We start from the raw sequence: 144179 nt of genomic DNA, 5'->3' as shown, positions 1-144179 counted from the left end.
TCTTTTATTTAAACTCAGACTATAAATATTCTTTGAATGGTAATAATAATAATATTTATTTTCCAAAAAGTGAAACTATTTTTATAAAATTCTTGGACTCTCTTGACGGAGTTTAAATACAAAATTATTTAATACAAAATGAGTAACCCCAAACTTTGCTGATTCAGCTTCCTCTTAACCGTTCAATTAAAGTGTCTCGTGTGGAAAATCAATAGCTGCCGTTACATAATCTGTAGTCTTTCATGAGAGGGAAGATTACAATCTGGTGCAATTATGATTAAAACAGATATATAATTATTTCCTTATATCCTAACTAAAGTTAGAAAGCTAAACTTGGAGAGCTGCTCTAGAAATTGCTTTGCTTCTTAAACACTTTCAAGACTATTCAAAGAATAAAACCTTCCTACTAATTAATCTTCAGGTTGACATTATAATGTTAAGGAAGGAAGAATGTGGCACATTCAATAGGTTCTTTGCTTTGAAATTTTATACTTCTTGTAGCTACTGATAACATCAATCTTAAAGAAAATAGATGAAAGTAAACTCAATAGCTGTTTTACATCTTTTAGTTTAGTTCTTTTCATGTTTTGATATCCTGCTATTCAATTCCACCTTCTTTAAACTATTACTCTCACCCGATGACTATGGCCCCTCCTTTTTTTCTTCACCTTTTCCTACAGAAAAGATTATTAGGGGGAAGTAAAATGGTACAGTAAGGTTGATTTTATTAAAAGTTTTGAGGGGGGAGAAAGAGAAAAATATGTGTTTCAGGGAAAACACAGTCTTCCTCGTAGTGGAAATAAGCATGCAAACAAACAACAACACAAACAGTTGAGATATATGTTCAAAAGAGATCACAGGCCTGAGAAGCAAGCCAACCAGCCCCTTTGAAAGCTTAATTCATAATGAATTTGCAAAAGATATTTGTATTTTAATGGATCGTAAAGATACATTAGATATTCAGTGGAGAAGACTGAATTATCATTGACGATGCCAACAAGAGATTTTGGTGGAAAGTAATATTTGGAATCTCTTCAATGATATCAGATTTATTTGAAAATTTTAGTTTTATTTATTTTTAATTTTTAAAATTTTATTTATATAAAGTTGTTCACAATAATTTTTACATTCAATATTCCAGCATCAATCCCACAACTATCATACCTTCCCACCACCATTATTTCAGATTTTCCCAGCATCCAAGCCTGTTCCAAAGGCAGATCCTAAATAATTTATTTTGTATTGCTTGTTATGAATAATACACTAGAAATGATCGAAAAAGGTTTCCTTAGAGGAAAGTGTGTGAAACTTTTCTATGTCAACTTGGAACCATTAAGCCCCTGTATAAAAGATTAGTAATTTGTTATAGTTTGAGGAATGTGTGCAAATATATATATATATATATATATATATATACATACATATATACTATATGTCACTGTCCTTCCATTGTTCATTGATTTGCTCGAGTGGGCACCAGTAACGTCTCTATTGTGAAACTTGTTGTTACTGTGTTTGGCATATCGAATACGTCACAGGTAGTTTGCCAGGCTTTGCTGTGTGGGCGCGATACTCTGGGTAGCTTGCTGGGCTCTCAGAGAGGGGCGGAGGAATCGAACCAGGGTTGGCCCAGGTTGGCCACATGAAAGGCAAACGCCCTGCCCACTATATTTATCAAGATTAGTTGCCTTCTACTTTATATTCCCTCAAACGTAGTGTGATACTCTTTGTACCTCAGTGGCATAAAGTACTAGATATCGTGTTCCAGGAATTCTAAAATTTTAAATAGAGAGATTTAAATTTTTAACTGGATGGTGACTTGGGGATCTAGAATCATCTCTGTAGCTTGTTGCTCTCTTGAAATTCAGTTTTATTATGCTAGGTTCTACAGTTTTTGCTCCATCCTTGTTGTTCTTACTAATGTATGCCTTTCCATGCTCTCAACCTCTACCCCAAGCTCCTTTATACAACCGGTCTAACCCTTTTGATATGATTCAACAAATAAGAAAATAAACTTGAAATCAGAAGATGTACATTAAAACACAAAAGTCTTTGTTAAGAAACTGAGTGACTTGGGAAGTTTTTCTTAATATTACAAACCCTCAATAGAATGGTAGTAATTAAAACTTTACACCATCATTAGAACAGCAGTAATAAAATTAGCTTTATAGTGTTGTTGAAATTATTAAATAAATAATAATTGGGCTTGGTAATGCTCACAACCCTCTAAAGTTCACTCTCTGTCAAACTGCTTGTACTAGAAATAAAGAGATGAGTATTTAATCCTGTGAAGAAGGTTTTCCCACTATTATGACTTTCTGTAAAGCAATTTTCACCCCTCAGATTTGTATACTTGTAAATCTACCATCAGTGTGATTTTCCACAGGAATTCCAAAGCACAGAATAGAGGTTCCCAGTTCACAGAGAAAGTGCTATCTGAAACACAGGGTGGTTTCAGTTATCTGTGGTACATAGAATAAAACTGGATAAGAAATTGTAATGTAGTAAAAAAAAAAGGTGGGGGTGGGGGGCTGCCTAGATTACCCTTGACCCTGGAGCTAAGGGAGAAGAACAGAGAAGAATAGAAATCGGGGAAGAAAGAAAATGAAAGGGGAAATGAAAATAAAAATGAAAATGGAGGAAATCAAGGATCAGGGTTTTTGTTCCATCAGTGATGTGGAAGAGTGTTACAGCTATATACTCAATGTTCAGACCCAACAAAGTTAAAAATACACCTATCTGAGTTGCCACTAATGAACTCTGTAATATTTGTGTCAGGATGGGCAGGGGAGTGAGTATGAAAATTGAGGACAATTGAGTATGAAAATACTGATGGAGGGAAGTTGACAGTGGTGATGGGACTGGTATTAAAAGATGTGCCTATAACTCAACTATTAATAAATTTGTCGATTATGATTTATAAATTTATTTATTTATTTATTTATTTATTGCTTTTTGGGTCACACCTGGTGGTGCACAGGGGTTACTCCTGGCTCTGCACTCAGGAGTTACTCTTGGCGGTGCTCAGGGGATCAGATGGGATGCTGGGAATCGAACCCGGGTCGGCCACGTGCAAGGCAAATGCCCTACCCGCTCTGCTATCTCTCCAGCCCTGATTTATAAATTTAAAACTTATAAAATCAAAAAGTACTGTCTGGCTATACTTGCACAGAGGAAAGCAAGATGAGTAAAGACAATATATATAAATCAAGAAATGTCAGAAAGAACAAACAAGTGTTTAAAAATCCTCCTCTCCATTGAAGAGTCTGTGCTGCATATTAAAACCTTACTAATTCTTCTTTTTCTAATATTAAAAGATTATGAATTTAATATACAAATATAACATCACATGATAAAGAAAATATCTTTTGAAATTATCTAAACAAATGTCTAAAGATTCAAAGTGTGTTAGAGAGAACAAAAAAGCAATTTGACATCATAGCTGTAATAGAGTTGAATGAAGATTCATATATCTCTGAACTCAAATTAACACTATCCCTTGACAATTCAGAGACTGGCACTTTTGTTCTGGCTTAATCTAATTTAGCCTGCATTTCGATCCTTTTAAGAATTGGGGAATACTTCCTTAACTCCTCAAAAGCAGTAACTGTCTCTGTAAAGTTCATCACTACTTTATCAAAAGTACTCAATTAATATTGGGTACTTGCTCTCTTCAGAACCTTGGAGAACTGTTGTGAGATTAAAACTAAGAAACAGGTATAAACATTATAGCTCAAAGCATTTTAACCTGATAGCCTTTCTACCCACTGTATTATATATTTTAAGTAAGTAGACATGTTATCAGAATCTTTAAAGTATACCTTTTATCGTTCTATAAAGGGTGAGTAACACATTAACAGGACTCTAGTCAATTATCTATTTTATCATAGATACTACATAGTCAGTGGGCCTCAATTTACAGGGTTCTAGATTTAAGTGTTAGTCAGAAATTGAAATTGATGCTCCTGTTTTGATTATTATTCATTTTATACCTTTAAATTAAAATTTTACTATAATTCACTATTATATACCCTTCCAATTTTTAGTTGCTATTTACTTTTGCTAACTTTATTAATTGTGAGGTATAGGAAATTATACCTTAAACTGACAGAGTTTGCTTTCATTTTATTCAAAAGATACCCACTAAAGTTCCTAGTGAATTGCTGTCTAGCACAACTAAAAAATTCTACAATTGCTATTGTACTTTATTTCTTTCCAATAATTTAGGACACCAACAGCAATAACTCTATAGACAGAGACCTTTGTGGATTATGACTAGGAAAAAATATCTAGAATGCTAAATTCCACAAATGTATTAGTGCATCTTAACTTTTACTAATTGCTCTATTTTACAACCCTCAAATATGGCAGTTATATCGTTGGGAAATAGCACCAATTCCTAATAGGGATCTAAAAGCAATTTTCACCCTTTATCAGAAAAAATTTCAAATCACTGTACTGCATTGTACTATTTCAAGATTTGTACAAAGAGAATTGTTCAAACATGTTCCCAAATTCTCTAGACTTTATAGTCTGAATATTCACAAGAAAATACAGCAATTAAACTAATAAAGATATGTAAAATGTTAAAACAGGGAAAAAAGTGATGCAGTTGAATCAGTTTATGCATACATGTTTTGAAGTTTGTGTGATTGATAAATATTTGAGGTCATAATGCCAAATTTATAAACCATTCAGAATGAACTTTTACATAGTGCACACTCGATAAATATCAAGTGGTAATGAAATGGATTATTTGACTATAAAAATAAAGCATTTTTTAGACAGAAACAGGAAGAAAGCTAAAGATCAAGATCAGACATAGTATATTCTTCTGCATATTCTTTGCTATATATAGAGTTCAAAAATTTTAGATGATAATTCTATATTTTACTTGTACATCAAGTACTTCTTTAAAGAAATCTATGCATTTCAGAGAATTTTCCATGCTCCATACCAAGTAAAAACCTCTAATTAAAAATTAAACGTAGGAATTATGTAATATGTTTGAGGTGCATGTTAATAGGAATGAAATCTTATATTAAAAATAATGATGAAATAATCAAATATTATCAACTATAAGCATAGCATAAGTGTGATAATTACAAATAAATATAAACCACATAAATTAAACATGTTTTATGGAAAACATGATTCTTGCCAAAAGTATATTTACATGGCCAATATATTTCAGAAAAACTGTACATGATAAGCATGCCATATATTTTCTGATAAAAATAATATTATTTTTAAACGATTGCAAATAATATTACTTCCTATAACATTATAATAATACAACCCTTAATATAAAAATTTATTAAAGGGTTTTAGTTTTGTGGGAAACCAATTTTTTTAAGTCTGGGACATTCTGCTGATCTACAGTACCTGCCCATCTTCTGGTTAACCACTGAGAGCCATCAGAATAATGAGTGGGTTCCCACAGATGGCCCACAAGTGTTAGCAGAGAAGCCTTAAGGAAAATTGTGAAGATTTATTGTACAGCTCAATAGAGGCAGTAAATCCACAACAGCTGAGAGAATAAAGAAAAAGGGAAAGTGAATAAAGTGGAAATGGTACCAAATTTTTTTGTCTGATACACTCAAACTATTTCTGGTGGCTTTCATGACAATTACCAGGAATTAGAAGGCTTAAAATAAAAGAATTGTACTCTGCTATACTTCTAGAAGCCAAAAGCCTGAAATTTAAGCTAAAACAGGATCATATCACTTCTGAAGGCTCTAAGGAACCGCCATTTCCTGACTTTCTCAGTTCTCCTCATTGCAGGGAGCCCTCAACTACTGTCTATATCATTTCCAATTCTGCCTCCTCCTCAATGTCTGTTGGTCTCCTATGATATTATAAAAAGGCTTGTCAATAAGCATACCCAGTGGTGGCTCAGGGAAGCCTCGTTCATGAGAATGAATCTGCTGAAAAACTGGGGTATGTGGGTTTTGTGACCAAAATCTCCAGGCTCTCAGAGTCGGGAATGGATAACCTTCTCCCATCTCCCTATTCTTCTGGGATCCTATTGGCCATGCCCAGGAACTGTCTCTGCTCCATATAAACTCATTATGGACCATGATGCAGATACTCGAAAATAAGTCTCAGAAGAGAAAGAGCAACACACCACAGAGATACCTCTGCACCTCCAAGTCACCATCCAGTTAAAAATTTAATTCTAGATGTATCACCCTATTTTAAATTTTAGAATTCCTAGAGTACAACATCTGATGCTCTGCTCCACTGATATATCAAGAATCACTGTCACTCTCACTGTCCTCCCGTTGTTCATGGATTTGCTCGAGTGGGCCCAGTAACATCTCCATCGTGAGACTTTGCTGTTACTGTATTTGGCATATCAAACACCTCACGGGGAGCTTGCTAGGCTTTGCCGTGGGGCGAGAAACTCTCGGTAGCTTGCCAGGCTCTCTGAGAGGGGAGGAGGAATCAAACTCGGGTCAGCCATGTTGGCTGCATGAAAGGCAAATGCCCTACCCGCTGTGCTATCCCTCCAACCCATATCAAGAATAGCACACCATATTTGATGGGGTATAATGTAGAAGGTAACCTATTTCCATATATACATATATATGTGTGTGTGTGTGTGTGTATGTGTGTGTGAGAGAGAGAGAGAGAAAGAGAGAGAGAGAGAGAGTGTGTGTGTGTGTGTTTGTGTCTGGACACAAGGGGAAACCTGTAACAACATGTTAGTAATCTCTTATACAAGGACTTAATGGTTCCTGGGTGAGATACAACACTCTTGAAACACTTTCCTTTAAGGAAACTTTTTTGGATCATTTTTTAAAGGATTATTCATAACAAGAATTCAGAATAACTTATTTAATAAGTGCTTTTGCGGCATTTTTGGGTAGTGGTGGTAAAATTCAAAATAATGGTGGTGGGATAATGTAATGATGTTGAGATTGGTGTTGGAATATTGAAAGTAATGGATTATTATGAACAAGCAATTTTTAAAAAATAAATGAAATCAAAAAATACTCCGTGATATCACTTCCTGAACTATATAAATAATCAAAACAAATATAATGATGATATTAATTGATAACAAACTGTAGACACTGAATAACAGAACTGAGACTAAGTGGTTATTGGTTGGGGAATGAAGAGGTAAACTAAGACTAACTTACACATGTGCATTGGTGGAAGGTCATGACACTTTGGAGGTGGTAATGTGAGGTAACAGTATATACCAAAACCCTAACTGTCAACATATTACTATTGTAAACCTATAACCTAACCAGTACTGAAATGCTTTCCAAGGTTTGTGGCATTTGGTGGTGATGTAGAAACACTGCACATCACAACTAAAAACATTATTATTACTGTAATCTTGTTAAAATGTTAAATAAGCTAGAACAAAATAATACTAAAGAAAATTATCAGGGGATTTAGGGTTCACCTGTAAAATTCAGGGTGATTTCATATAAGATGTTTAACTTAATTATATCTGCACAGAGCCTTTTGTTAACAATGTAACATTCACAAGTTTCAGGTTAAAGATGTAGACCTATTTTGGGGGGACTCATCATTCAGATCACTATAATCTTATATTTCAGACTGAGATTATGTCATATCTCCATGTGTCACCCCAAACACTTCTAAAGATATCTAAAAATGCATCCATAATTATGGTATTTCCCCATTGAGAGCCACCTGGGCTGTTTGTTTTTCTGTCTACATCTTCAAATAAAGGTGTAAAGCTTGGGGGCCTGAGAGATAGTGAAGTAGGTAGAGCTTTTGCCCAGTACACAGTCAATCTGGGTTCAATCCCCAGCATCCTATGTGGTCTTCTAAGCACCCCCAAGAGTGATTCCTGAGCACAGAGCCAAGAGATAGCCATGAGCACATCTGGGTGTGGTCCAAAAACAAAACAAAACATTTTTTTTTACAGGCATAAGAATTTCCAGAATTCAAAGCACATACTCTTACCACTATTTACAATTACCTATATAATTCTTTGCAATATTCTGTTTTCATTGTGTTGCAGATGTTTTTTTGGTGCCAAAACATAACACAACCAAGAACGCAAAAATGTTGGGAAGGGATTTAATTGTACCTGTTTAGGTGTTTTCCTGCTTTTCTGATCCTATCTATTAAACAGCTAGATTCATTTTTCACACAGCTAAAGTGAGGATAAAAGACTTTTCTCAGAGAATAAGTGATAGTTGAGTAAAATACAGTATTCAATTTATTTTTAACATGTAAAACACAATGTAACAGTAATTTATGTTAATATCTTTTAGAAATAACAAATAATTGTATTATCAAAACCTGGCAAGCTTGCCATGACGTATTTGATATGCCAAAAACAGTAGCATCATGTCTCACAATTTGTTGTGAGACGTTACTGGTGCCTGCTCAAGCAAATCGATGAATAACAGGAGGACAGTGCTACAGCGCTATTGTATTTCATTACATATTAGGTAGATATCTTTGTTTTTGAACTTTACCTTCTTATATAGAGAATAAAATTAATAACTATACTAAATTTGTAGATATTAATCTCGTTGTGTCCATCTAACTACTTTTAAAAAATTTTTTGTTAGTGAAACACCATGAGGTACAGTTGTAGACTTACAGACTTTTGTTCTTTGGTTTCAGTTATACAATGATAGAGTACCCATTCCTCCACCAGTGCCCATTCTCCACTACCAATGATCCCAGTATCCCTCCCAACACGTCCCCCCATTCCCACTCCATCCCACCATGCCTCTGTGGCAGGGCATTCCCTTTTGTTCTCTCTCTCCTTTTTGCAATAGAAGTATTGAATGGCAATCATGTTCGGTCTAGTCTACTTTCAGCATGCATCTCCCATCCTGCGTGGATCCTCCCAACACCCTTTACTTGGTGCTCCCTCGTCTATCCTAGCTGCTTTTTCCCCCAGAATGTGTGGTTGGTTTCCAAGCCATGGAGCAAAACTCCTGGTACTTATCTCAACTATTCTTAATGTGTTAGTCTCCTATTTTGTTACATATATTCCACAGATGAATGCAATCTTCTATGTCTGTCTGTCTCTTTCTACCTCATTTCACGTAGCATGATACTTTCCTTGTATGTGAATTTCATGACTTCATCTTTTCTAATAGCTACATAGTATTCCATTGTGTAGATTTACCAAAGTTTCTTTAAGCAGTTATCTGCTCTCAGGAACTTGGGTTTTTTCCAGATTCTGGCTATTGTAAACATTGCTGCAATGAACAAACAAGTGCAGATGTCACTTCTAGTATCCTTTTTTTCATCTCTTGGATATATTCCCAGGAGTGTTATGGCTGCGTCAAATGGGAGCTCAATTTCTAATTTTTTGAGAAGTTTTTCGGAAGGGCTCAACCAGTCTGCATCCCCACTAGCAGTGTAGGAAGGTCCCTTTTTCCCCACATCCATGCCAATAGTGGTTACTTTTGTTCTTTTGGATGTGTGCCAGTCTCTGTAGTGTGAAGTGGTGTCTCATAATTGTTTTGAAGTGCATCTCCCTTATGATTAGTGATGAAGAGCATTTTTTTCATATGCCATTTTTAACATTATATTTCTTCCTTGAGAAAGTTTCTGTTCATTTTGTTACCCCATTGTCTGATGGGGTTGGATGATTTCTTCTTACGGAGTTCAACCAGTGCCTTATATATCCTTGATATAACCCCCTTGTCCATTGGGTATTGGGTGAATATTCTTTCCCATTCTGTAGATTGTCTTCTTATATTGGTCACTGTATCTTTTGCGGTGCAGAAGCATCTTAGTTTAAGATAGTCCCATTTGTTTCTTTCTGCTTCCACTTGGTTGGTCAGTGGATTGTAGCCTTTGAAGGTACCATTAGCCTCAATATCATGGAGGGTTTTGCTGATCTTGTCTTCAATGTACCTTATGGATTCTGGCCTGATATTGAAATCTTTAATGCTTTTTGATCTGACTTTTTTGCATGGTGTTAGATCTAGGTCTAAGCCCATTTTTTTGCATGTGGTTGTCCAGTTATGTCAGCACCATTTGGTAAAGAGGCTTTCCTTGCCCCACTTCATGTTTCTTACTCCCTTTTCAAAGATTAGATGTTCATGCATTTGGAGTTGTGTGTAATGATATCTCACCCTGTTCCATTGGTCTATGGCTCTGCCTTTGTTCCAATACCACACTGTTTTGATTATTACTGCTTTGTAGAAGACTTTGAGGTTGGGGAGGGTAATGTCTCCCAACGTCTTTTTCCCAAGAATTGCTTTAGCTATTCGTGGCTGTTTGTTGTTCCATATGAATTTCATAAAGTGATTGATCCATTTCTTTGAATAATTTCATAGGTATCCTTATAGGAATTGCATTGAATCTATTTTATGTTTTGTGGATTATTGCATTTTGAGGATGTTAATTCTTCCTATCCACGAGCAGGAGATATGTTTCTATTTCCTTGTGTCCTCTTTTATTTCTTGGAATAGCATTTTGTAGTTTTCGTTGCAGAGGTCCTTTACCTCTTTAGTTAGGCTGATTCCGTGGTACTTGATTTTCTGGGGCACAATTGTGAACAGGATTTTTTTTTATCTCACTTTCATCTGTCTCATTATTTGCTTATAGGAAGTACATGGATTTTGGGGTATTTTATAGCCTGCGACTTTACTGTACAAGTCTATTGTTTCTAGGAATTTCTTGGTAGAGGACTTAGGATTCTCTAGATATAGTAACATATAATCTGCGAATAGTGAGAGCTTGATTTCTTCCTTTCCTATCTGGATGCCCTTAATATCTTTTTCTTTCCTAACTGCTATTGCAAGTAATTCCAGTACTATATTGAATAGAAATAGTGAGAGGGGGTATCCTTATCTTGTCCCTGATCTTAGAGGGAAGGCCCTTAATTTTTCACCATTGAGGATAATGCATGTCATAGGTTTGATGTAAATGGCTATTACTAACTTGAGGAAGGTTCCTTCTAAACCTATTTTAGTGAGAATTTTCATTATCTATGGGTGTTGGATATTGGCAAATGCTTTCTCTGCATCTATTGATATGATCATATGGTTTTTATCTTTACTTTTGTTGATATGATGGATTATGTTGACTGATTTCCAAATGTTAAACCATCATTGCATCCCCGGGATGAATCCCACTTGGTTCTGGTGTAAGATATTTTTGATGAGTTTTTGGATTCTATTTGCTAATATTTTGTTGAGGATCTTCGCATCTGTGTTCATCAGGGATATTGGCCAATAGTTTTCTTGTTGGTTGTATCTTGGTTTGCTTCTTTTTTGGTATGAGGGAGATATGTATCTCATCGAAACTGTTTGGGAGAGTTCCTGTTTTTTCAATTTCCTGGAAAAGCTTGAGGAGAACTGGCAACATGTCCTCTTTAAATGTTTGGAAGAATTCGCTAGTGAATCCATCTGGGCCTGAGCTTTGTTTTTGGGAAGACTTTTGATTATAGTTTCAATTTTCTTCATATAAATGGGTCTATTCAGGTATTTGAAGTCTTCTTGGTTCAATCTTGGGAAATTATAGGAATCCAGGAATTTATCCATTTCTTCTAGTTTCTCTTATTTTGTAGCATACAGACTCTCAAAGTAGTCTCTGATTATCTTTTGAATTTTATTGGTTTCTGTTGTGATGTCCCCTTTTTCATTTATGATTCAGTTTATTAGGGTTTTCTCTCTCTCTCTTACTCCTCTCTCTCTCTTTCTCCGTGAGTCTTGCTAGTGGTTTATCAATTTTGTTTATTTTCTCAAAGAACCATCTCTTGGTTACATTGACCTTTCAGATTTTTTTTGGGGGGGTTCCATGTCATTAATTTCTGCTCTAAGTTTTATTATTTTTCCTTTGGCCATATTTGGGTTACTTTTGTTGGTCTTTTTCTAAGATCTTGAGCAGTGAAGACAGGTTATCTATGTAGGCCCTTTCTACTTTCCTTAGGAATGTTTGCAAAGCTATAAAAGTTTCCTCAACATGACTTTAGTTGAATCCCATAGGTTCTGATAGCTCGTGTCTTCATTCTCATTTGGTTCCAGGTATCTTTTGATTTCATACTTGACTTCCTTCCTGACCCACTTGTTGTTTAACATTAATCACTTAATCACTTAATCACTTAATCACTTAATCCATGTTATTCATCGATTTACTCCAGCGGGTGCCAGTAACGTCTCCATTCATCCCGGTTGCATGCTAGCGTAGCCCAATGGTATCTGTTCGTTCTAGGAACATGCAGAGCCTCAAACCGATCATTCAGGGTCTTGACGAAGAAGTCTGACCATCTTGTAGGTGGGCGTCCACGTGATCTTTTGATGTCCCGTGGAATCTAATCAGTAATGGCTCTAGTCCAGCGGTTGTCTGTAAACCTCATTACGTGTCCAGCCCATCTGATTTTTGATATCTTGGCAAATGAGACAGCGTCCCTGATTCTTGAGCATTGAGGAAGATCAGAACTCCGGATTCTATCTCTCATTTGAGTGAATCGTGATATTCCAAGCATAGCTCTTTCGATTCCTCTTTGAGAGACCCGAATAGCGTTCTCATCCTGTTTTCGTAGGGTCCAGGTCTCTGAGGCATATGTTAATGCAGGAAGAACAGTGGAATCAAAGAGATGTGCTCGTAGCTGGAGGTTCTTTGTCCTTTTAGTTTTTTCTTCAACGTTCTTGAAGTCATTCCAAGCCGCACTCTTCCTCCTGCGCAACTCAGGTGCCAAGTCATTCATCATGTTGATTTCTCGACCTAGGTATATATAACTGTTGCATTTGGAGATGGTGGTTCCGTTGAGAGCGAATGGAGCGTCAGGAACAAGTCTGTTTCTCATAAACATTGTCTTCGTAAGATTCAGCTGTAGTCCGACCTTTCCACATTCATGGTCAAAGTCGTTCAGCATTTGTGCCGCTTGGCTGATGTTTGATGTTATTAGAACGATATCATCAGCAAAGCGGAGGTAGTCTAGTTGTCGACCATCTATCTTCACTCCCATGCTTTTCCATTCCAGTCTTCGCATGATGTTCTCGAGGGTGGCACTGAAGAGTTTTGGTGAAATGGTATCACCCTGCCAAATACCTCTCTTGACATCAATGATTACTTCTTTGTAGAATGGTGAGAACTTGGTAGTGAATCCACAAAAGAGCTCACGAAGGATCCTGATGTATTGAGTTTGTATGCCCTGATTGGCTAGGGCTTCCATGACCGCTTCCGTCTCAACAGAATCAAAAGCCTTCTTTAAATCAATGAACGTTAGACAGAGCGGCATCTTGAACTTCCGAGAAACCTCAATGAGCTTAGTAATCATGTGGATATGGTCGATGGTACTGAATCCTTTTCGGAATCCGGCTTGTTCACATGGTTGTCCTTCATCTAGTGTTCTGCTAATACTATTCAGGATGACTCGACTGAATAGTTTGTAGATGACAGACAATAGGCAGATTGGGCGATAGTTGCCAATGTCGTGGATGTCTCCCTTCTTGTATAATAGTACAGTCCTGCTGGTTTTCCATTGGGATGGAACCTTGCATTCAGACAGGTAGTGTGTGAAGAACCGAGCCAATGTATTGATGAGTACTGATGGTAAGTTCTTCAGGTTTTCAGGTCTTATCTTGTCTGGGCCAGGTGCTCTTTGTTTCTTTACCGACGAGATGGCATGTTGGATTTCGGAAGGGAGAACATGGGGAACAACATATCCATCAAGTGGTATGTGGGCAAGTGGACATGGCTATTAAAGAGATCTGAGTAGAAGTCATGAATAATCTTCTCCATTGCCCTTCTGGAAGATGTGATAGATCCATCATGATGTCGGAAGGCAGTCATCTTGGTTTTGTAGTTGGTGAAGGACAGGCGGGCATTACGAATGTTTTTCCCAGCTTCTGCCGCATCTACCAGTACTGCTGCTCTCCTGTTTTTGAGGTCATCCTTGATGGCTTCTCTGCACTGTTTTGCCAGTTAGGATGTTTGCTTGTGGTTGCCTGAGGCATGTGCCAAGCCACGTTGGCAAATAAGTTCAAGACTGTTCGAAGAAAGGCGGTTTTTTTGTGGTTATCTCTCTCTAGGAATTCCTCGCACAATCATGGAGGTGCTGAATCATTCGATTGTATTCCTCATCAATGTTGTCAATGACGGCATCTTCTCATGTTGCCGCAACAGAGCCAAAGAGCTCCCAGTTGGTGGTCGTTCTGGGAGTCTTCTTCTTAAACCTTGCATTCTTTTCTCCTCGTTCTGTGAGGTAGAATTTTGCATGAAGAAGACAGTGGTCTGATCCCGTTTGGAATTTTGGGACAACAGCAACATCTGTTAGGCAAAACTGCCGATTGAATATGATGTGGTCTATTTCATTGTGGAACCGTCCATCGGGAGACTCCCATGTCCAACGTTTAGATTCAGCCTTTTGGAACTGTGAGTTACCATGGAAGGTTTTGGTTGACATGATGAACTCAGATAGTCTGTCACCCTGTTCGTTCCATTCTGGGCCATGGGTCCCGATGTGGAGTTCATTGACTGATCTTCTTGGTCCTATCTTGGCATTAAAATCACTGACAATGATCTTGTAGAAGGTGTGATCTTCTTTATAGATCTTCTCCAGCTCCATGTAGAACTTCTCAGTTTCTCTTTCACCATAACTGGATGTTGGTGCATAGACAACAAAGATAGAAACTGCCAGTAGTGGGCCACATCTATTCAAGTGTAATCGTCCGATTCGGGTTGTTAGGCATTCGAATGAATCAATGCTCGTGGCTAAGTTTGTGTTGACAAGGATACCAACACCACCGACGTCTCTTTTATCACATGTTCCAAGGAACAGTTCTTCTCCAGTGTCGAAAACGGCATGATGTGATTGATGTCTTCTCGTTTCGGTCAAACCAATGATGTTGTACTTGATCTTTCGCGCTTGTACCATAAGGTCTTCAATGGATGCAGCAGATGCCTGCGTACGAGCCTTAAAAGTACAGACAATCATTTTTGTTTTTCTTCATTTTGGCAGCCTATTTCTGCCTTGGTATTTTATCAGCCTTTCCTTCCATATCCTTCTCGACTCTGCCATATTCAGGGTTAGGGGAATGAGATCCATTTATTACTGGATTTGGCATATCAATTTGGTCTATTTGGCATAGACCACGGATAGCTTGCCAGGCTCTGCCGTTGTTTAACATTGAGTTGTTTAATTTCTAGGTGTTTGATTTGGTTCTCCGTGTCTGTGTGTGATTAGCTTCTAACTTCAGCTCACCATGGTCTGAAAAAATTGTTGATACTATTTCTCTCTTCCTGATTCTACTGAGGTATGTTTTGTGACCTAGCACATGGTATTTTGTAAAATGCTCCGTGTGCACTGGAAACGAATGTGTATTCTTATTTGGGGGGTACAAAGTCCTGTATAGGTCCTTTAGCCCTCTCTCTTCTATTTCTTCCTTCAAAGCCAATGTTTCCTTGCTGAGTTTTGTTCTTATTGATCTATCCAGAGGTGATAAGGTGATGTTGAATTTTCAGAGTGTTATTGTATTGCTAGCAATGTCCTCCTTAGAATCTGTTAGCAGTTTTTTTAAGTAGTTAGCTGGTCCTTCATTAGGTGCATATACATATAAGAGTGTGATTTCTTCCTGTTGCTCATATGCCTTGATAAATAGAAAATGGCCTTCATTGTCCCTTCTAATCTTTTGCATTCTGAAATCTATGTTGTCAGTTACCAGTATGGCCACATCAGCTATTCTGAGGGAGCTGTTTGCTTGCAGGATTGTTTTCCAACCTTTAACTTTGAGTCTGTGTTTGCTCTGAGTGTTCAGATGAGTTTCTCGTAGGCAGCAGAATGTTGGTTTTAGTTTCTGGATCCATTTTGCCACTCTGTGTCTCTTGATTGGTACATTTAGACCATTGACATTGAGAGCAATTATCAGGGATATTTCTGGGTGGCAGGTGATGGTGCTGCAGAGCGGTCTGGGGGTGCACAGCTGGTCCCACCTGTGCAGAAGAAAGGCAGGGGCTAGGTGGGCGGGCGCAGGCGGAGGAACTCCTACATCTAACTACTTTTTCATATAATATAGAGACAACTTATGAGGATAGCAATTATGTGGGGAGTAAATGTATATAAAACTTTTCTTAACATTTTATAGAAATGATAATTTTTTAGTACTATTTCCAAGTGAAATATTTTTTCTCAAAGATCCACTGTACCATTATCTTTGTGTAAAAAGAAACTTCAGAGTTTAAAATAAGTAACCACAAAACATCCTAAATTCACTAGGGGAAGTTTATCCCTTTTATTACATGTTAGAGCAAACAACGGTGAACATTTTAAAATCTGTGACACCACTGCAATAGCAGTGATATGTGATGTTAAAAGTGTACCGCTAATAATTAGAAATGTACTTATGTTTTATATGAGTGCATGTATATTCATAAATATTACTATAAATGCATAGAAATATGTGAGTCCATATATACATATTTACATATTTATTTATGCAACGTTCAAAATCTGTTCACATAGTGGTAAAGACCAATGAATACAATATTTCCAAGGAATCAAGATCTCTTTACATTGCTGTCCAAAACTGAGCTTTATATTGAGTATAATGTTTAGTCCATATCTACAAGCTACCATTGCTAAGGATAAAATATTCAATATTGCTCTTTCATTTTTAATGGAACCTTAAATATGACCTTTCTGCATGGATTTTTTAATTGCTTTTATTTAAAATATGGCAGGAGCCGTAAAAATTTTAGAAAGAAATTTAGTCTAGAATCAGAGACCTCTATATTTTATACTCATATTTCCACTTATTTGACTTTTTCCTACTGACAAATTATTTAAATTCATTCCGTTTTCTTGAAAACATAATGATAAATATGTTACTTCTAGGAGAGTACCCTTGGTAATAAATACATGAGGTAAAATATGATATCACAAGGCAATGTGCAGCAAAAAATATTGAAACATACCACTTATATTTAGACATTTATATTTTCTCACTATTTCTAAGCTCAAATTTAGTTTATATTCAGGTCATTTGTAAGTGTAATTAGGTTTAATATGTTGACAATAATATGATAAATTAGACATCGTTATGTACGATACCAAATATTAATACGAACTGGGGCCATAAAAGTCTCTAACAGCCTAGACCAGTTTCTCAATCTTTCCCAATCATGGCCTCTGCCCATTTTCCATCCTGTGCCCTTCTCCCCCATCCAACTGATCTTATGATGTGACCTTTGATTTACTAAAGTTTCACCTGTGCCCCCTTTGAAATAAACTGGAAACCCACAGAGGGACCATATGGTCCCCAGTTGAGAAAGGCATAGACAACAGTATTTATAGATCTAACTAACCAGTCAATAAAACACCTCTAATTTGTTGGGGACAAAATAGCATTTCCCCAATTCAGTCTACATTCCACTCTCTTTGGAAAATAGCAGAGCTATACGATGTGTTTTTCCTTTGATTTACATTGGCTACTACTGATTTAAATCAGCTAGTAAGGTAGGAAAGAAATCAGACAAAGAGAATATGATGTGAATAGGTCATTTCTCACTTCATTTCTGAGAATTGTACTTCTCTGTTCCAAGACACAGTCATATAATTTCTGAGTGAATTATTCATTAACCTTAAAAGTAATTTTTAGGAATGGTTGAATCTCCTCATAGATTCTGACTGATGCCAGTATCTTTATCTTCAAAATAGTGGCAATAGCTGTGATTTTGGGCATTAACAGTCAATCAAGAATTCTGAAAGTTAGTAATCACTACTTTTATAATGTCTCCTTCTTGTGATACAGTCAATCACATTTTCAGAAGCTTTATTTACTCTGCAGATTCTGGCTGTTAACTTGATGATAACTCCCTACTGAGAAATTTACTTTACAGCTTTCTTAAATCTGCAGGGGCAGCCTTACAGAGCAAATTGTAGACTTCTCCCTAGAAGGAAATAGATCTAATGTAAAATATCTCTTTTGGAAACATAATACCAACACAAGTTAACAGCTTCCCATAACCAGTCTGGAAAAAAGGGTATTAAATTGCATTTGGCTTGAGTCCTTCATTGAGTGTTATCGTAAGTGATATTCTTATTCAGTGACTGCTTTTAATGAGATTTTTATGTTCTGGTAAATTTAGTTGGAATCAATTGTAATCCAGTGAATGTTTGGTTATCTTCAGATTATTGTGTTTAAGAACTGAGAGAGGAGTCTGGTAGCATTAGCATGTTTCAGTAAAGAAATAAAAGAGAGCATGAGAAGTAAAAACATGCATAAAAGAAGTAGGATTAAAGGCTTGTTCATTAAAAAAATAAAAACAGTACTCTGAAATAAACAAAATGTCTGTACCATTTGCACATTCCTCAAATCACAATTCTTTGTTGCAACAAGCTCATTACCAAAACTTATGAAACATTTACAAAAATTTCTTACACCTTACAATTAAGAGCAACGTGCAAGAAATTTTAACAAATACTTCCTGAGAGATTTTCATTTTTCACATTCCTTTGTACCCAAAGACTACAATTTTTTCCCATTGTGAATGGAGTTTCTGAAATACTGGTTGGCTAGGGTTGGAAGCTGAGAAGATTGTGGGGAGCAAAGGTAAACTGGTAGGAGGAAAATTGATGTCAGCTATTTTATTATTTTATCTAATTTTCAAAATCCTAAGTTATTTTCTGTGATACAAAAAAAGTTACTTGTCTTGGATTTGGTTGCATCAGTAGTTGCCATCTAAGAAGTAAATCTCTTCAGAAAGAGTCATATGTCTTTCGTTTAATTGTACAGCTGGCCACCAATGTTCGTCAGTGTATTCATAATTTTCTGTCATGCATGTGTCAACTATTAATTCAATTAATATGACAAATCTTATTTTCTGTACATATTACAGGATGAAATATATTAAATCATACATTTCAAAGTACTTAAACTGACAAATTCTCATCTACTCTTTATATATGATTGTGAACTATATTTCAAGAAAAGACTTGCAGCAGGTGTATGCTGCAAATATAATAAAAGGGACACTTTTATTATATTTTCAAAATTTATTATTTTCAAAATATTCTTATTTTCAAAATTTTATTATTTTCAAAATTTTATTATTTTCAAAAATAATAAAAGGGACACTCTTTTCTTCTACATCCTGCTAAATATTTCAAATAACTTTGACTTATTGCTACAATAGTTGTTTTTTTTCTTGTTTGATGTTTTTAGTTTTGAAGCTCTTTGTTCCCTGTTTACCCAAACCATATTCTCTCCCATCATGTCTTTAAACTTTTCCCATTATTTTTGATGATCTGAAATTTTTCAAATGTGTGAATTTTTTCCTGTCAGACTAGACATTATAGAACTACACAACCTAAAAGCTGTGCTTTGGAAATCTATAATGATATGTGAATAGATAGGAAAAATATTCAACAGTTTCCCATATTATGTAGATAGCATTTTTCATAAAAAGGTCAGATTTTTTAAAAGCTTATTTCTATTAAAATGGAGGAAATAAGTGCATTCATAATACATTATTATTCTGAAGCCTTTAAAAAATAAAAGAAATTTAAATCCAGAGAATTGAAGTGAGGCAATTGTACCTCATTAGTAAGGTACAATCATGTTTATTTGTTTTAATCAGAGAATCATTTCAAATATAACTAAAAATTATTGTGACATACAGATTAAGATGTAAAAATATTTTACCCCTTTAAAATAGCATGTGTTATTTCAGCTTTTCCTAGTGGATAAAATTTCCTAGAAGGGCATATTCTGAAATATATTCAACTCTTACACTTACACAAATTGATTCAGTTGATATTCTATGATAGGACAGGACAACATTCACAGAGTTTAACAGGCACTATAAGCAAGCAATTATAAATCGGTAACTACAAAACATTAATAGCAGGAGAAAACTCTTGTGTCACACTTTTCTAAAGCCAGTATTATCAACCTCACCAACTCCAGTGTTCACATCTAGTGCTGCCTTCAATTTCTGCCTATCCTTGATCTCACAGACCTTTGCTCTGATTGACCCCAATTTCCATTCTATTTCAATCACATTAAACCATTTCTTTCAAGCAAAGCTATAGTGTTTAATTAACCTTTGTATATTCAGTCTTATCATAGAGGTATCTATTTCATACTTAGATGTTTTTGAAGGAATAATACCTCTCTCTTAACACAATTTGTTGTTCTCTCATTCCTCTTCATTCTATCCTAACAATGTTGCAAAATCGAAACTCTCTACTATTCATGCATATCGAGTAGTTGCTATCTTTTGAACTTGTTCTTTTCCCTCATTTAAGGAACTGTGACCAATTTCCTTTGAAAATTATTCCTATCTTATAATTTAACAAAAATAGTTGGTGCTGTATCTCAGTGTTAAAGAATTTGCCTTGTACGTATGAGGTGTTAGTTTTGATCCCTGGTTCTACAAACAGAAAACCAAAAAATGTTTAGAAGCATTCAAATTTTAAATTTAGTATATATAATAAGTTTTCAGCTAAAATATTTAACTGAAATCAATTAACAGTTAATATATTTAGAATTTCATAAAATTTTCTTTAGAAAGAGAATTTTATTTTCCCTTCATAGGAATACAAACAGTATTCCTAATACTAATCTTAAATATTGTAATTACTCCAGAAATAATAATTTTCATTTCTTTCTTTTTAGGAGTACTGCTATTAATTCAGCCACTGATTAGGTGATTGAATTGGGCATGAACTCCACCTTAATTTTTTTTAATTTTATTTATTTTTTTTTATATTTACTTATTGAATCACTGTGGGAAAAGTTACTAAGTTTTCAGTTTTAAGTCTCTGTCATATAATGATCAAACACCTTTCCTTTCACCAGTACTCATTTTTTATCACCAAGAACCCCAGTATACCCCTCCTCCCACCTCTCCAAATGCCTGTGAGGCAGATGATTTCCACTTAACTCTTCTCTACATTGATTACATTCATTATTTCGACAAAAGATGTGGCATTATTGTTTAGAATTTCCCCCCAACAATCAGAAATGCTGAAAAGGCATTGTGAAATATTTTGTTTTCTATAGCTGGTTATGAGAATAATATAATGTCACGTGGCCATGATTTTGGATTTTGTTAATTACGAGATTAGTTTCTGTGTGTCTGGTGCCAGATAATTACGAGATTAGTTTCTGTGTGTCTGGTGTTAAGGCCATGCTGGAAAGCTGCTCGTTGAGGGTAACCTTGGTAGAGCGTGAAGGATGTGCCGGTACCGCCCCCCTTCCCATGTGACTGCAGTTGCCCCGTCACCACCGGCTCGTTCCTGGCTTTCCTATAAGCTCTGAGGCGGTGGCCACCTTGCTGCCAGGGGGGAAAAAGGTGGAAGGGAACAACACCCTTTCCCTCCTGGGGAGGCATGGCGCCGTAGTTTAACGCATGGTCCATTCACTTTTCTTCTGCAAGCTGCTGGGCTCTTGACTAAGTCCTTTGGCCTCTGGAGCCATGGCCATGCCAGAGAGCTGCTTGTGGGGGGCAACTCATGACCTCAGTAGGGCATGAAGGACGAGCCGGTACTGTCCCCCTTCCCATGAGACTGCAGTTGCTCCTTTTTTTTTTATTTCTTACAAAAGGTAGACTGTCTAGAATATGTTAACATATATATAGATCTATTTTATTTTTGGCTTTTTGTTTCACACCCGGTGATGCTCAGGGGTTACTCCTGCTCTGCACCCAGGAGTCACTCCTGGTAGTGCTCAGGGGACCATATGGGATTCTGGGAATTGAACCCGGGTCAGCTGCATGCAAGGCAAATGCCCTACCCGCTGTGCTATTGCTTCAGCCCCTGTTAACATATATTTTAACTCTATATTCCAGATATATTCAATTCTAGGTCGAGTTTCTTTTAATGTAGAACAAGCTCAATTTCCTATTTAAAGACTGGTAAATTTATATCTATTTTAGATGTTATATTTAAATGTTTATATTATTTTTGTGTCTGTAGTTCACTTCACATGTGATTCACATAAACAAAAGGCTGTTAAAATAAAAATTTTAGTTTCATAAACTTTACATTTATTTTATATTCATTTGAAGATTATACCAATAACTCACTAAGAATGGTGCTTTCCAGATTGCACCATTCACAGACAAAAATCAGAAAATACAATTCACTTCATGCTATAATTTAGTATTCTCTTAACATATGGTACTTGATCAGCGGTAGGGCATTCGCCTTACAAGCGGCCAACATGGCCGACCCGAGTTCGATTCCTCCGCCCCTCTCGGAGAGCCCGGCAAGCTACCGAGAGTATTCGATATGCCAGACACAGTAACAACAAAGTCTCCAATGGAGACGTTACTGGGCCCGCTCGAGCAAATCGACGATCAACGGGAGGGCCTTTACCTTTACCTTTATGGTACTTGATAATTTCACAAAGTTCATTGAGTACGTGTTTGTGTGTATATATATATATACATATATACATACATATATAAATTACTGGGATTTTAATTTTTTTAGCTTGTTGGGTCACACTCGGTGATGTTCAGGGGTTACTCCTGGCTTTGTACTCAGGAATCACTCCTGGCGGTGCTCGGGGGACCATATGAGATGCTGAGAATCAAACTCGGGTCGACCATGTGCAAGGCAAACGTCCTCCCTGCTCTGCTACTGCTCCAGCCCCCTGAGGTTTTAATTTTTAATAAGATTTTTATAAGGACTTCACAATTGCTATCTGTATGGCATTAGTATTTTTATCCATTATAATTACTAATATGTCTTGGGATAACTTATAGTGTAAATTTGAACTTGAAAATATTGCAAAGCTGCCAATTTCTTTCTTCAATATTTTCATTATTTCAGATCATTTTTCTATAAGCATTCAGGGTACATGAGCTATGTGCATTTATGTGAAGGCACAAACTCACACACATATATACACATAAAATCCAAAGGGAGAAATTTCCTTAAATTCGATTTCCATATTGGGGTCTACAAGCTTAAACATATTTAAAAATATGGTACTACATGGAAAGTATCATTTTAAGTGAAATGAGTCAGAAAGAGAGGGATAGACATAGAAAGATTGCATTGATTTGGGGAACATAAAGTAACAAAATAGGAGACTAACACACAAGAGTGGCAGAGATTAGTACCAGGAGGTTTGCTCTATGGCTTGGAGACCAGCCGCACACTCTATAGGGGTAAAGGCAGCTCAGGTAGAGAAGGGAGCACCAAATAAAGGGTGTTGGGAGAATCCTCCCAGAATAGGAGAAGCATGCTGAAAGTAGACTATAGACCAAAGATGATTGACACTCAATGCCTCTTTTGCAACACCCAACAACACCCAAAAGGAGAGAGAGAACAAAAGGGATTGCCCTGCCACAGAGGAAGGGTAGGATAGGGGGGATGGGGGGTGGGAGGGATACTGGGACCCGTGGTGGTGGAAAATGGACACTGGTGGAGGGATGGGTATTTGATCATTGTATAATTCAACTCCAAGCACAAAAATGTGTAAGTCTACAACTGTACCTCATGGTGTTTCACCAATCAAAAATAAAAAATAAAAAAAAAAGAATATGAATATTTACTGAAGATTCTATGATCCATTTTAAATAGTGTTTACTTTCTATTAAAGGTAAGCTTCAAAAAGAATTTAACTAACAGCACTGTCATCCCTTTGTTCATCGATTTGTTCGAGTAGGCAGCAGTAGGCAGCAGTAACTGCCTCCGTTGTAAGACTTGTTTTTACTGTTTTTGGCGTATCGAATACGACATGGGGAGCTTTCCAGGCTCAGCCATGCAGGCAGGATACAAATTTTAGCCTCCTGTGAGGCTCTACCCTCTGTGCTATCATTTCAGCCAACTGACATAGCACAAGAACTACATGAGTTGAGAATTTGACCAAGAAAACTCTGTCTGGCCTGATTGTCATTAAGATTTAGAGGAATGATACAGAATTTCAAAGGATAGGCAATAGCTTAGGAAATTCACAGCTTGAAACCAGTTTTGCAAGAAGCTGGTTTCTTTTAAAGAAGCTTCTGTGGACACAGGATAAACTATCCAGCACTTGGTGTTTTCTGTTAGCACTTAGGGTTGCCAACAGAAAGAAAGGTACATGAACTTCTTAGCTTGCTAAGATATTTTACCCACTTTCAATGACAAATAAACATTTTATTTACATTTAATGTCTGTCTGTGTTTGATCAGGTGCATTAGTTTGACATCCAAGAGATTTTATTATAATATTTTACTTATTAATGAGGCACATGGGCTGGAGCGATAGCACAGCGGTAGGGCGTTTGCCTTGCACGCAGCCAACATGGTCGACCTGAGTTCGATTCCTCTGCCCCTCCGGAGAGCCCGGCAAGCTACCCAGAGTATCTCGCCCGCACAGCAGAGCCTGGCAAGCTACCCGTGATGTATTTGATATGCCAAACACAGTAACAAAAAGTCTCATGTTGGAGACGTTACTGGGCCCACTCGAGCAAATTGATGAACAACGGGAGGACAGTGAATGAGGCACATGGGCAGTATATATTGTAATATTTTCTGATATAAAGTCAAATTCCATTTCTTAGAATAAAACACACTTTTATACTTTTAAGAAAATTTTATGGGAAAATCTGAATAGGCTTATAATAGAACTACCTTCACTCTTATTAAATTTCGTATTTATAGGAATTTACCTATTTTATGTAAATTTTAGTATGTTTGAAAATAATTATTTATAATATTACATTTTTATTTTCTATACCTCAAAAGCATAGTTTTTTGAAAAAAAACAAAATAATATGGTCTTTGTGTACTGATATGTATAATTTTTGTCTCTAGAAACAGAATTGAGGATTTGAGGTTATATAAGTATTGAACAGAAATAAGGAAATAGATTGTGATCAAATAAGAAAATAGAAAATGTAGCCATTAAGTTTTGAAAATGATGGAAAAATAAATTCCATGAATTAAGGTTGGAAATAAGGCTCAGTCATGTTGCAGAGGCATAATTATGGCCAGAATGGGTTTATAAAAAATTTATTAAACTTATTTAGTCTCTCTACCTCACAACTGACCTGAAAGTTAGAAGGATATTTACATCTATTTGCTATTCAAAAGTATTCTCTCTGTAAAAGATAAGCAGCTCAATAATGGGGCCATACCACTAAGTCCTGAGAGTTATGAATGAATGAAGTAAACATCTCAGGTGCATATATGTTACTTTCAGTTCCTTAGTTATGATCCTTTCTTTTGTTACTTGGGGAAAACATTTCCAAATATGTTAATGGCAAGCTAAAAGAAGGAAGCTAACCTTTGAATGTTTATGCTTGGTATTACAAACTTGAAACTACACTATTTTGAACAAACAGGTTAAGTTGCTGAAAAACATTGTAATTGCCATTATTGTTGTGTTTACTAAAGCATGAAACACATATGAAATGAATTTTGAAACAACTTAAAAAAAACAGAGACATATATTAAAGTCACCATTCAGTATGCTATAAGTCTACTTCTTAAAATAGAAAATATTAAGTAATACCTCTAGGATGTGTTCTCTAACATAGCACACAATGCATTCAATTATATTATGTATAACGGGCAGGTATATATGTATTCATTAGAATGTTCAAACAACAATAAGCATATGTACATAACACATGAATTTTTCTCCATAATAAATTCAACTGTAGTATTGGCATTGACAGCTGAATTTACAAAAGATTTTGGCAATTCATATTTCTTCCTCTTCCAATCCCTGAAAAATAAGCTGCATGATACTCAATATTAAATTACAATAGATTTGCTAGGACCTATCATTATAAGGTTTAAAAAGGTTAATTTTTCTATTATTAAGTTTTAATATATTATTACATGTTTCTTTTTAATTTCTTTATTCAGCATGTTTTATTTCCTCATTTCTTTCATTATTTCATGTGGAACAGTAAGCCACCACGAATAGCTAAAACAATTCTTGGGAAAAAGAAGATGGGACGAAACAAACTCTCTTAACTTCAAACTCTACTACAAAGCAGTAATAATTAAAACAGCATGATACGGGAACAAAGGGAGAGCTGCAGACCAATGGAACTAGGTTGAATATACTGTCAACTTACCCCAAACATATGATGATCTAATCTTGATAAGGGAGCAAGAAAAGTGAAGTGGAGCAAGGAAAGTCTCTTAAACAAATTGTGCTGGCAAACTAGACAGAAAGATACAAAAATCGGCTCATATCTCTACCTAACACAATGTACAAACGTAAGATCAAAATGGATTAAAGACCTCAACATCAGACCAGAATCCATAAGGTTCATTGATGACAAAGTTGGCAAAACCCTCCATGACATCGAAGCGAATGGTATCTTCAAAGATGACACGCCACTGGCCAAGCAAGTGAAAACAGACATAGACAAAGCGACTATCTTAAACTAAGAAGCTTCTGCACCTCAAAAGAAACAGTGACCAAAATACAAAGACAGTTTACAGAATGGGAAAGGATATTCCCCCAATACCCATCCAACAGAGGTTAATGTCAAGGATATACAACGTACGGGTTGAACTCCACCAGAAGAAAACATCCAACCCTATCAAAAAATGGGGAGATGAAATAAACAGAAACTTTCTCAAAGAAGAAATGCGAACAGCAAAAAGGCACATGAGAAAACGCTCTTCATCACTAATCATCAGGGAGATACAGTTCAAAACAACAAAGAGATATCATCTCACACCACAGAGACTGGCCCACATGCGAAAGAACAAAAGCAACCAGTGTTGATGTGCAAGTGGCGAGAAAGGGACCCTCCTTCACTACTGGTGGGAATGCCGACTGGTTCAGCCCTTTTGGAAAACAGTATGGACGATTCTCAAAAAATTAGAAATTGAGCTCCCATTTGACCCAGCAATACCACTCCTGGGAATATATCCCAGAGAGGCAAAAATGTATAGTCGAAGTGACATCTGCACTTGTTTGTTCATTGCAGCACTCTTTACAATAGCCAGAAACTGGAAGAAACCCGAATGCCCAAGAACAGATGACTGGTTAAAGAAACTTTGGTACATCTACACAATGGAGTACTATGTAGCTCTTAGAAAAGATGAAGTCATGAAATTTACATAAAAGTGGTGCAACATGGAAAGTATCATGCTCAGTGAAATGAGTCAGAAAGAGAGGGACAGACATAGAAAGATTGAATTCATCTGGGGAACATAAACAAAATAAGAGACTAACACCTAAGAACAGCTGAGGTTTACTCCATGGGATGGAGGCCAGCCACACATGCTTAATTTTATCTTGGAATTAAATATAATTTTTATATTTATTTTGATTGTTATATAAAAGAAAAATATTAAAAATAAGAAATGTAAAAGTGTAGGAGTCTTTATTCTCCCCCACTCTCTCATCTTCAGCCACATTTACTTTTGAAGTTAGATCAAACAAATGAAAACATATTTTATTGATTAAATTTTCCTGAGGTTCAAAAACGTGGTAATTGTTTTTTTAAAAGTGAATAATTTCTTAATAATTTTATCAGAAAGCTAGAAAAAATATTAGAAAGGAAATCCAAACAAAACCCAAAAACCCTGATGATATTTTGACAATAAGAAGTCTTGGTGTTTTTTGTATCAACTCTTTGTTTTGTAACTCTAGATGCTCACTAAGATAAGGAGATATTTTGTAAGATTTTTCTTCTGCATATTATTTTTCCTTCCAATAAGAATAATTTAAAAGAAACTTAGTACTTAAGAAGCCATTGCCCCTTGCAAATTCATACAGCTGCTAACTCTGAATAGTTAGATATTCAAAAAACACATTTACCAAAAAAAATTTGTGCAACCCTTCTATAAATTAATATTTTCTAAATACAGAATAGAATATATTTGGTTACTTGCTATTCAGAATTATTTTTAACAAAATGGCATTCAATCAAAATATAGCTAAATATAGGTTTCCATATAAACACAGATTTGTAATGTGAGTTACTCATATTCTAGCATAATAGAAGATACAAAGATTATTTTGGAAGTAGAATCAATTTATTGAATAAAAAAGCCAAAGAGCTCATTAAATCCACAAAATACATAAAAACCATGTAACTAATATCCAAAATTTTGTGCAAAAAATGATGAAATAATACAGAGTACCACAACAAATAATTAAAGATACCATAAAACAGACATAACAACAAACAATGCAAATTATTATTTGAGGGAATAGTTTCTTAATCTCGAAATATAGAAAGACCAAGGATAAAACAATATTTGAATAAATTTTGAAGCTCATCATTCCAATTATATAGTCAGCAGCACAAATAAACATTACCATGAAAACTGATACTACTGAAAGAAAAATGCTGTGATTAATGAAGAGCTTCAAGCCATATTTGTTTACTTTTTAAAAAAAATAAATTCCAACTATTACTTGATAAAAAAATGGAACCATAGTGTCCATGACAATCCCTGAAGACATTTTATAGATATTTTATTCTTTTAAAAACTCAAAGTTGAGGAATAATTCAAATCATTCTGAGTGCCACTTTCTCCATATTTTCTTTCCTTAGTAATATGTCTCAGAAATTTAATAGTGCTTTCTGGTTAATATAGCTACAAAATGATTAAGTTATATGTATGTGATGAGAAACAGTGATTACTGAAATCTTGATTAAAGTCCACCTCACTGCTATCTCTAGAAATTAAACTGCCTATGATCCTAAAATAATTAAAACTAATTCTAAATTAGTTTTCAGGGATTCTGGTAGCTTTAGTTTTCTAAAGTTTCATAATTTTTCTGCTATTATTGTGAGCTCAGTCATTGTTAAAAAGTTTAATCACTTAATCACTTAATCCCTGTTATTCATCGATTTATTCGAGCGGGTGCATTCATCCCAGTTGCGTGCTAGCGTAGCCCAATGGTATCTGTTCATTTTAGGAACATGCAGAGCCTCAAACCGATCACTTAGGGTCTTGACGAAGAAGTCTGACCATCTTGTAGGTGGGCGTCCATGTGATCTTTTGATGTCCCGTGGAATCCAATCAGTAATGGCTCTAGTCCAGCGGTTGTCTGTAAACCTCATTACATGTCCAGCCCATCTGATTTTTGATGTCTTGACAAATGAGACAGCGTCCCTGATTCTTGAGCGTTGACGAAGATCAGAACTCCGGATTCTATCTCTCATTTGAGTGAATCATGATATTCCAAGCATAACTCTTTCGATTCCTCTTTGAGAGACCCGGATAGTGTTCTCATCCCGTTTTTGTAGGGTCCAGGTCTCTGAGGCATATGTTAATGAAGGAAGAACAGTGGAATCAAAGAGATGTGCTCGTAGCTGGAGGTTCTTTGTCCTTTTAGTTATTTCTTCAATGCTCTTGAAGGCATTGAAAAAATTTTAATATGATAATGAATTGCTAGGAGCCTAATGACTTTTGGAATAAACTCTAGTTGACCCTTGAATTTTGCTCTACTATGACTACTGCTGCTATGTATAACCAATCTCAAATATTGTTAAAAGCTTAGTACTATGGCTGACACCTTATTCATCATTGTAGATGATGCAGGGTACAAATATATTAGCTTTTGACACTTGACTTCTTACTGATATAATACCTCAAAAGCTGACCAACATATATAAATGTCTGTCAGTCTTGGAGGCTATATACTAAGAGATATTCTGCTTGCTCCAGCATTCATTTACAAGATCCATAGCTGAATCATTAGACAGAGATTTGTTCAGATGTATAGGGTCATCACTAGTCATCAGTCAAGAGCAAAAACTTGAAGCAAATTGCATATGACTATTCCCACAATTTTGAATTAACAATCCTCTATAGTATCTCCTTAATTAAAATATTGCCTACATTTCTCTTTCTAAAGTTCCACTGAGCTTTTTGGATGTGTCATAAATTTGTCTCAATTTCTAAGCTGTTATTAAAGTGGTGTCATCTTACATGCATATTCTAAATAAGTTTCAAAATTTTTCAATAGGAAATAAGATTTCTCTCAAACTGAAGAAATCCAAATATTCCCAACAGTTAGTAATAATTGAAATAAAATAAAATAAGCGGTAATTCAAAATGTGTTAAATCAGGATAATGTAAAAAAAAGATGTATTTCATCAAAATCTAAATATTCCAGTGTTATATAACCAACTAGTACCTAAAAATGCTGTTATAATAATATCATGCAGAAAATTTATTCCTGACAGTTAACAACAAAAACAACAGCAATAAAAAACATGAAAGAGGCTTATAAAACTACAAGTCCTTTTTAATATTCTTTTCCACCTTTCATATTTCAAAATGATAATAAAAACATTTCTCACAGACATATGTACATGAAAAAGTAACTTCAGGCAGTATATGTGGTTTATTTAATTATGCTAATTTATAAATAGAACTCCTTTCAGATTGGTAATACAGCAGGTAGGGCACAGACCTTGCATGCTGCTGACCTGGGTTTGATTCTTGGTACTGTATATGCTTTTTTCAGCACCACCAAGTGTGATCCCTGAGTTCAGAGCCAGAATTAAATTTTGAGCACTGCCAGAGTTTGCTTCAAGACCCCAAGTAAACAAACAAGAGATAAAGCTCTTTGTAAAACTGGTTTATCCGGTGTAAAACTATTTTCAATAAAATCTGAACATCTTTAATCAGAACAAAATACATATTCTATACTTAGTGTATTGAACTCCAACATATCAATAGAGGTCAAGGAACTGTCAGTGAACTGCCATGAAATCAGTCAGGACTTAAAAGGAAAGTATCTGGAAATATATATGTTCCCCTAAGGATTTTATTTAATGATTATTTATTTAAAAGACACCACGAACAGCAGGCCAGTAACTTTCAAGGTTCTGACATAACTCTAGAATGCTTTACCTTATCAACAAACTAAAAATAGCCATGGAATTTACTAATTAATACCTGTCTAATATTGTAATAATTTTTATATTTAAAAAATAAACTGCATACTACAATATTGTTCACAAAGCACTTTTATAATTTAGTGAAATCTGTCTCAAAACATATTAATAGAGGATCCATTCACTAAGAAATATATTTCATCTATTGTAAATATTTTTAATTTAAAATTTTAAGAACTAAACACCCAAAAAGATAAGACAGTTAAATATGGTACCCAGATGTAATGATTGGATACCTTATTTACAATAAAAATCTACACTTCTAGGTAATATTAAAGCAATTAAGTGATGCAGTTATCTGTTACACCATTTACTGAAACACTTAGATATACCAGTCCTCATCCAAGAGAACAGAAGTTGCTGTAAACGGATTTTAGGGAGTTTATCATTATATTGATCATGTGACCTTCTTTTCTCCCATTATAATTACTGGCCACATATCTTTTGATTTGCTGTTTAGAAGAGGCAGCTTGAGAAACCATGAAATATTTGGCACTACTGCCATTGGCATTTGCCAATCTCTTCTGTAGATTTTGCACTCTAGGCTGTTCACAGCAGGTGGCTTCCAGGGTAAGAAGAGTTGTGGGAAGATACTCATGAAATGAATATTTATGAACAATTGAATCTTTAAGTATGAGGAAAACTGAAATTGCACATAGAAAACTTAGGAATTGCTGATCCAAGGCACCACTTTTAAATACTTATAATTTTCTTATGTTATTTCTGAAATACTTTAATCTTAACTACAGTAAATAAATTAGGAGAGCAACAGTGAATCTGCCAGAGAATTTTGATGAATTCTGTTTAGCGTAAGCAAACCATTCACTTATGTAAATAGTTCCCTCATTCTTGTGTGTGTGCAAATTGCTTTTCATGCACAGTTAAACCATTTTGTTAGTCAACTAAAATCTTGTTTGTGACACTTCAATGATGTGCTGAATCATATTTGTAGTTGCTATAGAATTGGCAAGAAATTTTAGATAGATTCCTGGACATTCTGTATAAGAGCTATTATTTTTTCTAATTCCATTCGACGCACGCATTTGTGAATCTTTCAATGACTTCAAAATATGAACACATGGACTAATAAAAGAACAGAATATTTGACAGAATACCATTTTATAAAATTCAGTATTTTTATTATCAGCTAGAACTTTTTACTTTTATCTATAACTCTTCCTGTGTCTTACAATTGAATGCATTATTTTATTATAGAATCAATTTTAGAGCATTTCACAATTTCAGAAAACAGCATTCCGTGTATACCTTCATAGTTACTCCTAATATTTATATCTTTCACTATTGTATGCAACACTCTGAACTGTGGTCCCCTAGAATCTATCACATTGAAGCCTCCACATGAATGTGATGCTCTTGGGAAGATAATTAGATTAAATCAGAAAATTGTTGGGGCTAATTCTGGGGATGATGATGGGGAACTGTTTGGGTTTGTGAGTGAAATCAGAAATTGTAGGTATTTTATCAGTATTTATCTAGTGAAATAGGATGACTGCAAATAAGAAGCAAGTGGGCCTTTACTTTTGGGCTAAGATTTTAGAATGAAGTAACAGGCCTTGTATATTCTCAGGGCTTAATCTTGTCTGTGAATTCATCCTGGGAGTCAGCCTATATCAAAGTAGGCCGCACTGGCAGTGTTAGAGACATTGCTGACAGGAGTTTCTTTCTTGCCCTCAGCCTATGGCCTACTGGTAAGTAATCTGCTCAACATCTGAACCTTGTCAGATGGGAAGAGAAACCTGTCAAGACATCCTAAAGGAACAAAAAAAAAAAAAAGGATTTATTTTACATTGCATTGTTCTGAGATATCTGTGGCTTGTTCTCCTAGTTCTCTGTATCATGACATGTGTCTGGAAGTAGAAAATGAATTAAAAATGTAGCAGTTATATAACTGTTACCCCTTAATCTCAAAGTAGAGGTTTTTGCTATCGAGAATTAGTGTCTTTAATGCTGTCTACCATAGAAGGCTACGGGAAGAGAGCAGTCACCCGTGTGGCAGGAAAGGGACTCTCACTCGGAACTGGCTATGCTGCTATCTTGTTCTCTTATAATTCAGTCACCACTCCAATGCAGAAACAAATCCTACTTGCTCAAGGTAGTCAGTCTATGGTGCATTTATTTATTTATTTATTTATTATTGTGCATTTATTTATTAACCATCAGGTGTTGGGGATCCAACACCTGATAGTTCTCTGGACTTGGTACTGGCACTATGCTGAAGGATCACTTTTGACAAGGCTTGGGTTACCCTATGTGTGGTGCAAGAGATTAAACCCAGTCAGCTGTATGCCAGGCAAATATCCCACCTGCCATACTATCTCTCTGGCCCCAGTCCATGGTGCTTTTCTACCACCATCCAAGATGGCTAATCTGGAATTGTCTATGTGCTATCATTGATGAGGTAATATTGATACATTATTACTAAAGTTCAGAGTTTTCATTATAGTTCACTATTAATGCTGCATATTGAATGTTATGACCAATGCATAACCCCCATTATAGTATCATGCATAATAGGTTCACTGGCTGCCCTAATAGAATATGCATTTTAATTGCTTTTTTAAAGATTGTTAGCCAGCTGGCATCTCAATACTTCTCCTTCTCATCTGGGGAAGCTGGTCCATTTTAGAATTCTGGTGTATACAAAGTAATTTCATTTTTCTTCATTAATACTAAATTTAATTACTTTCTTTCATAAACTAATTTCTTTAAATGGATTCCACCCAAGACTATGAGGCCAGAAATAATTCTATTTAATGAAATTGTTTGTCATGAGGAGATTCACAGTCATTGTGACTAAGAAAGACTAATCTACAAATAAAAGAAGTTGGGAGTTCAAGCTCTGCAATGACTTTCACTGTAACACCTGCTCATTACTTAAATCTTCTTTAAATAACATAAAGGCCTATTGAAAGTTAGCAACTATGCAGGCATTTTGGATGGTATAACCTAAGCCCAGTTTTTCAGTCTTGTGGAAAATCTGCTTTAACCTCTTGTTCCAGGTGAGGGTTTTTTGTTTTTGTTTGTTTGTTTGGTTGGTTCTTTTTTTGGTTGGTTCTTTTTTTTTTTTTGGTATGAGGAGCATGTTGTGTGTTGGGTCACACACAGTTTTGCTCAGGGGGTATTTCTGGTTCTACATTTAGAAGCATCCCCTGGCAGTACTCAGAAGTCCATATGTGGTGCCAGGCATTTACCATTGACCCTGCTGCTGCATACAAGGCTGATACCTTATATCCTGCACTGTCTCTCCAGCCCCTCTTCCTATTCATATTTCATGTAATATCACAACGTTTTTAGAACAACAATGTTAGCTCATGATATGAAATATTATTAGTCAGACTAGGTGAAACTTGGTTAATATATTTAAGATTGCAAATTTTTAAATTCCTTACTCATAAAATATGATGATGCTAAGTCCATTTCTGCAGTGATAAAATTATACAGTATATGACACGTCTAACAAAGTGCCTGGCATTTGATATATGTTCTATGAATATATGTCCTATTGTAATTATTATTACATTATGAAAGATTTTGTTATTCAGTGGAGATCCAGGAAATAAAATTAAGCACAATAGGTGCTTCCAAGTACAGTAAAAATTAATTAATAATATATAAAACCTTTCATCTATTTATGGATAGTAAGAGCTGTAGAGTCAATATAATGTATTGTAGTAGTGGCAGATGTAGCATTTTTTTCCTTTTAATTAATCAGTAGTTTACAATATTCAGAAATTCTTCATCTACCTATATATATATATGTAATTGTCCCATAACTCTCAAAAAAGAACACTTTACTCATTCATTCTACTTCTACCATTCCCATTGGTTAACATCATAGTTCCCAAAATGTCTTAAAACTAGTTTTGTTGGTTTTTGTTTGCTTGTTTGCTTTAGTTATTCATATTCTTTATATATAAGTGAAACCATCCTTAATATTCTTTCACTTCCTTTCTTGTTTCCCTTAGCATGATCACCTTAATCACCTAATTAATAAAAGTTCATTGTGTTCCAAGGATCATAATTTAATCCTTTAAGTAAAGGTAGTATTCTGCTGAGAATATATACAATAACTTCATAATCTTGTCACATTTTGATGGTAATTTTGATCAGCACTATGTTTTATCTTCACGGTCACGGTCCTCTCGTTGTTCATTCATTTGCTCGAGCGGGCCCAGTAAAGTCTCCATCATGAGACTTATTACTGTGTTTGGCATATGGAATATTCATTGCAGGGAGCTTGCCAGGCTCTGCCGTGCGGGCGAGATACTCTCAGTAGCTTGCTAGGCTTTCTGAGAGGGGCGGAGGAATCGAACTCGGGTCGGCCATGTTGGATGCGTGCAAGGCAAACGCCCTACGCTGTGCTATGTTTTACTTTACTGTGACTAATTCTGGTTTAAACAAAGGGGTGCAAATAAATATTTAAATTGGTATATCATATCCTGCAAATATATGCCTAGGAGCACTCTTGCACTGTCCTCTGATTGTTCATCAATTTGCTTGAGAAGGCACCAGTAACATCTCCATTTTGAGACTTGTTACTGTTTTTGGCATATCAAATACACCATGGGGAGCTTGCCAGGCTCTGCCATGTGGGCGGGGTACTCTCGTAGCTTGCCGGGCTCTTGAGAAGGTCAAAGGAATAGAACCCGGGTTGGCCAAATGCAAGGCAAACACCCTACCTGCTGTGCTACTCCAATTCAGCCATGGCTAGGAGAAGTATTGCTAAATCATATGGGATTTTCCTTTTTAATTTTTATTTTTCTGGTCATGTCAGACAAGTCAGCATGAGGCTTAGTCCTGGGTCTACACTCAGGAATCACCTCTACTGACAATTGAACCCCAGTCGGTCTTAGGATATACAAGTGTCCTATCCATTGTATTATTGCTCAAGCCGCAATCCATTTTTATTTTTCAAATATGTTAGAATTTGTTTCTATTCCTAATTTTCCCAGTATTATCACAGAGTTACCTTTAGGAAACTAAATTTAATTCAAGAAACGTGGGACCCATATTACAACAGGTAGGGAGTTTGCCATGCATGTGCCTATCATGGTCCGATTCCAGGCATCCCATATGATCCCCTGAGCACCACCAGGTGTGATCCTTAAGTGCAGAGGAGTAAGTCCTGAGAAAAGCCAGACATTGCCACAAAAAAATACAAAAACAAAAAATTTCATTTTTTTTCCTTTGAAATTTTTGGCTTCCCTCTCTCTGGGTTAGCTTGACATATCTGTTGAGCATTATAGAATGCTCAATAGTAGAATGCTCTAATAGTTGAACATTCTAATAGTGTTAAAAAGATAATAAGTATTTGAAAATGACATAGTAATTATGCCTAGGGTAAAGCCATTATAAACATAACCAATTATCTCAAATATTTAATTGAAAATCTCTGATTCTTTATCAGCTTACATAATACATAATACATAATTAAAGGAATACAATAGTGTGGTAGCTATCTTTTAAAGCAACTAATATACACTAGTTAATGTGCATGAGAAGAACAAGTGAAATTCTAACATGTACATTGAAACCTCTTTAACATAAAGTAACTTCAATAATTTGTTCGTTGTGGCAGCCTACTTTGGCCTTGAGATTTGATCGGCCTCTCCTTTCTCATCGTTCTCAATACTGCCATATTGGTGAAGCCTTCAGGGTCAGGGGAATGAGACCCATTGCAATTACTGGTTTTGGCATATAGAATACACAACAGATAGCTTGCGAAGCTCTGCCGTGCGGGCGGAATACTCTCGGTAGCTTGCCAGGCTTTCTGAGAGTGATAGAGGCTTTTGGGGTGACCTCTAATTGCCATTGTAGGTGTTACCATATTTGAACCCTATCAAATATGGTACGGCAATTCCAGAAGACGGGTATTTAGTGTCTTATAATGTGTTGCACGGCCCGGCTGCTTCGTGGCCACGCGGGTCCGGAAAGCGTCCTGGAGTGTGGCGGCGGCTGGTTAGTGGAGGTAGTGTCGGTGATGGAGGTCTGCCAGTGAGGTATTTATCAGGTCCTGGTAGGGGTAGGGTGGGTCTTCTGTGTGCAATCAAATCCCTGAGTCTCTGGTGTTTGGTGGAAGCAGACAGGGCAGGGTAGGGTGGGGCTCCTGATTTTAATCCCTTCCTCACCTGTGGTTGGTGGGAGCAAGCAGAGAATCTCTGTCCCTGGGTCCGTTAAACCTGGAGTCCAAGGTCTCAGAGTTCTGCTTATCTTGTTCTGTGGGGCTTCAGTCATGCGTGACTCTCAGCCACTTCGTGGCCGCACGGGTCTGGAAAGCGTCCTGGAGTGTGGCAGCGGATGAGTAGTGGAGGTAGTGTCGATAAAATCTCAAGGCTGAACGAGGCTGCCACAACGAAGAAATACAAAAATGATTGTCTGTACTTACAATGCACGTACGCTAGCATCAGACGCATCCATCAAGGACCTGATGGTACAAGCGCGAAAGATCAAGTACAACATCAAGGGTATGACCGAGACAAGAAGGCACCAATCACATCATGCCGTTTTCGACACTGGAGAAGAATTGTTCTTTGGAACATGTGATAAAAGAGGTGTTGGAGGCGTCAGTGTCCTTGTCAACACAAACTCGTCATGAGCATTGATTCATTTGAACACCTAACAACCCAAATCGGAAGTTTACATTTGAATAGATGTGGCTCACTGCCTGCAGTTTCTATCTTCGTTATCTATTCACCAACATCTCATTATGATGAAAGAGAAATTGAGAAGTTCTACATGGAGCTGGAGAAGTTCTATAAAAAAGACCGCACCACCTACAAGATCATTGTAGGTGATTTTAATGCCAAGACAGGATGGAGAAGATCAGCTGAAGAACTTCACATTGGGACCCATGGCCTACAATGGAACGAACAGGGTGAGAGACTGTCTGAGTTCATCATGTCGACCAAGACCATCCATGGTAACTCACAGTTCCAGAAGGCCGAATCTAAACGTTGGACATGGGAGTCTCCCGGTGGACGATTCCACAATGAAATAGAACACATCATATTCAATCGGCGGTTTTGCCTGACCAACGTCGCTGTTGTCCCACAATTACAAACGGGATCGGACCACTGTCTCCTTTGTGCAAAATTCTACTTTACAGAGCAGGGAGAAAGGGCTGCAAAGTTTAAAAAGAGAACGACCACCAACTGGGAGCTCTTTGGCACTATTGCGGCAACATGGCAAGATGCCATTGTTGACAACATTGAAGAGGAATACGATCGACTGGTTCAGCACATCCATGATTGTGTGGGGAATGCAAAGAGAGAGATAGCCACACACACACACACACACACACACACACACACACACACACACATCTGTCTGCGAAAACTCTTGAGCTTATTCGCCAATGTGGATTGGTGCATGCCTCAGGCAACCGCAAGCGAACGTCTGAGTTCGCAAAGCAGTGCAGAGATGCGATCAAGGAACACCTCAAAGAGAGAAGAGCAGAAGTGCTGGCAGATGCGGTGGAAGTCAGCAAAAGTATTCATAACACCCACCTGTCCTTCGCCAACTACAAGACCAAGATGACTGCCCTCCGACGTCCTGATGGATCCATAACATATTCCAGAAGAGCAATGGAGAAGGTTATCCATGACTTCTACTCAAATCTCTTTGATAGCCATGTCCACTTGCCAACATACCAAATTCCACAGGATGGATATGTCGTTACCAATGTTCTCCTTTCCGATATCCGACAGGCCATTTAATCAGTAAAGAAATGAATAGCACCCAGCCCAGACAAGGTCAGACCTGAACACCTGAAGAACCTGCTATCAGTACTCATCAATAGGCTGGCTCGGCTCTTCGCATGATACCTGTCTGAATGCAAGGTTCCATCCCAATGGAAAACCAGCAGGACTGTACTACTGTACAAGAAGGGAGACATCCATGACATTGGCAACTATCGCCCGATCTGCCTATTGTCTGTCATCTACAAGTTGTTCACTCGAGTCATCCTAAATAGAATTGGCAGAACACTAAATGAAGGACAACCATGCGAGTAAGCCAGGTTCTGCAAAGGATTCAACACCATCGACCATATCCACATGATAACCAAGCTCATTGAGGTTTCTCAGGAGTTCAAGATGCCGCTCTGTCTAACGTTCATTGGTTTAAAGAAGGCCTTTGATTCTACTGAGACGGAAGCAGTCATTGAAGCCCTAGCCAATCAGAGTATTCAAGCCCAATACATCAAGATCCTCCGTGAGCTGTAATGCGGATCCACTACCAGGATCTAACCATTCTACAAAGAAGTAATCATTGATGTCAAGAGAGGGGTTCAGCAGGGCGATACCATTTCACCGAAACTCTTCAGTGCCACCCTCGAGAACATCATGCGACGACTGGAATGGGAAGGAATGGGAGTGAAGATAGATGGTCGGCAACTACACCACCTCTGCTTTGCTGTTGACATTGTTTTAATAACACCAAACATCAGCCAAGCGGCACAAATGCTGGCCGACTTTGACCGTGAGTATGGAAAGGCAGGACTACAATTGAATCTTACGAAGACAATGTTTATGAAAAGCAGCCTGGTTCCTGATGCCCCATTCGCTCTCAACGGAACGATCATCTCTGAATGCAACAGCTATGTGTATCTAGGTCGAGAAGTCAACATGACAAATGACCTGGCACCCGAGCTGTGCAGGAGGAAGAGAGCAGCTTGGAACGCCTTCAAGAACGTCGAAGAAATAGCTAAGAGGACGAAGATCCTCAGGCTCCGGGCACATCTCTTTGATTCCACTGTTCTTCCTGCATTAACATACACGTCAGAGACATGGGCCCTACGCAAACAGGGTGAGAATGCTATTCAGGTCTCCCAAAGAAAAATTGAAAGAGCTATGCTTGGAATATCACGTTTCACTCAAATGAGAGAAAGAATCCGGAATTCTGACATCCGTCAACGATCAAGAATCAGGGACGCTGTCTCGTTTGCCAAGGTGTCAAAAATCAGATGGGCTGGTCACGTAATGAGATTTAAAGACGACCGCTGGACTAGAGCTGTTACCAACTGGATTCCACGGGATGTCAAAAGACCGCATGGCCGCCCACCTACCAGGTGGTCAGATTTCTTCATCAAGATCATGAACGATCAGTTTTAGGCTCTTCGTGTTCCTAGATCGAACAGAGGCCATTGGGCTACACTAGCATGTGACAGGGATAAATGGAGACGTTACTGGCGCCTGCTCGAGCAAATTGATGATTAACGGGAAGTCAAGTGTTCAAGTGAACTTCAATAAAAGAATGCATTAAATACTGAAAAAGGCATTTTGTATGGTAAAATCCAAGACAATTTTTTGTAGCTTCATCATAAATTTGGAGACAAATGATTTTAATAAAAAAATACAAATTATTAGATAATATTAAATTAATATTTGCTGTTATTTAATTAATCTTAAAAATTTAAATGTTAATAAGTATAACATCATTTGACTCAAATAGTATTTCCTTAAATATCATTACTTTTTTCCATTTTCCTTTAGAGGAAATAGAAAATCTTGTACTAGTAACTTGATTAAGCTGGCAAATGTTGAAAACAGAACACAAGCCCAGTACACCTTATTAAAAACACCCTGCACTTGAGGCTGGAGTGATAGCACAGCGGGTAAGGTGTTTGCCTTGCACGTGGCCGACCCGGGTTTGAGTCCCAGCATACCATATGGTGGTGTCCTGAGAACCACCAGTCATGATTCCTGAGTGCCAGAGCCAGGAGTAACCCCTGTGCATCGCCTGATGTGACGCAAAAATAAAAAAAATGCCCTGCACTCAAATATTCTCTCATCTATGGAATAACAATGTATTGGGAATGAGAAGACTTAATTTTAATATCCAGGTCTACCACATACTAGTCATAATTTCAGAAAAATTGCAGTAAAATTACATATACTTCATAGAGTTTCTCTGGGATTAAATTGTAGGCCTTCAGAAGGTTTGAGAGACTCAGCTATTAGCATTTTATATATATATATATATGTATATATATATACATATATATATATGTATATACAGGGGCTGGAGCGATAGCACAGTGGTAGGGCGTTTGCCCTACAAGCGGCCAACATGGCCAACCAGAGTTCAATTCCTCCGCCCCCTCAGAAAGCCTGGCAAGCTACCAAGATTATCTCGCCCGCACGGCAGAGCCTGGCAAGCTACCTGTGATGTATCCGATATGCCAAACACAGTAACAACAAGTCTCACAATGGAGACGTTACTGGGCCTGCTCGAACAAATTGATGAACAACGAGAGGACCGTGACCATGACCGTGATGTATATACATATAATATATGTATATATTATTCACTGTGAGATATATAGTGACAAAGCTGTTCATGGTCTGGTTTCACTAATAAAATGTTCTCTCTCTCTCTCTGTCTCCCTCTTTCTCTCTCTTTCATTCTCTTTCTTATTTTGGGCATTATGGTTTGCAATACAGATACTAAGAGGTTATTAAGTTTGTTCCTTTACTTACTTTCAACATGCAATTATTATCCAGAGTGATCATTTCCAATGTTCCTGCACAATATTCTAGATTTTAGTGTTTCCTTCTGGGTTATTACAGATGGCAATTGTCTCCTTTATAAAAAAATTATCAGTCTGGAACTTTACTGTGAATTTTATTTGTGATTATGCACACATTTCAAAGTATATGAAGTTGTCTCTAGGAATTAATTCTTTTGAACAACAGATTAAATCTTAGAAACTTTCCAATCTGTCATGCATCATTAAAATATATTGCTATGATAAGGGATATATAGCACACTAATGACTAAAACAGAGATGAAATATAAATGTTTTCTTCTATATTTAAGTATAAAACATAAGTATACTGAAAGTCAAATAATACAAAATAAATTTATACATAACTTTTTAGCTAGTCTATAATTTTACAATTCTGAATTTGACACATCATTGCCTACTTCCTCTATTCAAAATAATTTGTGGTGTATGAACTAATAGGAATATATTTTTATGTGACTTTGGACATTTTCCAGAAGTTGATATTCCCCACCCTTATACCCATGAATAAATATATGGTTTCAGAAGTAAAAACAACCAAGGGGACTGGCAACAGATGTGATAAGACCCAGGACACTCATCCTTTGGTCAGAGTTATATTACCCAATTCTATAAAACCATTCAGTCTTGCTACAGTCTTACACTAAAAGCACTCAAAGTTTTAATATTAGAAATTCAGCTTTTAAGTGTTCTAATATCATGTACCATTACATAGATTCAGCTGTAAACCTTTGATTCAATGTTAGCTAAAATGATCCTTATTAAAAAAAGAGAGACTAAATTTTGCAGTGCCTAATTAAGATAGAGGTGAGAGATCATTGTCAATAAAGTTGATAGAAGAAGAAAGCTAATAAAATTCTCAAAACTAATTGAATTCTAAAAGCTACCAAATCGTTCATCTTAATTACTTAAATATAGTAATAAGATACAACATTTTTATCCCCTTTCCATGCTGCCTAGCTTAGTGATGCCAAGTTGAGTTTTCATTAAGAATAATTATCATCCATCATCATTTAACTTGGAAAATCCAGCTTCTGAGCAAAATGAGATTAAACTAGAACTAGTGAGATCTTTCCAGGGAAGAGAGATAAATAGCCTTTGCAGACACTTCTATTTTTAAAATATGAAAAGTGAGATGCAATTTTCATTTTTAAATCAGGTTTTCTCTAAGAAAAAAAGTATAGCACTTACTTCAAGCAAACATGTACTTAACACAGCTGATGGAACTACAAGATAAGGAACTTACTTGGAAAATCTCAAATTGCCAAATCACTTAAAACTCTGCGTATGAAATTTTCAAGTATAATTTTTCTTTTGATTTTTCACTTCAACTGCTTAAAGCTTAGACATCTATGGAAAAATACAAAATACTGCTGTTTTCACATTTTGAAGTTCCTGTTTGCTCCATAACCTGATGGATGATAGAATAAGTGGTTCTGTAGGGTTGGACTGAGGACTTCCTTTTCACTTTTACTTCTCTGGAACATGTCGCACTGCTGATGCCATAATGTATTTTTGGCAATTAGAAAAAACATCAATAAACACCTCAGACTTCTCCCCTCTTACTTACCATTCCTTCATTTGGTTTTAGGACATCTTATTTTTCTCTTAAGTCTAAAGTGAGATTGTCTCAGCATTTTTCCAGAATCATTGTGTTTTTATTTTGTTTGTGTGCTCATTAGAGTTCATTAACTTTCATTTAAATAAGATCTAAATAAATTGCTTGCTGCAATAAATTTCTCGATCTGAAGTTCATATCTCTGCAAATGTATCATATTGCACATAGTTCAATGTATTATAAATTATTTAACCTTTCAGACTATTTAGAATTGTGGCAAATATACATTTTGGTTTGTTGTTTCAGAGTGGCATAACTATACAGGTATTTGTTGTTTAATTGAAATATCCCAAACTTTTTAGCTATATTACAGCGCCAGTTTGGAAGGGGGGGTTGTTATGCATATATAGTCTGTGAAACTATCAATTCTTACTCTTGCAGAAGAGTAACACCCAAACTATGGAGACTGAGGATAGGATTATGGAAATATGCTACTTTTGCATATGGTTGGCAGGACTTCAATACCCAGAAATGTAATATTATCCCCCAACCACCACCAGAAGTGACCTCCTGAATATCAACAGGTGTGACCTCCCAAATCAAATTTATTCCTTTTTAATTTCAGTTTTCAGTACAAAAAAACTAGAAGACTAAGCATTGTATCATTCTGTATACATTAAAAAGATAAGATAGGAGCTAGAGAGATAGTACAGTGGGTAGGGCACTTCCTTTGCACTCATAAGACCCAGGTTTGATCCCTGGCACCCATATAGTCCCCTGAACTTGCCACTAGTGATTCCTGAGTGTAGAACAGAGTTGTCCCTGAGCATGACTAGGTGTGGCCTCCAAGCCCCAAAGTAAACAGATAAAATAACAGTTGAAGATAGATCTTGACATATGAAACAAAGTATTTGTCTTTCAATATTTTGATTGTTTTTACTTTACTTGGTTCTAAAACATTTAATGCACATTTATTTAGTATCTAGTATGTAACAATAAGTAATATGGTACTAAAATATATTACTTTATGCATCAGAATAAAAGCAAAAAAAAAACATTTTTATTTTCTACCAGATCCTTACAACTGTAATTTTTCAAACTGAAAAGGTGAGAATTCATTGACCTCAAAATTTAGGGTCACAACTTTTTATTTAAACTAAGAAAATTTTTAACAATGTGACTGTACCATAAACAATTCATTAAGAAGTGATGAAATGGCTGACTCATCCAGGTACCAACCCAGCGGCAGGGCCCCTCCCCAGGGCTGTACATTTAACTACCCCCACCCTCCACCCCCGCTCTGCCCAGAATGGCCAGTTTTTATCCTTGGTCTGCAGGGGATGGGAATTGAGGCACACTACGTGCATCCGAACCTGAACCATTCCAGGATCCCTCTTCTAACTCATCTAGGTACAGCCTGGCGGCAGGGACCCTTCCCAAGGCTGTATGTCTAACTAGACCCCCCCCCCAGAACAGCCGGTTTTCATCTTTGGTCTGCGGGGATCAGGAATTCAGGCACACCATGTGCACCCAAAACTGAACTATTCTGGGCTCCCTCTGCCCACTCCTTGGTCTGCAGGGGACAGGAATTGAGGCACATCGTGTGCATCCGAACCTGAACCATTCCAGGCTCCCTCTGCTAACTCATCTAGGTATCCACCCAGTGACAGGGCTCCTTCCTGGGGCTGCAAGTATAACTAGAACCCGTGAGAATGGCTGGTTTTCATCCTTGGTCTGTGGGGGATGGGAATTGAGGCACACTGTGTCCACTCTAAGCTGAACTGTTCTGGGCACCCTCTGCTCACTCATCCAAAAGGGCTCCTTCCTGGAGCTGTGGCCACTAACATGGCAGTGAGTTATTCTCCCCCTACATATCCCATAGGAACCATGAATTACCCTCTGAGATGGAACTTTCACTAGGTTAGCTTAACCACCAGAAACACAGCAGCCAATAATTCATTAAGCCCATCTCAATTAATTCTGCATCATAAACAGAATAGTAACAGTGAGCGTGAAGGTCTAAACCACACAGGTCACAATGGTAAAGCAACTCAGAAGCTCACCAAGCTTACTTACTGAGGAGGCTAGCCCAGAAGACTCCAAAAGTAATGAAGTGCTAGACAACCTCTCTGACAAGGAATTTAGAATGGAGTGACTGAGGATGCTTAGGGACCTAAAAGAAACAATGGAAAACAATGCAATTAAAAAAAAGAGGATTTGAAGGAAGAAATGAGTAAAATGCAAAAAAAATAGAAACGGAAATATCAGACCTGAAAACCCTGGTAGGCAAATTGAAAAACTCAGTGGAAGGCCTCAGCAACAGAGTAAGAGCTGCTGAGGACAAAATCAGTGAGCTTGAAGATGAAGTCCAGAGACTCTCCAGAAAAGAGAAGAAAAATGGAAAAGAGACTCACAATTCAGGAAGAGATGGCAAGAGAAGATCATGATGAAGCCAAGAAGAGTAACATAAGAATTATTGGAGTATCAGAGCTACAGGAAGAAAACCTTGATGAAGAAGAAAGTGTCAAAGACATCATTGCTATGATGTTTCCAGAGCTGAAGAAAACATGCGACCATATTCAGGAGGCCTGAAGGGAAGCAGCTAGAAGAAATCCGAATAAAAATACCCCAAGATACATCCTTATCAAAATGACCAAAACCTTAGATAGAGACAAAATCCTGAAAGCACCAAGATCAAAGAAAGAAATTTCCTATAAAGGAGCATCCTTAAGATTCACAGCCGATTTGTCTGATGAAACCCTCATGGCCTGAAAACAGTGGTGGGATATAGTGAAAAATCTCAATTAAATAAATGTCTCAGCAAAAATACTTTACCCAACAAGACTCTCATTCATAACAGAAGGAACAACACAATGTTTCACAGACAAACAACAGCTCAGGAACTTCATAGACTCAAAAGCATGGTTACAAGAACAATAAATAGGCTACTTTAAGACAATACAGGCCCCTCAAATACACCAAATTTCAACAGAAAAATGGGACAAAACCCCATAACAATAATCTCTTTCAAAGTCCATGGGGTAAATGCACCAAGTAAAAGACACAGAGTGGCAGGATGGATAAGAAAATTGAACCCAACATTCTTTTGCCTGCAAGAACCACATCTTAATAGTCAGAGCAAAAACATGCTCAAAGTCAAAGGCTGGAAAACAATCCTACAGGCAAAAAACTCCCATAAAATAGCTGGGGTAGCCATCCTAGTATCAGACCACATTGATTTCAGACTGAAGAAGATTACAAGAGACAGTGAAGGTCATTTCTTATTGATCAAGCGATCTGTACAACAGGAAGAACTTACAATACTAAATGTATATGCACCTAATGAGGGATCAGCAAAGTACTTAAAAAACTACTCATTGACTTGGAGAAAGACATTGATAGCAACACAATACTAGTAAGAGACTTCAACACCGCTTTATCACCTCTGGATAGATCAACCAGACTCAAGCTTAGCAAGAACATACTTTATCTGAGGGAAAAAATGGAAGAAAGCGACTTAGTAGATATATAGAGGGCACATCATCCTCAAAAGGCTGAATACACTTTCTTCTCAAGTGTACATGGAACATTCTCCAAGATAGACCACATACTGAACCACAAAACATACCTCCATAAAATAAAGAAGATAGAGGTTGTATCAACAACCTTTTCAGACCACAATGCGCTGAAATTAGATAAATCACACACACAAACAAAAAACTAAATCAAACACCTGGAAAACAAACAGCTCACTATTGGACAACGAGTGGCTTAGAAAGGAAATCAAAGAGGAAATCGAAAGATTTCTGGAAATGAATGAAAATGAGGACACGAGTACCAAAAGTTATGGGACACAGCAAACGCTGTGTTAAGAGGAACGTTTATAGCTCTATGAGCATTCTGTAGGAAGGAGTACAAGCCCACACAAATAACCTAACCTCACAGCTTAAGAGCTTGGAGAATGATCAACGAAAGGAGCCAAGTCTGAACAGGAGGAAGGAAATAATAAAACTCAGAGCAGAGATTTACGAGATCGAAACCCAAAATCAATCTGAAAGATCAATGAAACCAAGAGCTGGTTCTTCAAGAAAATAAACAAGATTGATAAGCCTCTAGCAAAACTCACAAAGAGAGGGAGAGAGAAGGTCCTAATAAATAGAATCAGAAATGAAAAGGGAATCATTACAACAAAAATTATAGAAATTCAAAGTATCCTCAGGGAGTACTTAGAAAAGCTTTATGCCACGAAATACAAAAACATCAAGGAAATGGATAAATTCCTAGATTTCTGTAGCCTCCCAAGGCCGAACCAACAACACCTGGAATACCTGAACAGACATATCACCATCAAGGAAATAGAAATGGTAAGAAAAAGTCTTTCCAAGAAAAAAGTCCCGGCCCAGATTAATTTACTTGTGAATTCTTCCAAATCGTAAAGAGAACATTTTCCCAATCCTCTTTAAGCTTTACCATGAAATTGAAGTATCAAAATCACTTGCAAAAAGTTTCTCTGAAGTAAATATCTCACCCCGAGACCAAAAGCAGACAAAGATACCACAAAGATAGAGAATTATAGGCCGATATTGACGATGAACACAGATGCAAAGATCCTCAACAAACTATTAGCAAATAGAATCCATGATTCATCAAAAAGATCATACACGTGACCAAGTAGTATTCATCCCAGGGATGCAAGGATAGTTCAATATTTGGAAATTGATCAAGATAATCCATCATATCAACAAAAGAAAAGACAAAAACCATACGATCATATCAATAGATGCAGAGAAAGCATTTGACAAGATCCAGCATCAGTTTACGATGAAAACTCTAAGCAAAATAGGCATTGAAGGAACTTTCCTCATTATGGTCAAAATTATCTACCACAAGCCCATGTCAAGTATCATTCTCAATGGGGCAAAACTAAAAGCCTTCCCTCTAAGATTGGGCACAAGAGAAGGTTGCCTACTTTTGCCACTCCTATTAAATATAGTACTCGAAATCCTGGCCACCTCAGTTAGGGAAGAGACAGGTATCAAGGGAGTACAGTTAGGAAACAAAGAGGTCAAACTACCACTACATGCAGACGATATGATACTATACTTAGTAAACCTTAAAGATTCTACAGAAAAGCTCCTGGAAACAATAGGTCGATTTAGTAAAGAGGCAGACTACAAAATTAACACCCAAAAGTCTATGGCTTTCTTATATACAAATAATGAAAAAGAAGAAATAGACATTAAAGAAAAACAATTCCGTTCACAATGGTACCTCAGAAAACCAAGTATCTAAGAATTAGCTTAATCAAAAGGTGAAGGACCTATACAAGGAAATTTACAAAACACTACTTCAAGAAATAAAGGAAGACAGCAGGAAATGGAGACACATCCCCTGCTCATGGATAGGGAGGATTAACATTATCAACATGGTAATCCTGCCCAAAGCACTATACAAATTCAATGCGGCCCCTATCAGGATACCCATGACATTTTTCAAAGAAATAGAGAAAACACTCCTGAAATTCATATGGAACAATAAACCCCCACGAATAGCTAAAACAATCCTTGGGAAAAAGAAGATGGGTGGCATCACCCTCCCAAACTTCAAACTGTACTACAAAGCAGTAGTAATTAAGACAGCATGGTACTGGGCTAGAAACAGAACTGCAGAGCAATGGAACAGAGTTGAATATTCTGTCACAAACCCCCAAATATATGATCACTTAATCTTTGATAAAGGAGCAAGAAATGTGAAATGGAACAAGGAAAGCCTCTTCAACTAGTGGTGCTGGGAAAACTAGATAGCTCCCTGCAAGAATATGAACGCAGATCTCTGTCTAATGACAGGTATAAAAGTTAGATCAAATTGGATTAAAGACCTCAATATCAGGCATATATCCACAAGGTACATAGAGAAAATGTAGGCAGAACCCTCCACAACATTGAAGCTAAAAGCCTCTTTAAGGATGAAACAGCACTGACCTTGCATGTGGAAGCAAACATAAACAAATTGGACTACATTAAATTAAGAAGCTTCTGCACTTCGAAAGAAACAGTGAACAAACACAGAAAGAACCCACAGAATAGGAAAGAATATTTACCCAATACCCATCTGATAAGGGAGTAGAATCCAGGATATGCAAGACACTAATAGAATTGTACAAGAAAAAATCCTCCAACCCCATCAAAAAATGGGGAGAAGAAATGAACAGAAGTTTCATCAAAAAAAAAAAATACAAATGGCTAAAAGGCCCATGAAAAAATGGTCCACATAACTAGCCATCAGGGAGATGCAAATCAAAACAACAATGAGATATCATCTCACACCACAGAGACTGGCACACATTCAAAAGCAATCAGTACTGGTGCGGATGTGGGGGGAAAGGGATGCTCTTTCACGGTTTGTGGGAATGCTGACTCGTCCAGCCTTTCTTGAAAGCAATATGGACAGTTCTTCAAAAACTAGAAATTGAGCTTCCATGTCATCCCACAATACTCCTTCTGGGAATATAACCTGAGGATACAAATAAGCACAGTAAAAATTACATCTGTACCTATATGTTCGTTGCAGCACTGTTCACAATAGCCAAAATCTGGAAACAACCCAAGTGCCCTAGAACATTTGACTGGTTAAAGAATCATCGGTACATCTACACGATGAAATACTATGCAGCTGTCAGGAGAGATGAAGTCATGAACTTTGCTTATAAATGGATAGACATGAAGAGTATCATGCTAAGTGAATTGACTCAGAAGAGTGGGACAGACATAGAAGAACTGCATTATTTGTGGAGTATAAAACAATGTAACATGAGGCTCACACCTTAGGATAGAAGATACACGGGACAGATAGATTGCTCTATAGCTGGAAGCCTGCCTCACGAGAAAAGGGGAGAAGGCTGCTGGACCACAGAAGGGATCACTACGTGAAAGATGGCTGGAGGAATCGGTTGGGATGGGAGTTGTGTGCAGAAAGTAGATAAAGAACCAAACATGATAACCTCTCAGGGTCTGTATTGCAAACCATAATCTCAAAAGTAGAGAGAGATTATAGGGAATCATGTCTGCCATGAGGGCAAGGAGAGGGTGGGAAAGGGGGGGGGGGTATACCGGGGATATTGGTGGTAGGAAATGCACACTTGTGGAGGGATGTTTGTTTAATCATTTTGTGATTGTAACCCAAATATGAAAGCTTGTAACTATCTAAAGGTGATTCAATAAAATTTTAAAAAATAAATGATGTCGCTCCCTTCTGCCTCTTTTCCCCCTGGGCAGCAAGATGGTGGCTGTCTCAAAACTTTTTGGAAAGCCAGGTATGAGCTGGCAGTGACGAGGCAACTGCAACTTCATGGGAAGGGGGGCATTCATGCCCTACCAAGTTCACGAGTTTTCCCCCATAAGCACCTCTCCAACACGGCCATAGCTTCAGAGGCACAAGAACTTTATGCAGAGCCTGGCAGCTTGTGGCAGTAAAGTGATTGGACTATGTGTTAATCCACAGTACCATGCCTCCCCAGGGTGGGTAGGAGTGTCGCTCCCTTCCACCTTTCTTCCCCTGGGCAGCAAGATGGTGGTCACCTCACAGCTTTTTGGAAAGCCATGTATGAGCCGGCAGTGACGGGGCAACTCCAACCTCATGGGAAGGGGGGCGTTCCGGGCTCGTCCTTCACGCCCTACTGAGGTCACAAGTTGCCCCCATGAGTGGCTCTCCAGCACGGCCATGGCTCCAAAGCCACAGAAACCAATCTCGTAATCTGGCTCTTGGCAGAAATTCCTCCAGACTTAATAAATAAAATATCAGAAATCCAAAATCATGCAACCGCTATCATGCCTGCGTGACATCATATGGTTCTCATAACCAGCTGTAGAAAACAAATTATTTCACAATGCCTTTTCAGTAGTTCTGATTGTTGGGTGTAAACTTTATACAATCATGGTGCATCTTTTGTTGAAATAATGAATGTAATCAAAGTAGATAGAGGGTTTAATAGAATTCATCTTCCTCACAGGTATTGGGAGGGGTGGGAGGGGGGTATATTGGGGTTCTTGGTAGTGAAAAATAAGTACTGGTGTAGGGAGATTGTTTGATCATTGCAAGACCAAGACTTAAACCTGAAATCTTTGTAACTTTTCCCACAGTGATTCAATAAATAAATAAAAAATAAATTATGAAATACAAAAGTTAGTTGTTTAAACAATAATTAGTGTTTCTCAATAAAATTATAGAAAAAATGTGCCTTTTACTAAGGCAAATAACTAATAAAATATAAAAATCTTCTCAATAAGTCTGAGCTTCTCCTATTTCCACTTTCCGTAGAATCACTGCAGAAAAAACAACAACAACAACAACAACAACAAAAACAAAGGCACCCTTTAGATAAAGAGGAGAAGTAGAGTTGAGATATCTACAATGGGTAAAACAATCTTTAATTTGAATGTTATGTAATGGTAATTACTAGCATCTAGAAGAAGGAGCTAATTATCCAAGGGTACGGAACAGAGAAACTTCATAATTAGGACAAACATACACCTAGCATGTAACAATGAAATGGAAATAAACAGTAGGAAAGTAAGAGCTCCATAAACTTTATGAAAAAAAAATTTATTCCAGGATCTTAGACAACAGTGTTATCTGTAGTTAATTCTAGTAGTGGTGATTTCATGTTCACTCATCTCCATGGAATCACTGGAGAGATTCAGACATCTGGGGTCATTGCTATGTACTTAGTTAAAACCACATGTCAAGTAAGATTATGAGAGACAAAAGTAAGCACATGTTGTTGGTGAATAAAAGGAACACTTTTAATAAAATAAACAACATCCCCTTATCTATTGATATATTAGAGATTGATCATTTTGTTGGGGGAAGGAGCAGTGTGCCTGCTGGTATAGTCCCCGAAGGTGTGCAGGAGACCTGTGGGCTCCTTGGTGCCAAAAAACCTGGCCAGCTGTGTTGAAGTTCCCATGCAAGGAACTAATGATGGGGTGCTGATTGTCCCTGAGAATATGCGATTACTTGAGACACCCTATCGGTATCAGACGCCTCCAGGAATTCACTGGAAATCTTTAGTGAAGGGTGAATGTGGTGCACCAGTCAGGGTCAGCTTATGCAAAGTATGTGTATTATTATTATCTGTATTATTATCTCTAGGGTCCCAACTCAGTGATTTCTTGTAACTAGATACATAAAAAATATCTGTTATGCTGAGAAATTTAAAAATATATTTTATGGTAAGCCAACTAAATTTTCATAAATTTATGTTGACTGGATTGTATGTATTAGACTATTTGTCCAAAACTATAGTACTAAAATTAGTACTATAAAATATATATTAATAGATTTCATATTCTACATTTAAGCTGCAATAATTCTAATAATAATTCTAGTACTAATATTTATTCCTATCATAAAGTAGGTAACTGAGGCAATTTAAAAAAAAATCCTTTACCATAGAGTTGCTAGTTAGCAGGGCTAAATTTCATACCCATTCTATTTGATTAAACAAGGCCCTTATTAAAATTTAATGTTATTATAGAATTAATCACTGTAAAGCACACACTTCCTAAGACAAAAACATCACATTTGAGTATCTGATATGTATGCTTTTTTAAATCTAATCAGGATTCCCTTAAAATCAGTCTGTGACTTCCAGAGAACATTGATACTTCAGTAGGACTCCTCTCCCATGAATACTGAGAACATTGTCAAGTTTATAATGTTAAAATATAAGCCTGTTAATCTGTCATTTTAATTTTAGAAATAAACTCCTGGCAGCAAAAGTTCTTTAGTCTTAATTCACATATAATAACACTATTAGCAGCAATAATATTCAGATTTGAAGTATCTGAGAGGGGTTTGACATTTGCTTCTACCTATGTGACATTTATTTGAAGCTGTCCAAGCCTCTAATTACTCATTATTAAAATCGACAAAAATATACATACTGACCTCAAAAGCATTTTATAAATTATCTGTAAAAAAAAGTCTGCTGATAAGGACTTGTAAGTGACAGTGATGCTTCATATGTGTCATATTGCTGTCAGCAATGACTGCATGAGCAGAAAATCAGCAAGTAGTTGTTACCCATTTCAAAAAATAAGCCGATTGCTTGGATTTAAAGAATGGCTTCATAGTACACTCAAGGCTAGATTCCACAAGCTCTGGACAAGCCTCATCCAAGAATGAATCTGTTGAAATTCTCAGGTACGTAGGTTCTGTGATCGAAATCTCCAGGCTCCACTGAGTCGGGGATGGCCTACATCCTTCCATCTCTCTGTTCTTCCAGGAGCCTGGTGGTCACACACATGAACTTCCTTCTGCACCATATAAACTCATTAACCACCCATGAGGGCTGGAGCGATAGCACAGTGGTAGGGTGTTTGCCTTGCAAGTGGCCAACATGGCTGACCCGAGTTCAATTCCTCTGCCCCTCTCAGAGAGCCTGGCAAGCTACCGAGAGTATCTCGCCCACACGGCAAAACCTGGCAAGCAACCTGTGATGTATCCGATATGCCAAAAACGGTAACAACAAGTCTCACAATTTGTTGTGAGATGTTACTGGTGCCCGCTTGAGCAAATTGATGAACAATTGGAGGAAAGTATCAGTATCAGTAACCACCCATGATCCAGAGACTCATGAGTAAATCTTGAAAGAGATCAACAATCTGGAGAGATGCTTCTGGATCCCAAAGTCACTAATGAGTTAAAATATTGACTCCAGCTGTATTACCCCATTCAAAATGTTAGAATTCCTGGAGTGACATCTCAAATTCTACACTACTGACATACCAGGAATAGCACACTGTATTGAATGGGATGTAAAGCAGAAGGCAACCAATTTTGATTAAGAAAATATTAATACACAAGACTCAACCTAAAACTACATGTTAGTAATCATTTATACAATGACTTAATCCTTCCAGGGTGAGATACAATAATCTTCACACATTTCTCTAATGAAATCTTTTTGATAATTTTTAGCAAATTACTATAACAAGCAAAAAAAATTAATTAGTGAGGGCCTGCTATTGGGGGAGGTTTGGGTGATGAGTGAGAAAATTAGAAACAATGATGGTGGGAAGGTGTAATGGTGGTAGGACTGGTGTTGATATTGAATGTAAAAAATCATCATGAACAACTTTATTAAAATAAAATAAAATGTAACAAAAAGAATAGCAACATCCTTAAATTTATTATAATATAATAACTTGCTTGTTTTAAGTCAGTCCTACCAGGTAATATAGTCAAATACATATTTTAAATTACATACATTATAAAACTTAAAATTAATGAAGTTAGATACCAATATTGCATCATACTAATTATTAATTTAGAAACTTCAAATATTTGAATACCATGATCATAACATTTTAATGATTACCTAATTTTCAAAATATTGAATGCTTAATGCAAAAAAAACACATTAAGATTAAGAAATGAATGCTTATTTGAATAATGTTCTGTTTATATTAAGTACTATTAAATATTTAATTCCTTGTGCTCTTTTATAGCTATTTTAAATTAACATTAATTAGATATCAAAACATAGATTGCATTCTTAAAATACTGTGACATTTGACAAACTGCTTAAGATTTTATGAAGCTAAGAATTTACAATAAAGGTACTAGTCACAGGAAAACAAAAATTATGTAGTTGCAAATGGGAAGTGTGTTTGTCCTGCACGTGGCCGACCTGTGTTCTATTCCCAGTATCTCATATGGTTCCCAGCACCACCAGGAGTAATTCCTGAGTGCAGAGCCAGGTGTAAGCCCTGTGAATTGCCAAGTGTGACCCAAAAAACAAAAAACAGAAAAACAGAAAAAATGTACTGAACTATCTATATCCCAAATATCAAGCACCCTTCTTTTTAAAGGAGAATTAATTGCACCAAACTAATTTTAATTAAATTTTAAAATTTTAAATATTTTTGGTCAATGAAACAATTTTTGTAGAAATTGAATATATTTTAGTTAATTTGACTAAGCATACATATTTATATATTTATATAAATGAATGGTTATTAGTATTCTACATCACTTGATCATTTGACATCCCATTACTCATTGATTTGCTCGAGCTGGAGTCAATAACATCTCCATTTGTCCCTGCAATGTGCTAGTGTAGCTCAATGGCGTCTGCTCGTTCTAGGAACATGAAGAGCCTCAAACTGATCATTCAGGGTTTTGACAAAGAAGTCTGACCATCTTGTAGGTGGGCGGCCATTAGATCTTTTGACATCCCATGGAATCCACTCAGTAACGGCTCTAGTCCACTGGTCATCTCCAAATCACATTACATGTCGAACCCATCTGATTTTCAACACCTTAGCAAATGAGACAGCATCCCTGATTCTTTTATTTTTTAAAGTCATTTTTAATTTTTATTAGTGAAACACCATGAGGTACAGTTGTAGACTTACAAATTTTTGTGCTTGGGTTTCAATTATACAATGTTCGAGTACCCATCCCTCCACTAGTGCTCATTTTCCAACACCACTGATCCCAATATCCCTCCCACCCTGCCTCTGTGGCAGGGCATTCCCTTTATTTCTCTCTCTCCTTTTGGCATCCCTGATTCTTGATCATTGATGGAGGTCAGAACTCCGGATTCTTTCTCTCATTTGAGAGAAGTGTGATACTGCAAGCATAGCTCTTTCGATTCCTCTTTGGGAGACCCACATAGTGTTCTCATCCTGTTTTCATAGGACCCAGGTCTCCGAGGTGTATGTTAATGCAGGAAGAACAGTGGAATTGAAGAGATGTGCCCAGAGCTGGAGGTTCTTCATCTTCTTAGCTATTTCTTTGACACTCTTGAAGGTGTTCCAAGCCGCTCTCTGCAACCTGCACAACTTAGGTGCCAGGACATTCGTCATGCTGACTTCTTGACCTAGGTACACATAACTATTGCATTCAGAGATGTTCATTCTGTTAAGAGAGAATGGAACATCAAGAACGAGACCATTTCTCATAAAAATTGTCTTTGCGAGATTCAGCTGTAGTCTGACCTTTTCATACTCGTGGTCGAAGTCAGCCAAAATTTGTGTTGCTTGGCTAATGTTTGGTGTTATTAGAACGATGTCACCAGTGAAGAGGAGCTGGTAAACTTGCTGACCATCTATCTTCAATCCCATTCCTTGCCATTTCAGTAGTTGCATGACGTTCTCGAGGGTGGCACTGAAGAGTTTCAGTGAAATGGTATCACCCTGCCGAACCCCTCTCTTGACATCAATGATCACCTCTGTGTAGAATGGTGAGATCCTGGTAGTGAATCCATAATACAGCTCAGAGGGAATCCTGATGTATTGAGTTTGAACGACCTGTTTGGCTAATGGCTTCAATGACTGCTTCCATCTCAACAGAATCAAAGGTCTTTTTTAAATCAATGAACATTAGACAGAGTGGTATCTTGAATTCCCCAGAAAGCTCAATGAGCTTGGTTATTGTGTGGATATGATCGATCGTGCTGAATCCTTTGCAGAACCCAGCTTGCTCACATGGTTGTCCTTCATATAGTGTTCTGCCAATCCTATTTAGGATGACTCGAGTGATCAGCTTGTAGACAATAGACAACAGGCAGATTGGGCAATAGTTGCCAATATCGTGAATGTCTCCTTTCTTGTATAGTAGTACAGTCCTGCTTATTTTCCTCTGGGTTGGAACCTTGCATTCAGACAGGTAGCCTGTGAAGAGCCAAGCCAGCGTATTGATGAGTACCGACGGCAGGTTCTTTAGTTGTTCAGGTCTGACCTTGTCTGGGCTGGGTGCTGTTCTTTTCTTTACTGACGAAATGGCATGTCGGATTTCGGAAGGGAGAACATTGGGAACAGCATATCCATCCTGTGGAATTTGTTATGTCAGCAAGTGGACATAGTTATCGAAGAGATTTGAGTAGAAGTCATGAATAATCTTCTCCATTGCCCTTTTGGAAATTGTGATAGATCCATCAGGATGTCAGTACAGTCATCTTTGTCTTATAGTTGGCGAAGGACAGGTGGGCCTTGCGAACACTTTTCCTGGCTTCTGCCACATCTGCCTGCACTGCTGCTATTTTACATATTGATGAATTTCTTCAGCTGATGATATATAATTTGTTTTCTCTTCTCCATGTATTTAGAACTGTAGCAGTTTTGCTACACTCAATGTCAAATTATTGAGCTTTCTCTTTGAGAAATATTCTGACCAAACCTTCACAAACTAGAACTATGACAATGGTGTTTGTTTAGCTTTGGTTTGGGGGCCACATTCTTTTGGGGTTATACTCCTGCCTTTGTCCTCACAGGACACCGTTGACAGTGCTCAGAGGACCATCCTTGGTGCAGGTGATCAAATCTGCATAAAACGAGTACATGGAAAGTGTCTAAACCCTATCCTACCTCATTTGCTCCCTTTATTTTCTTTTTAAAAGTAAATACAATGGAGCTAAATATTCAGATTTTTATAGTTTGAAGCTGCTAGTACCAAATCTGAGTTATTGGAAACATACCAATTCTGGACTGACAGCATCACAGTCTGTATCTCAGAATTTTTTCATGCCATGGATTTTTGTAGTTATTAGATATGCAAGGATAAATGCTAATTATTCTAGAGTATGAAGTTGTTATATGGCACAAAACATTCCTGAATGACCTGCCACTGCTATGAAAGAAACGGTGTGTCTTTAATTTTTCTGGTAATGTTCCCATATATATAATAACATACCTGAAGACTCTACGTGAAACTATAACATTGGAAACCCTATAAAATAAAAAGCAAAGTCTATGGGGTCTGTACTGTCGACAGTAGATGAATTTGAATTAACACTTAAACATCTGTTGTAGATAACACGCTTAAAATGACCCTGCATTGTTGGAACCTAATAGTAAATTTGAAAGCAAATCTTTAAGAGATAATAATAAGAAATAATGTTGGTTGAGAGAGTTAATATTGCTGGAGAAGCTATGGCACAGAAAATATTTTATGAGATTTAACCTACATGATCATAAGGACTAATAAAGAATGATTCAGCTTATCTCTGTGTATGTATTAATATAAATGTAAAAAGTACCAAATTTCCTGAAATTTGACTTTAACAGATATGTGTATTAGATTATAGTAGAATATTTTCTTAATATTGTTATCTTTAGCACCTTAATGACAAGAATGCTTACAATTTTTATGAATAATTTTTTAAAATTTTTTTCTGATGTTGGCTGATCAAACTAACCAGAACTATTTCAAGTATTTCATTCTGTTCTGAGCATAGTAAAATTGACCAACAAGAGTTAATTAAAATTGAAAAGAAAACAAGAATATAGGAGTTCTGAAAGAAGGTCATTAGAGGAACATAGTGAAGTATTATGAGTGTATTATTTTTAGAAGAAAAACACATTTAAGAAACTTAAATTTAAAGGGATATTATAAAATAGTCAAGTTCTTACTTGATACTCCAGAAAGCATAACTAGGCTAGTGATGGGACTATATGAGTGTATCAAAGACTTACTAGTTAATATGAAATTTCCACTATCAAATCATCAAATTACGAAAGACTTATTTTACCATAACTGAAAAGATTGAAGCTTAAAAATCAATGTATTAAAGCTGTTATAAAGTGCTCTTCAGTACTGAATGAATTGGGGACTTGGTGACCTTTAAGCTATATTCCGTGGTGCTCTTAACCTTTCTGTTTGGGAATAGCATATATCACCAAATATATGTGGTGGTACTTCCCTATCTTCACTTGATTATGTGATTTTTTCTAAAATCTGGTCAAACATCAAAATCAGGAGACCATGAAAATAAAACAAAACAAAGCAAATACTTCTTTCCCTATAATCCTCTGAACATGATTGCTGGTTAAGTATAATTGGGAATTCTCTATTTCTAAATGCAATAGACCATTATGCTCCTTCCATTCCTCTACTCAAGTCATGGAACTTCTAAATTCAAAATAAATTATCGCATCCCTTTATTGCCTGATTATATCTTCAAATGTATATTTTTAAGTAATTGGAAATTGGACACTATGAACTCAACACTCTGAATTAATACTTTATTATGGGAGGTTTATTTGTGAAAGGAAATAAAGGATTATTGCTAATAGTAATAACATATAAAACTAAAGATTGCTTATAGGACTGTTCCTATTTCTAGTATTTCATATGCACTAATGTTATTAGAACTGATCTTTGATATCAACCCCTGTTACTTTACTGAAGGATGTAGCGCTGAAACGCTTTGTCCTCTGAAATTATAAACTAGCAACATTATTTGATATTGCATAGATGAAAATGGAACACCCCATTTTAACTTGGAGAACTTAAGTCACTCTGACAGTGAGAAGTAGCTTAAATTTTTAAACCAGGTGCAAAATTTCAGATAAAGATTTTGAACATAACGTTCAATTTATTTTTCTTAACTTTATAGAATCTAAAGACAGAACACAGAGTCTATTTCTCATCCCCTACCTTATGTTAACTTCTGTATGTTAGCATCTGACTTTTTTTTCTTTTGGCACCATCATAATTAAGCTCTATTTAGATAATGCCTAGATTCCATCATTATTTTTATTCTCGATTTAATCCAGATTTTTCTTTTGCTTGATGAGACAACCAATATTTTATCTGATAAAATTTCTTTTGATATAGCAAGCTAGTAAGCCTGTTGGACTATAGATATATCCCTGCATTCTATATCAAGTAGGCTTCACCAGTAAGTATTATAATCTTTAATTCAAGTGTCATTAAAATTAAGTTTAGAAAAAAAACTTCCTCAGGATCACATAGTAGATGGCAAAATTTGGTATATAATTCAGGTTTATTATATAAAAACCCAGAAGCTTTTGTGCTTGATGATGATAATATAGTGGATAAACACTTGAATTGCATGCAGCTGACCAAGGTTTAATCCATGGCACAAGATATGATTTCTCAAGCCCTTTCAGGAGTGATCTCTGGGCACAGTGCCAGGCGTAAGCCCTACACACAATCAGGTGTATCCCAAACCCTATTCCCAGATCCCTCACCTCCCCAAAAGCCATAACTTTAGGATGGACCTGACCTCCAAATACTTATGATCCTCTTTATGATAAAAGAGACTATAATCACACAAAACTAATACATTGATATTTTCTCAAGCTGCTGAAACAAATGACTCAAGTGTCCTTCAATTGTCAAACAGCAACATAGTTTAAAAGCTACACTTGTCTAAAATGAGTAAATTATAGAAAAACATTATTACCTCTGTTTTTTGCCTCCATTTCCCAAATCAAAGCTTCTTGCTCATTGTATAGGCTGAGACTTTAATAGATCCTGAGTTACGGTCACTCAAATATGGATTAGCAAGGTCCTCACACTAAAAAGTTGCAATACCTATAAAAATTGAAAACTGTGGGCCACAGTGATAGGGAAGGCATCTGTGCTGCATGCAGCTGATTTGGATATTTGATCCCCAGTACTATATGTAGTCCCTCAAATACTTCCTGCAGTGATTCCTGAGCACAGATCCAGGAGTAAGTCCTGAACACTGCAAGGTATAGCCCCAAACAAAACAAAATAGAAAACTATTTACCAATTTAGCCACTTACTATTTCCTCAGTTCTCAATAAAATTGCTTTTCATTGCCTAACAGTGGCATCATCTTTGAATTTTTATATTTTGGATAATGAACCTAATGAATTTCAATGAAATTAATCAAAATCATACAAAAAACCCACTCTTTCTTGAAATTTGGTTTTTGTGGCCTGGTCTTCTTTATAATCCTCTCGGAGAGCCCCGCAAGCTACCGAGAGTATTTCACCTGCACGGCAAAGCCTGGCAAGCTACCCGTGACACGTTCGCTATGCCAAACACAGTAACGATAAGTCTCACAATGGAAGACGTTAGTGGGCCCACTCGAGCAAATTAATGAACAAGCAAAGGATAATGCTACGGTGCTACAGTGTTTCTTTATAATCTGGCAGAAAAATCTGGATGCAGAATCTCAAACCCTGATTTTAATGTTAAACTGAAATATCATCCAGAGACATGTACTGTGGATAAAGGACTTTCCTTTCATGCAGCTGAGCGCCTCCAGGAGTCATCCCAACGCAGAGCCAGGAGTAAGTCCTGAGCATAGCAATACTCCCCGCATCCCTATGAAAGTAAAATGTTAATGTTAACAAGATCTCTCAGTGATTCATATCCACTTTGATATATAAGAAGCCCTATTCCAGACATTTCCCAAGCACTTTCATTCAGTAGTATTACATTGTATGAAATCTAAAGTCATTTGTTCTTTCTCTTTCTTCCATACCTAATAATGAATAAGTTTTATATAAAATGCTCTGTGCATTTCTTAGTCTTCCTCTTTCACCTGATTCTTACTATAGCACCAAACTAGTCTTCCAATGTTATACTTATTATATTCCTATATTTAGTCTTCCAATATTTTCCTCATTATTTCTCTTTCTTATATCAAGTGCATCATTTTTATTGGTCTTCTACATAACAAAAAAGTATCACTTCTCTTTGTAAAACCCTTAAACAACGGGTTAGATTAAAATCTAACTCCTTAAAGAGTCACAGGTGCCTGTTGGTTCTCCAATCTCATCCCCTCCCTTCTTCACTATGTTGGGCACTTTCCCTTGGCTCCACTCCAAGCTACTTCAAGTAATTTAAATAATAAATATCTCTTCATGCTTCAGTGGTACATTGTCACAAGCTGTCCCCAAAGAAGAATGGCCTTTATGTTTCTAGTATACTAGGAAAATTCTACTGAGTGACTCTGAGCTCTTGACCAAGACTAAATTGCACTATTCTTTGATTACTAGCAATGAGCGTCTATCATATAGAAGATAATCAATGAATTCTTGTTGATTTTGTAAATGATTCACCAAGAAACAAACTTTGCTTCTTAAATAATTTCAGATATAATTTTTACTCAAAATAATTTATGTATCAAAATATATTAGGAAATTTATTATAAAAATGGAAACTAAAGTACTGGAAATTAAGTATAGTAAGGCTCTTGTCTTGTATGTCGTTGACCAGGGTTCAATTCCCAGAACCACATATGGTCCCTTGAGTCCAATCAGATTTAATTTCTGAAAGGAGACACAGGAGGAAGTCTTAAAACAGTGAAGTGTGACTTAAGTACCTTCTTTGCCCCAAAAGAAGAAATTGTAAATAAAATTATTTTTTTTATCTCTGACATATTTATTAATTGTTCATAATAGCCAGTGATATTGAAGGGGTCAGGATGAACAATATAGCATCATTATTGAATAATAGTAATGAGCAGTTCCCAGTTTTAAATTTGATAACTTCCTAAAAACCTTCTGATCTGTAGTTAGAGGTAAATTACAATCAAGTATGTATGCTTAAAAGTTAAAAGGAAATTTTGTAAAAAGTAGTATTGAATGAGCACAGGATTTGGGCATAAACTTCCAAATATGAAGTGGAAAATACTTGAATAATCCAGGGTAAAACTTCAGTCATATGACAAGGAAATATTTAAAATAAGCAAATAAATATATAGCACGATGTGCTGCAAAGCAATTTAAAACAATTCCTGAATCTTAGATCAGTGAAACACACCTAGAAAAGCTTGATCAATATTAATAAAAGGGAGGATGGGAATGGGAAAAAGAAAATGAAAGGGAGAGACAAAGACAAAGAGAGAAGTCATTGCAAAATAATCTATTTTCAATAATAGCAAATATTTCAATAATCCCCATGTTATAATGAGTGTACACATCTCTTTGCATAGAGGTGACAAAGGTCTTTATACCAGAATTTCAATATTAAGCATATCCTTTATACTTTAGAATGTCGGTAACATTAGAATACAAATGCTTCCATGATGTATCCATGCAAATTTGAATACTATTTTCTTGTTAGTGCAAGATTCTCCAAGGTCTCTGATATTTCTATTGGTTGCCCTTCCTTCACAAGAAAAATTCTATTTTCATAATAATGCTCATTTCTTTTTCTAAGTTAAAAATGCTTCCTTTATTAATCAAAGCAAATACTGCTACTTCTAAGTTGAACTGTTACTGTATCTCTACTCCAAGTGTAAAGCCTGTGATTTTAAGGAGGATCACTTGCAAGTGTTACCAGGTACTTGCTTCCCCTTGGTGCACTCACCATGCCTGCTCCCTCTTAGTCAGTTCACTAGGAAATAAAGCTCTCCCAGCTCCCAAAGTCAATGTACTTAATGTTTTTTCACACCTGATTATACCAGAAACAACAAAGTTCTGAGGGAGCCACAATTACAGATATCACAGGTGTCCTAGCTGGTCAATATATAACATAACATTTTCATTAATAGAGTACAATGGCTTTTTAATCTGCACTACAATTACTTGTCACAGGTATTGCACATTCTACCGAGGACACATCATGGTTTCCAAGATGTGAGGCCACTCAGAACAAAATATGCAAACAAGCAGGTGGAGAGACAGAGGAGAGCCACTCGCTGAACCCCAACTACAAGCATAATAGTGCTTTGTGAGGGCAGCACTGATTTTAAGCATCTGTAACTCTGAGGCAGTCTCTATGACACATTTTGATAGGTTTAAAAAACCTGTCTCACTTACGCTGTAGTTAGTATATTAGTGTGGTTATAGGTTGTGAAGAGAGTTAGTTTCCATTGTTCAGTGGAGTTCTAGAGAATAAAAGAATATGGGCCAAATTTATAAACAGATTGTGTCCAATTCCCTAAGTAAAAGAAACAAAATAATAGCTGAAGTTAACAAAATTGTAAGAATTCTCTTCATAGAGCTTTGTACTGTCTTGTGAACTGCATTATTACATACCAAGAGCATTACAAAAAATCTTGAGAAGACAATTCATAAAAAAAGGATCTGGCCAGTAAGAATTTAATTTTACATCATTATAACTTTAGTTTTTGACTTATGTATGGCCATTTGCACATGTCTATAGAATATTTCATTTACTCTATAGAGGACAGATAGCCTGCCCTCAGTGAGACCCTGGCCTAAGCATATTTTCTTTACTTAATAGAGCAAGAGGATAACATTAAACATGGAAGCTTCTGGTTTGTGGCACTGAATGATGGAATACACAGAGCATCCTTCAAAAGCAACAATTAAGTATCCAACTAACTTTTCAGTAATACAAGCCCAATTCAGGTCTTCTGGCCCATTGGCTTGACATTCGCGGTTTATGCCTTGAAATTTCTTTTTGATTGTATCTTTGGAGCTCGCATAGATCATTTTACTTTTCAGAGGTGCTAATTCTGGTGCCCACAAAAAAAACAATCAACTCTTCTTTTCTGGATTCCTTGGTTTCAAAACTTGCATCATACAAAGCATGGCGACAATCCTTTTCAGGAAGCATTTCCACAAAGTGCTTGAAAGGATCAGTTATGGTTACCCCAACATCACCAATCAAGATCTCTTTACCTTCTTCCACAATGATACACTTTTTGTCTGCACTAAGACAAAAAATTACAATATCTTTTTCTTCTTGATTTCTTCTAATGTGGGGCACTTCCGAACTTTTATGTCATAAAAGATGCTACACACTTCATCAGCAACTTGCACTCCTGAAGTCATCTCAGCAGCAGCGGTAGCAGAGGTGCAGAGCAGGGCAAGTCTGGGCTAGTCAGGGCTAGTCTGGGCTAGTCAGGGCTAGTCAGGGCTAGTCAGGGCTAGTCTAGGCGGCTAGTCTGAGCAGCGTCCAGGGGCTGCGCGCATGCGGCTCGGGAGGGGGCGGGTGCATGCGGGCCAATAATGCTCGTTTCTTTTACTCGTTATTTTTTTTATTATCATTAGTCCTCTATTTTGCCTTATGTAAATATTATGACTTTTATTTAACTAATCAAATGAAAGAAAAAGGTAAAGTGTTAGGGGAAAAAAGAGTTGTGATATCTTTTAATAAAGGAAAAGATGAAATAGGTGCATTTCTACTTTTTGAAGCATAGAGCTGAAAATATGACTACAAATATCTTTTAGGGTCCATTATATATCATACTATTAATTCCCAGAGTCAGAGATGTTGCATGAAGTGATTTATCAATTGTTTGTAGGCAAGGAGATAAAAGAAGCAAGAGGAATGTAGAGAGCACTGAGGGCTCGAGGTGAATAGCGACTGTCAGAGGTCTCCTTTTATTCTATTTTTTTTAACCAGTTGCATCCTAATGACTTCATCACAGAGAAAGACTTACTAACAAGAGTACAAACAGTTATAAGATGAGCATTCGTCAAAGGAACATCAGGTTATACATTGTCTTCTTAAAGCTATGCTGTGAAGTCTATGTTGTTATGATTAAAAAAGTCAGAGGAAGATATGGAACTGGACATGTAGCCTCTACATATTGACGTAAACCCACATTCTTGTGGTTGGTTACACACAGGGCAAAAAGAAGGCTCGTGATACTTGAAGGCCAATCTGGATTAAGATTGTGTAAGAGAGGGGGAAACTGCTGCCTTGTACTGCCAAGATAATGTATGACTAGGCAGGTATGTGAGAGCATGATGAGCTCCTCCTGGTCATCGAACTCACAAGTTTTTAGCTTGCCCACTTAGTGAGAAACGGGGCCTCGGTCCTGCTTCCTGCTTGCAGGGAAGCATCCAGAGGCTCATCCTAATGTCCTGGCTTAGCATCAACACTAAATTTATATTTAGTTTTGTTTTTAATTTGGGGTCAACCCGCGTGTTTTCAGGCTTACTCCTAATTCTGTCACCCTTGACAGGAGTCAGGAGTCTGTATGGGGTGCTGGAAAATGAACCCTGGTCTGTTGTATGCAAATCAAGCGCTCTACCCATTGTACTATCTCTCCAATCCCATAATTGAACTTCAAACTTTTAAAGCTGGCCCAAGCAACCACACTATTCCAATGAAGTTTTGTAATTATTTTGTTATAGGGCTGGAGCGATAGCACAGAGGGTAGGGCATTTTCCTTGCATGCAGCAAAACAGGCCAACCCGAGTTCGATTCCTCTGGCCCTCTCGGAGAGCCCAGCAAGCTACCAAGAATATCTCATCCGCATGGCGAAGCCTGGCAAGCTATCTCTTATGTACTCAATATGCCAAACACAGTAACAATAAGTCTCACAATGTTACTGGGCCCATTCGAGCAAATCGATGAACAATGGGAGGATAGTGCTATAGTGCTACATGATTCTAATCTCCCCTTCTTCTACTCCATGTATAATATATATATAACATGGCATATATTATACACTATATGGCATATATCATATACTATTTTAACTATTTAGGTCAAAAGCAAATAATTATTTTTTCTATATTCCTAGATTAATAAATTACTAACAAAATAAGCTTTATCATAAGATTGTAGGCTTTAGTATAGTTCAGCTCCTTACTCAAAGAATACAAATTAATAAATATTTAATGCTTTTTAAAGGGCAATGAAAGAGTAATAGCATACTCCTCATGTTTTTCTGATAACAAAAATAATGCATCAGTAAACTGGAAAATATAGATAAATATATAGAGAACAAAAATATTCAGTACAAAATGTCATACCTAGAGATAATTTTTGACAAAATCTACCCTCTCTCCCACTTTTCTTTGGTGGGGGATACCCAGCTGTGCTAATGACTTAGTTCTGACTCTACACTCAGATAACACCTGGCCAGCCCTGGAAAGTATTTGTGGTGTTGGGGATTGAACCTGGGTCATCCCCTTGCAAGACAAATGCCCTCCTGGACATATTATTCCTCAGACCCTAAAAGTTTCCCTTTTCTATACTCATTGCAAATGTGTACTTTATGTAACTTAACCCTTTTGAAGTGAATTTTCATAAATAAACTAATTTCTGTTCCTTTATGTAATTTTATAATAATGTGGGTCCTGGGGCTGAGATCTCCAAGCCTGCTGGAATCGGGACTGAGCATCCTCCACCCAGATCCTCCATCTTCCAGTAGGCAGGGGTCACACCCACCAACTGACCACCAGCGCCATGTAATCCCATCAATGGCCAAGACCCAGAGACTATAAAACCCAGCTTCCTGAATGCGTCCACGCTATATCTTATTATCTCATTCTTACTTTGGACAATGTGGCAGGCTACCAAATGTAACCTGCCCACATGGCAGAGTCTGGCAAACTCCCTGTGGCATACCCTATATGCCAAATACCAGTAACAATGATGGGTCTCACTCTCCTAAACCTGAAAGAGCCTTTAATATGGCACTTTTTAAAATCTCAGGGCTAGGATGACGGGAATGTTACTGGGGCCTGCTCGAGGCAAACGACGAACAATAGGATGATCATGATCATGATCGTGATGTAATTTTGGACTTCTAGAAATGTTTTTGTAAGGTGAATAATATAATTAAAATTAGAAAAAGAGAAGGAGTGAGATAATATATTTGAATGAGTTTCTTTAATGTTTGTGAATGGGATGATCTGGCCTTAACTGGTTTTCTGATCTTTCATAGAACTTCATAAGTCTTGTGATACATTAACGGCAAAAAATATATATATTAAATACATATGGTAAAGATTTAGCACTGTAGCACTGTTCTCCCTTTGTTCATCGATTTGCTCGAGCAGGCACAAGTAACATCTTGTTACGGTTTTTGACATATCGAATATGCCATAGGGAGCTTGCCAGGTTCTGCTATGCGGGAGGGTTACTCTTGGTAGCTTGCCAGGCTCTCTGAGAGGAACAGAGGAATCGAACCCAGGTCAGCCATATGCAAAGCAAATGACCTACCCGCTGTGCTATCACTCCAGCCCATATGTTAAATAATATTAAATAAATTATATATAAAATAAATATGTTAATGATGAACTCATTCAAATCCTTCCTTTGATATTTGCATTTTACTATATTTGCTTTCCTAGAAATTTCAAATCACAAACAGTCTTGACTAAAGAGACAGTGCTAATAAATGATATACTTAATGCCACAACACAAAAATTAACTTTACAGATCTCCTACTGATTACATAAATTTACTTAAAAGTAGGCCACAAATTAATTCTTTTATACTCTGATATTTGAAGTTATTTACTGCTACAAGAATAATTTTCAACTAAACAAATATTTCCAATTTTATGAGAAGCATAACTTTTGCAAAGAAATTCATGACAAGTTTTTAGAAATTTGCACATTTGAACATCCAATTTTACTTTGTTCATACTATTGCTGAAAATCTCCTTTCTCATCACTAAAGCAATTTCCCAAACTCTGAGATTGCCCTTCCTAAATAATTTCTTCTAGAAAAGCTTTTGGCAAAAATTTAATACTTCAATCTACCATGGTAAGTTAGGTGAGTAAGAGAAATCCGAAAATAGATTCCAATGAAAATGAATCCAAGAACAAATACTAACTGGAAAGTCAGTGTCTCCTTGGTGAAGACCTTTCCATCACACATTCCTTGATAAAACTCAGTTAGAAAAGTCATGTTACTGATCCTACTTGTCACCAGCTATAAGCACTCACCTACTGAGAGTTCACAGATGGCTGAACCTTAATGCTTTCAATGAAAAATTCCAATTATTTGAAAATATAAAATTTGAGATTAATATTTCTTATAGTATTTTTAGTATGGATGTGTATTTGCATGTATTAGCATGTGTGTCACTCATGCAAATCCCAAGTTACTCTTAGAATGTAACTTGGGATTCAAATACTGGCACTGACAATTAGCTATATGTCTTCACCTCTCAATGCCTAGTTTCTCAGCTAAAACTCATTTTCTTTTCTTTTCTTTTTTTTTTGGCTTTTTGGGTCACACCTGGCGATGCACAGGAGGTACTCCTGGCTCTGCACTCAGGAATTACCCCTGGCAGTGCTCAGAGTACCATATGGGATGCTGGGAATCGAACCCCGGTTGGTCGCGTGCAAGGCAAACGCCCTACCCTCTGTGCTATTGCTCCAGCCCCCCAGAAAACTCAATTTTCTAACTCAAGTGACTTCTTGGTGTTTATGGGAGCATAAGACAATTCAAACAAGTATTTCTTGGACAATTTTTCTCAAGTCATCTTAATTAAACTCTTCCTCAAGCCTGACATGTGTAATAAATATATATATTCTACTTTTACTGGAATGTACTAGTAGTTACTCTCTATAAAGCAACCATGTTAGAAAGATGTATATTTCTGGGGCTGGAGTTCAAGTACAGCTGGTAAAATGCTTGCCTTGCATGTCACCAGCCAGATTCAATCCTGAAACCCTATAAGGTTCTCTGAGCACTCCAGGAGTGATCTCTTAGCACAGAGTCAAGGCTAACTTCTGAGAGTGTGCCCTCGCCTCCCCCCACCCCTCCAAAAAAAAAAAGATGAACATTTAACAGTTTGCACTTTAAAACACTCTTCAGGGAGTTTGCATTACATACATCTGACCCCAGTTAGATTCCCAGGACCACATACTACCCCTTAAGTACCTCTAGGAGTGACCCCTGAGCCCAAGGCTAGGAGCAGCCCCAGCTCACTGCTGAGTGTGTCCCCAAAGTCCTCCAAAAAACAAAATCAAAAAATCAAAACTGTAAGGACTGAAGACATATTATAGGAGTTTAAGCTTTTTATACACCCCTCCTCTCTTTGATCCAACAATACCACAAGGTTCCCTGAGCATTCAGCCAGAAAAAGTCTTCAGGAACCACTAGTGTAGACAAATCCATGCCTTCCAAATAGAATAGCTTCTTAAATTTGAAACCTTCTTGGTATCTCATTTCTAAATTTGATAATCATCACTTTATAACTTACAATTTCTTCTGTATCTAATCTTCCATTTATTAATGCAGGAATTATGCAGATTAATACATCTTTGTTGACATGATAATATATTTCTTTGTAACAATTTTATAAAGAACTGAAAAATTATATTCATAACTACCTAACAGATGAAGTTCTATATTATACCCAATTTACACATTGGACCCTTGAGACTGTGGGAGGCTACCAGTTCAGTAGTCACAGACCAGAGAGCAAAGAGTCACTATCCAGCAAGAGGCTGACCTCAGTGTAGGACTATATGATAGAAGGGGCTAAAGAGGAAAGTTAATTCAACATCTACATTGCTCTATTAAAAAACATCAACAAAAAGACTGTGACTTACCTGAGGCAAAATTTGGAGACTTTTGCTTTAGTGTCTGTGGGTTTCTTCATAACACCATCCATTGTTTCCTCTAACATAATCCTGGATTTCTGTTTTCCTGCCTCTTCAATTTTATGTAGGAAGTTGGAGGAAAAATGTCTGCCCTTAATATATTCCATCCCTAACTCATCCTTTACTTTGTTCCTTTGAAGTAACAGCAACAGCTGCCAACAGAGGATCCCCCGGGCTTATAGTGTATCAGTTGGCTTCACAGATGAAAGCAAAGATGAGAAGAAAGAAATCCCTCCTCTAAAGAACTCCACTAATGTTTTTTTTTTTCACTTTAAATGCATTCTTTCATGAGACAACACATACATTTATAACAATTCCAAAATCCTCAAGGCAGGAATGGTGAAGCATGGAATTCTAGGAGATACAGCTATTCGTAATTTATTTGGAATAGCCAAATGAAGTGAAGAGATACTCAGATCTTTATCATTCCTGATTTATTTTTAAAAAAATCTCATCCTTTTTCCGACCATACATTCTCTTCCATTTCTCCTTAATACCTGAAGGAAAATAGAAGAAAATTGTTCCCATATTTATTTAGGTTTACAGCAACTTGACACTTTCCAGAAGTAGGCAGGGTAAGAGTTGGGGGCAATAATTCTTTATTTTAATACAAGTGCTTGTGTTATAACGTTGAAATTATGAAGGAAAAATATCAAAATTATAGAAAAAATGTTTAAGTATCTGAACATACCATTTGACATAAATACGCACTTATATGTGCACCATCCACACATAAAAGCATAAGAAAATGCAATATGTTTAATTTTCCAAAATGCAACATATATTGAAATACAAACATAAGAAAAATTTTATTTTTTGCAAAATACAAATAGATGAACTTTGATAGTGTATATTAAATGAAATGAGACAGGGGAAGACAAATATTGCATGATTTTAGTTATGTGTGAGATAGGAAGGAAGGAAGGAAGGAAGGAAGGAAGGAAGGAAGGAAGGAAGGGAGGGAGAGAAAGAAAGAGAGAGAGAGAAAGAAAGAAAGAAAGAAAGAAAGAAAGAAAGAAAGAAAGAAAGAAAGAAAGAAAATGATTAAACAAAAATTAAAAAAAAAAACTCTGAGAACATATTTGTGGTTACCAGATAGAAAGAGAGTTCAGGGGTGGGACAAGAAGGTAAATTAGAGGTTGATTATAGCAAGAAAATTAAATGTTTTATGGTGGCCCTGATATAGTATAAACTGGTGTAATACGTACTGAGGTAGTATATACTGTAGAACACACATGTAGACTGAAATTCTCTAGATCTGAAACTTATATAATGTGAGAAACCAGTTTCACTTCGTAAAAAATTATTTGGGCTGGAGAGATAGCACAGCAGGTAAGGCTTTTGCGTTGTACACGGCTGACCTGGGTTTGATTCCTCCATCCCTCTCAGAGAGCCCGGCAAGCTACCGAGAGTGACCCACCCACACGGCAGAGCCTGGCAAGCTAACCATGGCATATTTGATATGCCAAAAACAGTAACAACAAGTCTCACAATGGAGAGGTTACTGGTGCCAGCTCTAGCAAATCGATGAACAACGGGACAACAGCGCTACAGTGCTAAAAAGTTATTTGATGTACCTATAGGGGTTCAGGAGTAGCTCAATGGTGAGGTGCCTGCCTGGCAAATGTGAGGCCTCAAGTTTGATTGATTGTCAGCACCGGCCCCACATTCACCAATGTGTTCCAAGAGGCATTACTATTACCACAACAAAACATATCACCCTGGCAAGCACCCTGAGTGTCTCACCACCTGGAACCAGAGTTTTTGTTCCCATCCCCCACCCCTCAAAAGAAATGTAAAAAATTGAAAAATACCACTGTTCTTAGAATGCACTGCACTGTAGCACTGTCCTCCCGTTGTTCATCGATTTGCTCGAGCGGGCACCAGTAACGTCTCCACTGTGACACTTGATGTTACTGTGTTTGGCATATCGAATACGCCATGAGGAGCTTGCCAGGCTCTGCCGTGTGGGCAGGATACTCTCAGTAGCTTGCCGGGCTCTCCGAGAGGGATAGGAGAATTGAACCCGGGTTGTCCAATATTTTTTTTTAAAATAAATATCATAGCTAATATATGTGTGAAAATTACATACAGGCAATCAAACCTTGAGATTAACTTGAATTAAACTCTAAATAAAATCATGTGAGTTTTAAGACTGTGTATTCCTATATTAACCTAGCACAGCAGTAGGGCGTTTGCCTTGCGTGCAGCCAGCCTGGCCAAGCCAGGTTCGATTTCTCCGCCCCTCTCAGAGAGCCTGGCAAGCTACTGAGAGTATTCAATATGCCAAACACAGTAACAAGAAGTCTCACAATGGAGACGTTACTGGGCCCGCTCGAGCAAATTGATGAACAACGGGAGGACAGTGTTTGTTTGTTTTGTTTGTCATCTATGTAAAGATTATTATTATTGCTATCACTATGGCCATATAATATAGAAAATTAATTTGCCTGAATTCTTCAGATAGGTGCTTTACTCTTCTGTGACTCTACTATACATAATTCATATTTATTATCGCGCATTTAGCTCCATCTGTTACTCCCTAAAATTATATTTTCACTGATATTTCTTATCCTGATAACAATCACCACCAAAATCCCCAATCTGGAAACTCCCTCAGGTAACTTTCTCTTCTTCACATCTCACAATTTTAATTCTTATTAAAAGCTATCAATCCAACCTTAAATCTCTCTGAAATCCATTCTTTTCAAATCCATGGAGTGTCCATCACCTTATGTCAGTAACTCATCATGCTTGAGTGAAAAAAAATATGACTGAAGTGAACTTTTGTTCTTAATAACCTTTGCTTCCCTGCAGCCCGCTGTGCTATCGTTCGATATGCCAAACACAGTAACAACAAAGTCTCCAATGGAGACGTTACTGGGCCCGCTCGAGCAAATCGACGATCAACGGGAGGGCCTTTACCTTTTTACCTTTACCTTTACCTTCCCTGCAGCCCAATTCTATCTACCCTGTCTCAAAAGTTTGTCAAAGTGACAGAAGAAGGGGCAAGGTACTTGACTTGAGTAAACTCTGAGCACAGACAACAGGGACAGAAAGAAACAGTGTGGAAAGGAGAGGGAGAGAAGAAAGGCAGGGACAGAGGGAGAGAGGGTGGGAAGAAGCGAAGGAAGGAAGGAAGGAAGGAAGGAAGGAAGGAAGGAAGGAAGGAAGGAAGGAAGGAAGGAAGGAAGGAAGGAAAAGAGAAAGAGAAGGAAAGGTTATCATTTCAGACAAAAACATAATTTTATTGTTTTAAGAGTTCAGGACTTAGATATAGAATAATGCCTAAATACCTTCAGGTGACTGGCTGTAGAGTTCTGTCACATCTGTTTCTACTTACTCAATCACCACACTGTTTTGGGGACTGATATAAAACCACTGGATTTTCTTGCCTCTAAACACGTTACTTCTAATACAAGGAACAATCACTCCCTCCATGAGCAAACTAGAACTCAACATTAAATGGAAATTGTGATAATAATGACTTCATTAAATTATGAAAGCACTGCAAACTACTTAGCACTTTACAAATTGTGTCTATTTCTATTTCCCACAACTAATAATCATTACAGTTTGAGCTTTTCTATTTCAATATGTGCCATTCAAACCTGTTCTAAAAACAACACATTATAGCTTTTATGGTGTTAATAAACATCATCAAAAATAAGCTTCCACTATTGTTCTCTTCAAGCTTTTTAAAATAGTTGTTTGCATCTCTGGGAAATTGTAGGCAACATTTCCTTTGTGTTATACTTATTTTTTCTTATTTTCTTTTTAAATTGCAAATAAGAGCACTAGTTTCCCCCTGACATTTCATCCTATTTGCTCTGAAAATGCTATTATATCATTGACTAATCATCTGTTTATAAATATAATTATCATCTGCCACATTACACCTACAATTATCTAATAATTGCCTTTGTATTGCTTTCCAGTTTTGAAATTACGGTTTTAAAAACGTGCGCCCTTCCTTTATGGAGCTCTGTAGAGATCCACGATGTATTTTTCAAATAAGTTTGTAGATCCAGTTTTCTTTTTGTTATTGTCTCACTGTAATAACTAATGTGAAATTCCAAAGTAGTGTCCATGAATGCTGTGGATGAATTACATGAGGTTTGATACATAAACTATGAATCCTCATTGTTTTTTCATACAATGTTTTCTATTCTTATAACTTAGGCACTGAAATTTACAGTACTGTGATAGCAATATTTCAGGCATAACCTGTTGCTACACCATGGTCTCTAGATTTTTTCTCATGCCTCATCCCCCTAGCAGTCTGAGTTCACTAGGACAACTTTCAGGTCTGTTATAGTTGGATTTTTCTTTTACTCCCTTAATGATTTTTGTTTGTGCTTTTTGGGGGTGACTCGGGGGAGACACACAGAGCTGTGCTCAGGGCTTACTCCATATGCCAAGAATAAGACTGGGATCAGATTCCTACATGACAAGTGCCTTATCCCTGTGCTGTTTCTCCAGCTTTGTTTTCTGTATTTCTTTAGACTCTACATATGAGAGGGATCATTCAGCATTTTGTCTTCTCTGATTCACTTTGATAGGCATAATACCTTTTAGTTCTGTCCACATAGCAGACATTGCAGGGCTTTATCTTGCCTTATAGCTGATGCTACTGAATACATATGCATATATGATATATAATATATAGTATATATGCATATATGACATATATACATGTATATGATATATGCACATATGACGTAAAAATGTATTGAAGCTTTTTATCCACTCATCTTTTATTGGGTGCTTGTGTTATTTCCAGATACTGGTTATTTTCAATTGTGCTGAAACAAAATTTGTAGTGCAAAAAGATTGGGGTTTTTAAGAGAGGGGGGTTGTTTGGGGGCCACATCCACATTGTTCAGGCTGACTCCTCTCTCTGCTTAGGGTCAATCCTGATGATAGTCAGGAAAACATATATGGTGTCAGGGATTCTAACGAAGGCCTGATGCATGCAAGGCAGTTCCTTACCTCCTGTATTGCCTCTCTGGTCTAAGTAGATTGTTGAAAAACGAAAATAATATTGATGATATAAGAACTGTGGTTAAAAATAAATGAAAGTCAATTAAAGGAATTTTAGTATATCCTGAAGTGAAAAAAAAACAGTCTAGATACCAGGCTAATAGAGAAAAGGAATATTTGAGGATACTCTAGTATTTGCTCCAGTTTAAAGTTGATTTTTAGAATAAAAGGCATGCATACTCCTATAAATATGTATCTTTTTCAGTTGTATTAAAATTATTTCTTGGGGGCTGGAGCGATAATACAGAGGGTAGGGCGTTTGCCTTGCACGTGGTCGACCTGGGTTCGATTCCCAGCATCCCATATGGTCCCCTGAGCACCGCCAGGGGTAATTCCTGAGTGCAAAGCCTGTCTCTGCATCACCAGGTGTGACCCCCACAAAAAAATTATTTCTTATCTTGCCTGTCAAATCCACTTATGAAAAAATAGATAACTTTACCTGAAAATTGCAGATATAAACAATTCCAGCATTTTTAAAAGACCAAAACAATATTTTCTTTTTAAAAAAATAAAAGACTACTTTACATTTAATTTCATTCATCCATATCCCCTTCATGTTTTTCTTTTCTCTGCATTTTCATTTTGAGTTTACAAGACAATAGCTTCTGATTCCTTAGTTCAGGACCTGATTCATAAATGTGGACATTTTTTAGGATTTGTAAAAGTTATATAAAATAATTACCCATTGTTCCTGAATCCAATGTACACATTCTCCAATCTGAATGTTAAATAAACAGATCATTGAATTTTACAGCTAAAGGAGGTCTGTGAAAACATGGAGTCTAAGTCTCATATCTATGGATAAAACTAAAGGCGAGAAGTTTAAGTCACTGAGCTGTCATGTAACTAATTAGAAGAAAACTGGAACTAGACACTCACATTTCCTGAATCTAAAACCTGCGCTCCTTTTTAATGTCTTATATTCTCTTATGACAGACTTTCGGTATCAGCCTGTCATTCTTAAGAAGAAGAAAATGGAGTTAAAATGAGTTTGCAGTGAACCAGATTCACAAAGCCCAAACTAGGAATGCATAAAAGATCTGTAGTAGAAACTTTTCTCCAAGGCTTCCTATTTCTATCAGTAGTTGTGAATCTTGGACTATTTTTTTAGAGACAATAACACTAATTAACTTACAGTTTACTCACAATACCTGATCATCTTGAAAATTCTTTGCAGACTTTGGTTTTTATGCTCTGCCTAAAAGCATTCTGTCCATGCCCAAAGAAATGTGTAGATATTAAGTACAGCGCTTGAGATGTGCACTTTGGCAGATCTCCATTTAAAGGCTTGTTTTATGAAGGATGAGGAGCAGCTGATTCGACTCACTGAAATCCCAGAGGAAATGGACTCAGTTGATGGTAACTGATTCTAGTGGAAGCAGGGAAAGCTCAAATTTCACCCCTCCCTCCAAGCTCTGCTCTGATAATTACCAACCAACCCCTTTCAAGAATATTTCATAGGATGAACCAGCAGAGTGTCCAGAAAGGGTGGGAAAGGAAGGACACGGCATTTCCAGGAGGGTGGAGGAAAAAGGGGCTGTGAGCTTTGCTGGGTGATTAGAGCTAGGGAAGTTGATCTCTTTTGATGCTGTCAATGTGCGCTGCAGTCACGCCTGCCGCTGCCTGCCCAGCACCAGGATCTTAATCAGTCACTATGAAAACTCATTAGCTCCACAGCAATGAGTTCTCCACTGCTGAAGCTTGGCGCTGTGCTCAGTACCATGGCAATGATCTCCAACTGGATGTCCCAAACTCTCCCATCTTTGGTGGGGCTCAACACCACCAGGCTGAGACTGTCAACAACAGATTCCTTAGTAAGTCATTCTGCTGGGTTTGGCCATCTTGGGATGTAAGTGCGTTAAGTGAGAGTGCTTTATTTTGTAAACCGAAAAGACAGATTGTGCTTCTCTATTTACAGGTCTGCTTCAAAGATGCAATATTTATGTGATAATTTTTGTCCTGGATTTTTTTAGAACCTCTTAAAGGCATACCAGGAAATAAAGGAATTGCCTGATAAAATTAACTAGGAAATACTGAACTCATTAAATTCTTAAGAAAGGAAACCTTTAACTTAGCTATGTTAATGGCGTTGGAAAGAATTCTTAAATAAATATAAGTTGTTTCTACTTAATTTCTATTTAAGAATCCTTATAATTTTTTTACAGAGTATGCTACAGTGTATACTCTAGCTAATCTATCAAATCTAGTTTTACTAGAGCAGTTTATTCCTTAGAATTCAATTCCTCTGACTATTTGCAATGCATTCAGTGAGAGAAAACAACATTTAAAAATATAAACTAATAAAAAGTCTCTAGTAATATAAAATCTGCCAAAAAGACATGTATGAGAGTAAAAAAAAGCCAAACAATATAAAACTTATTTGATAAAGTCATCTCTGTATTTTTTTTATTTTTATAAAAATATCTGAGTTTAGTTAGAACTCTAACTTCTTTCTTCAAAAAATATTAATGGATTTTTAAGATTATATTTTTAACAAAGTTATTCTTCCAGTAGTTTAAAGTAAGGCTTTGTTGCAGTACTTTAAAACCTTTTTATAAAAGGTACTCTTTTTAAAAATAAAAATGTATATAATCAAATGGAAGGAGTATCCTGTAAACATATTTACTCTGCACTCAAATAAAAGAGACAGAACCCATTCATATCCTTGAAGCTCTTTGCCATTTTTAAAGTGTTCCAGCGGAAGATAAAAAAATAATTTATAAAAATAATCCTCATGTTTCAAGATAGGTTCACAGTTACTGAATGATAATATGTTAATCAATGTGTATTTAACTGAATGGATTCAGATCATATTAATTACATGATTATCAAGTTCAGGGCACCAATACAGGATAGAAGAGGCAACCTTTAATATACTTTTGAGGTTTGACTCTTCGAGGTATTTCTGGCACCTCAAAACTTCTGTTATTTATATTACTCCATTCACCTATATGGGGCAAGAACAATACAAAAGAAATTGATGTTATGAAGAAAGTGTGATATGTTGTCCAAAAAAAATTACAAGAAACTTTTATTTGCATCATTTAATACTTACTGGGCCAAATTTTCACGGTATTCAAGTGCTTGATGGTTTTCCACATCTTGATTTTTGAATTAACTCTTTGAGAGAATGAATCAAAACTGAAAAATTCATTAATGGGATATATTTTTATATATCTTCTTGGTTCTGATATCCTTTGCATATAAAATCATCAGTTTAATCATTTATTACTATTATTGATGGAACAAACACATTTTCAAAGTTTTTTATGATATATTTATATATTCTGTTTGTCTTTTAATTTTGAAGTTAATTTATTTTACTTATTTTAATTTGCTGCTTTAAAAACATAAGGCAGTACTGTGCTTAATGGATGTTTCTAACAATCTAAACTTCACTTGGATGATCCTACTTTGTAAAAACATACAAATCCCCATTAATAAAGAAAAATTTCAGAAAAGTTTCCACTATTTTATTCAATGCAACAGAGAAAGCAAATATCAGAAACTTTACTTCTATCTTGAATGATCCATAGAAGTGGTATATGATACAAAAGAATAATGTCTATGACATTTCCCTGCCTTAATTATTCAAGATAATTGCCCATACCTTAGGATCCCCATGGTGAAAATGTATGAATCTGTACTTCCAAGGCTAAAAGTAATGAAATATTAATACTGGAAAGAGGCTTAGAAGTCTTCCAGGCCAGTTATTGTCATTATTTTTGGGTAGTGATGCCTTTGCTTTCTTTTCAATTTATTCTTATGTAATACACACTAAGTAAATATTTACTGAATTGATTTTGAAGTGGAAATGTAATATGTAAGATGGTTATGGATCAAAAATAAATAATTAGGGAAGTTGTTTACTATACTTCCATGATATGCTACTTCACAAAATGTTAATTGCCTCCATTATAATTCCTCTGTAGAAACCATACAGTCTCTCAGCTGGATATAAGACTACACTAATTTAGCCTCTTCAGCCTTCCAGTGGGGAAACTGATTCCAAGTTTTACAAGTGACTACAGTTTCCCCCAATTCATTTGGCAAAGCCAGAAGTAGAAGCTAGTCACCTGACTGCAAAACTGACATCCTAACTCATCTTTGATTACTCTTGTCCTCTGGGCCTCTGGCATTACATTAGATTCTCTCTGTCATGCTCTGTTAGTTTCCAATGACTTGGACTCTACATGCCTTAGATGAAAAGGTGGAAATTTCCCTAGTTCATAGAAATAGCAAGTCTGATCTTTCTTAACTATCTCTTTGGTTGTATATTTACAGTTTAACTAGAAAGAATCTGCACACCAAAAACTAAGTAGGCCTTAAAATTTGCTTTATGAGTATTTGAGAGATGTTCAAGTGGCAAAAAGAATGCACATATGCACATATACAAATATGAACATAGTATTTCTTAGTAATTGCATTAGAGGACCTAGAAAAATGATAGGACATAAATAATTGATTGACAATAAAATATGTTTATGCCTATATCTCTGAAATAGACAGAGTACCTATAACTGTCTTGGAAGTGGAAAGATTTTTAAGTTTCTGGGATGTGTTAGTAAGTTAAATGCTGATCATTGTGAGGAGATTATTCCCTTTTGTTTTTCTGCTGACAAACTCCTCTTTTTGGTCCTGTTTCTTATATTTTTTTGTCTGTTTTGCTTCCTCCAATCTTGCTATTGAATTCTGCTTTGGGACCAGTGATATTTGCAGAAGCAAAACCTCAGAGACTGCACCAGCCCCTCTGGCATTTATTTCTTCCCCTTGAGACTGAGCTTCTGAGAAATCCCACACACTGTGGACTCACCGGGAAGACCCGGGAAAGAGCGATTAAACATGCAGAAGCCCAATCACTAGGAAATGGCCTGGAAGGGACCTGCGGACAATGAAAACGTTCACTATATCATCAAAACATCTAGCTTGCTTCTCCAGGAAACAATGAGCTGGCATGTATAATCTTTAAAATGTAGACAAGGTGCTCTGGTATAAGCTCTCTAATTTTCAATCAATTTCTTTTAATACAAAATGAGGATATTTGACATCACCCTTCAATTCTTTGTCAATGCACAATTTTGTGAAAGGGTTAGTAGACAAATTGAAGATGAGGAGAATGTTGAACAGAATGGCAGATCTTCAGAGCCAGAGAAAATGCCATCACTACCCTTTGATAGAAGATGTATGGCATGGTTATGAGAGTAGATTTATTTTTGTCTAAATCTCTAAAGAGCAAAAGTTGGGGACAATGTGGGGTGATTACAAGGAAAGAAGTTCATGCCTAACCATAAGTTTCTGCTGACGGAAAGGGCTATGTATTATAAACCAGTGAAATTCCTATCATATGGAATTTCATAGAAATGGAGAAGTATGTATGAGTGAAAAACTTAGGGTCAGATATGATTTATAAGTCCTTCTGAATTCTAAGTGTTTATAATAATGAATGCATCAGGTAATTTGATGGTATCTATTTGTTGTTTTATTTTTAAGGTTGTGAGATTTTTTAAAGAGTTTTAGTTTTAATTGAGTAAGAATATCCATTTGTTTTTTTTTTCAGTTTCAAGTAACCTCATAAGAAATAGAAAGAAAACTGCTGTGCAATGACATCTTTATTAACACATACTACAGAACATGACTCCTTCTAGTGTTGTCTGTCAACATCTCAATAATTTCTATTCTTCTTTCTCCACAACTAAAGTCATGAGCATGCTAAACCACATTTCACTCTTAAACCAAACCTGCCTGGGGCAGAAACCTTACAAATATACTCAGATTCTACCTCTAAATCAAATAAGATTCTACCTCTAAATCAAATAAGTTTTAATAACTGGATTTATTGTTGCATATTTCCCCTACCTTGTACAGTACTTTCTTTCATGATATCCCCTTTTCAATTTTTACCTCTTTCTATACTATTTATGAACTGCCTAGAAACTTGGCAAAAAGTATAGTACTAGAAATGCTCATTGATTCTATTCTCTCAAAGGATCAGAATCTTGGCTAGAGAGATAATTCAGAGGAATTGAGAATATGATTTACATCCTGGAGGCAGGTTTAAATACCTTGCACCCTGTAGTCCCCAAAAGCAAACCCCAATTTCCAATTGAGTATAGCCCCGCATGACCACTGGGTGTGGTCAGAGAAAGAGAAAGACAGAAAGACAGAAAAAGATAGAAGAGAAAGGATCATAATTCTGCCCCATTGCAAATGGATCCTAATAAATCATTGTATTATCATTCACAGAAATATCTATTTGTGTCTTCCTAAGTCTTTAGTACTAATTATCCTCTAATATGCTAATAGCTAGATGTTTTCTACTGTTTTAATAATGCATTATACCTGCCTTTGTACATCTCTAAAGTAGATATTGTATTTATCTTCAAAGGAGTTCATAAAGATTTCTGTGCTAACAGTTGGAGAAAACTGGATTGTGTGACTTGGGAAAACAATACTTAAAATTTTGGGGGTCAGGAAATAGTTGAGTGATTAGGATACACACCTAGCATTTTCCCTCGTCTGACTCCAAGTGAGATTTAGTCCCCTGAGAATAAACTAGATTATCCTTAGAGACCTCCAGAACCACCAAGTGAAAGTCCCTGAACACCCCCTTCCCCCCGCAGAGCAGAGGTATCCTGGGCATTTCAGGGCCTGAGCAGCATCACATTCTTGGGCACTTGCATTGAGCCTCTCATTTAGTTGGACACCTCTCAGTGTCTAAGAATCACTGGCCAGATCTCCTGAACTCCTGAGTTCCGCTTGAGAAGTGACCCCCAAAATATTTTTCATTTTTTCCATTTTTCAATTTAATTTAGTTTTTTCTTCACTATTAAAATTCAAAGATATTTCTAAGGGTTGTTGGTTCCAAAGCAGTGATACATACAGAAGGAGGAGTTTTATAAATAGAACTACCTAATGAAATAAAAGAAGTTTTAAACTTTTGATTTTACCTTTTACCAAAGAATCTTTCCTTTATAGTATAAAATTCTTTTAAGTTTTTCAAGAAATCTCACATTATACCTAAAAATCAAATTATAAGGTCAGAATTACTTCTTGAAATCCAATTGCAAAATTTTCATTTTCATTTTATTTAATCTATTCTTAGGGTGGAATGATAGCTCAGCGGTAGGGTGTTTGCCTTGCATGCACGGCCAGCCTGGCCAATCAATGCTCGATTCCTCCACCCCAGCAAGCTACTGAAGTATCTCGCCCTCACGGCAAAGCCTGGCAAGTTACCCGTGAAGTATTTGATATGCCAAACACAGTAACAAGTCTCACAATGGAGATGTTACTGAGCCTGCTCGAGCTGATGAACAACGGGAGGACAGTGCTACAGTGCTACAGTCTATTCTTAAACGTTTCATGAGTGTTTTTGTGTTTTAATTTTGTTAAAAATTGCAAATCGCAAAACAGTGCACTTCTCTAATTAACTCAAAATGTTCAGTGAGAACAGCATTTTTAAACACAAGAACCAGCAGTGCTTTAGCTAATAACAAAAGATATGCAGCCTCCAGTTGCAAGTATAAGGCTTCACATTAGTTCAGATTATGCTAACAGGGCTATCTTTATCATATACAAAAGGAAATATTAGATCACTGGTCGTACATATTAAATTTCCAATACCTGAAAAAAAAAGACTAAAGTTAGTGCAAATCCTAAATCTGCTTATTTTTTCCTCCATAAACTTCAACAAGTTCCTTACTTGCCAGTCAGTTCTTATTTCCTCATCTATTAAACAAAGTAATATCATATCGCCCAAAGGAGTTATTGTAATATTCATGTGTAATAACTCATGTTAACAGCCGAGAAACTTTATAGAGTTCCATACATATTTGCTATTACTATTATATTAATTTTATTGACATCTGTAGAACTGCTCTCAAGTGTTAAAATAGGACATATATTCTCATTGGTACCATACAGAACATTGGTTTTTATCCTTTTTATATCTGTGGTACATCACTAGACAGACCAGCAGTTAAAAACAATGATCTAAATATTCCTTCTATTCCAGGTGTTAGGTCATTTCATTTTGATCTTCTATTCACTAACAATATAGGGGCATTGAAAAAAAGTACTATAGATGTTTGCAAAGCTTTGTTTATTTATAACTGACCCTGATACAGATCTCATAGAACCCCACAGGACTATAAGACACACACTTTTTATATTACCTTTTCTGTTTTGAGTTGTCCTTTTCTTGCCAAAGAGGTAACTTGTTATAGTTGACATCATTCAAACTAACTGTGTAGTAGAGAAGGGCACGACCCTTTCCAATGATTCTTGCAAGAAGACAATTGGAAGTACAAACAAGGTTGGAGTCATTGCTTTCAGTAAGCTGACACTTCAGGCAGAATTCTAAATGAACATCAAACCCAACTCACCTTTCCTGCTTTCCTCATTCCAGAGAACAACTGACACCTTGCCCTCTCAGTATAAGCTCCTCACTAGTTAGCCAAACATCTGGCAAGTGAACATGAATATTAATGAATATACAGGTTTAAGAATCATTTCTTGTACTGCTTCTAAAGATATTTTAATATTATAATTGGGTGGCCCCTGCTCCTCTAATTTATTCTAGTGCAAGCCTTTATATTTCTAACATAGTTAAAATTTTTGTCCGGTATCAGAAATCAGAGGAAATTAGAAGATCTACATCTCAGTATGTTAATCCTAAACTGTGACTCAGCTCAAAACTTTAATTAAATCATTGAAACTACTGTGCTAAGCTGTTTCTATCTCTATCCTCTGGATAATCTCTTTGCACTTTTCTTCTTTAATAGAATAATCATTGAGATCCTGTTAATAATCTATAAATCCAAGTAGATCTTTCTCTCCTAATTGAACACTCAGGCACAACTTTTAAAAAGTAGTGGGGGAGTGGGGAATGATAACAAATTCACTGCTCCAGAAAAAAAAGGCAGCATATGAGACTTTTGAAATCTATTTGAAGAAAGAGACATTTGTTTGGTATGATTTGATTTTCATTGTAGTTCAAGGAAAAGAAATACTGTTGCAGGTGACAAGATAAAAGATAGCCATAGGAAGGACTTCTACTTTTTTCCTCTTTATCCTTGAAAGTCCCTGGCCGGGGGCGGGGGGGGGGGGTAGCAGTAGATTAGGGAGGATAAAACACTCTTTCACTATTGGTGGGAATGCTGACTCGTTCAGCCTTTCTGGAAAACAATATGGCCAATCCTTCAAAAACTAGAAATTGAGCTTCCATATGAACCCTCAATACCACTTCTGGGAATATATCCTGAGGATGCAAAATATCATAGTAGAAATGACATCTGTACCTATATGTTCATTACATCACTGTTCACAATAGCCAAAATCTGGAAGCAACTCAAGTGCCCTACAACAGATGACTGGTTAAAGAAACTTTGGTACTTCTACACAATGGAAACTATGCAGCTGTTAGAAGGGATGAAGTCATGAAATTTGCTTATAAATGAATAGACATGGATAGTATCATGCTATGTGAAATGAATCAGAAAGAGAGGGACGGACATAGAAGGAACTGCACTCATTTGTGGAATATAGAATAATATAACATGAGGCTGACACCCAAGGATAGTAGATACAAGGGCCAGGAGGATTGCCCCAGAGCTAAAAGCCTATCTCATTTGTGGAGGGGAGAATTGAGATGGAATAGATAAGGGATCACTAAGAAAATGATGGCTGGAGCAATCATTCAGGATGGGAAATGTGCGCTGAAAGTAGATCATAGACCAAACATGATGACCTCTCAATGTCTGTATTGTAAACCATAATGCCCAAAAGTTGGGAGAGAGTATGGGGAATATTGTCTGCCATGGAGGCGGTGGGCGAGTGAGTTGGGAGTATACTAGCGAGATTGGTGGTGGGGAACGTGCACTGGTGGAGGGATGTGTGTTTGATCATTGTGTGATTGTAACCCAAACATGAAAGCTTGTGACTTTCTCATGGTGATTCAATAAAATTTTTAAAAAAAATTAAAAATAAAAAATGACTTTCTAAAACAAACAAAAATACAAAAAGACTGGTCAAGTCTTCTCTGAGAACTGATAGTACGAGCCTTTCATCTCACCAGTTCCATGGGGCAATCATCAGATTTCATCTGAGGCCCACTGATATATATGGTGTGGGAATTACTCTATCACACAATTTCTCAAGGAGTCATTAAACTCAAGCTAGAGTGAGTGATAGCTTTTCGCAGAAAAAGTAAAATCAGTTCTAACTTTTACCCAGGTTCCTTTCTCTTCCAGTTTATCACCTACCTTTACAGAAAATAATTTCAGGTAGAATAAAATATTGAAGCAGAATATGTCCATTTGTGTAATATGAGGAAAGAGAGAGAGAATATTACACTCAAGAGAGTATTTGGGTTACTCCCTAGTGGAATCAAGTCACATCCCATGTGGAGATGCAGGCAAATTCTCTGTCACTGTCACCCCATTGTTCATCAATTTGCTCGAGCGGGCCCAGTAATGTCTGATTGTGACAATTGTTACTGTGTTTGGCATATCCAATACATCACGGGTAGCTTGCCAGGCTTTGCCATGTGGGCGAGATACTCTCGGTAGTTTGCCAGGCCCTCCAAGAAGGACGGAGGAATTGAACTCAGGTCGGCCGTGTTGACTGCATGCACGGCAAACGCCCTACCCGTTGTGATATTGCTTCAGCCCAAGTCCAAAAACAAGCAGAATATAAACACACACATCACTGCACTGTCCTCCTGTTATTCATCAATTTGCTCAAGCGGGCCCAGTACCATCTCCACTGTGACAATTGTTACTGTGTTAGGCATATCCAATACGTCACGAGTAGCTTGCCATGCTTTGCCGTGTGGGCGAGATACTCTTGGTAGCTTGCTGGGCTCTCTGAGAGGGGTGGAGTAATTGAACTCTGGTCGGCCATGTTGGCTGCTTGCAAGGAAAATGCCCTACCTGAAAGTAAATAATAATCATTAGCAAATAAATTGAGTTTCCAATCTAGGCACAATATCATCTTCATCTGTAATATTATAGCATTGTACAGCACAGTCCTGTTGAAATTCTCAAGATAATAATTATGCTGCATAAAGTAAAAGAAAAAAATTATACATCTTAAGCTGAGAATATACCAATGGACCTCATCCCCCTTGATTTAAGGGAAAATAGCCTTTTTTTACTCTTTTGAGTTAATTTGTATACCACTTTCTCAAACTGTCCCCAAAAGTCTGTTCTTAAAGTTTTCACCAAAGAAGGATTGTGTATGGTCTCCTTTGATATTCTTAGCGTGGTTTAATTCTACCCTGGAACCCTCTTCTCCCGGGAGGATACAGCTAATCCTCTAGGTCTAGAATTATATATCTAGATGGTTTCAAACTCCACAGGTGGGTTCCATATTTTAAATATCTTCATGCTTTTGTTCTAGTTTGGGTCCCAGACAGAGTCTTTCCCAACTCACACTGACATGGCTCAACCCCTGCCTACAACAGAAGAACATTCTTCTGAATTTCTGAGTTTATAATTTGTTGTTTCCCCAGTATTTGCTTATAAACCTATCAGTGTCCTATAGTGATAGTCACTAAAGTTCTTGAAAAAAAAATAAATGTGGGCAGAGATAGTACATGAGTCAAGACACTTGCCTTGCACATGACCAACCTGGGTATAATCCCCAGCACCTCATATGGTTAAATCACTGAGCACAGAGGCAGGAGTAAGCCCTGCGTATTCTGGGATTTTACTCCAAAAACCAAAAGAGGATAAAAGAAAAAGAAATTGTATATTATTAAATGGTACGTAAGTTCTTGATTTAGTAAGGACAAAAAATTAGCAGCAAATTCCAGAGGTTTAAAATTCTACAGACTTGCAAGATATGGGGAAATAGAAGTCAGTCTGGTTTAGTCTTCATGATCACAATCACGACCATCCTGTTATTTGTTGATTGCCTCGAGCAGGCCCCAGTAACGTCTCCTTCGTACTAGCCTTGAGATTTTTTAAAAAGTGCCATATTTAAGGCTCTTTCAGGGTTAGAAGAATGAGACTCATCCTTGTTACTGGTATTTGGCATATTGGGTATGCCACGGGGAGTTTGCCAGACTCTGCCGTGTAGGCAGGTTACATTTGGTAGCCTTCCAGTTTGTCCAAAGTAGGAATGAGATAATAAGCTGTCGTGTGGCCGCAAATGCAGCTGCGTGCTTCCGTAAGCTGGGTTTTATAGTCTCTGAGTCTTGGCCACTGATAGGATTACATGGCGCCAGGGGGCCAGTTGGTGGGTGTGATTCCTGCCTACTGGAATTTGGAGGATCTGGGTGGAGGATGCTCAGCCCTGATCCAAGCAGGCTTGGAGATCTCAGCCCCGGGACCCGCATGCCTTTGTTCCTCTGCCAGTACCTTCACGGTTTAGTCTTCATATACATTTATATATAGAAAGATAGGTAGATAGATGATAGTATAGATATGACATAGCAATCACAGTAATGTAGTAGACTCTGCAATGCTGTGACTTGAACTAAGACATGTGCTATACCAGAGTTCTTCCACCTCAGTAACATTTTATTTATTAAATTTTGTGTTATAAAATTATACATTTTAGCTTCTTGCTATTTATGATTGGGGGAATGTTATGGGAAGACTACCAGGAAATTTCTGCTGATGAACACCAGAGCATAGGTCGAAGAGCAGGGTGCTATACTCTTTGAGCATCTCCTAGCCCCTTGGTGTAGTCTATTAAAAATCCAATCAAGAGTGGTAAAATGGAAACTATACAAAGATAAGAATCTAGGACACTAATATACTTAAATAAACCAGAAACATAAATAGGAATCAGTCAGCAACTGAATTGGAATGCTACTTTAAGCAGAGCTTTTAGGGAGGTGAGGAAATAAGTACAGAGAAATAATTTGTTACACCGTTAACAAAATAATCCAACTCTTCTGGAACTTTGCAAACAATGCTGTACTGATTATGTGTATCTCTTATTCTGTGTGATACCTTTCCAGATACATGAATGATTTTTCCTCCAGTGTGTGTAAAGTTGTTGGGATAGACCATAGCTTCAAAATACCACACGTGACTAATAAGAAAATAATAAACTATATAATCACTACTGTTGCACTGCACTGTAGTACTTTAGCACTGTCCTCCCATTGTTCATCAATTTGCTCGAGCGGGCCCAGTTACATCTCCATTGTGAGACTTCTTGCTACTGTCTTTGGCATATTGAATGTGTCATGGGTAAACAAATTGTGAGACTTGTTGTTACTGTTTCTGGCATATCGAATACATCATGGGTAGCTTGCCAGGCTTTGCTGTGCGGGTGAGATACTCTCGGTAGTTTGCCGGCCTCTCCGAGAGGGGCGGAAGAATCAAACTCGGGTCTGCCGCATGCAAGGCAAATGCCCTACCCGCTGTGCTATTGCAAATTTATAAGAGACAATGTGGCTATTAAATACTTCTAAATTTGTATTAAAATACTCAAATACAATGAAAATATTAGGAAATGGTATACTATCAATCGGTTAAAAATACAATTAGCTAAAGAATAAGAAACTCTTTCTGGCATTGCTAAGGAAATTGTACCTGAATGAAATTGTGCACTACCTGTGCTAATTGTTTTCTTTTTTTTTTTTTTGCTTTAACTTAAAAACAATAAATCACAAACTTTACTTATCAAATAAAGAAACATTAGCCCAAATGACACAACCCTTCATTTTATCTGCCCTCTAATAGGGTTCTTTGCTTTTGTGTATTTCCCATTGGTTTCCTCAGACTCAGATTAGTCCCAAAGAAGGCTGGCAAGTGTACAGCTCTGCCCAGGACCCTGATGGACGATGCATTTGTACTGTGGTTGCTCCAGAACAAAACCTGTGTTCCCGAGATGCCAAAAGCAGGCAGCTTCGCCAACTGCTGGAAAAGGTAAGACCCCAGTGCATACTTTACTGAAATGTATTCCCCAAAAAGGAACTGAAAGGCAGATACTAGTGAGAAAGTGAGGAGGGTTCATTCACATATTTGTCTTATTTCCGAAAGCATTTTTTTTTTCTTGTTTTCGATCTCCTGATCGGCATTGAATCATTCTTTTTATATGACTTCTTTCTCTCCTCCCCAGACCTTGCCTTCCTAATTAAGGCTATCATATTATCATATATATATATGTATATATGTATACATATGCTTTTTGGGTGACACCCAGTGATGCACAGGGGTTACTCCAGTCTCTGCACTCAGGAATTATCCCTGACGGTGCTCAGGGGACCATATGGGATGATGGGAATCAAACTGGGTCAGCTACTTGCAAGACAAATGCCCTACCCTCTGTGCTATTGCTCTAGCCCCCAACTATCTAATATTTTAATACACAGTCATTCTCCTTTTATGAATGAGGGGGAAAAAGGGAAAAAGTCAAAAGTCTCAGGATTACTTTCTTTAAATTCATTCATTTCGTTCCCATTAACAACCTTACAAGGAAGTAAAAATAATAGTATGCAATATGCAGGCTAGACAAATAATGAATAACTTAGTATTTGTCATCATTTCCTAAGTCATTCTTTTGAACATTAAGCTGTTCAATTTTATTCAATAGTGTTCTCACCATATAATTTGCTTAAGCCAGATTGTTAACAATCAAATGCAGACTGCTCTTGATTTATTCTCTTGTACAGATAAAAGTCAGCTCGTGAAAGGTTATTTATGTTTAGTTTTGGGAGAACAGAAAACAGTGAATGGTTCTTTGAGTGATTCTTATATAAACTTTCACTGCCATGGCTCTGAATATAGTAGGACAGCTGGGGAGAGCAGAATAATGAAAGCACAACATGTTTGAATTTGAAGTATTATCAGGGATATTAAGATAAATTAGGTTTTTAAGGAATTTCATGCTCAAAAATTTATTCTGTAAAATATTATTTCCATTATCAACCAGACAATTATGGCATTGACTAGACACTTTTTTATGCAAAATAAAGAGAAACCAGAAGAGAAAAAGGATTGATTATATTAAATACATGCAACTCCAATTTATGCAGTAGCAATCCTAGTCACAATAACTTTCTTTCATTACATATAACAAAAATATTTCCTCAGAGAATATTATTCACAATTCTATTGATGTTCCAAGATTTTAAGATTTGAGTCCATGTTTTTACATAAAGAATAATCTGTTTATCCTCTCTTTCTCCTCAGAACTATCATCATATGTTGGACTTTTATCTTTTTAATGATAAGATCTCATCTTTCCATGATATTTATTCCTCAGGCAAAAATACATGTCATTTTCATTTCACGTAATGATAGTAATATCCCTTCTAGAAATTCTGACACATGAATTATGGATTTTTCATTTTTATTTTATTTGAATAAAAAATTAAATATAAAGTTTAATGTTAACTATTAGGAAATTAGTTACATTGATTAAAAGTTTCACTTTTCTTAATACAATTTTTCCTTTTATCAAATTCTGTTTCTACTTGGAGTTTTAACTTTATGCACCAATCTTCTTTTGTATTCAGAAGTATTTTTTCTACATCAACTATGGAAATCTTTTCTTACACAACATACTCTATTTACATTACTATTTTTCAGTCTATTCAAGTATATACCCAGACATTAAAAGCAATGAGTGATAAAAAATGAAGTATAAATGTAAGGAAACAGATAATACTGTCCACAGGTTTACATAAAATGTAATCTAAAACTATAATAAAAAAAAGTTAGTGAAGGATGAATAGAATAAGCAAAAGTAGTACATACAAGGAGGCTTATTAAAGAGTATGTTTCAAAATCATGTAACTTATCTAATATACAGTGAGTGATGTTTTGAGCTAATTATAGGAAATTATACCATTAAAAGTTCATTATCACCTAATATATTTAATCATATAATAGGGGCTATTAATATTTTAGTAAGAGAATACAAATGATAAGCCTTCCCATTTATTATAATGTATAATACTATACATGTTGATATATAGTATTTATTCCATTCAATCTTTACAGCAGGCACTGTTGTTTTCCCAAATTAATATAAAAGTAAATTTGCTTTTTTTTTGAAGTTAGAAATCTTTTCAATATCTTCCAAACAGAAGATTTTGGAGTTATACTAGATCAATCTTGCATTCTTGCATTTTCTCAAACCAGGCTAGCATCTTTCTTTTTTAAGAAAAATAATGTAGGAGTGCTGCTATTTATTCAGCCATTGATTATGCTGATTGAATTGGGCATGAACTCCACATTACCTTTTTTTTAATTTTATCACCGTGAGATAGAATTATAAAGCTTTCATGTTTGAGATTCAGCCATACAATGATGAAACACCCACCCCTCCACCAGTGCACATTTTCCACCACCCACATCCCATTTCTCACCCTGCCTCTATGGCAGATAATTTCCCCAATACTCTCTTTCTAATTTTTGGCATTATGCTTTGATCAAATTTTCCCACCACCATTCAAGCCTGCCTGTCAAGGCCAGATGCTAGATGATTTATTTTCCATTGCTCATTTTGAGCAACTGTAAATGTAAACTTCTAGATTGTAAATGGTTCGGTTCCAGAGATATCTCTGTATGGCACTAACCCATTTTGAGATTCAATTTAGAGTCTCTGGGCCAGGGGAGTTGGTGCACTAAAATGGCACTGGGAGGCAAATTATGGGTGTGACAGCCAATCTGCTGGTCGGGCGGGGACCTGGGCAGAGGCAGCCCAGGTCCTCTGCCACCATGCTGCCTGAACCTTTTGTCCTGGAACCCACATACCTGGGCCTTGCTTGTGGAAGCTCTTGATCACCAGGATTCCATCTGGAGCAGGAGGGGAGAACACACCTGCTCTATATGGGGTGCCCGGGTGAAATTACTCGGTATGGGGTCTGGAGAAATCTCTGGCACTGTGGTATCTTCTGGGACTTGCTGCTGTGCCTCTGGGTCAGGGCTGTTAGAGTATTAAGATCCACATTAAAAAATTTTCAGCAGATTATATCTTGGTGACGTCCATCCTGAGATGGTAAAGTTAGGCTGGGGGTGTGGTGGCGATTTTGGATTGTGGAAGCAAGTGAATCCCAAGGAGTCTGCTTGGGTGGGCATAGGCCAACCCGCCATCATCCAATTTACCCCAGTCTGTTCAGACATATACAGGTCTGAGCTTTTCTGCAGCTTTCGATCTCTTTCGAGATTTATCCATGAATCTCTGAAATAAGGCCAATAAATGAGCTTGTAGTGCTGAGCCAGAGGAGGTTGTTGGTGTGGCTACCACATACCTAACTTTTGGCCATTTAGTTTCTCGGTAAACTTGATCACAAGTTGTTGGGATCTGGTCATAGGCACAGTGTCAACTTTGAGGTATCAGAAAGCTGAAGACCCCATCAGGCTGCTTCATCCTAGCTCTGAGATTTTTTAAATAGTGCCATATTCAAGGCTCTTTCAAGGTTAGGAGAATGAGACCCATCATTGTTACTGGTATTTGGCATATTGGGGAGTTTGCCAGACTCTGCCGTGTGAGCGGTTACATTCGGTAGCCTGCCAGGTTGTCCAAAGTAAGAATGAGATAATAATAATAACAATAACAGCTTCACCATATAGCTGAAATATCCTTCAACTGGATCAATATTTTTCAAAGTGTCTCTTTTTTGGTAACAGAATGCTGACAATAACTTCACTAGTAAGATATCCTAATAAATAGCATATAATGCTTTGTTTTGTATTACCTTTAATAAAGATTCTGTGAAGCCCTATTTAATAAAGAAATTGATGCTTATTAATACTCCAAATTTTCTTATTTTTTATTTGCACAGGTTTTTTATTTTCATGCAGAAATTTATTCTAGTTGATTATCAAGAGACAGCAGAGAGGTCTTTTTTTTTATTCTGATGAATCATTATGAGATATAGTTACAGACAATTACATTTCAATATAACAACGTTCAAGTACCCATCCCTCCACCAGTGCCCATTATCCACCATCAATGTTCCCAGTGTCCCTCCCACCACCCTCACCCCTTCCCACCCCCTGCCTCTGTGGCAGACACATTCCCTCTAACTCTCTCTCTCTCTCTCTCTCTCTCTCTCTCTCTCTCTCTCTCGGTGTTATGGTTTGCAATATAGGACTAAATAGCCATCATATTTGGTCTGTATCCTACTTTCAGCATGCATCTACCATCCTGAGTGAAGCCTCCAACCATCATTTACTTAGTGATCTCTTCTCCATCCCATCTCCCTTTTCCCTCAGCACACAAAATCAGCTTCCAAGTCATGGGGTCACCCTCTGGGCTTTAGTCTCTACTATCCTTAGGTGTTTTTCTCCTGTTCTGTTACTTTATATTCCACAAATGGGTGCAGTCATTCTGTGTCTGTCCTGCTCATTCTGACTCATTTCACTTAACATGATACTCTCCATGTTGATCCGCTTATATGCAAATTTCATGGCTTCATCTTTTCTAACAGCTGCATAGTATTCTATTGTGTGGATATACCAAAGTTTCTTTAACCAGTCATCTGTTCTCTTGCACTTGTTTTTTTTTTTTTGCCAGATTCTTAGCCCAAATTTTCTCCAAATATATCAGGGCATTCTATTTTCCCTAAGCAGCCCCACATTTCTTTTTTTTTCTTTTTTTATTAGTGAAAAACCATGAGGTACAGTTATAGGCTTACAAATTTTGTGCTTGGGTTTCAGTTATACAATGATCAAGTGCCCATCCCTCCACCAGTGTCCGTCATACATCCCCACGGGTCCCAGCATCCCCCCCCCTCATTCCCCCCATTCCCGTCCCATCCTGCCTCTGTGGCAGGGTATTCCCCCTTGTTCTCTCTCTCTTCTTTTGGGTACTGAGCCCCACATTTCTTAAGAGTGAAAAGGTAAGTTAATTTGTGTTTATACAAAGACCCAGATAAATAAATTTTAAATCAGGAAAATCAGACAAAGGGTTTTTCAAATTTTAGATAAAAGTCTAAATACAGAGGCAGGAATAGACATCCAGTTGTAGAACATCAGAGACAAGCAGTTTAAAGAGGAAATCACAGTACCTATATCTGCTCTTACAGATTTAGTCTTGGGAATCTATTTTGTGACATCATGAGGGAATTGATGTCAGTAGGGAGCTAAACAATCTGGGGTAGGGGAAATTAAAAGAAAAGTTCTTTATAATCAGACTGCTCATCTCCAGTCATTAACCCAAATGTAGATTTTTATTATTTTATGTGTTTATCTTAGGAATTTTACAATTGAATCTTTGCAAAAATTTTATCAGTGCACTTTCTCACAATGCAAAGTTGGGTATTAACTTGATAAGAAAAGTCAGAGCTAAATTAAGAGGGGTTTCTTTAATATTAAACATAATATCTAATTTTTTTTAACTTTATAATTGCATGATTTTTTCCTTTCACACGGAATATTTAGGAATATGTTGTCATGCCAATGACAGGTGTTTTGAAGATAAATGCTATATTCAAGTGTATAGATAGTTTCCTTGACACAAAATGGCTTTTCTGTATTTGTTCTTAACCATAATAAGTTGAAAATTATTTTGAAAGCATTGCATTTATCCAAGACACATTTACCATGTTTTCAAAGCTTTCTCAGTAATTTTTGTGCTACACTAAAAGATAACAAGTCATTTTTCTTTAATTTTTGTTATTCTGACTCTACCTCTCTGGCACTCTTTTGTGTTTTATGTTGTTTCATTTTGTTTTGTTTGGACCACACCCGGGTGTGCTTAGGGCTTATTCCTGGCTCTTAGCTCAGGAATCATTCCTGACAGTGCTTAGGGGACCATGTGTGGTGCTGGGGATTGACCCTGGGTCAGCCTATGTGCAAAAAAGGCACTTTGCCTGCAATACTATCTGATGACAATGATTTCTCTCTGAATACAGAATAAAGTAAACCTGAACTGAAGTCACAACACCACTGTTTTGGTACCCAGACTTTCATGTCTAAATTTATTTAAATGAAATCTATGAATATAGATAGATAGATAGATAGATAGATAGATAGATAGATAGATTTACACATAATATATTTGCCGAGGGGCACCATTGTATAATACGGATTTTGTTCCATTCACCCACACTTTACTTGCCAACAGAAAACTAACACAAACAGTCTAATTTGTATTCTTCTGATCCTTCTACACTTCTCTCAAATGTTTTATTGCTTATAAACTCCAATTTTGAATATGTTTGCCTGTACATTTGCATGTATGTGTATATACATAAGAGTTTGATTTCAGATTAAAGCCTCAAATTGTATTATGATCTTTACATTTGCTTCACTCACTTGTCTGATTTCTCATAGAGATACTTCCACGTTTGGTTTTGCACTGGTTCTAAATTTTTTAGTAGACACGGAGTCACAGGGTCCTTAATAAAACACCTGATTAGATTAGAAGACAGTTCTGTACTTCCCACAAACTTCCGAGTGAGGCAAAAATTTTTCTCTATTGACAAGATTTTTAGTATCAAAGATACAAACAACAATATATTTTTATATAATTTTGTTTTCATTTAATTCTTCTACTCATTGAAGAGTTTCCCTGCCATTACAGGCTTCTAATTTATTTGAAGTTTTTAATAATTTTTTTGTTCTCATTTCTTATAGGCCATATGTTTTTCAATAAACCTAGCATAGTGCCATGAGCTTAACATAAAGCCATTGCCTCTTTACCAAATACTTGATAGAGTTGTGTCATTCTCAGGTGTCTTAAATTGCATGATCACTGAGTTAGAGCGTGTGAAAAAACTAGCACTATTCATCCTGGTTAATTCATTCTGATCCTTGGAAGTCCATCATAAGTAATGTACCAGAATAAATAACATCTAAATTTTTGAACTCCTTACCACCTTCCAAAATTGTCAATGATCCCAAATCTTCAATAAGTCAGGGTTAGGATTTATAGAATCAACTTGTGTCAGTATTTCAGAGTGTTGCACTATAGCACTGTTGCACTGTCTTCCCTCCCATTGTTCTTTGATTTTCTTGAGCAGGCACCAGTACTGTCTCCATTGTGAGACTTGTAACTGTTTTTGGCATATCGAATATGTCATGAGTAGATTGCCAGGCTTTGCCGTGAGGGCGAGATACTCTCGATAGTTTGCCAGGCTCTCTGATAGGGATGGAGGAATAGAAAATGGTCAGCTGCATGCAATGCAAACACCCTACCTGCTCTGCTATCGCTCCAGCCCCATCATATTATTTATAATCAATAAAAGTTCTATGCTTAATATGTGTGTGTGGCGTGTGTGAAACACAATATATTTTATTGAAATTTATTTAGAAAGATGTGAGGTGAAAGAAAAGGACAAGTGTGTGTTCAAGAGAAAACACAGGCTCCTCCAGAGTGGAAATAGTCAAGTAAAGAAACAAAGAGACAAGCAAACTATATATGTGTTCAAGGGAGAACATGGGCTTGAAAAACAGGCCTGTTTAAGATTTTTTTATATATTAAATTATGATTTTTACTCAATAATTTCAATGTTAGAATGACCATTTTATCATTTTAGGCTCAGCATATCTATATCTTGAATAATTTTTAAATATTTATCATAAAAAATGTTTTGAAATATGATGTATGAAAATGCCTGTATATATTTGGCATTTAAAGCTCTTTATGTTCATGTCATTTTTGCCACTTTAGTAGTGATTAAATCCACATATGAACAGAAAATAATGTACAACCAATGCTTTTTTTTTAACAGGTTCAAAACATGTCCCAGTCTATTGAAGTCTTAAACTTGAGAACACAGAGAGATTTCCAATATGTTCTAAAAATGGAAACTCAAATGAAAGGGCTGAAGGCCAAGTTTCGGCAGATTGAAGATGATCGGAAGACACTAATGACCAAGCATTTTCAGGTAGTTTTACTTCTACAATCTTGACAAGTAAAGTAAGACATTGAGAGCAATGGACAGCCAGTGTGGCACTCAACTGGAAAAAACTATACTTGGCCCATACGTTCAAGGTTAAAGACTCACTGGGGACATCAATCATTTATCCATTAAAAATTGACCATTAAGTGCACAGAAGACATGCTATGAAAAAATATCTATCATCCTAGATAAAGCATCCTAGATTTTTAGGCATTTCAATAATCAAAAAAAGGAACATCCATAAGGAAAATATTCAAATTTATAAAAAAATTTTCTTATTATCTATGTCCTGCTAGTAAGACGATATATAACAATTATATCTATAAAAAGAGATGATCATATCATTATTAATATAATAAAAAATGAAAATTGTCTCATAATTTGATACAAATAAAGTCACTTTTAGACTGTAAGTTGCTTATTCGCTAATTATCACAAAACATTAAAAGTTGAGAAAATAGTGATTTCTATAGGGTGTTCGCCTTACACGCGGCCAACATGGCCGACCCGAGTTCGATTCCTCCGCCCCTCTCGGAGAGCCCGGCAAGCTACCGAGAGTATTCGATATGCCAGACACAGTAACAACAAAGTCTCCAATGGAGACGTTACTGGGCCCGCTCGAGCAAATCAATGGGAGGGCCTTTACCTTTACCTTACTGTTATCAAATATGTAGGAATGTTTCATAGATTGAAATAACGTTATTTTAATGTCTTTGGGCTTCTCTAAAAAGAAACGCTGGTTCACAGAATCTTAGCATGTGGTTTGTAAAACACACTGTAGTCTTATTAACAGAACAGCCTCTGCATTATGTGAGAGGTAGGAAATTACAATCACTGCTAGTGGAAAGGGTGAAGCCTAAATGTGAACATTTGGTTAAACATCAAAAGAGTTTTTTTTTTTCCCATACACAATCATAAAGGGCAGGGGGACAGTCAAGAACTTATAGCAGGATATCTGCTTATCACATTATATAGTGGCAACATTTTTTAATGTTCTTTGGAAAATTATTTTGTGGTCCCAGCTCAGCACATACATAATTTGTTTAGCACATTATATTGTGACAAAATTATTTTTTTTTCAGTTTTCTTAACTGATGCTCAGAGACCAATATAGAAATATTTGTAAAATACATTTGCACTGGGCTGAACTTAATGTTTTATTGGGGTAGACAAAAAAGAACCAGGAAAAATGCCAAAGGACCAGAGAGATGGTACAGCAGGTAAGGTGCTTGCCTTGCAGGCTGCCAACCCTATGCAATCTCCAGAATCGCATATGGTCCCTCAAGCCCCACCAGGGAGTGATCCTAAACACAAAGCCAGGAGTGAGACCTGAGCATAAATGGATGTGACCCCAAAACGACAGTTAACGGTTAATGCTTTTCCAAGAGAAGGAGCTAAACAGATGCCTATTAACTTTAAATTGAAGAGAGAACTAAGGAAAGGCAGAAAGTCATGATATTAGAAAAGTACATATAAAGTATAGAAGATGTATAACTATTTTAGTGAGCAGATATGATGAACAAGTCAATATAGGGGCTTTGATCAATGAAAGAAACTAGCAGGAATGTAAAAATACATAATGACTATATGTCGAATACTGCTGAATAACACAAAAAACAAAATTGATTTTGTTTCTTATTAAAGAGAGATCGGGGAAGAATGGTAGGACATAATAGTCAAAAAAAGCTGTTTGGAAGTTTGGAGGTAATGCCTTTAACCAACTCCCACAACCCCAAATGCTAATTCACATAGACTGTCATAAGAACTGAAGATTTTCCCATCTTTATTATCAATATTTGAAGGTGTATTCTTTATTGAGCAGTAATGTGAGTCTGACACTGAGCTATTAAGGAGGTATGTATTGCTAATGTATGGTACATTGTGTAATGAGCATTCCCTGAAAGGAAGAGGGATAGGAAGAAAGGAGCTCCTGGCACAGAGCAAAAAATGATTCAAGCTCAGCTGGACAATTTGATACCCAAAAGGAAGCTGAAGAGTGCCAGGGTTGGCAGGAATAGGAGCACATGGCAAAGCACAGGCATTGATGGAACTCCTAGAGAAAGACAGGAAACAAACAAAAGGTTAAAAATAAAGAGACCAAAGGGAGGTGGCGGAGGATATTCTTTGCCTATAATTTTGTCAACTAGCACCTAACTACTAATAAGAAAAAAAATTTTGGCAATACCATATGAAATAATGGTCATGGTCGGTTGTTTATTTTCCATTTTCTGAGCTTCTGTAATCTAAGTAGATACTGAAGTTATATACTAACATGCAAATAGTCCAAATGACAACAGCATTATCTTCCTGAAGAATTATATACATAGTCAACACATAACTCTCAAAATTTTAAATGTGGCATATATTAGTCCATTTAAACCTCACCAAAATCCTGTATGGTAGGCACTACTTTTATTTCCACCATTCAGGTGGAAAAAAATCATGCACAAAGAGATTGAATAGTTTTCCCAGGGGCCATGATCTTGTATGTATTACAGTACAGCTACAGAATTAAACATCCAATGGAAATATAGCATTATAGCAGTGCCTCTCAAAGTAGACTTGTATGGATCTACTCTAACCATAGTAGTCTTTCATATGTATATTGACTGGACCCTATTCTCTGAGTGCCCAAAGTTTAAAAATCAGATGTTAATAATAAGATTATGAGCTTTTGAGAAGACTCAAATATGTAAGTACCTTTTTATCTTTTTTTGGTTCGGGGAAAAGCACAACACAGTAATTCTGTCATTAAATTTGCCCTCTTTTCAATATCCCTAAAGTAGAATAAAAACTCCTCATTGTGATGATTGCTATAATATCCAGCAAATGGTGCTAACAGAATTCTGCTCATTAAAATCCTGATGAAGCAATTGTCTCTTCCTTTAGGGATGCTACAAGATGTTCAAATTAATAAGTTTATTTCAAAATGAGCTGAGCTCTGCAACTCTGTCTTTTAACTGTGATATTTATTAATCTTTTTCATTATTAGAATACTCTTTACCTTTCCACTATACATGGACATATAGACAAATTTACAGCAAGTGGCAATTTCCCCCACAAGAAACATAAGTCCATCAATCAGGGCAGCAATAGGATATCCTGCTATTTTAATGCACTTATAGTAATAACATCTTCTAAATGTAATTTAAAAATGCAATGTTCAGCTCCCTAAATTAGTTAGTGTAAAGCATGTTTCCTGAAAACGCCTATGGATTATTTTCTAATGATCATAACCGTGACAGTTTTTTTATAAGTGACACAATTTTCAATAAAGTCCAACTAAACAGATACATAAAATATTTTCCTTGACCCCCACCATCACCAAGTCAAAGGAGTAGAAATCGAGATGACCTGTCTATCTAACTAAAGTGGCATTGCATCTCTAGCTCAATCCAGTGAAGCTAGAAAGAACACCACACTGACAATCTTTCATTCTCTAGATGAAAAAGAATGTTTGAATTTCAAGTACCAGTGTATAATGTGTTTTTACATCTCTGAGTACCTTTATCTCTCAAAGAGCTAATTCACAACACCGGGGAGCAGGTCTGCCTTACAAAAAGAGCTCTAAAATTATCTATGTTAAAGAACATGGCATAAGAGTATAGGTAATAACTCAAAATGTTAACATCAGCATACATTTTTGAGTTTTTGTGAAGCATTATTACACTTTCTGTTCATTGCTTTCCTAATGGTGTTATACTCACATGGGAAAGATTACTTGAACATATGGTATTGCAGAGTGGTAGGAAAATGTCATTAGGGTAAGTTATTTCAGGACCCAAAATTTCCTGGATGTACCCCTATACTATAATCAATAAGTGAGTAATTAGATTTATCTAAAGAGTCTTACGATATTTAACCTCTTTGAAATAACTCATTGTTATAAAATGGATCAATCCCACATTACATATATAAATATATATGTAAATATCTCTCTCTCTATATATATATATGCCTTAACCAATTTTTTCCCTTTAGAAAATGCTACTACATAACAAGATAACATTTAAATCCATGATTCTGCTATAGGAATCTTTTGTAAGTATGTTAACTGTCAATTTCTTTTATAAGAAAACATTTAGCCACTCAAAGTGTATTCTTGTATTGAAAAGCTAAGTGGATGGACTGCTCAATGATGATATGGCTACCTATATTTTCACAAAATAACTAATTTCAACCACAAATCAATAAAGAACCATGTCTCTTTTAATAATAATAAGTGTAATATTCAAAAGAACGTAGCCGTGTAAGCAGCTGAAATCACCATCATAAACAATGACTACTTTTCACAGGAGTTGAAAGAGAAGATGGATGAACTTCTACCCTTGATCCCCGTGTTGGAACAATACAAAACAGATGCCAAGCTGATCACCCAGTTTAAGGAGGAAATACGCAATCTTTCTGCTGTTCTCACAGGGATTCAGGAGGAAATAGGTGCCTATGACTATGAGGAACTACATCAGAGAGTGCTTAGTTTGGAAACCAGACTTCGCGACTGCATGAAAAAGCTAAGTGAGTAGAACAATTTCATTTGTCTATGTTGTATTTTTAAGTAGTTTCAATATAATCTGCATTCTACCTCTTTCAAATAGTTCTAAGTACCTAATTATAAGGAAACCAGTGCCTGCTTTCCAAGTATAAAGTGTTCCTTAATGCCTTAAGCATGCCTGGATACTCAGAGTTATTTGGTTAACAGTTGCAGGACTTTCTGAGCACCATTACTACCATTTGGTGACTTGAAATCAGCAGTTTGGCAAATAGCAAATTCTATTGGCTACACTAATGGAAACTTGTTTTTGTCATAATAAGATACCATAGGATACCATAAGTGGATGGACTGCTTAATGATGATATGGCTACCTACATTTTCACAAAATAACTATTTACTAGCTCCTAGGTGAGTGAGATATTTTTGGTTTTAGAGAAAACTGGAAGCTAGGAAAAAGGAAATTTATCCCAAGACCAAATATGAATTAGCAATGATTATAGCAAATGAAATTTTTTTTACTTTTTTTTTTACTTTTCCCATCACATCTAGCAATTCTCAGGGTTACCCCCAGCTTTGCACTCAGGAATTACTCCTGGTTGTGCTTGGGGGACCATATGGAATGCCAGGGTTCAATCCCAGGTTGATCGTGTGCGAGACCAACGCCCTACCTGATGTGCTATCACTCTGACCCATGAAATACTTTCTGTAGTTTGCACAGTTTCTTTCAGTTGCTCTTATTAATTGAATAAGTGAAGAGGAGGCTCAATTTATACACTGTTCTGCAAGAAGTCAAACATGTGACAATAGTGGTAAACTCTAATTCTTGATTCCTGAAAATCTGATCTTATTAACAAACTTTTTCACTGCATCCCTGATCTAATTATTTAACTGAAATTATTTTAGGATTAAGTAGCCTGTAACTTAATTCAAAATAAAATGGTCATAAAGAATGAAGAGTTTCAAGTTCATTTTGTAATATTATTTTTCTTGCTGCTATGATGTCACATGACATGTGACAGGAAGAGCAACTTAATGAGCATAGAAAATTGTTCCCTCATGCAAAGTGTACTAGCACCAGAAAAAAATAAAATAAAACTTTTAAAGGCAGTGAAGAATTTAAAAGATAAGTCAATTTTTAGTTTTAAAGAAAAATGACTTCAAAATCTTTTAAATATATTTTGGTTGTTTGGGGGGACCATACCTGGCAGAGTTAAGGGTTTACCACAGTTCTGGCTCAGGAACACTACTGCCAAGGCTGAGGGGACCATATGGATCACCAGAGATAAATTTTGGGGTTATTTGCATGCAAGCAAAAATCCTACAGACTGCTTCAGTCCATTAATACTCTAAATCTTAAATAATAGTTTTGTTAATTATTTTAAGGATTAAGGCAGTCAATTCTTGCAATTTTCTCAGTTTTAGAAATGAATTTTCATTTCTAATATACTTTCTGTGCAGGTATATGCAAGCATCCCTAATAAAATAAGGTATATGATTTTGTGTTATGCTAAAATAAGAAAATTATTTTCACAGTTTTTGTTAAAAATAATGACTCTAATTGTAAGAGAGGTATCTTCCATTACCTCTTTTCATAATCATATGAAACATATGATTATGCATATTTTCAAAAGAAAACACAAATGCAATTTTGCATATAACACTAGGTACAGTGCTTATACAATCGTGAGTTATTCTTTACTGTGTATACTTCCAGTGTGCACTTATAAATTATGTCTGAAATGTTATATGGGAATGGCATACCCACTAGAATTCAAGGCTACTTCTTTTTTTAAAAGTTGTTTACAATAATTTGGTACATCCAGTATTCAAACACCAATTTCACCACCACTACACCTTACTCACCACTATTATTTTGAAATTTCCCAGTCACCATTCAAGTTTTCCCCAATAACAGGTCATAACTTATTTATTTTTTATTGCTTGTTATGAATAATTCTCCAAAAATGATCAAAAACAGTTTCCTTAGAAGAACATGTGTGAAGATTGTTGTATCTTACCCTGGAGTAGTTGAGACATTATATAAGAGATTACTAACATGTTGTTACAGATTGAGCCTAGTGTGCAAATATTTTTTTAATTGAGATTGACTGCCTCCTAATTTACATTCTATTCAATGTGTACTACTACTGATACATCAGTGATATGGAGTATGAGATGTCGTGGCTGTGTGCTCCAGGAATTCTAAAATATTAAATAAGATGATATCTGGCATTAATTTTTTATCTAGATGGTGACTTTGGGGTCTGAGGAATTGTTGATATCTTCCAAGATTTATTTATCAGTCTCTGGATCATGGATGGTTAATGAGCTTATATGGCACCAGGAGCAGTTCATGGGCATGACTGCCAGGCTCCCAGAAGAACAGCAGGATAGGGGAAGGTTACCCATTCCTAACTCCTTGAAAGCCTGGAGTTTCAGTCACAAAACCCTCATCCTGAGTTTTTCAACAGATTCATTCATGGATGAAGCTCATCTAAGCCTGTGGAGATCAGCCATGAGCTTTAGGTTCTGGATTAGGTTCTGGAGATTATTGACTGCTGGGGCTCTGTTAGGGTAGGTGGTGGAACTCACCTGCCCCCAATCCTGGGTATCCTGGATATCAGGTTTATCCTGGCGTGGGGTCTGGAAGCATATATGCCCGAGGCTACTTCTGTAATTGGGGTGAGTCTTGCTGATTTACAGAACCTGGAGTGCCAAAATTTGAACAAGGTTGGCCACAAGCAAGGCGAGTTCCTTAACCTTGTCCTATCTCTCTGTAGGACTGTCTCTGAGAATACTTTTAATGCTATACCTCATATATCTTATAAGTGCCCTAATCTCAAAATATTAAACCACCTGAACTCAGAAAGCAGATGCTGATCAGCATTAAGACTATTAGCATGAAATGTAGAGAAATAAACTTATCAGGCAACACTGTTCTAAAAGGGTCTAGAATCCACTTCTTACAATGTTCAAATCTAGACTGAAATATTGGATAATGATGTCATTAACAATAACAGGATCAAAAGAGTTCATAAAAGGCATCTTTTCTTTTCCTTAAAGTATCTCAACTCACATCCAATTAGCAGGCAGTTAAAATGATATGAGCAGGAGAAAAAAATTTCAAAAATGATTAATGCATTTTCACTCATCTTTCCAGTGGATTTGCTTTTCAGAGAAAATGTGAAACTACACATAACACAAATTCTGAGATACTTAAAAACAAACCAACTTCATTACTTTCAAGATACAAATAACATTTTAATAGTAAACAAGGCATTGAATAAATCTCAAGTCTTTAAAAGAACAGGGCACTATTCAGCTTATTTATTCTAGAGAACTAAAGTTTTGGAGAAGTTAGATAATCGAAGTAAAAAAAATAATGCTGTCCCTTGTGCTTAGTTAAATCATAATACATTCCTAGGTATGCCCAATATAATTATATGCAGGTGGAAAATTGACTGAAAAGATGTGACTAAAGCTTTCACACACACCTCCTGAGGTCACCAGTAGATATTTTATGCAGATTGTAACCGGGCCTTGAAGCTTTCTAGTTCTCTGTCCTCATGTCGTCTTCTTAATGTGTTTTAGGGCAATGATTTGGTGCCATCTAGTGAAGTATAGGATACATGCTTCTAATGAACACAGTTTTGACACTTTATGATTAGCAGAAATATAGGTAGCATTCAAAACTTAAGATTGCAAGTAATGAAACCTGAAATACTGTCTATCATGTTTATGCCACATTATTTTCTAAAACAAAAACCAAATTGTCTGTGTGTCTGATTTGCACATTCAACGCATCATTTTGACTTTTCAATGTGTAGTGGCATTTTGCCAGGTACTTGGGACTCCGCAGATGTCAGGCAAATTCTCTCTCTCTCTCTGTCTCTCTCTCTCTCTCTTTATAATGCTGTCAAGAAGCTTGGATTTGTAGTGGGGCAAGCATATGAGTAAATGACACAATAGTACTGGCGCTTGGCAGGCACTATTCTACCTGTTTTATATGTGTTTCTGTCAATTACTGCAGACCTCTGAGCTAGGCATTAGTATTGGGAGTTTACTGATTAGATGTATGGATATTGAAAGTCATTTGTCAAAATTACATGTTGGAAGGAACAACTTTAAATCCAAGTCCTTCTGAGCTCAAAGACTATTTCTTCTGCACAGATGGTGCATATAACTTGGTGGATATATACACAATCCAGAAAGATTAAAAAAACCACAGTAAGTTTTTTTTTTAATTTTTATTAATGAGACACCATGAGGTACAGTTGTAGACTTACAAATTTTGGTGCTTGGATTTCAATTATACAATGATCAAATACCCATCACTCCACCAGTGCCCATTTCCCACCACCACGGATCCCAGTATCCCTCTCAACCCCCTAACCACCCCCCCATCACACCCTGCCTCTGTGGCAGGGCATTCACTTTTGTTCTCTCTTATTGGGTATTGTGGTTTGAAAAAGAGGCAGTGGGTGACAATCATGTTTGGTCTATAATCTAATTTCACCATGCATCTCCCATCCTGGGAGGATCCTCACAATACCCTTTATTTGGTGCTCCCTTCTCTATCTGAGCTCCCTTTTCCCCTAGCATGTGTGGTTGGCCTCCAAGCCATGGAGTAAAATTCCTGGTACTAATCTAGGCCATTCTTGGGTGTTAGTCCCTATTTTGTTACTTTATGTTCCCCGGATGAAGTTTAATACAATTAATATTACCATTATCGGGCTGGAGCAATAGCACAGTTGGTAGGGCATTTGCCTTGCACATGGCCGACACGGATGATCTGAGTTCGATTCCTCTACCTCTCTCGGAGAGCCTGGCAAGCTACGAGTGATGTATTTGATATGCCAAACACAGTAACAAGTCTCACAATGTTACTGGGCCGGCTCGAGCAAATAGATTAACAACGGGAGGATAGTGACAGTGATGGCGACTATCAAAATGGTTAAAAAGAAGCCACATCATTTCTTAGTCTTCCCTGAAATTGATTGTATGCAATCATGATGTGCCACATTCGAGACTCTTTCAGGGTCAGGAGAATGAGACCCATCACTGTTACTGGTTTTTGGCATATTGATACGACACGGGGAGTTTGCCAGACTCTACCGTGTGGGCAGGACACTTTTGGTAGCCTGGCAGGTTCTCCAGAGCAATCACTTGATCACTTGACTTCCCGTTAAACGTCAATTTGCTCTAGTGGGTGCCAGTAACATCTAGATTTGTCCCTGTGGCGTGCTACTGTAGCCCAAAGGCATCTGTTCACTCTAGGAACATGAAGAGCCTCAAACCGATCGTTCATGATCTTGATGAAGAAGTCTGACCATCTGGTAGGTGGGCAGCCATGCGGTCATTTGACATCAAATGGAATCCAGTTGGTAACAGCTCTAGTCCAGCGGTTCATCTTTAAATCTCATTACGTGACCAGCCCATCTGATTTTTGACACCTTGGCGAATGAGACAGCGTCTCTGATTCTTGATCGTCGACGATGTCGGAATTCCAGATTCTTTCTGTCATTTGAGTGAAACGTGATATTCCAAGCATAGCTCTTTCAATTCCTCTTTGGGAGACCGAAATAGCATTCTCATACTGATTGCGTAGGGCCCAGGTCTCTGAGGCATATGTTAATGCAGGAAGAACAGTGGAATCAAAGAGATGTGCCCGGAGCCGGAGGTTCTTCGTCCTCTTAGCTATTTCTTCGACACTCTTGAAGGCATTCCAAGCCACTCTCTTCCTCCTGCGCAACTTGGGTGCCAGGTCATTTGTCATGTTGACTTCTCGACCTAGGTACACATAGCTGTTGCATTCGGAGATGGTCGATCCATTGAGAGAGAATGAGACATCAGGAAAGAGGCTGTTTCTCATAAACATTGTCTTCGTAAGATTCAGCTGTAGTCCGACCTTTACACATTCACGGTCAAAGTCGTTCAGTATTTGTGCCGCTTGGTTGATGTTTGGTGTTATTAGAACGATGTCATCAGTAAAGCGGAGGTGGTGTAGTTGCCGACCATCTATCTTCACTCCCATGTTTTCCCATTCCAGTCGTCGCATGATGTTCTTGAGGGTGGCACTGAAGAGTTTCAGTGAAATGGTATCACCCTGCCGAACCCCTCTCTTGACATCAATGATTACTTCTTTGTAGAATGGTGAGATCCTGGTAGTGAATCCGTAATACAGCTCATGGAGGATCTTGATGTATTGAACTTGAATGCCCTGATTGGCTAGGGCTTCAATGACCACTTCCGTTCCAACAGAATCAAAGGCCTTCTTTAAATCAATGAACGTTAGACAGAGCGGCATCTTGAACTCCCGAGAAACCTCAATGAGCTTGGTTATCATGTGGATATGGTCGATGGTGCTGAATCCTTTGCAGAACCTGGCTTGCTCGCATGGTTGTCCTTCATCTAGTGTTCTGCCAATCCTATTTAGGATGACTCGAGTGAACAACTTGTAGATGACAGACAATAGGCAGATCGGGCGATAGTTGCCAATGTCATGGATGTCTCCCTTCTTGAACAGTAGTACAGTCCTGCTGGTTTTCCATTTGGACAGAACCTTGCATTCAGACAGGTAACATGTGAAGAGCCAAGCCAGTGTATTGATAGGTACTGATGGCAGGTTCTTCAGGTGTTCAGGTCTGACCTTGTCTGGGTGGGCCGGGTGCTGTTCGTTTCTTTCTTTACCTACGAAATGGCATGTCGGATTTCGGAAGGGAGAACATTGGGAACGATATATCCATCCTGTGGAATTTGGTATGTCAGCAAGTGGTCATGGCTATCAAAGAGATTTGAGTAGAAGTCATGGATAAACTTCTCCATTGCTGTTCTGGAGGATGTCATAGATCCATCAGGATGTCGGAGGGCAGTCATCTTGGTCTTGTAGTTGGCGAAGGATAGGCGGGCGTTACAAATACTTTCTCCAGAGTAAGAACTTGGTAATAAGATGTCTGGGTTTTATAGTCTCTGGGTCTTGGCCGTTGATGTGATTATGTGGCGCCAGGGGAAGTTGGTGCGTGTAATACCTACATACAGGAAAATCGAGTATCTGGGGTTAGGAGGCCCAGTCCCATTCGAGCAGGCTTGGAGATCTATGCCCCGGGTCCCACATAAAACCGAAAAAAATCTTGTAGGCAAAAGACAACAAAATCATTGCATCTTTTACCTTTTTTTGTTTTCATCTCTCCCCTTCCACTCCCCAATTCCATATTACACAGTAATGTAGTATTTTTTTTTTTTTACAAAATGTTGGTATTTGACTTAACTTAGCATTTAAAGCAAGAAACTTGAAAATGTCAGTGAAAGCTGGAGTGATAGCACAGCGGGTAGAGCGTTTGCCTTACTGACCCAGCCGACCCAGTTTCGATTCCTCTGCCCCTCTCAGAGAGTCCAGCAAGCTACCGAGAGTATCGCCAGCAAGACAAAGCCTGTCAAGCTAACTTTGATGTATTTGATATGCCAAACACAGTAACAAGTCTCACAATGGAGACGTTACTGGGCCCGCTTGAGCAAATTCGTTGAACAACGGGAGGACATTGTAGTGCTTCAGTCAGTGAAAGCAGTAATTAATCGAAAAATCAAACTACATAACTTATATGGAAAGTAATATGTTCTTTACTTGGAAATGTAATAGTACAAAATTATTTTAAAATGGGGCTGGGGCAATAGCACAGCAGGTAGGGTGTTTGCATTGCACACAGCTGACTTGGGTTCGATTCCCAGCATCCCATATGGCCTCCCAAGCACTACCAGAAGTAACCAGAAATAATTCCTGAATGCAGAGCCAGGAATAATCCCTGTGCATCACCGGGTGTGACCCAAAAAGCCAAAAAATTAATAAAATAAAATAAAATACCCGGTCAAGTTAAAAAGATTATCAAATGTGTGATTTTTCCAAAAACAGAGTTCTATTTGCCCTAAATTTTAGATTGTAATATAGAATTGCAATTTTTCAAATATTCATGAATTTGATGATTCATTCAGAAACCCCATACTGCTTTTTATTTTAGCACATTTTGGGATGACTGGTATGTTTTACTTTTACTTTTCATTTTTATTTTCTGTACAATCCTGCATTAAAACTAAATTGTAAGCCATTCAAGGATATAAGGCCTGTGTTTTCAGATGCAGCAATAAATTGGCAAATTATTTTTTATTTCATTATAGACATACTCTATCCTATTCCATTTAGATAGTGGAATTCAACTTAAGATATAGTCTTAATGTAAGTTTTAGCTGAGAAAAATTGAGGCAGTGAAAAATATGACTTACAGGTAAAAACGTTAGCTTTTGGAAATGCGAGTACTTGGGAACATACTAGTTTTTCAGCTCACACACCAGACAGTTACTAAAAACTAATTTTAATGCCCTACCCGATACTTCACTGCAATATTTTTAATTAAAAATATTTACACACCTGATTTACAATTTTTTTCATATTTGAGTTTCAGTATGCAGTTTTCCCACACTTTTCCTATAAACAATGTCAACTTCCCTTTACCAGTGTCCCTATTTACTTTCCCAGTCCCCAACATGCCCCCTTGGCAGGTACATTTTCTTTAGTTTGGTTATTATAGTTTGAATTTCATGCTTTGAGCTTCATTGGTTTTATTGTTGAGATACATAGTTAAATAACACCTCTTTACCACCAATGTGTCCATAGCCTCTTCCCCCTGCCCCGATTACCTTCCAGCCACCTCTTGTATTAAATCTTCACTCGGCTTATTTTTACAAGCAGAAAGCGATTAGATTAGACTTAAAGTATTGATTTTATTATCAAATGCATAAAAAGACAATTTTAAGTGATTTAAGATACATCAAAATAAACTCACATATACTTCTCCAAAGAGTTATCCAAGGGCCTTGAGTAAAATAAATAATCTTTTCTCATAAAAATATTCATAACTTCATTTACCTTATTTATTTGGATGTGGCCTTAGGATCCAAACCCAAATGCTATTAGTTCAAAGTACTACAAAGTACAATTACATATTATTGAAATAAACAAAGGCAAAGACAGATGGATTTTATGCTTCATTGATTCCAATGACTGATCTTTCATCTGCATTCCAAATGATATTTTCCTGGAGCAAATAATTGACAAATCTGGATTGTAACTAATCACAGAAAAATGAAACATATAAAAGCAAAGAAACAAAAAATTTACTTTCTAATTATTTAGTATATTTTATGAGTATACAGAACCATGCACATGCAATATATTACAAAGTGCTAATATTTTCGTGTGTCTTACTGGAGGCAGGCAGACAGAGCAGGAGAAAATCAATGAAACGAGACTCCTAACTTCCTTTTTGCCATCCACTTTTACAGGAACATTTGTCTTCCAGGCATTTCAGAAAATTATCTTTTCTGTCTGGTTTCCTTTGTCCTCACAGAGAGTGAGTGGAATGAGAAAGATAATGATTTAAACAAAAGCTGGTTTGGGTTTCTAGAACTAGAAATTACTTTTATGTTTTTTTTTATTTTGTTTTTATATCTTTTTGAATTTCATTAGAATCTCCATGAGAAGACCTGGGATTACATTGACTAAAGATCCACAAAATTATACATTTTTAAAGCAGTCATTCTCTGCACATCTTTAATTTTGTTAATTTCATTTATGTGATGCATTTTAGTTTAGGAATACATAAGTACTCATAAAAAGCTATACTGAGAGGAAATCAAGATTAAAATTCCTTTTTTTCATAGCAACAATGGTGGATAATGATATTATTATGATCATACTGGCAGTATGTTTGTTTTACTATAACATACCAGCATACACAGGTTTGTTTATACCCTATCTATTCTATGTTCTCTTAGAATAACAAAATGTCAAGCTTCAGAACTCACATCACTGAGATGAGAAAATTCCATCCCAGAATATAAGTGCATTATTTAATATTATGTGAGTATTTAATGCGGTGGCATAATTTAGATACAGATCTGCTAACACTCACTTCAGTGCTGTAGCCAGGATAGAGTTTGTCAGACGAAGAACATATCCTTCAGAATTCTCTAGAAAATTGTGGGAGTAAAACCAGAGAGGAAAAACATGTCTGAAAAATATAAAGGCATGATTTCTTCTGATTACATTGATGAAATTACTATCTATTCACAGAGTTTGTTGAATTAATTATTCATTTACATACCAGTTTCTCCTATCCACTGCCTTGTTAAAGACAAACCTTTCTTAAACATGAACTCAGCAACATACATTTCCTATAACCTCACATTTCTCCACATCCCTGATGCATCTTCCTTAAAAGAATTTTTATAGTTGCAGTCTTTTCAAACCCAATCTTCACACAGTTTCTCATCTCATTAATCTTTTATTTCTTGTGATAGCCAAAGGGGGCTTCTTGCTGCCAAATTCCCTGGTCACTTCTCTGATTTTAGTAGACATCCCAGTAGGATTGCCCACAGGTCAGCACTTCATCCCACTTAAAATGTCTTTTTTTATTTCTTAACTTGGCACTGTTTTCTAGTACTATTTATTGCTTTCGTTGGGCTCTTTTTCTGGTCCTGTAAATGTAGTATGCTTCAGAAATCTATTCTGGAAGCCTTTCTCTGTGTATGTCTTCTAAAGCCTTGTATCGCCTCTGGCTAACATGCCATCAATCTTTCTGAAAACTGTATCTTTAAATTTGTGTACTATCTTCTTAATATTTTCACTGATATAGAGGCAGTCATAAACAACTTTATAAAATTTGCCTAACTTTTGATTTTTTAAAAATCACTTCATCTGAGTAACCATGACCAAACTATGACCCCACTGCTCAATTCCCAAATCTGGAGGTCATCCTAAATTCTTTTATGATTTGAGCTTTTCTTTCATTTTATCTTTCCATTTTATTATCCAATTCAAAACCTTACTATGTAATTCAAAACTCTCAACTGTATCCTCGCAAATATAAAAATTTTAATTTTGTCCATCACTTGTCCAATTATTTCTCTAAAAAGACCAATACCATATCCATTTTTGATCCCTCTAGCTATTGCTCCATTGTACATTTTTACACTGTAGTTAGTCTTTCTAAAATTTTACAATATTAATCCTTCATCTTCATAAAATTCACCAATATCTGCCCATATTATATAGCATAAAATCCAAATACACTGATTTTTACAGAGCTTATAATTGCATTATTAAGCTTTCCAATTTCCATCTTTCACATTATCAAATGTGTGGTAGGCATACTAGCTCTCTTAATTTTTAAACACTGCTCTCTTAAATCAATAAGCATATCGATACTCAAGAATTATGTAAGAAAAATAAGGACAACTAACATAGATTAAATACTTTCTTTTACTAAACAGCTGAGCAATTAACATATTTTAATTTAATGTTCTCAGTAAGTCTTTGAAGCAGATTTTATTATTGTTATGATTCCTGAGATAACAAGATGTTAAAATTTGAGGGCTCGAAAGTAAGAAGTAGAATTAGTATTCAAACTCAAGTCACCATGTTTCTTTATATGCTCCCCATTCCCATAAGATGCTGACTTCTCCTAGTTGATTCACTGCCTGAATGGTCATCCCTCCATTTTTGCACCCATGACTTACTTCCTCATAGGTCAGATTAGATCAGATCACAGATTACTTGTTGCCTTAAGACCTCCAATGACTGCCCCTTTCTACTGACACAGTTCAAAGAAGCACCTAGTCATACAGTCAAATATCACTAGCACAGCAGGTAGGGCGTCTGCCTTGCACGCAGCCAACATGGCCGACCCGAGTTTGATTCCTCCGCCCCTCTCGGAGAGCCCGGCAAGCTACCGAGAGTATTCGATATGCCAGACACAGTAACACCAAAGTCTCCAATGGAGACGTTACTGGGCCCGCTCGAGCAAATCAATGATCAACGGGAGGGCCTTTACTTTACTTACTTATATACCTGTTCTGATATCCACCAGCTTTCAGTTTATTTAATTTTTCTCTTAATCTCTCTCCCTTCTAACTTCAGAACAAAAGTGTTAGGAGAATCATGATCACGATCATCCTGTTGTTCGTCGATTGCCTTGAGCAGGCACCAGTAACGTCTCCTTCCTAGCCCTGAGATTTTAAAAGAGCCATTTCAATGCTCTTTCAGAATTAGGAGAATGAGACCCATCATTATTACTGATATTTGGCATATTGAGTACAACACGGGAAGTTTGCCAGACTCTACGTGCGGGCAGGACACTTTTGGTAGCCTGTCAGGTTCTCCAAAGGAAAAATAAGATAATAAGATGTCGCAAGGCTGCGAATGTGGCCACGCACTTCCGGGAGCTGGGTTTTATAGTCTCTGCGTCTTGGCCATTGATGGGACCAACCTGGCACTGGTAGCAGCTGGTGGGTGTGACGCCTACCTACTGGAAGATGGGGGGTCTGGGTGGAGAAGGCCCAGTCCCAATCCGAGTAGGCTTGGAGACCTCAGCCCCATGACCTGCATGCCTGGGTTCCTCTGCCAGTTCTTTCATGCATGAGGCCCATCTGGACGTGTGGAGAGTGGTCCCAGCATGGCCCTGGTTGGCTCCAGAGGTCCTCAGCTGCTGGGGCTCTGCTCGAAGCGGGGGGAGAGAAACTCAACCCTACCCCCTCCAAGGGGCCCCATTGAGGACAGCCAGGCGGGGGGTGGGGGGGCAGGAGACTCTGAAGTGAAAATGAATTACTCTCAACAAGGCATAGTATATGAGTCAGGGCTCAGAGATGATGCAGAAGACACTAGCCTTGCATACAACTATGGCAGCAGCCTCCCTCATTTGATTCCCTGGCACTGTATATTAAATATTGCTTTTTATACCCCAAAGCTCAGACAGGGATGATTCTTTAGCTTAGATTCAGTAATATCCCCTAAGCACTGCTAAGTATCCACCTCAAAAAAGAGCCAGTTAAATAGTCATCTAGTAGGAAGGATCTTTATGAGAAACACTTTATGCAGGATTCAGTGAATAGCAAAATGAACTTTTGTACATAATTAATGTACAAAATAATAATAATGTCTATAAAGAAATGCCTATTTTGAATTTTATTTATACTTTTTCCAAGAAGTAAATATTTCATATTTACAAATAAAATAATTAACAAATTTTTTTTCACATTAAGAACCTCATGTAAAATATGGACATTTTAAAATTGTTAAAGAGCCTGGGAGATACTATGCATGGTAGCTCTACTACACGCTACTTGCCTTGCGTGTAGTCTTCATAGGTTCATTCCTCGGCCCCACAGATAATCCCTTGAGCACCATCAGGACAGATGCCTGAACACAGAACCAGGAGTGAGCCCTGAACATAACTGGGTGTGACCAAACAAAACAAAACAAAATATGAATACTTGTAGCCACTAATTATTCTCATCAAGTGTGTGTCTCAGATTAATGCTACAAAAACTGGTTTACTCAAAGTTTATAACCTTTGGTAGGAAGTTGTTGTGGACCATATTTAAATATGGAGTGTTGAAGGAAAAACTGCACATTGTGAGCCATTGAGCAGACTGGAGGGAGCTGAAGGGTGACAGACATGAAGGAACATGGTAGAGATGAGCATACGGCTGAGAATCAAATAACACAAAGCATATAGCTTGCAGAAGTTCAGAGGATCTTCCATCGACAGATGTGAGATATAAAACAAGTTTCTAAAAGTAGATCTCACATAGAATTATTTGCATATTTGGGGGGGAAAGAAACCTACTTACTGAAATTACAGAATTAAAGTGCAAAATCATTTAAACTTACTAGAGCACTCAGATAAGTTTCCTTTATTCAGATAGGTCCATAAACATTAAGAAAAAATATGCAAAACTAGATCAATACAATCTCTGAAGAAAAAGTTTCATTAAACATATCCTTTCTAATTTCTCACATTCACTGTATATGGAAAACTCAACATGGAAGATTAGTTAAATGTGCTGATTCATTCTGATATTTGGCAGTTTGTGAGTATGTTTTGTTGAAATGAGTAAAGTGACTAGAAATAAAATACAAGTTATCTCAGAGAATGTCTCATTAGACAAAATTTACAAAATATTACAGTAATCAAGACTAAGTTTCTATAATTTTATTTAATATTGCCAAACTTTCAGTGCACACAATGCTCACCCTTTTCTTCTCACTATAGATATGTATGATCTGAAATAACTTCACTTTCTTTGCCAAATTGTTTCCAAAATAAGAAAAAAAGAAAACTAAAAAGAATTTTTTAAAACAAGCAATGGAAAGTATAAGCATAGCACTGGTATTTGAAGATTCTACAACATATGGTGCTATTTTTCCCACATGTTCATCACATTTCTTGGAACTTACCAGAGTCCTGGTGATAACAAGGTCTCAGTAAATGGTTGCTAAATACTATATTTCATATTTAAATAATAACTATTGATTTTTTCTCTAATGTATTTCAGAGAAAATATCCATGCATTCAATAAGAATGCAAAGCTATTTTAAGTTTAGGAATGTAGAAGCATTTAACCCACCCTTTAAATTCTATTTGGGGGCTGGAGTTGTAGTACAGTGGGTAGGACATTTGCATTGCATATGGCCAACCCAAGTTCAAGCCCCATCACTCCATATGGAGCATGAGCAACACCAGGAGTGATCCCTGAGCAGAGCCGGAGTAAGCCTTGAACACCACAGGAGATGTGTGTGTGTGTGTGTGTGTGTGTGTGTGTGTATCTTTTTCTCTCTTCCCACCCTCTATATATAAAGGCAGCCAACATGGCCAACCCGAGTTTGATTCCTCTGCCCATCTCGGAGAGCCCAGCAAGCTACTGAGAGTATTTCACCCGCACAACAAAACCTGGCAAGCTCCCTGTGAGACATTCAATATGCCAAACACAGTAACAAGTCTCACAATGGAAACATTACTGGGCCCGCTCAAGCAAATCAATGAACAACAGGAGGACAGTGACAGTGATTATACATGTGCATATATATATATAACTATATATATATATATATATATCACTTGATCACTTGACATCCCATTACTCATCAATTTGATTGAACAGGTGCCAGTAATGTCTCCATTTGTCCCTGTCGCGTGCTAGTGTAGCCCAGTGGCATCTGCTCACTTCAGGAACATGAGAGCCTCAAACCATTTGTTCAGGGTCTTGAAGAAGAAGTATGACCATCTCGTAGGTGAGCGGCCATTCAATCGTGTGACATCCCATGGAATCCAGTCAGTAATGGCTCTAGTCCAGTGGTCTTCTCCAAATCGCACTACATGTCCAGCCCATTTGATTTTCGAAGCCTTAACAAATGAGACATAGTCTGTGATTCTCGATTGTCGATGGAGGTCAGAACTCTGGATTCTTTCTCTCAATTGAATGAAGCATGATACTCTAAGCATAGTTCTTTTGATTCCCCTTTGAGTGACCCAAATAGTGTTCTCATCCTGTTTTCGTACAGCCCAGGTCTCTGAGGAGTATGTTAATGCAGGAAGAATAGTGGAGTTGAAGAGATGTGCCTGGAGTCAGGGGTTCTTTATCCTTTTAGCTATTTCTTCAATGCTCTTGAAGGTGTTCCAAGCCGCTCTCTTCCTCCTGCACAGCTCAGGTGTCAGGTCATGTTGAATTCTCCACCTAGGTACACGTAACTGCTGTATCTGGAGATGTTCATTCCATTGAGAGCGAATGGAACGTCAGGAGCTAGTTCGTTTTTCATGAACATTGTCTTCGTGAGATTCAGCTGCATATATATATGTATATATATACATATATATATATATTTCTGTCATAAGAGCTAGTTTAACCAATCTAATATTCAGTATTATTCCTGGACATAATGCTGTATTATATACATGGACCACAGAAACTGACCAACTAAAGTCTTCAATGCTGATAGTTGTAAATATAGGTTACATGACATTTGTGACATGATCTGAGTCCTCAAGATAATTTTTGTGCAAATTTAACTAATCCAGTCAACTTGACTCATAATGAAATAATTATGTATTTGAACTAAATGGGGGAAATCATTGTGCCAAGTAAACATATTACTACTGAACTATGCATATGTCTGATGCAAATAAGGGCTATTTGACTTCCTGCCTCACCTGGATCATCTTCAGATTTTCTACAAGGAAGTCTCAATGAAAGGGGTGGTATTAAATATTATAATACCTAAAACTGAATTTCTATAGTATTTATTTGACATCAGTGGGTATTAGGGTACCCTATGCCACATTTTTTAATTCACAATATAGATTTGATATGAAATCACCTCTTAATTTTCTTTATCAGTTGGTTCTAAATAGAAGAGTAAGAATTCCTAAGTAAATTGGGCAAATATGTATGAACAATTATATTTTCAGAGGCTACAACTTCAGACCCTAGAGGATACTATGTCAAAGAGACAGTTTTGCCAATAGTCCAAGTTTAAAACCTTTCTTTGAGGTTTATTGTACACTTAGATCATCTAAAATGTTAGGGCAAACCCCATTACTTTAAAATCTCTTTTCACTTTCAATACTGAAACAACTTGCGGTAACCATAATTTCTTATTGATTGTATTGCCATTTGGCCGTTTCCTGTTGGATAGAAAAAGCTTTGTAGGAATGAACACTCATTCTGTCTATTTTTCATATTGGAAACACTATATTGATCTATATGAAGCTATGTTTCTTGACTTCTGTAAAATATTCTCAAGTAGCTTTTTATTCCCAAATTTTTATTAGTGAAACACCATGAGGTACAGTTGTAGACTTACAAATTTTTGTGCTTGGGTTTCAGTTATACAATGATTGAGTAACCATCCCTCCACCGGTGCCCATTCTCCACCACCAATAATCCCAGTATCCCTCCCAAACCCCCATTTCCCCCATCCCACTCTGCCTCTGTGGCAGGGCATTCCCTTTTGTTCTCTCTCTCCTTTTGGGTGCTGTGGTTTGTAAAAGAGGTATGTAGCTGTTAGAAAAGATGAAGTCATAAAACTTAAATACAAGTGGTACTACATGGAAAGTAACATGCTAAGCGAAATGAGTCAGAAAGAGAGGGAAAGACATGGAAAAATTGCATTCATATGGGGAACATAAAGTAACAAAATAGGAGAGTAACACCCAAGAATAGTTGAGATAAGTACCAGGAGGTTTACTCCATGGCTTGGAGACCAGGACCATATGCTAGGGGAAAAGGCAGCTCAGATAGAGAAGGGAGCACCAAATAAAGGGTGTTGGGAGGATTCCAAGGATGGGAGATGCAGTTTGAAAGTAGACTATAGACCTCAAGTAGCTTTTTAAGAAAAGGGAAATTGTAGGAAACTGAAAAGTTTGCTCATAAAGAAATACCCTTATTCAATTGTCCTCTGATTTTTTCCCTAAATATAAAAAGCATTTGCTACTGTATTCCAGCATCTAGTGCTAGTATAAGAATTCTAACAAGATAAATAGTACAGCAGCTTCACTGCACATGATCAACTCAAGTTCAATTGCTAGCACCCCATATATTCTTTGAACCCAACCAGGAGGAATCCCTGAGTGCAGACCCTTTAATAAACGCTAAACACTTCTGGGTGTGGACAAAAAAAAACACTCCCTCCCAACAAAATAATAACTCTAATACCAGTTAATTTTTGTGTATTTGCATATGACCAGATTACACTCCTTCTCTGAAAAGTTTCAATATCTTATTTTTACTATCACTCCTCTAATTCTTCACAGTAATTGTTTTAGGAAACCTCCATCTTTGTTCATTAGGATGCACTTCTTTCATCAAAATATTTGTACTAGAAAAATTCCCTGCATAAACATTATTGGTCCATTTATTTCATAGATTACTCTGTGACCATGTTCTCCAAGAGGGGCAGAGGAATCCACTCCAGTTCAGCCAGGCCAGCTGCATAAGGCAAACGCCCTACCGCTGTGCTACAGCTCCAGTTATATTGTTGAGGGGCTGGAGAGATAGCACAGCGGTAGGGCGTTTGCCTTATGAGCAGGAGAGCCCAGCAAGCTACCAAGAGTATCTCGCCCGCATGGCAGAGCCTGGCAAGCTCCCAGTGACATATTCGATATGCTGAACACAGTAATAAGGTCTCACAATGGAGACATTACTGTGCCCGCTCGAGCAAATTGATGAACAAAGGGAGGACAGTGCTACAATATTGTTGGTGATTTTCTCATCTCTTTCAATATTTCCTTTCATTTTAGAAATGTGTTCATCTGGTATTGTACCTCATGCTTGAATTTCATATGCATTCATATTTTTCTGATAATTTTGTATATAACCTTTTGCTTTAACTTTGGTGTTAATTATCCTTATTCTAAAACTATACATTTTATAAAATGTAATCATATTTTTAATTTCAGTTTCTCATTTCCAGTTGCTCATTTACAACTTTCCTTTTCACACTAGGTATATTGTCTTGGTTGTATTAATCATTGTAAAGATATTAGAATTTCTTCTAATCTCGGAATTTTCTCTCTATGTTGGTCTGATTTTCTGCACATTTACTTAGTCATTCCTGACCAAACATAGCAGACAGAGGTTCAACTGCACCTGGTTATGCTGTGGTAGAGTTGTCAAATATATGCAAGGTATACACCTTAATCCCTACACTATCTCTCTGATCATACTTTTCAGTATTTTGGACAATAAATATGCTTGGAAATACTGTATATTAAGTTAGAGCTTGTCACTGCATTCTACAGTGCATTGTAAGGAGAATTCCAGTATCAAAGTGCAGTAGCCTTTATTCTGAAGTTCCAGTGCCAAAATCAATTGCCATAAGTTTTTTTGCAACCTTTGGGTCAATAACAGTTTCTAGAATTTTTTATCTCTTTTTTAGTACCCTGCATTTACAAGGAAGATGACATCAATTTTTTTTTCAGTTAATTTCGTTGTCCTATTTTCAAAGCCCTGCCTCATGTCAACATCTTTAACTATTATTTCTGAGTTCCAACTTCTACATTTCTTAGTCAAGAGAGTGGCTCCTTTTTCAGAATCTATGTCTGCGTAAATATTGATGAGTCTTATCTCATCCCACATATTTAATTATCACTCTCCATCACCAACTGCCTACCAGAAATGTGTTAAAGTTTTTCTCTACTAATTATCCTTACACCATTATCTTTTGCTTTTACAGCTTTTCTTCCACATGTTTTATTCCTTTATTATTATTTTAATGAGATTTGAGAAAGGAAAGGCACTTTAAATCTACCATTGCAAGGCAGAATTACATCTTACATTTCCTCCCTTATAAAAAAATTAATAAGGAAAGGTATTATTCAAGCCTAATAAAAATAAGATTTTGTTTATTAGCATCTTCCAGGAAGATTGTGTCTTCTTATTTATTTCAATATAAAAACTTTTCATATGCTAATCATTTAAGAGTTTTGAAATGTTTACTTAAGACTTTATATAATCATACAGTCTTTATTTCCAGTATATTCATAGATTACATTCAACTTCATTCATTAAAAATACATTTCTCTTTTTCTAGTTATAATTTCATTTTATTCATAATTCTGTATATATGTTTATGCCATATTGAGTTAAAATATTCAAAATAGATTTATTTTAAATTATTGCTTTCTATTCTGTATAGAATGCCCCAGATAGTCTATAAAAACATGCCCAACTTATCAGGTTTAAAAATATTATCAAGCAATAACTTACTATGAAAGCATATTATGATATTATAATATTAAGTTTCTTTCACAAAAAGGAAAAATTATACTAATTTCAGATTTTATTAAGTACTACAAATTACAGAATTTAGAATTATCACTGATATTTTGTATAAGATGTACCGGTGCCATTATAATTATTCTAAATTCACAACTTAGTGTTCTTTCAGTTATATTATTCTTATGAGAATTATCTACAAAGAAAATGTAGCCAAAATGAGTTAGTTTTGTGCTTTACTTGCTTTGCAAATCTTTTCTTTCCCTTCCAAATACATAGTACTGACCTAAATATCATCAGTTCTAAGGTTCCAAAGAATGCAGGGTTTCTTCTAGTTAACTTTTCTCTAAGGATGCAGGGTTTTTTCTAGTTAATATAAATTGTACAAAGTCTGGAAATGTATAAGTGAGAGATTGGAGGGTGATCTAGTAGTAGTCTGGTGAAACAGATTTTAAGGGAAATTTATTTACTTCTCACTTTTTAGAAAAAGCAACTGATGAATTAGTATAATGATAATAGTCATCCCCACTTATTTTGTTCAGGTATACAAACCATATTTTTTATTAGTGAAACACCATGAGGTACAGTTGTAGATTTACAATTTTTTGTGCTTGGGATTGATTATACAATGATCAGATACCCATCCCTCCACCAGTGCCCATTTTCCACCACCATGGATAATATCCCCCCCAACCCCCCCATCCCCCCCTGTCTCTGTGGCAGGGCAATCCTCTGTGTTCTCTCTCTCCTTTTGGGTGTTGTGGTCTGCAAAAGAGGCATTGAGTGGCAAACATGTTAAGTCCATAGTCCACTTTCGACATGCATCTCCCCTCCTGGGAGGATCCTCCAAACACCCTTTATTTGGTGTTCCCTTCTCTATCTGAGCTTCCCTTTCCTCTAGAATGTCCGATTGGCCACTAAGCTATGGAGTAATCCTCCTGGTGCTGATCTCAGCTATTCTTGGGTATTAATCTCATATTTTGTTACTTTATGTCCCCCAGATGAATGCAATCTTTCTATGTCTATCCCTCTCTTTCTGACTCATTTCGCTTAGCATGATACTTTCCATGTTGTACCACTTGTATGTAAATTTGATGACTTCCTCTTTTCTAAGAGCTACATAGTACTCCATTGTGTAGGTGTACCAAAGTTTCTTTAACCAGTCATCTGTTCTTGGGCATTCAGGTTTCTTCCAGTTTCTGGCTATTGTAAAGAGTGCTGCAATGAACAAACAAGTGCAGATGTCACTTCTACTATACATTTTTGCCTCTCTGGGATATATTCCCAGGAGTGGTATTGCTGGGTCAAATGGGAGCTCAATTTCTAAATTTTTGAGAATCGTCCATACTGTTTTCCAGAAGGGCTGAACCAGTCGACATTCCCACCAACAGTGAAGGAGTGTCCCTTTCTCGCCACATCCACACCAGCATCGGTTGCTTTTGTTCTTTTGAATGTGGGCCAGTCTCTAAGGTGTAAGATGGTATCTCACTGTGGTTTTGATCTGCAACTCTCTGATGATTTCTGATGTAGAGCATTTTCTCATGTGCTTTTTTGCCATTCGGATTTCTTCTTTGAGAAAGTTTCTGTTCATTTCATTGCCCCATTTTTGGTTGGGGTTGGATGTTTTCTTCTTGTGGAGTTTAACCAGTATTTTGTATATCCTGGATATCAACCCCTTGTCAGATGTGTATTCGGCGAATATCCTTTCCCATTCTGTAGACTGTCTTTGTATTTTGGTCACTGTTTCTTTGGAGTTGCAGAAGCTTCTTAGTTTAAGATAGTCCCATTTATTTATCTTGTTTTCACTTGATCAGACAGAGGCGTGGCATCTTTGAAGATACCATTAGCTTCAATGTCATGGAGGGTTTTGCCAACTTTGTCTTCAATGTACCTTATGGTTTCTGGTCTGATGTTGAGGTCTTCAATCCATTTTGATCTTACTTTTGTACATGGTGTTAGGCAGAGTTCTGAGCCCATTTTTTTGCATGTAGCCGTCCAGTGAAGCCAGCACAATTTGTTAAAGAGGCTTTCCTTGCTCCACTTCACATTACTTGCACCTTTATCAAAGATTAGATGATCAGATGATTGAGGGGAGATGTCAGTGTATTCAACCCTGTTCCATTGGTCTGCAGTTCTGCCTTTGTTCCAGTACCATGCTGTTTTAATTATTACTGCTTTGTAGTACAGTTTGAAGTTCGGGAGGTTGATTCCTCCCATTTTCATTTTCCCAAGAATTTCTTTAGCTATTCGTGGGGGCTTATTGTTCCATATAAATTTCAGGAGTGTTTGCTCAATTTCTTTGAAGAATGTCATGGGTATCCTTATAGGGATTGCATTGAATTTATACAATGCTTTTGGTAGTATTGCCATTTTGACAATGTTAAGTCTCCCGACCCATGAGCAGGGGATATCTTTCCATTTCCTCATGTCCTCTTTTATTTCCTGAAGTAGTGTTTTGTAGTTTTCTTTGTACAGGTCCTTTACTTCCTTAGTTAAGCTGATTCCTAGCTACTTGATTTTCTGGGGCACAATTGTGAACGGGATTGTTTAGTTCATGTTGCTTTCTTCTCTCTCACTGTTTACATATAGGAAAGCCATGGACTTTTGGGTATTAATTTTATAGCCTGCAACTTTACTATACGAGTCTATTGTTTCTAGGAGTTTTTTGGTGGAGGTTATTGGGTTCTCTAAGTATAGTATCATATCATCTGCGAATAGTGAGAGCTTGATTTCTTCCTTTCCTACCTGAATGCCCTTAATATCTTTTTCTTGCCTAATCGCTATTGCAAGTACTTCCAGTACTATTTTGAACAGCAGTGGAGAGAGTGGGCATCCTTGTCTCGTCCCTGATCTTAGAGGGAAGGCTCTCAGTTTTTCCCCATTGAGGATGATGCTTGCTATAGGCTTGTGGTAGATGGCTTTAATTATGTTGAGGAAGGTCCCCTCTATACCCATTTTGGCTAGGGTTTTCATCATAAAGGGGTGCTTGATCTTGTCAACTGCTTTCTCTGCATCTATTGATATAATCACATGCTTTTTATCTTTTCTTTTGTTGATATGATGGATTATGTTGATTGATTTCCGAATGTTGAACCATCCTTGCATCCCTGGGATGAATCCTACTTGGTCATGGTGTATGATCTTTTTGATGAGTAGTTGGATTCTATTTGCTAGTAGTTTGTTGAGGATCTTTGCATCTGTGTTCATCAGGGATATCGGTCTGTAATTCTCTTTCACAAACCATTTTTTATTTTAACATTTCATACTTTAGGTTCACAGAATTTAAAAATCTATTGTGATTAAAATTATAGCTGAATGTCTAGTGCCAATTAAAATTTTTATTTATTCTGAATATGTGATATCAGAGGCCAGAGAGATAGCATAGCTGATAAGCGTTTGTCTTGCAATCAGTCACACCAGATTCCACTCCTGGCATGTATATGATCCCTGAATGCAGCCAGGAGTGATTCCCAAATGCAGTGCCAGGAAAAAAGCTTTTGAGCACAGCTGGGTGTGGCCTCCAAACCAAAACAAACAAACAAAAATCAATCCCATGTATTGCTTTTTTCCGGATCACTTGTTTTTAGTCTTGGTGTGCATGTTGGAATCACTGGAAATGTCCACTCAATATCTTTATGTTTCTTTGTTTCAGCGTGTGGCAAGTTGATGAAAATCACTGGCCCAATTACAGTCAAAACATCTGGAACCCGATTTGGTGCATGGATGACAGACCCTTTAGCATCTGAAAAAAATAACAGAGTATGTTGCTTCTATAAACAGCTTTGCTTCAAATTATGTTTAATTTATATTTTATGTCTACTGAACTATTCATTATTTTCAGGGACATTTCTTTCAGCTTGAAAGGGGTTACATTGTTTGTAATTTTCAATTTAATAACACTAACATATAAAGAGATGTATATTAAATTAATACCAATATTAAGTCTAATTTTACTGGTTTTGATTTTGTTTTTCAATTTGAAAGGTATACAAATTCTCTTTATACTTCTAAAAACTTTATCTAAGTCTTTTAGAAAAGTTTAACTTTTCTAAAAATTCTACCTTAGTATAGCAAAAGAAAATGCAGATAAGTGAAAAAACTCAGAGCTAATACTTAAATATTTATTTTTTTAAGTATCAAATATTTAAAAGCTAAAATATCCTGAATTCTATAAGTAACTGTAAAAGTAGCAGTGAAACTTTTGCAAAGTATTTTCCTAAGTTAACAGTGCCTTGTTATATAAATCAATATACTAAAAGCTACTGTAACTCTATTTATGTTCTATGACAGTACCTTTTTGAATAGATTATGATTCTTTGTCTTATTGGGAAACAGACAAACTATGCTGTATTAAATTTCTTAAGGGTTAGATCCAAATGAGATTAAGCAACTCAACTACTAAAATGCTTCCAGTAAGAATCAGTTTTACTCAAAACTTAAGTAAGTCTTACCAGAGTTTTCCATGACATTTTTAAGTAGAAATAAGAAGAATATGCAAAGTTAGACAGCAAACATTTTTCAGGTGAAGAAATGGGCTAAATAAATTTGCTCAAGGTGGATTTTTTTTTGCAGTTGCCATGGACTCCATCAATAAATCAAACAACTGAATAAGGTAGCTGATTTGTTCTGGTGTATATTTGGTGATACGCCATGAAATGTCAAAAATTGAAAGCCAATAAATGACACAAAGTAAATCAACTTCAAGGCAGTAAATTCCAGTTGCCTTTCCACATGGACTGTGCCACTGTTTTTGTGAGGGCCTATGATAACATAACATTGTAGCAGGTTTACAGTAAGAGTAAGGCTTTTAGTGCCTGGGAATGGTGATATCGAACTGGTGCTAACTATCATTCTCTTTATTGCAGAATATTTTTTTAAGTGCGGAATTAAGTTACTTCATTTACTTTTCCCTTCTTCTCAGGTCTGGTACATGGATAGTTACACTAACAATAAAATTGTCCGTGAGTACAAGTCAATGGCAGACTTCGTCAGTGGGGCAGAATCAAGGACATACAACCTTCCTTTCAAATGGGCTGGAACTAACCATGTGGTCTACAATGGCTCCCTCTATTTTAATAAGTATCAGAGCAACATCATCATCAAATATAGCTTTGATATGGGGAGAGTGCTTGCCCAACGAAGCCTGGAGTACGCTGGTTTTCACAACGTTTACCCCTACACGTGGGGTGGATTCTCTGACATCGACTTAATGGCTGATGAAATTGGACTATGGGCTGTGTATGCAACTAACCAGAATGCAGGCAATATTGTGATCAGCCAGCTCAATCAAGACACCTTAGAGGTGATGAAGAGCTGGAGCACCGGCTATCCCAAGAGAAGTGCAGGGGAATCTTTCATGATCTGTGGCACGCTGTATGTCACAAACTCCCATTTAACTGGAGCCAAGGTGTATTATTCCTATTCTACCAAAACCTCCACATATGAGTACACGGACATTCCCTTTCATAACCAATACTTCCACATATCCATGCTTGACTACAATGCCAGAGATAGAGCTCTTTATGCCTGGAACAATGGTCACCAGGTCCTGTTCAATGTTACTCTTTTCCACATCATTAAGACTGAGGATGATACATAAGCCAATGTAGCTTGTTTGCATTGATGTAAAGAGTCATTTGTGATAAACTCTATAATACCCCTTCTCTCCCTTATTATAAATTTTCATCACTTCTCCAAAGCATCGTTATCATAAAAATTGGTGTTTTAGAAAACAACTGAGTGTATCTAAATTCAACTGTTGAAAACTCATCTTAATTCTTAAATTTACAAGGCCTACCATGTCCTTGTCATGAAAAGCACTAAAGGGAGCTTACATGGTTAAAGTCATAGTTTTGCAAATAATTCATGATCTGCCTTATATTAGAGTCAAAGACTAATGGTGGCTTAAATGCATGAATGTCTTTTACTTTTAACTGTCATTTTTTTACTGTCCTTTGCTCCACATCAGGAAATATTTTGGTAGGAATTAAGAGGAAAAAAAGCACTTTCCCCCATTTATTTCTAAAAAAATATTTAAATATTTAATTTATATGGGAAAATAATGTATTACTTTGCTGTTATACAATTCTCTGATGCGGTGCTCTATAGTCATTTTTAAATCTCTTGCTAATATGTATTTGTACCATTGTAACCACCATTGTGCAATTTATCTCTTCACTTCTGTGAAAGTAATATTTTTTAAAAATACACTGAAGTTTAATCTCAGTAATTATTATAGGTCAGTTTTCAAGTGTGGTTAAGGAGAAAATACTTTTTCTGTTTACCCTTACAAGGTAACATAATCTAAAAAGAAAAAAAAACAACTTGGTCTCTTATATAGGTACTAATTTTATCAAAAGACTATTTGATACCTGACACTGGACGATGAAACCAGTTCAATAATTACACTACTAACTCCACTGAAAGTATCGACATAGTTCCTTGAAAGGATGCAGATGAGTCATGCTGAGTCACAAAAATTGGATTTGACTTGACGCAAATAAAATTTGTCCTTCACAGATAAATATACAAATATCTTAACGTGTATTATACATGCTACATGCAATAATGCAATTCTAAGGAACATCGATAAGATTAGGATTCTAAAAAACATGAAGTACACCTAAGAATTCATAAAATGAAAATTTCTATAATGTCATCTAGACTTATAGCATGAGCACTGGAGAATTATTGGCAAGAGTTGTTTTAGAGAAAATGATGGGAAAACATGGGAGTTGCCCATTGGGTGAAAATTTTGAAATAACTAATTCAGAAAACAAGATTGGAACACTCTTCCATGTTCAGATCCCTGATTCAACTGTGTATGAATAATGTAATCAAAAAAGAAAGATTTAAAAATATTTTATATTATAACTCAAAAACCATATAATCAATATATATCAAATATGTCACTGAGTTGAGTTTGGATATAATTTCAATATATTAAAAATACCTAAAGAAGTTTCACAAAAACTAGTATGAGAACTAGTATGGTTTTATAATTTAAAAAGCATATTCTGATAAATAACATATATAAATTATTATAAATGTTTAGTTTCACATACATAGTATCCTATTTTCTTTGTAAAGATATAAGATAAAACATTATGTTAAAAATAGTATTACAGAAGCAATTCATTTTAAATGTGACAAATAAAACAGAATTCTCAATCATCTTACTGTCAAAATTGTAGGATTAAGTAACCAAATCTTAAAATTGTTAGTTTAACAATGATTATATTTTGCCTACAAAATTAGCATGATTTAATGAAAACTCTTTTGCGATGTCGCCTTCTTCTCTTTAAAAATGTTTATATAAGTTCTCTGCTTTTAAAATTTAGAGTTTTCACATCATTGTACACATTCCACAAAATAATCTATCAATACTTTGTATATTAAGAGTTTGTATGAAGAAAGTCAATTTCAGAAATGGGTTGCATTTTTAAGTAGATGGCCTTTTAAAGAGTATTGGGATCTTCATTACTGGTGTTTTACTTTTAAATAAAAACTATGGTATATGATATCACATACATTCAAACCTGGAAAATAACAGCATTTTTGTGAAATGTGCACCTTGTAAAGCACTTTATTGTTTTCTATGTAATGTTTCACCGCCATATCCGATTTATAATATCTGTGCTGCTAGAGCAAGCACAAATTTTATTATTGTCAGTAGAAGTGGAAGTAACATGAGTTTAAAAATGTGATTTTCATTAAACATTTACAATTTAAAAGCATTTTCTTAGTAAAATATTATTAGTTTTGTGCCTGAAATAAATAATAACTTACTCTAATCAGTGTTTTTTTTTTATCTTGAATGAACTTAAGTGGGAAATAATGAGTTTCTTGGGGGGTGGAGCTGGTGGGCCACAGAAGTGATGCTCCTGGCTTATTCCTGGCTCTATGTTCAGGGACCAGTTCTGGCAGTGCTCAGGGGACTGTCTACAATGCCACACCAGTGATGCTCCTAGATTACTCCTGACTCTGTGCTCAGGGATCAGTTGTGGAAGTGCTCAGGGGACTGTTCAATGCAGGGATCAAATCCAAGTTTGTCTTGTGCAAAGTCTATGCCATACATGATGGACTATCTCCCTGGATCCTAGCAATGATTGTTTTAAAATAATATATCTAACCCAATCATAAAAGAAATTCAAAGTTAGAGGGTATTAATCTTTGTTCATCTGTGTGGGCTACGGAGATAGTAAAAGTATAAGGGTGCTTTCCTTAAAGACAAACTATGTTTAATCTCTGGCACTACATATGGTCCCCTAAACACCATCAGGATTGGTCATTTAGCACCTATCAAGTAGTAAGTCCTGAAAACCACTAGGTATGGCCCAAACCCCCTCAATCAAACATCAAAGGATCTCTGTAACTAATATTTTTCATTAACAATAACAAATTTTCATATCATTCATAATATACTGTGCTCAATATCTGATCATTTCTATGTGATACTTGTGTTTATAGCACTGGAATAATTTTATAATACTTATATATTTGGGTTTAGAGAATGATAACATTATAGTGCATCACTGATATAAAGAAATTAAAGAGAAAATATTTACATGCAACATACAATTAGATTTATCATAAATTCATGTTTCTTATTATCATAGTCATAGGACCTATTCACCCTTATAATCAGTAATATTCTCCATGATAAAATCTTATAATCATAAACTAATGGTCATTTCTTATTAATTTTGATATATACTAAAATTATTGACTTTATGTCTAAAAGTCACTAAACTTAAGGGCCAGAGAGATTGTACAGAATTATGGCTGACCCAGGTTAGGTCTCTGGCACTGCGTATGGTCCTATGAACATCACCAGGAGCAGAGTCAGGAGTAGTTCCTGAACATAACTGCATTTGTACCCCCCCCAAAAATAAATAAGTAAATGAAATCACTAAAATTACAAGTAAATATACTTAGGCAGGAGCATTTTCAACATAACATAAAATAGTACTTAGGTTCATCTGAAAATATACGTTATTTTCCTACATTGGTTACATCACATATAATATTCTCTGCTTTATTTTTTAAGTGATTTTTTAGAAGCAAACTGTGCTCCACTTGGCACTCAGTTTTTGGAGACTGTTTCTGCAAATGTAAATTTTAATAGAATTGGTAGTGAAATTAATGATATTCCTGTAAGAACAAACATGAAACAATTAGACATTACACAGTTTCTATGAACCAAGGATTTTTAAAAATAATGGATAGTTTTGGAAACATTGAAAAATGGCTTTCTGCTTATTGATTAAGGAGGTATGGTTATATCCTTTAATAAAATATGACTTAAGTTTCTATGTTATAAAAGAATCCACAGTTATAGGCAAAGCAGTTTTTGTATCCTTTCATTATCACTTAAGCGACCCATGAAAATAACTGCCATAAAGTAATGTACCTTAGTACTATAAGTAGGGAACATTGACTAAAATGTTGATATTTTCCAAAGCCTTAATCTCTGCTGATTGCTAGTAATATTATTTAAGAAAGACTCAGGTTTACTGAATGCCATTCAGTTCAGTATGATGTATCCATATTGAAATCAAGATTATTAGATGATTATCTCATGTAAGATAGGTAAGCTCAAAGTAATCATATTACAAAATTTTTTCACAATGACTTTTTCAGATAAATTCTCAGGCTTAAAACATTAACGTATGGAAGAAAATGTAAATTTGCCAAAATATTTCAATTATTTTTCTATTAAATAGAAAATATATTTAAATTGATGATAATCTTTTAAATAAAGAGTATAAACTATTGAAGCCAGGAGATAGATCAACTGGTAGAGCACAGGCTTATCATGTATGAAACCGGAGTTCAATCCCTGGCTCTGCAAGCCCCACCCATCTAACCATCATATGGGTGTAGCCTCCCAAGTGCCCCTCTCTCCTTTCTCCCCCTCCTGCCTCAGCTGCCATTGCTCCATATCACCAGGGTAAGCATGGCAGGGGGCAGTCACACTAAGGAAAAGGAAAACAAAAGAAACTATTTGCTCTACTCTTAAACCAATAGAAAAAATCTTCTCCAAACTGACTTAAAAATGATTATAATTCATATATTTTGATTGAGGGCTGGAGCAAGAGCACAGAAGGTAGGACGTTTGCCTTGCACATGGCTAACCTGGGTTCGATTCCTCCATCCCTCTCGGAGAGCCTAGCAAGCTACAGAGACTATCCCGCCCGCATGGCAGAGCCTGGCAAGCTCCCTGTGGTGTATTCCTTATGACAAAAACAGTAACAAGTCTCACAATAGAGACATTACTGGTGTCAGCTCGAGCAAATAGATGACAATGGGATGACAGTGCTATAGTGCATATTTTGATTGAACTATTGTATCAGGCTTAGAGGAATTTCAATCATATTTGGAGTCTTGTTTGTCTCCAAAATGTTCAAATGTCAGACTCCATTGAAACTCAATTCCTCAATCACCAAATGAGTTTACAAATATAAATCATTAAATATTATTTTTGAAAATAGGAAAACAATATGAAAGGATCTTTCATACTTATAACTATCTTAAAGCATTCCCAGTTAGAGATATAAAATATTAAGGTATGTATGAAAGAGTTCCTAGGAACATCTTATGCTGCAAGGAATTTTCTGATAAAATGCAACACATGTGCAGCTCCGTATCAAGTTTCATCATCACTTAAGAATTGTCTTCCCAGAAGAGTTTGCACTATTTGTTACAAAAGACTAAGTATGGCCATATATATCATTCCTTACCACAAGTTAGACTTGGAAATAATACGTATTAGCAGACATTTCTAGAAAATAAATGCTTATGACAGAGATATGCAATAAATGAGTTTACTGAAAGAAACATTAGTCATTTTAAGTTTTGCATGCTATAGAAATTTATCATACTGTTGAATTTGGTAATTCACATCCAGCCAGCTCCTCATCATTGCCACTTGAATTCACATGAGTTCATAAGCTACTAATTCACATTTCATTAATGGAGAGATTATGGACATTCCAGCTAGAAAATACTACTATATATTCATTCATTTATTCAAAAAACAATATCTCAGCCAAACCATGTGTCAAACAGGTTCTAAATTCTGGATATATAACTGTCAATATAGACTTGTATGCATATATTCTATTGAGAATAGACAGCAACAAAGATTCACTTAAAAAGTTCACTCATTTAACTGTTGTGAAACAAATAAGCTTATACAATAAAAAGTGATTGGATATTTGGTATGTGTTAGTACAATAGGAGAAGACATAAAAAAGAGTATAAATGATAGCTCTGACAAGTAACCTGCACATAGCAAATTAAATCAAAGAGTAGAATATTACTATCTGGTCCCCCCAAATCAATTTGCATCTTTTTCTCTTTATTCCTAGAAATCGTAAATCAAATATTTATTAATTTTCTATCACAGAATATTTTTAAATCTAGGGTTTAGGATCCTCTTTTTGTGAATAAACTCTGAAAATATATGCTAAATGTAGTGTGCGTTTGTGTTTGCAAATTCTTTTATTTGCAATTTTTTCAGTTTCTAAAAAATCATCACTATGTCAAGAAAAATCTAATTTAATCCATATTTATTAAAACATCTTGAGAGAGAGCAATGAATGTCAGTCATCTGTCATTCAGTTCTCAAGAAGTCTACTTTACTTCAAAGAGAAGAATCAGCATCTTATTACTATGATTTCTTTTCTCTAAAGAACTCAAGGTTAGGCTGTTTCCTATAAAAACTCTAAAGCTATTTAAAAAAATAGAAAACTAGAACTAAATCCAATTATACTTCTTTGATCCAGCCTTAGGCCACACTCTTGCCAGTACTGTGATTCAAGTGTCTTTATAATATGGCTTGTTCTACATTTATTTGAATCTAGAGAATATTGTCTTAAAATTTTAACATCCTTTTTTAGCAGTACTGTTAGACTCCAGAATTGAGCAGATGCGGTATGCTCTATCAATTTAACTGCAAACTCCTCTTTCGAAATTAACTACCCAGGCAATACATAAACAGCGGAGTAAGGTGATTACAGTTGCCTTCAGCATTTAATCTATTGTTAGAGAAAATAAAAGATTATTGTGTCTTTTAAAAATCTAGTCATGTTTGTACAGATAAAGTCATATTGAGTAGGCAATTGAAGTTGTTATTTTTTTTCAATAACTTATTCTTTGATTCCATCCCATGAGTCCTCACTCCCCCACTTCCCTATTCCTTCCACACTGTGCCCTCCCCTGCTCCCATGTTACAGTCTTTAAAATACCTTAAATTGGGAACATTCCGGAGAGTACTGCTGACAAGACAAAGCCAACCTAGTTTGATCCCCAGTACCCAGTATGTTCTCCTAAACTCCACCAGGAGTAATCTCTGAGCCAGGATTAAGACCTGGATACTGCCAGAAATGGTCCCCAAACAAAAACATTTGGTTTTGCCAGTTCACTTTTTTACTAGCTCACACTGTAATGTGAACAAAATACTTATGAAAGTAAGTATTCCTTGTGCCTTGTATCTGCTGTGTCTATTAAACGTCATTTGAAACTATTCCTGGCAAATGAAAATATGTATTGAGAAAGAAGTTAAATACAGCCTAATAACAGTTTCTTGTATTCAAATGATGTTCTTGATTCTCCGATTTGTTTTGACAAAGTGATGTTTTTCCTTTATCTGTCTGCCTGCCTCTCTCTCTCTCTCTCTCTCTCTCTCTTTCTCTCTCTCTCTCCCTCTCTCTCTCTCTTTTTTTATCTGTATCTCATTTTGTTTAGGGCCACATATGTGGCTGTGTAAATGGTTAAACCAGGCTCTGAATCTACCAGCTATACTATTCTCCAGTCTCCTGTGATCAGACTATCTTGTAATTCTTTCTTGGAAAGTGTGAACTAAGCAAACGTAACCCAAAGAATCTTTCCATTATACAATTATTTATACTTTTAAAGTGCTTTTTATCTCTAGTATTTCATATAAAGCCTTCTACAAACCCTGTTACAATAGGGAAGGCAGAAAAATGACATCCATAGTCACACTGTCACACTGTCCTCCCATTGTTCATTGATTTGCTCAAGTAGGCCCAGTAACGTCTCCATTTTGAGACTTGTTGTTACTGTGTTTGGCATATTGAATACGTCACGGGTAGCTTGGCAGGCTTTGCTATGCAGGCGAGATATTCTCACTAGCTTGCCAGCCTCTCCGAGGGGGGCGGAGGAATCAAACCCAGCTGGGTCGGGTTGGCAGCACACAAGGCAAACGCCCTACCGCTGTGCTATCACTCCAACCATAGTACAAACAAAAAAATACAGCATCATGTTTCCATCTTTATATGTCTTCCTATATAGTCTACAGCCATCTTATACTCAGTATGTTTCAAACCACAAACCTTATCTACTCTCAATTTTATCTGTACTTATTTTTTTCTTCTCTCTCTCAGCAAAAATACCAGCCTATCAGAAGCTTTGCTTTCTATCTTTAGTTCTATAAATGCAATTCTTATCCCAACATCATATTCTATGAAAAATAAAACCTTAGGTTTAAAACCATAATCAATGCCTTTTACAGGTATTTGTTCTTAACTATCATCTTTCAATTGTTTTCACTTCTCTGATCTTTATGTTACATCCAGAATTAGATATTCTATTTGGAAATTCTGCTGTTGTCAGCTGATCTCTGATTAGAATTCTATATAAATTTACCTTTTGGTTTAGTTACTACTATTGGAAATAGCTTTAAGGAATGCTCTCTGACAGAGCCAGCCTTCTATTTTTTAAGTTATGTTAGGGACTATGCTTTTTTCATGACTCACAATCAAGAGTTACCTTTATTTTTTATTAGATCTCTATGCATAATTAAGAATTTACTTAGAAGATCATATTATGTGTGAAACCTATAAAAAGAATTCTTTTTACTTTTCCAAACCACTGATACTATGTTGTCAGAAACACTAGATCTCACTATTTAATTATTTGTTTCCTCTAAGTTAGTAGAAACTCAAGAACAAGAGTTATGAGTCATGATTTACTTTTTCTTAGATAGAGTCTCTAATGTGCACTGGTATAGAATACCCATGCTATGGGTAAATAATCATATAATTTTAAGACTCACTGGTAAGTAACCATGTTCCTATGTCTAAAACTTTTTACAATCTTTGCTCCAGTCTAAGAACTTTATGAGAAATTAACATTCCTCAATTTATTTTATTCACATTAAATTTTATCTTACTAACATAAGATTCTAAATCACGAACCACGAATCACAACCATCCTGTTATTCGTCGATTGCCTTGAGCAGGCCCCAGTAACATCTCCTTCATTTTAGCCCTGAGATTATATTCAAGGCTCTTTAGGAGAATGAGACCCATCTAAATATAAAAGATCCTAAATATAAAAGTATGAATAAGATAAACCTGCATTTCATTTACTTTCTCAAGTGAACTTGTCTCTGATATCATAAATTTTATTTCATGATTATTCACAAAGATATTTAACTTAAAGAATTTCCATAATTATTTGAAAAACATTCTTTAGCAACCATTACTTGAAAAAAAAGTAAGGCTTAAAATTTTTCCCTAGTATACATTTTGGTCTTGACCATGCCTTTTTCTCTCTGTAAAAATGTACTTTGTCTTTTATTTTTTTTAATTTTTTTTTGTAAACACAACATTCAGAACCATTACTCTAATGCCTTCCTTGTCTTTCTCGGGCGAGATACTCTCGGTAGTTTGCCGGCTCTCCGAGAGGGGCGAGGAATCGAACTCGGGTCGGCCATGTTGGCTGCGTGTAAGACAAACGCCCTACCGCTGTGCTATCGCTCCAGCCCTTAGTGAGACACCATGAGGTACAGTTGTAGACTTACCAATTTTGTGCTTGGGTTTAAATTATACAATGATCAAATACCCATCCCTCCACCAGTGCCCATTTTCCACCACCACGAATCCCAGTATCCTTCCCACCCCCATTCCACCCATCCCACCCTGCCTCTGTGGCAGGGCATTCCCCTTCGTTCTCTCTCTCCTTTTGGGTGTTGTGGTTTGCAAAGGAAGCATTGAGTGGTAATCATGTTTGGTCTATAGTCTACTTTCAGCAAATTTCTCTTAGCCACACATGCTAGGGAAAAAGGCGGCTCAGATAGAGAAGGGAGTACCAAATAAAGGGTGTTGGGAGGATACTCCCAAAATGTACTTTGTCTTTGGTATAATTAAGTGGACATTAATATCAAAGGAACACATGCCTCAAGGCCAGAAAAAAAAAAGAAAGAAGACATACTTTGTTTCTCTCTCCTGACTCTGTGCTCAGGAGTGTTTCCTGGCAATGCTCAAGGGACAAGTATGTGGCTTCTGATTGAACCAGGTTAATTTCATGCAAGGCCTGACTGTTAAGTCCTGTAATATGTTTCTAACTATGTAATGTTTTATTCTTTTTCTTCAAATATTATCTTACATCTTGCCAACTATTATTTTACATCTTGCTTTTTATAGAATATTTCCCTAACTATTCGTTCAGTTGTTCTTTTTTGGCCTCATTTTTTGTATGCTGTTTTATTATTTCCTTTTTGTCTCATACTATAAATATTTCTTATCCGTCTATCATTATAAATTATGGATCACCTGAGATTAATTGTAGCAGCAAAATCTTGACAAGCTGTTGGTTCTCAATTTGACCAGATTGACCATTCAAATCATTATATTTTATAAATAACACCACTGTTATACTAAACCTATTTAACTTTTCTATCACTTTCATTGAACCTGACTAAATTCTCACTAAAATACAAAAGTCAGGTATTCTTTCAAAAGTATTTTTCTCCATCCTATTGACTAACAGAATAAATTAACAATAACACTGCTTCCTAGTCCATCAATTTCAGATTGTTCTAACTAGTTGAAAATTTATGATATTGAAACTTTATTTTCCACTATGTCTCACCTTAGTTCTATTTTAAGCAAAAAGTGTTCTTTCTTGTCCAGATGTATGATTTGATCTTTCTTTCCTCTAACGTTTTGTCCAAATTCTAGGTTATGCTTCTGCTTGTCATTAATGTTTAGACTTCTCAGTCTATTGTAAAGACAACATAATCTAAACAGTTCCTTTAGGAGCATAAACGTGTAAAAAATAAGGAAGCTTAGGAGTCAGACATTTTTGTAAGAAATGTGGTTTGTTTTTGCGGAAATATATACTGATTTTGGTGACATGTTTTTCAAAGAAGATCTAATTACACATGTATAAAACAAGCAGACATAAAATTTGCTCCAGATCCTATAATCCAATTAATTACTTTCTCAAATATGTGTGCACTGTTTTATTAGACAAACTTCTGTTAGAAGCTGACTAATGATGCTATAAAACTTCCTCAAATAAACTCCAGATCTGAACCATTTTATTGCATTAACTCATATTGACTATGTTACTCTGTAGGAATGAAATAACTTCTAGTAGTTCTAAGAAATAGATATAAACTTTCCTTTAATAAATCCCCAACAGAAATTGGAGTATTTTTATTATGGTATAAACATGTTTTGGGGATAAACTGAAAATCTTTCTTGGGATATTTAGCAACACTGGGGCTTTCCTTTGGTTTATGAAATTTTGAATTTTGAAACTTATGTCCTGTGAGACTTTCCTGACACTATAATATTTCAGTTCTTTTGATACAAGGGAGATAATTTAAGATCATAACAAGTAATGAAGAAAAACTGAAAAGAGACCTTCTTTTGTATATGTTGCAAACAGTATAAAATAAAACTTCCAGCAAGGAAACAAAAATTATATTATCCATTAGTTTATTCTGAGTGAAGATTATATATTCCTTCATGCAGCAAATATTTATGTTACACCAATGAAATGATAGGCATATTTATAAATTAACAAGTTTGTGGAGACCAAAATTGACTTAAGAATGTATTAAGTATTTCTTTTATGAAGTTTACAGACCATAGTATTGACTAGATATACAATTTTAATGCCCTAAGAGTAGGACATATAACTATTTTCAGAATTACCCACAAGATTTAATTTTATGTCACTGAATCTGAGTATTTTCTATAATTTTATATTCTCCCAAATTACAAGCAAATTATACCACAAAAACTTTCACAATTGTCTTAAGGTTTTCATCTACAATGCCTAAATTAGTGTCTGAGTATAGCAGTTTTCAATAAATAACCAATGAATTAATCAGTCATTTAAAAAGTAACAATTATCTGATAATTTCACTTAGTTTATCTCAGGATCTGTTGTTTAGCTCTTTGTTATCTCATTTCAGTTTTTTATATTAAATATTTATTTATTTAAACACAAAATTAGGAAGTTAGTTAAGAGGAACTCCAAGTCTTGTATCTACAATACACAACTGGTACCTTATTTTTTTAACCTGTCAAGAAAGGTAGTAGTTATTATTGTAAGACTTTCTATAACCACTGTAACTATTACAACTAACAATAACAATACTAAATTAATAACAGTAGAAAATAATTAATAATGTCTTCTGTTGTCAGCTTTTTTATAAAATAAGACAAGAGACAGTATTTTAGAATATACTTATAATTTATGGAATTACAAACCTATAAATAAAATCTATATGTACCTATATGCCTATAAAAATAAAAGGAGCTATAAAATCTATACCTCTAAATAAACCCACATAAATAAATCTATATAAACCTAAAATCCTATAAAATTTATAGGGCTAAAAACATTTTTCCTTTACTTATAACTGTAAAGCCATAACCAAATAATGAACTACAAAGAAGGAAATTTGCTTTTAATAAGAACAGAAATGTCTTCATTTTTTTTCTTGTCAGAATTTTAGTGTTCTACTTTTATAGCTAAGCTGTTTAGCCCTTCTGTTCTTATAGCTATCAGGCAATTGGAAATTCCTTACTTTTCCCTAAGAGAGAGAGAGATGCACAATACCAAGTCAGCATTTCCCTAAAAATCATCAACATCTGTTGCAGTCATAAGTAACTTGCCTTTAGAGTCTCCCCAGAACATCCTGCAGAGCATTGCCTACACCCACAGCTTCAGCAGCAAAAATAAAAAGAATGCCTTATGAGGGTGATGTAATGGTCTAAGGGAACAGGATACACTTGAGTAAAGAAGGCATAAAGTTTGCAGTGCTATACTGAGATGCTATAGTGAGACAGAGGCATTGATGCTGATTAAATTAGATCCATTGGGTCATTTGCCAATGTTCCCTTTCTGTGTAGTTCTGTTTTTACAAAATACCTCCTAAATTTTCCTACATGTTATAAGAAAAGTTAAGTGCCCAAAAGCCATCCACAACATATAAATGCTTTGCTTTTTTGAGTTTCAGACTTAAATCAAACCATATAGTCTTCAGTTCATGTTGACATAGGTTTTTTCCTTTCTGTAGCTTAGAGCCCCAGAGATACTGGTTTTGTAAAATCTCATTTTACTAGCAACTTACAGATCTTCAAGAGGCCAGACGGAAGAAATCTGTTTCTCCAAAGAATCATGCTCAGTGTTAGCCCTGAGTAAAGAGACTGGCTTCACATTGCCTGTCATGTCAAGAGAGTTTCCCTTTTATTGGATGCCATCTATAAACTAGTTTGAGCTGAACCCTCACTTGACAAAGCCTCTACTGCATGGTATGCAGTATTTGTATGAGATACAGATTTTTTCAGTGTAAGAAATGACCATAAAATAGGGTTTATAATTCTTTATAAGGCACAGTAATCAAAATGTTTTAAGAAAACAAAAATAAGCAACAAGGCTGAGACTTTTGGATATTTATTCTCTCCAAAATGAGAAATAAAGCAGACGAAGAAAAGATAGCTTGCTTTATGAATTGAAGTCATAATTATTTCTTATTGACAGGGGTCAAAAGGTGATAGGATTTGATAAAAATAAAGTCTTTCCCTACCCTGGCTTCATAATGTTCATTCATAGTGACAATGGGAGGCCAGAGAATCTTATGCTTATGGTAATATCTTCCTGCCACTTCACTCCAATGCTGAACTTTCTAAGACTGTTTTTTGTAATCCAAGGAGCCTGGGACCATAGGTAATGTTAATCTACTCTAACGAACTTACATTCAAACTTCTCACTCCCACACAGTGTTGTGTACAACTCAAAATCTGCCCTGAATGAAATCTGCATTTGTTAGTTCTGCTCTCAACATCACATGCACATTTTTTCCCATCTGCCTATGATAATATTTCTTAACCTAGCTCATTTTCTTGGAGAAAGAAGTTTATTGGGTTTTTGTTTATATTCATTCTCATTCCATTTCATTCCATCTCATACACCAGAATTCAACTGTGCTCAATTGGGTTCCTAACAACACTATTTCTCTGAGGACATTTTCAGTATACAAGCAATACAGAGAATTTACTGAGTCTATAGGAAACCTGACTCAGATGAACAGGATGATTTCACCTTTCAAAAGAGGCATGAATAGGAGTTAAAGAGTTGGAGGCCAAGGTCTCAATACTGGAGCCTAAGTTTGATCATGAGCAAAGTGTGATCCTTTGAGCACTGAGCTGGGATACACCTGCCCAACGTCTCCTGGTTTGGTGCCCTTCTCTCCCACACACCCTTACAGCACAAGAGTGCATGTGTGGTAGGGAGGGGAAGGGGGCAGCCCTGGAGAAAGAGAGAAGAAATGAAAGCTATCCCCCACACCAAAGGCTTCCACCCATGTGTCCAGATGTGTGTTCAGGTTCTCCTGCTCTTCATCTCCACTTACTGTCCATTCTCTAGCAGGGCCATAGCTCCACACTCATGCTCTCCTCATCAGTTCCTGCTATTCACTGCTGTGCTTCTCAGGTTTCACTGCATTTTTTTCTGTCTTCCAGAATCATGCATCCTGGCTCATCATTGCCCTCCCTAACACTATTATTATAGGTGGTTTTCTAGTACTAGATCTTCTCTTTACTAGTGATTTTACTCTCAGCACATTAACTGATGGTCAAATCCACGAATTGTGTGTGTATATTTATATATCTGTATCTATATATAGGTATCTATATCTATATTTCTGTATCTATATATATTTACACATTCATAAATATATGTAGCACTGTAGCACTGTCCTCCTATTGTTCATCACTTTGCTCGAGTGGGCACCAGTAACGTCTCCATTGTGAGACTTATTACTGTTTTTAGCATATCAAAAAATCCACGGGTAGCTTGCCAGGCTCTGCCATGCGGGCTGGATACTCTTGGTGGCTTGTTGGGCTCTCCGAGAGGCATGGAGTAATCGAACCTGGATTGGCTACATGCAAAGATATATTTGTAAAAATTGTTTTCTTGATGGTAAAAAAAACTATTCTGGTCCTTCTTATATTAGCATTGCTCTTTCAGTAGGTTGTTTTTTTTTCCTTTTTTTAACCAAAAATTAAAATGTACTAAATTCACTATTAAAAAAAGTCAACTGTGGAAATAAATCTACCCTGTGAATGGTGGTGTAGGAAGTACACTTTTCTGGCCCATACTCTAAATCAGATTCCATTGCTATTACTTTAAGCTGTGAGAATTTCTATATAATGAGTGGTTCTTAAATATTTTACTACAGATTAGATTTGTGTTGTTGTTAGAATATGGTACAATTTATTACAAAGGGGTTTAAATTACTGCCCTATGTATTACATACCATGAAAGATGTTCTGTAGTCAGTCAATTTTCCATTAAAACAAATGTATTTCAATCACCATCTTCTGTATAGGAAAAGAAAATAATGACTTTAATTAATTGTACCTTGCATTTCTATAGCAACTTTCATTTAAGAAGCTGAAGACAATAATTTAATTAAACTTCTAAGTACTCCCCTGGTGTGTTATGATTTCCATTCAACCAAGAAATAAGTGAAGTCACAGATAAATGAACTCATTTGCCTATTGTTACACACTGAATCAATAGCTGAGGTCAAAATAAGCCTTGAATTCCTAGGCAGACCATTCTGTGTACTTGGGATAAGCAACCTTTTGGTATCTAGACTTTTCCCTAGGAGGACATATATTAGTTCAACTCCTGCCTATGATTGAAGCAATGGAAGATTTTTTATTTTGTTTTGGGGCCACACCCAGAAGTGTTCAGCAGTTACTTCTGGCTTTGCTCTCAGGAATCACTCCTAGTGGTGCTTGTGGAACCTTATGAAATACTGGGGATCAAACCAGGTTGGCCACGTGCAAGGCAAATGCCTCCTCTCTGTACTATTTCTCAGTCTTAGCCATGCCAGTTTTAACACTGCATGAGTCAGGGATTCTGAAGCTTAGATTATTGTAGAATTATCTTCTTACTTTGTTCACTCTTTATAAACATATGTTTTCTTTATTTTGCATAATTAGGTGGCCTAATCCCAGAAAACAAGGCTGTTTGCTTTTAATTAAGGAACAAATTATACATCAAAATTTCATGAAATTCTTTGGGATCTCTAGTCAATCTGTTTTTAAGAAAATGGTTATAACTTTATTTGCATTAGTCATATTACAGGAATAAAGAAGCTTATTGTATAAATAAAGTTAAAATATACCAGTTGCTATTACAAGAAAATGAATATTTAAATATTTACAAGAGAAAATTTTTCACCATCATATTAAATGACTGTATAAAATTATTTAATCTTTGTCACAAGACAGTTTCATCTTATTTTCTTTTAACCAAAAACTCAAGATAATCCAAAATATTTTAAAATCCATTTATATAAAAATAACTTTAAATCTCATAGTCACATAATGCATAAATGTTGAAATTAATAAGGTCAAAGAAAAAGATTCAAAATATGCTATTCCTTACTACTAATTAATTGTATAGCTGATTTTCATAACAAAATACCACAGATGAGATGACTTAACTAATAGAAAACTCCTTTCTCACAGTTCTAGATGTTGATGATTAGAGTGATGGTGATTGAAAAGTCTTGGTTTGGGGCCAGAGAGAGAGCACAGTAATTAAAATATATATCAGTCCACAGCACCATATAAGGTCCTTCAAACCTCACCAGGAGTAATCTCTGAGCTACACAGAATGTGGAACCAAAATGGGAAGGCAGGAAGACAGGGAGGCAGGGAGGCAGGGAGGCGGGGAGGCGGGAAGGAGGGAAGGAAGGAAGGAAGGAAGGAAGGAAGGAAGGAAGGAAGGAAGGAAGGAAGGAAGGAAGGAAGGAAGGAGGGAGGGAGGGAGGGAGGGAGGGAGGGAAGGAAGGAAGGAAGGAAGGAAGGAAGGAAGGAAGGAAGGAAGGAAGGAAGGAAGGAAGGAGAAAGAGAAAGGAAAGGGAAAGGAAGGAGACAGAAGGGGAGGGGAGGGGAGGGAAATAAAGGAGGGAGAGGGCAGTGGAAAAGGAGGGGAGGAAGCAAGGAGAAGGAAGAGCAGGAAAGAAGAAGGGAAAGAAAGGAAGGAAGGAGAAGAAAAGGATGGGAGGAAGGGAGGAAGAGAAGGGAGGGAGGAAGAGAGGAAGAAAGTAAAGAAGGAAAAGCCTTGATTTTTATACTTAGAGCCCCACTTTTTCCAAAAATCAAGTACCTTGATATTTTTGATGCAATGGAGAAATATTTATTGTTGACATTAATAACAACTTAAAAAATTATGAGCCTTCTGTTAAACTCTATCAGTTTTTACTTATCTAAAATCTGTCTTGAATGTCTTTAAGTTCTCTATTATACATATTATTAAAAATTTATTTTTATCTTCAGATTTAATATCACTTTCACCAAATTTCCAAAATTCTTAATATAAACATTTCCCTGTATCCATTTTCATAGTATCCTTTAACTGATTCCCCATTCATTTTTTGTGGCTTCCCTTTCATATTTTCCTCTCTGGTCTCTTTATATTAATCGTGATCATTGCTTACACCTGCTCTAACCCAGCTTATCTTAGTGAATTTTAATGCCAAGTTGTTACCATAGAATTTGAAACTGCAAAGGAGATTTATAGTTCAGGGAGCATCATCTGGAGAATGCCCTCATTTATTTTCACAGTTATATAAAATTTAGAACTCCTATGTCTATAAAAGTGCCTGGAAGAAGCAATTGCATTTCACAATCTGGTATGCACAAATAATTTAGACCAAACTCTACATGGTAGCTACTCTAATTCTTTTTTTAAATTTTTTTTATTAGTGAAACACCATGAGATACAGTTGTAAACTTATAAACTTTCATGCTTGAGTTTCAGTCATACAATGATCGAGTACCCATCCCTCCACCAGTGCCCATTCACCACCAATGATCCCAGTAGCCTTCCCATCCCCATGCCCCATCCCCCCACCCCACTCCGCCTCTGTGGCAGAGCATTCCTTTTTCTTCAGTCTTTCCTTTAGGGTGTTGTAGTTTG

General features: G+C 36.4%; 1 protein-coding gene and 1 pseudogene across 1 annotated transcript; one reads left to right on the top strand and one right to left on the bottom strand.

The window, feature by feature from the left end:
- Positions 1-63397: 63397 nt before the first annotated feature.
- Positions 63398-64431, bottom strand: LOC130046210 (destrin-like; annotated as a pseudogene).
- A 12251-nt stretch (positions 64432-76682) lies between these two features.
- OLFM3 (olfactomedin 3) lies at positions 76683-127240 on the top strand. Its single transcript, XM_056139086.1, has 6 exons — positions 76683-76817; positions 88740-88886; positions 96647-96802; positions 101113-101332; positions 124564-124670; positions 125833-127240. The coding sequence occupies exons 1-6, from the start codon at positions 76683-76685 to the stop codon at positions 126508-126510; spliced, it is 1443 nt and encodes a 480-aa protein (XP_055995061.1). The 3' UTR covers positions 126511-127240.
- The last annotated feature ends 16939 nt before the right edge of the window (positions 127241-144179 follow it).

This window comes from Sorex fumeus, unplaced genomic scaffold, assembly GCF_029834395.1.
Source record: "Sorex fumeus unplaced genomic scaffold, SorFum_2.1 ptg000131l, whole genome shotgun sequence".
In the NCBI taxonomy this organism is placed as follows: domain Eukaryota; kingdom Metazoa; phylum Chordata; class Mammalia; order Eulipotyphla; family Soricidae; genus Sorex; species Sorex fumeus.
This window is presented reverse-complemented; position numbering and strand designations above follow the sequence as displayed.

Coding starts and splice junctions, on each gene's coding strand:
- OLFM3 (XM_056139086.1), top strand. CDS start 76,683: ATGAGTTCTCCACTGCTGAAGCTTGGCGCTGTGCTCAGTACCATGGCA. Junction 76,818..88,739: donor TGTCAACAACAGATTCCTTA/GTAAGTCATTCT, acceptor TGGTTTCCTCAG/ACTCAGATTAGTCCCAAAGA. Junction 124,671..125,832: donor CATCTGAAAAAAATAACAGA/GTATGTTGCTTC, acceptor CCTTCTTCTCAG/GTCTGGTACATGGATAGTTA.